General features: G+C 38.0%; 6 protein-coding genes and 1 pseudogene across 8 annotated transcripts; 3 read left to right on the top strand and 4 right to left on the bottom strand.

Moving 5' to 3' along the window:
• Nucleotides 1-345: 345 nt before the first annotated feature.
• Nucleotides 346-24,447, top strand: LOC145769905 (high affinity cationic amino acid transporter 1-like). Of its 2 annotated transcripts, XM_082581451.1 has the most exons (13): nt 346-529; nt 2,489-2,608; nt 5,152-5,280; nt 5,986-6,141; nt 9,807-9,911; nt 10,285-10,434; nt 14,253-14,475; nt 14,881-15,020; nt 16,296-16,451; nt 16,911-17,042; nt 17,321-17,481; nt 18,674-18,782; nt 21,529-24,447. In XM_082581451.1, exons 1-13 carry the CDS (start codon nt 421-423, stop codon nt 21,648-21,650), a joined length of 1,812 nt encoding a protein of 603 aa, XP_082437577.1. In that variant the 5' UTR covers nt 346-420; the 3' UTR covers nt 21,651-24,447. The 2 variants fall into 2 exon arrangements, 1 of the variants encoding a protein (XP_082437577.1); XR_014289113.1 differs by lacking the exon at nt 21,529-24,447 and having other exon boundaries at nt 17,343-17,481; nt 18,674-18,775.
• A 2,917-nt stretch (nt 24,448-27,364) lies between these two features.
• On the top strand, nt 27,365-28,252 carry LOC145771374 (BTB/POZ domain-containing protein 19-like). Its single transcript, XM_082583130.1, has one exon. It carries the CDS (start codon nt 27,383-27,385, stop codon nt 28,250-28,252), a length of 870 nt encoding a protein of 289 aa, XP_082439256.1. The 5' UTR covers nt 27,365-27,382.
• A 2,685-nt stretch (nt 28,253-30,937) lies between these two features.
• LOC145770272 (wee1-like protein kinase 1-A) lies at nt 30,938-44,017 on the bottom strand. The gene is made up of 11 exons (XM_082581869.1): nt 43,870-44,017; nt 42,388-43,258; nt 42,169-42,226; nt 36,255-36,424; nt 35,703-35,824; nt 34,943-35,089; nt 34,409-34,513; nt 34,122-34,204; nt 33,422-33,592; nt 32,975-33,123; nt 30,938-32,742 (listed from the first exon to the last, which is right to left on the bottom strand). Exons 1-11 carry the CDS (start codon nt 44,012-44,014, stop codon nt 32,565-32,567), a joined length of 2,199 nt encoding a protein of 732 aa, XP_082437995.1. The 5' UTR covers nt 44,015-44,017; the 3' UTR covers nt 30,938-32,564.
• Nucleotides 44,018-76,414: 32,397 nt separating this feature from the next.
• On the bottom strand, nt 76,415-81,595 carry LOC145771336 (uncharacterized). 2 transcript variants are annotated; one of them, XM_082583084.1, is made up of 5 exons: nt 81,030-81,595; nt 79,192-79,315; nt 78,676-78,748; nt 78,055-78,292; nt 77,460-77,646 (listed from the first exon to the last, which is right to left on the bottom strand). In XM_082583084.1, exons 1-5 carry the CDS (start codon nt 81,040-81,042, stop codon nt 77,585-77,587), a joined length of 510 nt encoding a protein of 169 aa, XP_082439210.1. In that variant the 5' UTR covers nt 81,043-81,595; the 3' UTR covers nt 77,460-77,584. The 2 variants fall into 2 exon arrangements, with proteins under 2 accessions (XP_082439212.1, XP_082439210.1); XM_082583086.1 differs by lacking the exons at nt 78,676-78,748; nt 79,192-79,315; nt 81,030-81,595 and adding exons at nt 76,415-76,625; nt 76,786-76,948 and having other exon boundaries at nt 77,435-77,646; nt 78,055-78,194.
• A 4,434-nt stretch (nt 81,596-86,029) lies between these two features.
• LOC145770940 (uncharacterized) lies at nt 86,030-100,564 on the top strand. The gene is made up of 4 exons (XM_082582682.1): nt 86,030-86,220; nt 93,131-93,589; nt 93,990-94,228; nt 100,331-100,564. The coding sequence occupies exons 1-4, from the start codon at nt 86,030-86,032 to the stop codon at nt 100,474-100,476; spliced, it is 1,035 nt and encodes a 344-aa protein (XP_082438808.1). The 3' UTR covers nt 100,477-100,564.
• Nucleotides 100,565-108,060: 7,496 nt separating this feature from the next.
• LOC145770939 (uncharacterized) lies at nt 108,061-109,127 on the bottom strand (annotated as a pseudogene).
• A 944-nt stretch (nt 109,128-110,071) lies between these two features.
• Nucleotides 110,072-123,743, bottom strand: LOC145770938 (hatching enzyme 1.2-like). The gene is made up of 10 exons (XM_082582681.1): nt 123,689-123,743; nt 122,974-123,063; nt 122,747-122,836; nt 121,831-121,995; nt 119,181-119,318; nt 118,796-118,962; nt 118,226-118,361; nt 114,730-114,862; nt 111,096-111,204; nt 110,072-110,356 (listed from the first exon to the last, which is right to left on the bottom strand). Exons 1-10 carry the CDS (start codon nt 123,741-123,743, stop codon nt 110,345-110,347), a joined length of 1,095 nt encoding a protein of 364 aa, XP_082438807.1. The 3' UTR covers nt 110,072-110,344.
• Nucleotides 123,744-124,893: the final 1,150 nt, after the last annotated feature.

Raw genomic sequence — 124,893 nt, 5'->3', positions numbered from 1 at the left:
CTCTCAGAAATACCAGTAGCATATTGATTGAAAAACTTGTTTTTTAAGAATCTTGTCAACTCAAAGTTTGACATGATTGACCAGTTGAGACTGGAAGATCAACTGGGCGATCGTGATCCATGTATTGGCCACCCTTGCTGTATAGCAATAGGCTACTGTCTTTTATAGATATACGTGAACTACACTTTGCAGCCCATGTTAAACTATTGACTATTCATTATATGTTTAATAGATTTTAAGTGTTATATGCCAATATTTTCTACTGAAGACATCTTTTAAGTCAGGAAGGAAAATAAAGTTATTGCTTCATCAGTCTACAAACCCTCAATTTGGAAAAGTAAACATTTCTGTATCAACAAATAGAATTTATATCATCCATCAAATTATTGGTGCCGACTGTATGACTGGGTTTCCCACATAATGTTGAACAACTTACTTTCTAGTCTGTCACGAAAAAAAACTTTTGAAGCAGACGCAGAAACTTCTGATCTTTCAAGATGTCTTTCCACTTTCAATCTTGTTTCAATAGGTAAGCCATATAAAACTCCAGATTAGTTATGTTTATTTTAACCTATTTGCATGTGGCTGTTAAAGTGTTAATTCCTAAAGCTGTCTCTTACTTCACTGTTATTTTTTAGAATAAGTTGAACAATCTTTAATCTACAGATGAAATCGGTTAAGCGCATATCATACTGCTTGAGCATAATATATCAATTGTTTTTTGGTATCAAAATCTGAAATCCCAAACCACATTCTATCTAATGCTAAGTAAAATTATCGGTTTAACGAGTCCCACTTAAAGGAATATATCGAAAAGTGTATCAGGATTTGCTTCTCGTTTGCTTACTTCATTCATTTAATTGTATCATTGCCTTTGCTTACAAGTACATCTGGACAAAGACAATGTCACGCATCAAACGCTTGCCATTAAGCAAAAGGAGAATGTCCCCTTTTTTCTTTCACATAACTGTCTTTTATGTGGAAAAATAAAGTGAACAAAAATAAGGTCACCAGACAGATGAGTGCCGCTAAATAAAAAACAAGCGACTGTAATCCTTGCTGTAATCTCATGCACAAGATATCACGCCACAAGAATCTAATTCTTACATAGCTGAATTTCGTTAAGGTGAAGGAACGAGCAAAAATAATAATCACACTGCAACAGTTCTAAAAATAGAACTCTTGAAACATTCACGCAGGTAGTCATGTGATGTCAAAAGTCGTCTTGTGACGTCACAGAAATTGTTGAAGATAAAAAGAGGCCAATTGTCACAATTTGTGGGAAATGCTTTGATTGTACAATTGATTGGCGCAAAGTATGGAGCAACATCTGACCACACATCTGACTTGCAGAACTTAGTTAGAACTGCAGCAAACTAATTTAAATGAAAAAAATGTATGAAACGATTGGAAATAGTATAAAAAACGATTAAAACACAACGACTAAAAAACCGTTTTTAACCATCCCTAGATTTGACACTAGAATAGTCAAATTTTGTTTTATTGGCCAACAGAACAAAATAAACTGAACTGAACATATTTTAACACCAAAATGGCTTATTAAGATGGGTCTGCTACTATTGGGAGAATCTGTTTTAGAGACAGCCTTTTTCGAAGAAAACCCTTTTTGAGAGAATTGTAAAATCACAGCGGCATATGTATATTGAATGGAATTAGCATACAATAGAAAAATGAATGATAATAATAAATGATCACCCAATTTAAAAGTTAATTTAACAAGCTTGTTTTCTGTTGCTTAACAAGATTAAGGTGTTTTTATAGCCTACGGTGGTACACCTGATAATAATAATCAGCCATAATTTCCAAAAGGATGCATCAACTGTTATTTTTTGTTTGTTTTGTTATTTGACATCGATTGAATCATCTCTGGCGTTTTTGTATTGACTTGTTAAACTAGGAATTGGAATTTTCTAATAGTTGAGGATTCAAATATGTTCTAAGTTTGCATACAGACGGTGATGCAGGATACATGTCAATTTTATGTGAGCAAACATTTTAATTTAATACAGTAGTTCAAAAATAAATTTATTTCGCTTTTTATTTTTTGTTAAATTTCTATTCAATTTACTTTACTTTGTCGGAATGCAAAAGAAATGATAATGTGGAATAAAATAAAATTCTCTAAATAAACAGAAGGCGTCGTTGGATTTTCGAAAAATCTTAGAAAAGGGCTTTGTCCGAAAGAGGCTGTCACCGAATCGGATTCTCCGAAACGGGCCAGCTCGTATTAAGATAGTGAATTGCCATTGTGGTAATATTGTAATACAATTGACTTAAATTTGCATCCCTTGGTTTTGGTCACAGCAGGATGGGCTATTAGCTCATTAGTTCCTGGTAACATGATTTTGATAAAGTATTGTAAGACAAAGTAATTTTAAGCAAATGTTTGCTCCAACAAATTGTTTTCAATGGATTACTTTGTTTACTTGGTTTTGTGTGTTAATTGTTTTTTTTTTGTTTCATGAAGGTGTTGGTAGCACGCTTGGAGCAGGAGTCTATGTGCTTACTGGATCAGTTGCAAGGAATGATGCCGGTCCATCTATTGTTTTATCGTTTACTGTTGCTGCGTTTGCTTCTATGCTAGCTGGTATGAGTTGCAAAATACTGTATTTATTTTCTGCCATTATGTTTTGAATTATTGTTTGTAACAGTTCACTTTATAGGATATTCTGAAAGTATGGTGCATACATAGCAGTGTACTGGTATATCAAAGAATCTAGTGACAATTGTTTAATGACGTAGATCTAAAAGTTTTGCTGATTTGGTCTTTAGCATATTGCTAATTTGAAACTATGATAGTTATCCTGACAACTGTTTTATGAGGCATTAAATCAGAAATACCATCACATACATGCAACTACACAATCACATTGCTATACTGTGAGACTCTGTTATGTATGATTTTACCCATCTTTTTTCTGTAGTTTTATTATAGATGATGGCAGTTGATTTCCATTGTAAAAAAACCTAAAAATCATGAGATAAAGAACTTCATCAGTGCCATATCACCTTACTTAGTTAAATATTATTTATCATTTGGAGCAGAGACAGGCAACTTCTCTAGTCGACGGGCCCGATATGGGAAAATGAAGTACTTGGTGGGTCAGATTCCTGAATCGATACATCAATCATGTATTTATCCATCTATACAGGGTTATCAATAATTAACATTACAACTTCAAACAACTGTATGTAACAAATGGTAGACACTTTTTGAGTAATAAACATAATATTATTGTCAAATAAATACGACGAAGAAGAAGAAATAAATAAGTATTTAAAAAAAACAAGTTTTACTTAATGTGTCCGCCATTTGCATCCATAACAAGTTGGCGACTCTTCGAAAAGGACCTGCAAGAGTCACGAATAATTTTTTGAGGTATTTTGGTCCATTCTTTTTTCAGATTAGCCTTCAGCGCTTCCAAACTTTGGTGGTGTTTAGTCGAAACCTTGCTCTCCAGGTAAGAGCAGATGCCAAAGTCTCAAAGGGTTCAGGCCTGGGGATGAAGGAGGCCATTCTTGCTTGGAAATGAAATACGGCTAGAGAAAATCTGACCATTGGCTGAAAGCCAGTTTTGCATTCTCTTAGCTCCATGTAAAGGGGCCGAATCTTGTTGGAATGCCCAATTACGCTTTTTGAAGTGTTTCTTTGCCTAAGGCAACAATAACCCTCAAGAATATCATTTCGGTAGTTTTCTTAGTTCAATTTCACTCCTTGATCCACAAAAATCAATGGACTCCTTCCTAATTCGTTGACTGCGGCCCACACCATCACTGATGCCGTTGTTTCCAAGTGACTACCCGGGGTTCTACGTCACCATCTCTTCACTTTGATCTATTTTTTTTGGCGTGTGCTTGAGGCAAGGCTTGAGACTGAAAGAGATTCGAGCAAGAGACAAAGAAAAAGATGGAAAAGCCCTGGTATGACGGAACATAACATGCTTGTCACTTGACTAAACACCAAAACAGAGAACTAAAGAATAACTAACAGTCACTAAGTATTATCTGACGTAGTAAGCAAGTACTGGAGGACTGTAGCCGCGGCCACATTATCATGTAAGACCGGAAACTGCGGACCCTTAAAATTGTGTTACTGGCCTTATGCTACCTGCCCTTGATTTGGAGTAAAGTACTGCAAGCCTTAAAGCAGCCGGCGGCCATTGCGGCCATAGTGCTTGAATGACCGCCGGTGCTACCTCCTCAGTCGGCCAATTCGGCCGCCGGTTTTTTCTAGCCAGTTATTTAATTTCGCAATAGAATGATCGTGAATTAACTGTCGAAAATATGTAGTATTGAAGAGTGACACAGAATTAGGTCAGCACGTCATAATCACCACTGTTGTATTTTGTGGAAACATTTCCTATTGTATGGAATATATCCATGTGCGATCACCAGCGCTATAAATCTTGTTTGTAATTGCCGATGTTTATTTTAACAAAGTGTTAATCCGAAGTGCTAATTTACATCGGCTGGCAATATTGTCGTTTTTATGTAAATTTAATGTTGTTGGACATTAAATCGTTGTTAAAAAAGAAGAACTACCCAGACAACAAAATTCGTCATTTTTACCCTGGTTTAACGACTGAATCAATGTAAAAATGACAAATATTGTTGTCTGGGTAGGTTAGTTGACATCCAAGGGGAAAACACGTGTCTTCAGAGTTGATAAATGTTTCCGCTGTGGGTTAGTGACTTCACACCCTCAATGGTGAGACATTATAACAACATAAATGATCATGTTTTATGAAAGACGGTATGCAGTTGAAACAATTTACAGAGCAGCGAGCAGTTGAAACAATTTAGTGTCGTAAGGTGGTCCCGCAATACCGGATTACAATCCCGATAAGTTATTGTGTGGTACAACGATTCTATAGCAGGACGTCGCCCAGACTTCAACAACACTATGTGATCATTTTGGCATTGTTGCAAGTTTAATTCTATGTACTCATGCTATCGTTATTTGTATTTTAGCCTCCAAGCACGCAGATTTGGCCGCCAAGAAGGAGCTCTCGGTAGGCCACGATGGCTGCCGGAAAAAAACACGAGTTTTAAGGCCTGTACTGTGATACGGTCAGAAAATGTAAGCACAGACACTTCACTGTCAAATTAAACAATTTTGTTTTTATGTAGGTTTGTGCTATGCTGAGTTTGGTGCAAGGGTACCGAAGGCAGGCTCAGCGTACATCTACAGTTATGTTACTGTTGGAGAGTTTATTGGGTTTGTCATTGGCTGGAATCTTGTGTTGGAGTACATAATAGGTTAGCTTAATCTTTTTATAGTTTGTTATACTTAATTTATTTCTGGGCTCTTTTTACTCTTAGTTGTGTTATATTTTAAAGATCACCAATATTGATGTTAAGTCATTATGCTCATAATCTTTCATTCTTTGTATCATCATTTGTCGTGCAATTCCATATGTGGTAAATTCCAATGTTTGCTGCATGAGCCTAGAAATAATGAAATATATATGTGACCTTATCTGTGTCCTGCCAAACCATACATTGGTTTATTTATCTAATGTCTGTTTGAATTTTGTTAGAGAGGTCACCTTTTTAACCATAAGCAAATGAAGCCGAGAAGCAATGACATTTAGCATTATATAAAATATATTATATACTGTGACCAAGTGTATCAATTTGACAAAAGTTTTTTTTTTTTGATGGGTTGGTAATTTTGTTGGTCTTCCACAATCAACAGACACATAATTGATAATAATTTTGATAGTTTGTACCTTCACAACTTTTTTTTGACGTCATGTTAAATGCTATGTTGTTGCCTGGTTCCATTTGCTGTTTGAAAGTGGCTTAGTTAATTTCAAATGTGTGATTGAAATTTGAAAATAAAGTCCTGCAGCAAATCAAAATTGGTATGCCACCATATTGGAACTAAGCGTGCTCACCGATAGTTTATTAAGCATTTGCGATAAACTTGCATTTTGTAACGAATATGACACAACTTATTAGGAGTTTCAAGTGTTGCCAGAGCATGGAGTGCAAATCTCGATTCTTTGACTGGGAAACAGATTGCTCACAAAATGAGAGAAGTCATGCCTATGAATGTTTCTGGACTTGCTACCTATCCTGACTTTCTTTCTGTTGGCCTCATTATGCTAGTTACAAGTATGAAACATGGTCTGGTCTGAACTGGATATTAAATTTATTAACAAACTTCTATGTTCATTGAGATTAAAGTTTACTCCTTGTCATGCATCCATTGCACGTATTGGAGCAAGCACAAAGAAAAAAAGCACACAGCACAACCAAACGTCTGTGCTGTGTGCTTTTTTTCAGCTTATTGTAACAGTCTTTTTGCAGTGCAAGGGCGCGCGCATTAATTTGCTAAGAACTCAGATTTGGTATGCAGTCTACCCATTGATTATTGTGTGTAAATTAACGCAGTGTTAGATGCTTTTGTTTCATCAAACCTTGAGGCTTAGGGTTATGTCAACGCTCTGGCGGTGCTTAGACTAAAACTTTGAACTGAAGTAATCATTATTGTACTGCACTTTATTTTGGGTCTGCTACTATTCGGCGAGTCCGATTCGGCGAGTTCCTTATTCGGCGATTTTTTGTAAATCCAAGAACGCCTTCTGCAAATCCAACAATTAAATATTATTCTATATGTATTCAGACATTGAATCAATGTAAATATGAACTGTTAGGCTAATTGGGTTCTTTGAATCCTACGTCACCGTCTATATGCAAACTTAGAATATATTAGTTATTTTTGTCATGAAATTACCTAGCCTAACTATATTTTTAGAAGTAGTGCTGCCAGACCTTTTTATTTTTTGTACTAAAATTCGTATCATCAAAACTACTTTACTTCTGTAGCTTTAATGTTTTATACAAATTGTTGCAACTATAATCTTTCGCCTTAATTTGCTTTTGATTACAATTTTTTTTGCATTTTTATCACGACCTTTTTGGTGAAAATACAGTATAATCGCATTTAAATCGCTATAAAATTATTTCACTTGTAACTTTTGTAAAACTTTTAGAAAATGAAATTGATTGAACAAAGTTTATTTGAACAGAAGTAGTATGTCTGTATTTTATTACATTTAATTATATCTCTATTGTTATTTACTTTTTTTCGAATCCGCATGGTCACAATGAACCGGTTTCCTGCCAGGGTTGTCAGACAGCTTTTGAGAAAAAGAGCCAAACAATGTCGAAAAAAGGGCCAAACTGGGTAAAAAAGAGCCAAATTGTTCAATAATGTTAATAACATTGCTAATAAAACATAATAACGTTAACAACGTCAATAACGTTACAAGGTGCAACCAGTGCTTCCACTTCTGACAATTGATAAATTCTTTTCAGTTTCCTTTTTTGTCCTGAAACATCCCTTTTTTTTCAGTCGGAAATCCTTCAAAATTTCCTTCATAGGCGAGGTTATTTTTGACGTTATTTAAGTTAAAAAAGGTGCCAATGCAACTTCAAATTATTTTAATCTCACATAAGTTATGTTTTAACCTGAAAGAACAGAAAATCAGTGAATTGAAGAAGTGGTACGGTATTCAAATCGCTACAAAAAACAACACCTTGCAGGCAGTACCGGTACCTGATCTAGTTGACAAACCCAATCTATTAGAACAGTAGGCTACACAAAAGCAGCACAATTTTTACAATAACATGGTTTACTTCCTTTGTTCACTGTCCAGCCAAAAAACTGTTTGTCAGTTAGTCGGTTCTGGGATATTTACCACCTGGAGTCCTGGACATCATTTACCAATTACCACTCATCTTTACCACCCGGACTCCTAACCTATCTCTAACACCGAAAATGTACAGGTGGTAAATGTCCAGTAATGAACTTATTCATCTATTAACAAATTTATTTTTGTGTTTAGTTCGGTTTTCCTTGATGCGCTAACTTGTTCAACTCTATGGGCTAGGCTATCTCTTTTTTCTCCTTGTCAGTAACGTCTTCACAATCATTTGAGACTGATGAAAACTTCAGGATACTAGGCGTATTCATACTGACTCAGTCTGACTGTGTACTGTGTCGTAATGACCCGTTTCGGTGAGTCCGATCCCTTAACAGGAGATTTTTTCAATTTTTTTTTAAATTGTCGGGTACCGTAGCCTAATTATCATTGCCGTTTTAGGGTTAGGGGTTAGAGGTTAGGAACTCACCGAATCGGACTCACCTAATCGGACTCACCGAATCGGACTCACCGAATCGGACTCACCGAATAGTAGCAGACCCGTACTGTGTAGCCTACACTATACATGTCGTATACACAGCCTAGCTAGCTCTATTATTATGACCATAATAGGTTCGCATAGACTATAACTAACTTTTCTAAACCGGAAGGATACGACTAGCCTAAGCTTATTATATTTATACCCAACACTGCCAACAGTACGTCGAAGCTAAGTGAACTTTGTCATTGCTACTCAAGTTCAACCGTAAATCACGGATTACCTAATTTTAACTAAAAGAATTGAGAACTAACTGACTCACGTCCATTTCCCAAAATGGCGAGAATAGAAATCAAGCGACGGCAAGGCGAGAATGGGAAAGAGAGTGAGGGGGGTTCCGGATGGCGAGTGGCGACGGAAACCAGCTGATCATCGTTGTTCCAATCGTTTTTAGAACTTTTAAAGGGAAATATTAATAAAAGTTTCTTTACAATTGCTAAAAACAACAATTCCCTTTTTAAGATAAAATTTCCGAGTAAAATTGTTAAAAATCCTTAAAAAATCCTTCCGATCTTCATTTCCTTTTTTTATCCTTCAAAGCGTTGAAAAATTCCTATTTCGGGATAAAATCCTTCAAAGTAGAAGCACTGAGTACAACAACACATTCTACAAGAACAATTCCAAATCTTCTTCTTCTACAGTGTTTCCATTCGAATCTTTGGCATTGGCATAAACATTGTCAGCTCAACACTGTCTAAAAAATCGTAATAACACTTTTTAGTCTCAATTTCTGAAAGACATTTATTTAAATAGCTAGTTTGATAGTATGTGCCAACTGCTTCCAAAAAGATCCAAATATTGAAAACAAAGGGCCAAGTGGCCAAACAATTTTTTTTGGGGCCAACTACCTCTAAAAAGGGCCAATCTGGCAAGCCTGTTTCCTGCAATGTTTATTTTTCTGAGTCTTTTATGACATCACAACCAAGTTTTTGAATGCGAGACTCTCAAAGTAAAAACCTCGGGAAACTTGCCACTTTTTGAATTTCTTTTGTATTAAATCGCCCTTGTTGCTCTTGCGAGTGTTAATTGTAGGTCTATTTTACAATCGACGAAATAAACGTTTTCTTTTTTCGCTTTCTTTTCTAGGTTTGGTGTCTGTGCGTTTTCTACACGATTTCAACGTTTGGCGACGTTAAAACGATGTAAAAACGGCAATTTCAGCTGGTCGGGATAACTAGGCTACGGTACCCGATAATTTCCTGTAAATCCAAGCTGTAGGCCACACATTTGGTTAGCCTTTGATAATTATCATATAGACATAAACATGACGAATGACATAAACATGACGAAATTTAATTTAATATATAGTTCAAACTTTTTATTTTTTTTGCATGTTTTCAATGTTTAGCGACGTTAAAACGAAGTAAAAACGGCAATGATAATTAGGCTAGTGCTACGGTACCAGATAATTTCCTTTCAAAAATTTCAAAAGATCGCCGAATAGGGAACTCGCCGAAAAAGGCTCTCGCCGAATCGGACAAGCCGAATCGGGCCATTCCGCTTTATTTGAGCCTCTGAGAAACTTACTTTATGGTCAAGTTGTCAATTGTCTCATTTTATTTGAATTATTTCAGTCATGCTGTCCGTTGGAATGAAGGTGTCGAGTCTCTTTCTTACGGTTTTAACAGCAATTAATATAATAGTTCTCCTATTCTGCTCTGCGGCTGGATTTGTGGAAGGTACAGATTTTCAACTACTTTTGGTTCTACACCATCTGGTTGGTTGAATAGTAGTCTAAACATTGCAATTTTGTGAATTGTTGGTAATGTATTAGAAATTATTGTTCACATTGGGAATGAACTTGAAATATGTTTGTAAATTAGGATTCTATTTCATTAACTTGGCTGTTTTTGGCGTTACACTTGTTTGAGAGACTTGACTGTTTTTATTGGAAAAGCACTGCTGTGTGCTGAATCTAAATTTTGGCTGACGTTCTTGTTCCACATTGCTTTTTCTCTTGAGTAGATATTTGAAACACTTGTGTGAAAATACCTCAATAAATTATTGTGAGTAGTTTTGATGTTTTTTACATCCCATCTTTTTTCCATCTAGCTGACCCTGGCAATTGGAATATACAACCAGACAGGATACCAGCGGGTGCTGGTACCGGGGGTTTCATGCCGTTTGGGTTTTCCAAGATGATGGAGGGCGCAGCCACCTGTTTCTATGCTTTTGTAGGATTTGACACAATTGCTTGTGTTGGTAAGTTCCTCGTCAACTTGAAAACTGTTTGCTATTCCTCCACTGACTACACTATACTTATTGCAAAAACTTGGTTTAATCAGTAGGCGCTTCTCAGGATATCTTTCGATTTGTGCGTTTTCGATATGTTTTGATAACATTTTTTATTTTGTAGTTATGAAAAAAGGCGGAGCGCTCTCATGAGTTGCATTCTTGAAATAATCATATAGGCCACATGTGTCAAACTCCCGACCCGCGGGCCAAGTCCGGCCCGCAATAACAAAAATTTTGGCACGCAGGATGGTATTAAATTCCTTTTAAATCTGGCCCGTCGATATGCTGCATCATAAGCAACTTCAAGTTTTAATCAATAATAAACTTACATAACTAAAATAAACAATAATGAAGTTATACGTGATTAAAACTTAATAAATGTTTAGTTTCTTAGTAGACTACTGTACACAGTGCATATTTGCACGAGCCAAAGTCCTCAATATGCTTCATCAAGTTAATGTTGACAACAATTTATTGTTTACGTGATAATCGATCAAAGGACATTCTGGGTAGATTTCAGGGTTGCCATATTGACAAAATCCAAAAACCTGGCGATTTTTGAAGACATTTATGGGCATATTTCAAAATTGTGTGACAGAGCAAGGAAAAAAAAAATTGTACCGCAGTTAAGTCTGAGTAGGTTCAAATGTTAGGGTAAAGTCTCGACAGCAAATATTTAACCTTACTTTGTTTTTATCATTACAGACAAACTTTTTCTTAATTTCTGAAATCTCCACCTGCTTACAAGCAAATTTTCATTAAAATTCCACATAGAATGGTAAAGGGTGTAAATGACTTTGGTTTTATTCTATTCTTCTAATTTTAATATATCTGGTGAAGTCATATGTATATGAAACATTATAAAAAATATTAGCTCCGTATTTGATACATAGTTTAGAAAATAGGTATGCAAGTTTGGTAAGCCACACATGTCTGTCTGTTACCAAAAAATCTCAAAAAAGTTTTTTTTACGAACAACTATATGTTTTTTTAACTTCTAACATATATTAACTATCTCACATTTGGCTGCACATATTAACCCCATACAATTATCTTTCCTCCAATTTAAATCACTAGATTTATGGAAGTTTGATATTGTGTCTGTCCGTTACCATTTTTTTCATGAATTTGTGTAGATGCTAAATAGGGCTTTAAACACCAAGACTGTCAAAGATGACTGGGTATGTAGTCAGAAAGGGATGGTGGGAACTAGCCCTAGCGCATTAGAACCCTCTTCATAAATTGAAAAAAAAAATTGAAGTAAAAAAATTACATGTATAGTCAAGTGGGGTAAAAAAAAATTTTTTTCAGAAAGGTTGTCCTAGATTTTTTAGCTGATCAAGATGACCACTAAAGTTGGTCACAATATAGAGACTATGTATGTCTATCATCCCACAATGAAATTTTTTAAATCCATTAACTGGTTTGAAAATTATGCACAAAATACCTGAATTTTTTTACCCCAGATTTGGGGTAAAAAAAATGTTCATGGGGTAAAAAAACACCTGTGAGTATAGCAGCTTATTCTTCTTTATTATCATAATATTGATTTCATATATTTTGCTATTGATTTCATATGTAGTGTAAATAATTCTCCACCAGAGGAAAGAAGGTTTGTGTATTATCACTCATGTATTAAGGACTGTGAGAGATGCTGAACCAATAGTCGAAATTGACGGGATGGGTCACGATGATGATGTAAACGATTTTGCCCACAATTTCTGTATGCACTTTTGATTAATATGCACACTGTGAAATCGCAAAGTCTCATTTCTGTAATAAAAACAGCAGCAAGACAAAAAATTGTGTCTAGTATACTTAAGCACGCCATCCCGAATGTTACCCCCGCAGCTCTAGTTTGAATATGCGAGTGGGCAATTAAATTTCGCGGATTGTTAATCCTAAAATATCAACCAGCATACAACCATGTCATTGACAAGTTTGATTGCAAGTGAAGAGATAGTAACTGTCAAATGTTATTCCAAAGCCAACATATCAGGATCAGTATGAAGATTGGAGATAGCCAAAGCATGGGGACATCCATGATTACCCTTTAAGTGATGTTGTGCAGGCCATAGCCTCTCCACGCCTTATTTTTGGAGGAGAGAAAAATGTTTCCTTTTACATACCAGAACTTCATTACATTTGGGGATACCATGACTCAAATTGTGTGAACTAACTTGAAAAAGTCATAAATTTTCATGATTTAAGGATAATTTCAAGAATTTATATTCAATAAATAAGCTTCTTTTATCTTCCACTAGTGACAAATGACCGCTATGATGATGCAAATATTGATAAGAAAATAAAAACATAGTAAGGAATGAGAGACAAGGGTAAAAAAAACTTCAGCAGGGCTTGAAAAAGCAGGGTAACACCACTATTTGGAAATGCATGACAACAAATTCGGAAATGTATGTATATAATTGTAATGGTAGCCTATGAATATTAAAACAATTTTTTTTTGTAAAAAAAACAACTTTTTTTCAACCCAAATTGTCTAATATTGCAAACTATAATTTTTCCTATTCGGAAATAAACATTTTTTTCATCACCTTCGTTCAGTGTAGCAAAAAAATTCAGAAATGAGATAGCGTCTGTCCGTTACTTTTTAGAATGTCTGTCCGTTACTTTATATCAAGGTTTTAAACTGATTGGTGCGCAAACACTGCATCAGGGATTAGCAAAAAATACTACTTTTAAGATGGGGATACTTCTCAAATTAAAAAAAACATTGATCTATTGGGTTTGGAAGCTGAATTTAGATAGAAAGTGCATGTGAAGTCTGACTAGTGGTTTTTCTCAATTCTATCTGTCTGTCCGTTACTTTATTTCAATAGTCCGTAAAATTGGTAATACTGAAACCAGACCCAAAATTTTTTCCTACACAAACCATCATACTTAGTAGTTTTAACACGCTAAATATTGCGGAGCTGGGGCTCTTGTGGTCTTCAAGTTTAAAGATTTTCGCATCAATGTCTGTCCGTTACCAAATTTTATTTTTGAAATATCACCTTATGGTTTGGCGATTTGGCTCTCTCGGTAAATGCGCAACCAATATGCTCAAAATTGCTGGCAAAACTACCTATTATTGCTGCAAATTTGGAAGTTTCTTGATATAAGTTTTGCAGTAAATATTGAACTAGTCTGGCCCGCAACTTCTACTGATTTTTTAATTTTTGCCCGGGGTGCATTTGAGTTTGACACCCCTGATACAGGCTAATCATTAATCAACCACCATTAAATATTGCGATTTGTACCATCACGAGGTCTAAGTTGATATTCTTTGCGCTTCTTAATGTAATGTAGTTCTGTATTTTTCTTGTTACCAATTGCATTCACAAGTTGGTAATATTTTCCATGCATTAGACACCAGATTGGCTTTGTTTTACTTGAGCATATCAATAAACAGAAAAGAATCTATGCATTAGCCCTTTTATCGTTTTCTAATTGCAAATTTAGTATGTATATATATATAACATATTATATAGACTGTATTTGTCCGGAATGGCCCGTTTCGGTGAGTCCGATCCCTTAACGGGAGATTTTTTAATTTTTTTTTTTAAATTATCGGGTACCGTAGCCTAATTATCATTGCCGTTTTAGGGTTAGGGTTAGAGGTTAGGAACTCATCGAATCGGACTCACCGAATCGGACTCACCGAATAGTAGCAGACCCGTATTTGTCATGTAGCCTATCTAAGCAAATTTCCTGCAGCTCTTTTAATTTGCAATGTAGTCAAAAGTGAGTTTTAGTTTTCATTGTTACATGTTTGAATCCAACAGGTGAAGAAGCAAAGAATCCTTCCAAGTCCATTCCCCGATCAATCGTGTTAACCCTGCTTGTGTGTCTGGTTGCCTACGTTACGGTATCAGCCGCAGTAACCCTCATGAAACCCTACTACCTCCTGGACACTGACGCCCCGCTGCCAGATGCTTTTCATTATGTTGGATTAGGCTGGGCTTCTAAGCCTATTGCTGTCGGGTCTATGTGTGCTTTGATTGCCAGGTCAGTGGATTGTTATCCGTAAAGTAGCTTTGCAACATGATCACTGCAAAAAAAATTTTTTTCTTGTTTTTACGTCTTTGTTTGAATTTTTAGAACTTCACGCCAGTTAACAGCTTTCCTAACAAATTAGATCTCTAGCAAAAGTTTTATATCAGAGATAAGTATACTTCCTGCAGATAAATTGAAGCAAGTGCTATTATAAGGAACAGCAAGCTCTGGCTTAAATAAGTAATGAGGGTCAAATGCTTTAAGGAAGTTGGCCTGGGGTACATGATAAATACATTAAAAATCTTGACCAGTTATTTTATTTTGTGGACGCAATAAACTAACCGTTCTTGTGGTTAGTTTTTCACATACTTCATAGTGTCTTAGCTGTCAATTTTTAAAATATCCTTTATACTTTAGTGTGCTTGGTGCTGCCGTTGGAATGCCACGAATTGTTTTTTCTATGGCTCGAGATGGACTCATATTCAAGTTTCTTGCCAGTGTATCCGACAAGACTAAAACACCTGTTCCCGCCACTATTGTTTCCGGCATTTTTTCAAGTTAGTGTTAAAAATGTTATGGTGTATTGAACGGTGTGATTGTGGAATGGTATTGATATTGTAAAATATCAACATTGTTAGTCGTTAGATATTTTACGATACTCGAGAAGCTGTTTAATTGTTGACGTCATGATAGTACTTTGATTTCTATGCTTTGAACTCTTGAAGCAATTCCAAGTCAACGGATAACAATTAGACTTTTGTGTTTAGGGAAAAATAAAATATAATTACCGCCCTCGATGGATAGACATAATGGCTGAAACCTCACAGCCACCAACATCTTGCCGAGTTGTCCTACCAACAGAATATTGAGCCATGGACTTCTAAATAGTAGCACCTGGACCGGACACGCAGTGGCCAACATGTGGCCAAACAGTTGGTGCAACAGTTGGCCAACAGTGGGCCAACAGGGTTAGTTACTTGGCTGTTGGCCCACTGTTGGCCAACCGTTGTACCAACTGTTTGGCCTCATGTTGGTCACTGCGTGTCCAGTCCAGGTGCTACTATTTAGAAGTCCATGATTGAGCTCTACATTGACTCCTCACTGGTTCTGAGCAGTAGACATGAAAATGAGCATGCAATGAAGCAATCTCTAACCGGCGGCGTCTTTAATGTTTGAATCTAAACTCCACTTTTGTTCCACGTTCATTTTAGTTGTTCCTCGAAATAGCAACAATAATAATTCCTGCATTGGTTGTTGTGGTTTTTATGTTTATTAAACGCGAAGCGTGGGCCATGCTTGTTTGTTTCAAAACGTTGCTGCCTCTGCACCTGCATTCGGTTTTTCTGTTTGCAGCTTTTCATGCATTGTTGGTATAAATTAGAAACATGAAGCGCTGTATGCCTTACTGGACGGTCACATTATATAAACGTTATAAACAACGTTAGCATGAGGCCACGAAACCTAGTTCTTCCTGTTGCGGCTCTTGTACTGTTTTGGGTTGTGCAATGTACAATTGTGCATGCCTGATGGCCATCAACTGCTGGGTACGAAACCTGTGCTGGTGGTAGGACGAAATAAAAACACGAAGCTATTCACGTGACACGATGTCGCAATAAGCAAACGATCGTAACCAAGGTTGAATTTAAACGCTTCTTTGCACAAGGCTCAACGTAATCGATTTAAAGTTATAAAGTTCTATACTGTTTATTTCTAGTCATAGGAGCATGATCCAATAGAATATGGCACCTACCGTGCGTCTACCGTCTGGGAACTTGATGTACATCGTCACTCGTCAGTAATCAACATTATTTTGAGTTTAATTTACCGTGCAGGTATAATGGCATTGATATTTGATCTTGATGACTTGGTCAATATGATGTCTATTGGCACCCTGATGGCTTACACATTGGTCGCTTGTTCAGTTCTTCTACTGAGATACCGACCTGATGAAGCAGATCATGCAGCATTTGAAGAGATCACCCTCAACGGTGAGTTAATTATTTACATGTTTCTCCCGCTGTGTTTCAATTTATTGTGTCTCCCTTGTTTTCTTATAAACATAATGATACTCAAAAATATTTTCAGATTGATAATTTATTTTAATTAAAGAAATGCTTATTCTACGTTATTGGAAGAAAAAGGGACGTGTGTTACCCTTGTCACGGTTTTATGTCATCTCACATCCCACGATATTAATTTCCTGCAGCGTAAACAAAATATGCACGAGTACGATTGGTTACGTCATATTTTTCTCAGGTAATATACCATGGAGCTTTACAATGCCACCTGTCGGAAACTTACTGTAGATATCTCAGCATTTAGAAAATGGAATAGCCTTCGCTATAAGTTAGAGCCGATACTTCTGTCTATGGGATAGGATTTTCGTCAGTGATCATAACCATAAAATTAGCCATGATCTTTAGTAGCGTCATTTTTTTTTCGTACAGAAACCGCACCTTTGCTCCACAAAACTTACGACCACCGTACTGTCCCATCATTTCAACAAATCATGTTTCCTCGCGTGGGATTTGCCACCAATGTGACAAGCAAAATAGTTACGTGGATTACAGTTATATCAGGTATATAGATTTAAACCAAGCAATATGCATTTTGTAATAAAGCACACATAACAAGTTGCTTCGGCCTTGCAATGAGGGAACTGCAGGTTTGCCGCATGAACCAGGGGTGGCACTTTCCACCTACACACTTCTTTTACTGATTACAGCTGAAAGTAGTTGTACGATTTTTAGCTCTGGGCAGCACAAAACTGTTGAGGTAACAATATGCTATAAGAATTGTGAGTTGTCAAACCATTTTTCTTTTTAACATTACTTTATTTAATTTCCATGCTTTGCAGTTTTGTTCATGATCCTGCTTAGCGTTCTTCTGGTGTGGGGTGAAGAGAATTTAACGAAATGGTGGGGTGTCTTTTTGATTGTGGTTCTCGTCAGCTTGATCGCGGTATGCACTGGCATTGTAATGCGACAGCCTGAGAGTATTAGGCATCTTTCGTTCAAGGTAATTTGCAACAGTTTCATTTTTTGTCATATTGTCCCTTTCAAATTCAAAAATGCAACTACAGTGTAATGTGTTTTGTGAAGATAACAAATGGTGTACACAATCACACACAATTACACACAATCACACGTGATTGCATTTGTTGTTTAACTGGTTATAAAGTTTCAACAACCCAAGCTGTTGATTTGCAGAAACAAACTTTTAGCTTATTTTGTCATCGTAATATTTGCCTATCAAATCACGTGTGTTTTCTTGGCTTGATTCCTTGCGAGGAACAATTGAATTATGGGGAACGAGCGTAAATGTTGACTTCAAAAACCGTCTTCCATCAGCAATATCTCTGAGTTATGAAAAGCTAAATTTCACATTTTGTTTGCTCGATTTTCCAGTTACGTAACAGTACATCATAAAAAGTTCATTGTACATCTATCACGTGCCAGACACAGACTCCGAAACGTCTTTTTTTCATTGATTTAGCGTCTGCGGACGTTTGATGTGTTGTGACAATAGTGCAGGGTTTTTGGCACTTCTCCACAGCCCAGCATGACCTTTCATTTCTTTCAATGCAATAAACTGGTGCTGTCAGCACTTAAAATTTAGCTGATTCAAAGCTTTTTTTATGCTTTAGTTAGACGATGTTTGAAATTTAAAAGTAGTTTTTGTTTCTGAGTTGTAAAAAAATTCCTTTCTCCGCATTTGCCTTTGAGTTATATTCTACGTTTGCTATAACACATGGTTGTACCATCATGATATCCAACCACGCATAGCTCGTTTAACATCTCTTTGAGCAACCGCTACTAAAAATAGCGATGAATAAAATACATTCTGTAAACTTGCGTTTTTTAGTTTAACCCTTCATCACAAAGAAACCAACTGTTTTCTCAGTCAATAATTGACAATTACAATTCCATTTAATAACAATTATTGTTTGTTGTATTGATTCAACGTCTGCGTACGTTGGTAAACGTTGGATCAATGTAAAGAACTGATTTGCAGGTTGGGTTGTTGTGACTGTGACCAGAAGCATAACATGTCTGTTTTCCTCGTGTCGACTTTAACAACATTGTCATCTGCAAACATGCACACAAGCAAAGCTTAATCATTAACCGTTCATTTTCCCTTTAACAAGGGTCGTGGCCTGATTACTTTGAATAAAAGAAAGCTTAACCATGTTGTTGTTTTACATCCACAGACCCCTCTTGTACCTTTCATTCCATTGTTTAGCATATTTTTTAACATATATCTGATGTTGAAGTTGCCATACATGACATGGGTTAGATTTGCTATTTGGATGGTTGTAGGTAAGTGTTTGTTGCAGTCAAAGTGTATTTACTTCAATAAAGCTTCATTTTGTGTATCGATACAACTTACTAAAAATTGAATGAAGCTGTTCACAAGGCATCTAGTAAAATAACATGATATATGTTCTTCTGGTGCAAACTAAGCTGAACTATCACAAGGTGTATAAGGTGATAATCTGCTTTTATTGCCATGCTAGACAGGCAGTCACTACCTGATCTATCTCTGAAGTCGTGTCTGCTTGACGAAACGTCGGAATAAAAGCAGATTATCACCTTATACACCTTGTGGTAGTTCAGCTTAGTTTGCACCAGAAGAACGTATATCATGTTTAGAGATGTACCGATACCAATATTTTGGCCGATACCGATATCACTTTTTTAGGCCGATACTGATACCGATATTTCAGCCGATACTTTGGTGTTACAAAAAGAAGCAGTTTTGGTATTTGCAAGGAATTATATCAAATGCTAAGTTTTACCTTATTTGCATAAAACTATTAAAAAAAGCTTTCAATTGGCATAATTTATTAAAGATTCAAGAATCCAATCTCAACCGCATTGTTGTGTCATAATAGTAGGTTTTAGTAATGAAAGGCCACCATAATTGAGGACTGAGGTATATGGGAAGAAACATTACATCATAATTGGGGTTTCTGAAAAATTAAATAAAGTGTTTGCGCAAACTCTCCAAATTGGCTATCATAATTGATAATAAGATGTAAAATGTAAACCAAGTGATTTGTGTAGTCGTACAAAAACTATTCAACAAGTAATGTGCAACCTAAGGGCGCTTGTTGTTTGGTTGAAAAGCTTTTGTCAGGCCAAGACCACCCAGGCAGCAAAAATGCACAATCCCGCATCGCCCCCAGGCTTCTAAAGGTCCAAAAAACCCGTGCAACCCGGCTGTCCCCAGCAAGCCGGCTCCACCAGTCCGCGACCCAACTTCCACCCCTCGCTGCAACAAACCCACCAAGCTCAAACAATGCCACGGCAGAACAAGCAGGCCCAAAACGAAAGCAATGGGACCACGAATCCTCACCAAACCGATCAAAACGGTCCTGCCGCGCCCAATACGACAACCCCACCGCGAAGAAAGGAGTGCCCCTCCCGGCCACCAGCACAAGGCCGAGCACCCACCAGCACAGCGAGCAGCCGCGACCCGCCAACCACAATAGTACAGTTTCCACACTAGCCAATTCAATTCTTGTCGATGTCAATTCTTGCTACAAAACGGCTGCCGAGAAACATATAGTTGATTGGATGGTCTAAATGGCTAGCGTGGAAGCCTCACCGCTATGGCCAGCGAACCACAACAGCCCGCCGCACCAGTGAGCGCCCCGCGCCGACAGCCGGGAAGAATGCTTCCCCCCACAACGAGGCCGCCATCCCAGGCGCAACATGACCACTTATTGACCAGCCCAGCGAGGACCCGCAATCCCACCGCTCCCACCCTGAGCCCACCCACTCCGCCACGACATTGCCCAGGCTTGGCGAGTCCACCACAACGAAAGGTGGAAACCAAATCACAAACCGACAGAACCAGACCACCAAAAACAACCAAGTTACACGAGTCCCCCAAACGTCCAGCAACGCAAAAACGATGCAAAATTACACATTTCCGCCACCTGGGCAGTCCTGGCCTGGTTTTATCCTTTGTTAAGAGTAAAAGAGAAACACAAATGATGAATATTGGAGAAATTGAGTCTCCTTCACAACTTAAGAATCGAACAACGCAAAACTGCTGAAACAAAACGTTTTGTTTGAGTGAAAGAATCACTGTAAGCAAACAATGCCAAAAGGTGCGCGCATGAAGTCATGGGAGTGTGAGGTATCAAAAATTTGAACAGGTTTTTATTTTTCTACATCAATGTGACGTTAGTTACAACTTTAAAAAATCTATATCTTTGCTTCTGCAGAAAATCCCCAGCAAACACCTTTTTTTTACATGTTTAGTATCTGCCAAATTTTGCCGATACCGATACTCAAAAAATGGCCGATATCACCGATACCGATATATCGGTACATCTCTAATCATGTTATTTGATACGACATATTGTTTTCTAATCAAAGGAAACTAACGTTAAATCAACGTCAACAAAACGTTTTTTACTGACTAGTATCCAACCAAGCCTACAATTTGATCCACCACCGCACTGTACCAACCAACACCTGATGTTGCAAACTGATTGTTTCATAGACAGAGCACATGACAACCGTCAGTTCAAAGTTCAACCCGGTGAACCCACGCTTTTGACGCACTGGTTTTATCCCCAGCATTTTCAATAATGTAATTTGGCCATATAGAACGCACCGTGTGGACTAAACCAAATAGCTAATCAATCGTTTTTTTGCATTGATTCTACGCCTATAGACTAGCAAAACAATCAACTTAAAAACGGTTGATTTGCTGTTTGGGAAAACTATGAACCGTGCCTTCATTTTTCATTGCGTATCTTTCAAGTCATGTGTGTTGCACGTCACTGCACGACGTGCAGTGACACGTCATGTGATGCATTCATATGGACATCGAGCCATTACTGCTGCCGCCTACCAATCGAATATTTCTTGAGAGAACGATCTGTTTCGACATACTGACTTTGTTTTCAGGCTTTTTACGGCAATCTTGCGTTAGCGTGCAAACGGCTATTGCCCTAGCAAATAGCGAATTCCTAAAACAAACCCTAGCTAGAATACAATTGCTTGTTATCACAAAAAAATGTAATGCACAACACTCTTCATGTTTTAGGGCTCATCGTATACTTTGGATATGGCATACGTCACAGCACTGAAGGAGTTGAACGTAGACAATACCAAATCGTCAATAATTCCGATGACGCCAATATGCCCATTACCTCAAAGACGGATTGAACTAATTAAAGTTTATAGTGCGCGGTCTAGTAAATATGCTTTTTGATACATGCACTTCACTTTTCGAAATAGCCCATAATGCTTTATCTTGCTCTAGTCTAGATTGAATGCACTGTATCCACTTGTTATTGCTGGATTGTAGGTGTTAAGCATGCTGGATTGTAGGTGTACTTTAATTCTTCAGTGAGGCAATATTGTATTTTAGTTTGTTTTTACTTTGTCGTAACATTTACTTTTATATTGAAACGTGTTTCTTTTGTTATGACTCATGAGTATTATTACATCAATCTTGTGTTACTTGTGTATCCCCAGACAGCGAAATCTGTCAATTTACATTGATTTAACGTCTGATGGATTTTGTTGTCTGGTTCATTGTCGATCGATCCAAACTTTACGTCATGAACACTTTGTACAGCTGTTTGAGTCCCAGACAGCAAAATACGTCATGTTTACGTGACATGTCATGTCACGTCTGCAGACGTTGAATCAATGTGAACATGACGTATTTTGCTGTCTGGGGTGTTTCTCTTCACCGGTGGTCTTCAACTTTCCCTGTGTCGACTACTGGTCACTGACGTCAGGTTCGTGACGTTTGTTGATCAACTGAGCCAAATTTGCGCCCACCTTCAAGCAAGCCAATCACGTGATCTCGCTAACGTTAAGCAGATCACCTTTCGTTGTAATAAGTTCATTTTGGAGCATGGTGCATTGTGCATACATTGCATACGCGCAACATACAATATCTTCGTGAACGGATGGAGCGCTCGAGTGCTTATCGATTCCATCAATGATAAAACGTGTTGGAAAGAAGAGTCAATTCGAAAGCGTTGCGCTCGAATCGATTTTATATAAAGATTAATTTACACTTTGTAGGTTTCTCTTTAAATAGATGCCTTCGGATGAAATAATCTGTGAGATGAAGTTGGGTGTGAAAGTATTAGACTTTGTGACGGTTTGATCACGCAGTTAAGTGTAGGTAGCCTCTGTTTAAGTAAAGATCTATGATTCTTTTTTACAGAGCTAGTGCTGACCACTGACATCTAAATTTTAATTAACGCTATCTTGGAATTCTGCTCTGTTAATTGGTTTCATGCAATAGCAAGCCTATACAAATATGACAAAGTGTAATGTGCTTTTCTGAATTCTACAAATTTAATTAAGCACTTGTATCAAAATTAAACGTTAGACTTTTATTCTTTGTACTCATTGCATGTGTTCATTTATGTACTATACTTATGGCACTTTATGATTACGTCTTTTATATAAATTCCATTTGTACTCTTGATTTTAATGTTGTGCTCATTTGCGTGTTCATTCCAGCTACGTGACCATTGTGCAAAATTGTCGTTTTCGTGATCATGAAAAATAGCAACTGTTGCTAACAGGGCACTGCTTAGTGATGGATCCAGAAGGGAGGCGATCCCCCCCTAAAGTTGTAACGTCGGGTTATTGTAGACCTACCCATCATTGTGTTTAGTTGAAATCACTCTCCCCTCCTAAAGCAACTGGATCCGCCCCTGGCACTGCTTAGGTCAATCAGCATTATTAGATTTGATTCTTACCAGTGTAGCCTAAGTATTGAGTTTTTTCATTCCTTTCTGTTTTATAAACTGAATTGATCGTGCAATAACTCATTGTAAAAATTATTGTTTTATTCAAATGTTTTTGACAAGGCTAAAATTTGAAATATAATCTTCAAACGTTTTTGTAGAATCATTTAAACTTTTTTTTAGTGCACTTTCATCTTTATTCTTGATAAGTGATTTATTGCAGCTCAGAAATCATTGCTTTTGCGGGGCTACTTTGTAGTTTCGTTTGCAGTTACAAGTAAATATTTTGAATTTTAATTCTACAAAGTGAAAGTTTTGTCGACATAATTTGTGTGTTTTCATAGAGTTGCTTTGATTTGCTGGAGCTGACACGTACTGGGACAATAGCTAATTGCCCATATTTTTATCTTTGCTAGATGTTTTGCATTCACTGTTCCGTCGTTAAAAAAGCTTCATTTTAATGCAAAATTAGCTCACAAAGTTTGTTGTATCAGAATTGCAGCAATGAACAAGGACAAGTATTTTAACATTAGTAAAGTATTTTTAATCAGTGTAGTGAAAGCACAGTCTAAAAAACTTGTACTTTTTGGGCAAAACACTTCCTTTTGCTCGTTTTTTTCATTTAAATTTTTTTTTGTACCGTAGTAACAGGTTTGCATGTGTAAACTTTTGTTCGCATCAACACAAACGTTTCAATTTCATAAAATAACGTAACATGTCGCTGGAAAGGGTCTTGATCACCTGGTTAATGTCCGACAATCAACCAAAGCATTGACTTTAACCATTTTACAATTTAACCAAAGCTTTAATGTGAAGATTTGTTTTTTACATTCGCTATTTGAAACTTCTCTGTTGATTTTATCATGCCCGTAACTGGCAGGGGGGAGACTGTTGAACTTGAAAGTAAAAGTTGGTTGCTCACTCCACCTTATCTTGCCAAGTGGTTATCGCCTGGCATTGCTGTCGAGTTTACTGCCAGCAAGCTAAAAATATTTCTAGTTAGTAAACTTTTCTGAAGTGCGGTTTGATCACTTAATGACTTCAACTCTTTATTCATGACCACTTTGTGTATATCTCATGTTTTCACTCATCGACATCTTCAACAAATATATGCGTTATAAAAACCTGTTGTTTGCTGGAAGTTGCAAAGCATTTTTTATAAAGCAGCGCTATGAAAATGACATTGCATCTCACTTCTGCTAAACATTTAGAAAAAGGATCCACGATAATAAAGTAGCCTACTTTGTTGTGCCTATATACATATTTGAATCGTTGGTTGGTGGTACAAAGCTTTAAGATTGCGAGTAGAATGTTGCTCGTGGTAGCTCGAAGCTGCAGATTTTCGTCTGTCTCTCTTTAGGATTATACTTATTTGCTAAAACCCTGCTTTTGTGTCTTTCTCTTTGGTTAAAATAACATCCTGCTAAAAATTTAGCTTCAGTGAGATTCAAGAATGAAATTAAGTGACTGCTGAGCATCGATGCGGGTCTGAAATGACCACCTTCCGAAAGTCGTGCAAACATTTTCATCTGAGCAACGCTTGTCTTGAAAGGTTATTCCTGGTAGTTGATTGAATCTTTATCCTCGGACTGGGAAAGCTTCTTGCAGAGCTTAATCCTGGCAATTTGGCATACTTGTAGAGGCTTTGAATCACTGACGCAGGCCCGGTCACCGAGATTGACAGAGTGAAGTTTCCGATTGTTGAAGTCTTGTTGCCAGGGAACTATTCCATCCATTGGATGCCGCTGAATGGAGAGCAGTCCTTAACGTGCGTTGCTCAAGCGCACACCCCGAGAGTCGAACCAGCGCCGCTTGATCTTGAAGCTTCTTCGTTCCAGAAGTGACGCGCTAACCAATTGAGCTATTTCGCATACTTGTAAACGCATGGCGTTACCGAGATTGACAGAGTGAAGTTTTCCGATTGTTGAAGTGTTGTTGCCGGGAAGTTATTCCATTTACTAGGTGCCGATGAATGTGTTGCAACATATAAGAAACTTTGAGCATGACATATAAAATCTATGGGCAGACCTTAAAGAAAACGTTGAGCTCACTATTTGAATTAATCTGCATTTGTAAAAAAAATTTGATGAATCAGAATTGGCAAAATGCAGTCAGGTAAAACATTACGTTTAGATTCGTTTTGTGGATGACGCAGTTGCATTATTTAGTGGGTTTATTTTTTAACACAACATAAGCTTTGTGATTTTTGAAAACTATGTTGCTGTTGCCAAATATAAATACACATTTAGTTGAGGCATTTACATAATACGAGCAAAAATAAGTTGATTGTTCAACTTTCGGGACGTGCACTTGAGCAACGCGCTTCAAAGACAGTTCTCCATTCAGCGGGACCTTGTGGGCAGAAGGATTCGCAGGTAACAGTAGCCTACTACAACAACAAGCAGAAACTTTGCAAATCTCAGCCGCCATGGTTGCGTCAGTGGCTCAAAGCTTGTACAAGCCGGTAAAACTGTCACGATCATGCTTTTTCGGTCCATGGATAAAAATTCAACCAACCAATTTTATAAAATTTCTCTATGTCCCAGAGTACAGTATGTGGCCTGCTTACTGCTTAGGGATGGTTAAAAACGTTTTTTTTAATCGTCGTTTTCTTTAATCGTTTTTTATTTGTTTTTTATACTGTTTCCAATCGCTTCATACATTTTTTCAAGTAACAATTGTTTTCATTTATCATAACAAAGAACTGCAAAAGGAAGTGTTCAATAAATTATAGCTGCTGAATAACTTGTTACAAATTGGTTTGCTGCAGATTTGACTAAGCTCTGTAGCCTACGTCAGAAGTGTTGTCGCAAGCTCAGCAAAGGATACCAATGAACCACCCAACTTGAAGTCAGGGACCTCAGAATACCGTACTTCAGAGATCCCTGCTTGAAGTGCTATCAAGGATGAGGACTGTTCAGTCCCAGTGGTGACGATGTTAACAGTCAATCTCCTTTGTTGCTTGTCGTAATTTATTTTATTATTTTGCTTATTTCTTTATTCCTGTCATTACATATTATAACTTGTATAGCCTATTATGATGAGTAAGTTATTATATAGAATATCATGTTGTTTAAAGTGTAATTGGTGAATCTGCCAGTCTAGTCGACTGGTGCAAAAAAATGAGCTCAAAAAAAACGATTCACCGCCAGGGTATGAGATGGAATGGAAGACGTTTTTTTCCATCTTCCATCCTGAGATTTTCTTCCATTCCAGCTTAGAAATCTTCCATTCCATCTTAAAAATCTCTTCCATCTTTCAATACATCTTCACATTTTGTGATCTCTGCGTTGAATATGCCACAAATAAACCTAAAAGCCATAGGCTAAATTTAAGCTAAAAATTTAACAGCAGTATTTTCCTAAGGATTACGCAACGTTTCAATTATTGTTTGAACATACCGTTCGAATTATTTCAGCAAGCAACGTAACATTTTGCATGTCTTGATAAAGCGTTAGAAAGTTAATGATGGAATTCGGATGGAATGATGGAAGATTGTCTTCCATCCCATCATCAAGATCTTCCATTCCTTTCCATCCTTGACATTTTCCATCTTCCATCCCAAAATCTGTCTTCCATTCTATCTTCCATGCCATCCCATTCACCTCTCTCGGCCTGCTCCATTACAAAATATGTCGTTCAATTAAAATATGTAAAATGGGTGCTCGACTGCTCGTAATAATAAGTAACTCTAATAAGAGCTTCAAAATCGATAGCATTGTTTCATTTGCTCTTTGAATAGCTGTAGGTAGCTGCAAGCCTATCACAGATTTTCCTTCCACACAAATACAATTGCTTTTCAACGTAGCCTACTTTTGTCTGAAGTGGTTGTTGAGTTTTATTTATGAAAAGTAGATTACTAAAGTGGAATATTCAAATCTACTGTAGTCAATATTGTCTGCCTTACGTTAAGTATAGGCTACAGGCTAATGGAAAAATAAATATGTGACAGGAAAGCTATTTCAAAACAGCCAAGGAGTAAGCTAGGTCTATTTTTGAAGTTGTTTGGTAGAAAAGCCTGAATAATTAAGAAAAGGTGAATTACTTTTTAATTTAGAGAATTCCAGTGGCACAAAGCAGTAGGCTTATTACGTCAATGAATTGTAGAGTGAAAAAAATTGCGTCCAAGCACATCATCTAAACGCAGTATATATCGCTTTGCAGACATTTTTATTCTAAAAAATGAATGAATGTTTAATTCGTGGTGATCAAGCAAAGTTTCGCAATGTGATGAGAAAAAGCTGTATAAACAATAAAGAGTTCAGCGATTGTTTGTTTCTCATTGGGTCCGAGAAGCAGCGTGTTCATGGTCATAAATGTATCTTAGCGGCTAGATCCGAAGCTTTTCGAGTGCTATTTTCCAAGCACCCTGTCCAAGATTCTTCCTCACCCAATCAACCATACGTTCTTTCCAACGTTAGACTTGAAGTGTTTCTGATATGTTTAGATTACATTTATACAAACTGCTGTACTTTGACATATGATCTTGCACCCGATGTCGTGTCATTTTCTGTCGAGTACGAACTAAATGAACTGACTAGTCTCAGCATTCAATTTCTTTTGACAAGACTGAGCAGTGAAACCGCCTGTGACATTTTGCATTTAGCTGTTTCGCACGCTATGCCGGAAATGTTGCAAAAAGCTCTGGAGTATGCAATGCAACATGCAAATGAGGTTATGCAGTCTGATGGCTTTCAAGAGCTTTCTCCAGAAGCGTTGGGCTTATTTTTGAGAGGGGACGCGGTCAACTCTGATGAATTAGATATTCTTTCTGCTGCCAAAAAGTGGATCAAAAACAATTCAATCGTCACAGGTCGCACTGTCAAAGATCTAGCCTCGCAAATCATTCCTTTAGTTCGACTTCCTCTTTTCTCTGCTGCAGAATTAACAGAAATTGAAAACGAAAACAAAAGTGATGGAATCATACCTGTAGAGCAGCTAGCAGCTGCTTGGAGATTTCACGCCTTGAAGGAAAACACCACAATGTCCCATGCTACCCGCTTGCGGATCGGTACAGTACGTCGAGATAGCCATCAACATTTACCCAAATAATGCGAAACTTTACTGACACATATTTTGACACATAAGTATTTTACTTTTTCTTGATGTAATAAAATTTATGTGCAACTTGTGTGAGAGAGATTCATTTGAGCAGCGGCGGGCTGTAGACTACAGCTGCTGCTGAATCAATTGAAAATAGTTGAATAGAAAAAAGTACAACTAAATTTGCTGACTTCCTGCTTACTCAATATAAAAACATAAATAAAAATTAGGCTTAAAGTTTTTATACATCGCGGCAAGGTTACTGATAATAAGGCTACAGTACATGCGTAGCCCAGAGTTAGATCAATTACGAAAATTCAGTTTAATTCCATTACAAGTAGGCTACAACATCAGAAATACCGATTGCCGATAGCTTACTTTACAATAAAATTGCGATTGATAGTTAATCTAACTTTACTTTCATCGACGTATGCTTTAAATTTACATCACATGCACGTTTTAAACTTCCGTGGTTTTGCCTCCGTTTCCTTTTGTTGGTTTGTTCCCGTAAACTATTACTAACTTTATCTTTGCTGTTGTTTTCCGACAAAGAAAAATAAATTGAATTGAAATGAATTTAGAATCAATTCCAAGCATGTGATAATTAATTACAAAATTTCATGTTTCAACATTTTGTTTATCAGTTGTTTAGTAGGCTAATTGTTTACATTATAATTCTATCAAAAATTGTTGAATTGCATTTTATAAACACCAAGTTGCGAAATATGTCGGTTGGACACCTTGTACACCATACAATAACAGTTCACTCAATCTATTAGTGTCCCCTACAGGCTACAGTGACGTAGTCTACGCAAGGGTGAGGGTCTGGGAACTCTTTTCAGGGGGTTTGAAAAGCTTAGCCTATTTTACAAGTTTGTCTTGTTTTGTTACTGAACCTCTTTGCCTTCGTTTCCTTCTCTGTGAAGAAATCCGATTTGACTGAATCATCTCGAGTATAGGCCTACAGCGATTTGATTATACTTTACCAAAAGCTTGCTTTGGTTTTGAATCTTTATCCTCGGACTGACAAAGCCTTGATAGGGGATTCCTGGTAGTTTCGCATACTTGAGAGGCTTTTGAAGCAAGGCCGGTTACCGAGATTGGCAGAGAGAAGTTTTCCTATTGTTGAAGCGTTATTGCAGGGGAATTATTCTATCCATTAGATGCCGCTGAATGGAGAGCAGTCCTGAAATGCGTTGCTCAAGCGCACATCCCGAGAGTCGAACTTGCGCAGCGTGATCTTGAGCCGAGCGCGTAACCACTGAGCTAACGGGGCTTTGTTTTTGATTGATTGAGGGAATCTAAATCCTCAGTCTGTGAAAACTTTTTTGAGAGCTTGATCCTGGCAGTTTCGCATAATGAACTTATAGAAGCTTTGAACCACTGACGTAGGCATGGTCACCGAGATCGACTGAGTGAAGTTTTGGTTTGTTGTTGTTCTATCCACTAGGTGCCCCACTTGAGCTTGAAGTTTCTTCCTTTGTACAGTCAGGCGCTCAGCAACTGAGCGAGGACGGACAATAATCCTGTTTAAACAAAATAGTCCAATCGTAACACTTCATATCTGTAGCCTATATCTCAACCTTGTTTGTTCCCGAGCCGATGGCGGATCAAATCAAGGATGCTAAAAACTACAATAATAAGTTAATAGTATTTAAAACATATTTCATAATGCTGGTTAATAAGACATATTTCATCCAGTTGCTGTAAAGTGCAAGCTATGAATAAGAGAGTACAAGATATACTTCGTATTCACAGAATTTATAGAAGTTTTTATTATCATCGACATAATTTTTTCTATCGTAGGGTAAAAGTAAACGACTATACGCTTACCGTACGTCCTGTTATAGCCGGGACAGTCCTGGTTTGAAGGCTTTATCCAGGTTAGCCAACCAAAAAGTCTCGATAAGACATTAGTCAGCCAGCATAACCCTGACCCACACGAATATCAGCATGCGGTGATTGGTCGGTTTAGCTGAAGAGTGATGTTGACAGGCCTATAGCCAAAAACCGCTTTCAATTACAAGGCTCATGTTTTGTTCAGTGATCTATCGCATATTTCAATTCCAAATTCAATACTGAATACGTGAAATGTAATTATTTTTTATTATTAAATGCCCTTATAATAATAAGATCGAGTATTGCGAGTCAAATCGTAGAAGTTATAGCCTACCGTGATCCTGTTCTAGATCTTCAATACAACATACCGGTACTAGATATCACAACAGATACAGTATGCATTGCCGAAAGCTCTGGCTGGGCGCTCAAAAGGACGCTGGTTCAACACCGCTCAAGAACACATGGCTGTGTCTTAGACAAGACGACGAAAAGCAAGAAGGTAAACACAGACTGGCTTCTTTTTATCCTCCTCGAGGCGCTAAAGAGCTTCATCATCAGTAGTTCTGATAGTTGCGACGTGGGAAGGTAGCGCGTGTACTATCTCCGTCGGTGCTGCCACTCTCACGAGGCCAATCAATCAGCGTCAGTGAAGACGAAGATTGACTGAAATGAACGTGCATCATCCGAGTGCGCACCATCGTTTTGCATCATTGGAAATACACTGACTACAATCAAGTAAACAAAATTGGTCGTTTTTACATTTATTCACGTCCGCAGACTTTGAAAGAACGGAAACAGGACCAATTTTGTTGACTGTTTAGCAATGACCCGAATTATTACAATCAACGAAACATACGCAGTGCATATCTTGAAGCTTTATTGTCAAATTAACCACACATTGGGCAATTATTCACCAAGCTTTTAAAATATACACAACTTTTATATCATTTCAACGATAGTTGACCTTAAAATTGGCAAACGCGGCGAGTTGAAAGAAATAATGTGTTTTGAAGTGTGGCATGGCAAACACCACCAATGACATGTTGGTAATTCCTAGGAAAAGTTTCAAAAAGATTTGAAAGTGACAAATGTAATTCACGCATGGCGCATTGCATATGGCCCATCCCAGTGATGCTGTGCGCACGTTGCGGGCTTTCCAATTCCAACTAATAAGATCAAATCCTATTTCAAAGCAAATGTAGTGTAAATATGATCACGAAACGGAATTCAACAGCTAAGGCAGTGATTGAAATCGAAACTGTTCCACAACGTTGAAGTTGTGCAAAAAATCAGCTATTCGTCCAAGTAAACTTTTGTCCATTTATCAAACAATAATCTACCGTTCATCGACAAAATATCAACCACTTAAATTCCTCGACTTACGCAGGGGAAAAACAACAGTACGAAAACCACAACAAATTCTAAAGCAAAAAGTAACAAGCATATAACACTTTAAAACAAAACATTTAACCGCTTAGAGCACGATTAATAGTGGTGGTCACCTTGTTGGTGCATAGTTGGACCTTCATAATAAATGTTGCTGTAGATACAACGTTTGATCACATAAGCCCTCAGTAAAAACGACCCCAAACTTGGTGCCAATAGCAACCTAGTCAGCAAAACGGTTCTTTACATTGACTCAACGACTTTAGACAAAAAAAACACTGATTTGCGGAGAAAGAACGTTTCTTGTAAAAACGCATCATATTGCTAAAGTCATTAGCAAGAATATCTCAGATAACAAAAATCATCTTTCAATAAATCAATTTTCAAAAGAAATTGTGATAGTTGGGATCGACATTTCAAACCTGGCAAGAGTTTATAAACATCCAGCAGCGAATCGAGTGTTTACTCGCACCTGGGTGCCAATTCTATTGTCTCAAGACAAAGAGCGAGCTACGCTTGCAACGGATGTGCCAAAAAACGATTTTCAAAATGAGATCTTCACACGATGCGGCAGTGCACTGGCCTAGTTATCAGCCGGCTTTTGTTATGCAAACAAAGGTGCGAGTTGCCAATGACTGCTTTGTTTGTTTATTAAAACGTTGGCTTGTCTGGTTGTGCAACATGTAACCATCAAAGAAACGCAACTGAATGGCAATGCTGATTAACTGTCTTCGCACGGTTGTTTTAAAATCGTTTTTGAAAAATACTCGGTACAAAAATGAGTGTTTTGTCATTTAGTGAGTAGCAATCCGTGCTAGTGAACAACATGAAATCTTGTGCAATATTAATTTTTAAACCTGATGATTCTTTATGCATCCATTCTGGCAGTGATGCTTAAAACTGAGGTGTCTTTGACGAATATTAACCAAAGAGTTTCGGCCAACGTGGCAATTATAAAAATAGAAATGTAAGGTCATGATTGCGAAAAGGCAGTTACTGATAAAATATTTACGAACACAATAAGGCAGCATCCGAAAAAATGGAAATAAATAACGAATAGCGTCGTTTTGAACGGAGAATGAACGGACGTGCGGGTTCATAAACCAAGGCTGGAACTTCGCTGGCAGCTTCTGCCGACCATTCTCGCACTTTTACCTCCTCTCATTGTGTTTCCTGTTCGTCGTAAACAGCTTTGACCGGCCGCTCTTCGTTGCCTGAAGCTTTCTTTGACATTGCTGTTGCCTTTTTGACATCGTTTAGCTTGTTCCAGCTCCCTGTAAAAGTACCAAGTTAATGGATCGAAAGATCTATGCCTCGAAAGCTGATGGGGATTTTAAAATGAAGCAAGCGTGGTAACACGGCTTAAGTCTCAGTTTGTTCACAGACTTATGAAAGAGATGCAAAAGTGTCACATAGAAACTGTTGAACAACACGAGAAATTAGCGTCAAACAGAAATTACCTTTTCGTGATTATTCAACTAACAATGCAACTTGCCACTATCATACCGTGTTAGAAGTTCTATCTTGAACTTTTGTTCCTTCAATTCTCGTCGCAACTGATGCTTGCTTTTGTAGCTGAGAGAGGAGGAAAGAATCGGGTGCTGCAGAAGACCGGCTGCAGTTGGTCGTTTTGCGGGAACTGGATGGATCATTGTCTGCAGAAATTAAAAAGGCGCCGATGTGAGACAATTTTATTGTCATTACTGCAGAGCAAAATTTTAATACAAGTGCCGCGTCTTGAAACGTGTACTGTATTACAAAGGGAACAAAAACATTGATGCTCAGAGAACAACTCACATAGAAGCCAAATTTTTCAAAACATTCTATTTAAAAAGGCACCAACGCTTTTTTAAAAGTCAAACTAGACGAATGCTTACAATTGAATGTGTAAAATCAAACACCATCAAAAACGAGTATCACTTGAACAATAGGCTATCTGAGTAAAAAAATTACCTTCAGTAACTTGTTAAAATCCTTAGAGCAGTGTGAGAGGTATGGAAGATGGCCACTGCGGATTTTGTGCCATTCTTCTCCATTCTTTGGTGGTACTCCGCCGCCGGCGATTTCATGAACGGTGAGCCCCAAAGCGAATATGTCAGCTTTCGTTAAGTGCTGGTAATCCTCCTTCAGAAAAAAGATTTGTCAATATTATTGATTTCGTTCAGATTTTAAATGTTGATCAATTGTTTGGTCAGTAAGGCTTTATGATGCCGATGCACTATGAGCAAACGAGAAGTTTTGTATTAGCAATTCTACAACAAACTTTGTGCAATTTTGTTGATCAATAATGACAGAAGGCGTTTAAAGCATTGGTTTAAATCCCTCTTGTCTTTGAATGGAGATGAAGCGAAAATGAACTTCAGTCCACTCCACATTCATTGTGTGGTTTACAAAACCAACAAAGGAAAACCCATTCACCCTTTCGACGGGGCCTGGCAATGCATGGCAGCATTGTGGCAGAAGAATCCACAAAAAAAGTGGTAGTTAAAAACGCAAACACGTCGCATTATTGCACATCTATTTACCGTTATTTTAAATCGAATTGAAGATAAAAGTGTGTTGTAATTGCAGCAAGGTTATTAGTTTGTTCTTTTACGTATAAGATACGAAAGGTTAGAGTCCCAGATGTTTTTCTTCATTATCGTGAGCTCACCTGCAAAACCTCATTAGCCAGATAGCGGCAGTCTCCTTCTTCAACCTGCGGGTCTTCAATACAGGTCACGTGACCAAGATCACCTGAATTAATTAAATTGATTTGATTAAGAAGTTAATTGTAACTACGAAGCAGAACTTCAAGCTTTGCATATCTTAAGTGTGGCAGAAGCATGCAACTACAACCGTTTTGTTAAGTGCATTTGTAATAGATACATACAAATACAAGCTATGCTTTTCAAAGGATGGGAAAGTACTTTGTTGGAGACAAGTCAACAATTTTCATACCAATTTTGTAAATGATTTCTTCTGGGAGAAATTCTTTGTCGTCAAAGGTTTCATCATCACCATCGAAAAGCTTAAAATGGTGTTCCTTGCAAATGAAAATGTTTCCTGGAATAACAAACTACAAAGTAACTTCAAAGCATCTTTTTTCGACTGCTTCAAGACGAAACTTTCGTGCACATTTGTATTCACTGATTGTGAAATGCTGAAAGTTTACACTCCGCTGTAAAATGAAAATATCTTCAACGTTGTCCATTTCGCAAATTAACGTCAATCCGATGGTCTCTTACCAATAACAAGTGCATCAATTAAAAAATCTCCAACCAATTCATACTCATTGGCTGGAGAGTTTCTAATCAAAAAAAAGTTTCTTTGTTTGCACTTTTTTTTGCTTTGTTCTTTCGTTTCAAAAATATTGAATTTTTATATTCATCCTAATCAATCAGGAATCAGGATGCAATAAAAAAATTATGAATTAAAGATTCCGGTCTATCACAGCATGTAAAATTTTGAAATTAGACATCGCCCAGGGCTTACCTGGTTTTATATCGAGATGGACTAGGTTTTGAGAATGAACGTATTTCAATCCCTTGGCGATTTGTACCATGATATCCACAGTTTCACCCTCTGTATAATGCTTCTGCTGCTTTCGTTGTTCTTCAAGAACGTCAGCTAGACTTCCGCCTACGTAAAAGCACAATCACACAAAATTATATAATTATGATATCATTCAAGCCAACAGATTTTGTACAAGGAAAGCTAATTTATTGCTTATTGTCTGTACTTGGTGGGTGGTGAACAAACGATGAAAATTTATGAACTTTGATATTTCGCTTTTTCCTATCAAAAGTCTTATTGTAATGCCACTGAATGTTATTCCATTCCTTCACAACACCCGGAATTGAGGGTTTAAATCGTACTCCGCTGCGCCAATGCATCTGTGACAAGCATGTAAAGCGAAAGCGAAGACCATATGCAAGTAATTATTGCAATTAAAATAATGACAGTTGTCAGCTTCGTTTCATGGACACAAGCCATCTCTATTTGCCGCGGTGGTGAGCTTGCACGTCCTGACAGATTGGAAGTTGATAGAAATAACACTTTTCTGAATGTCCTGCCAACTCACACCTTAGCCAAGACAATGACCATTAATCAGAGTGTGAAAAGTAAAACAGTCCTAACTCCTATCAATACTTCGCAAAACATCGGTCAATGATGTTTAAAAAAAAATAAGACACTTCATAAAAGACAATATCTCGGACTTAACAAAAGGATTGAAAATTAGCATTGCACTTACCATTGCAGAATTCGTTTTGAATCACCATATGATCATTTTCAGCCCAAGCTGAGTAATAACGCACAACGTGCGGATGTTTCCCGAGCACTGCATGCGCACACACTTCCCGTATTGCATTAGCTCTACAACACACCGAGAAGTCAGTTGAAAAAAGAAAATTTATGTAATAAGTTAAATAACCGTAAGAACACTTCTAACTATTCACTGTTACCAGATTTTATCATTTTGTAAGAAATCGCAGTGTTATGTAATGTATGTTATCGCAATGGGCGCAAATAAAAGCATGATTATAATATAGTGATTATTTTAACTTCTGTTCAGACTTCTTAGTGGCAGCTGACAAGGATATATAATTTATATAAAAATTAGAATATAACCGCACGATTGAATGTACAATTGAAACAGGGCCTTTACTGTATTACTTACTGAATGTGGCTGATTGAATTGTTTGCTAATTATTTAAGTTGAATTTTATCTCCCAACGATGAATACTTTACATTCATACCAAAAACATATATATATAATTGTTTTGTATCAACATTTTGTACTCACTCATCTAGAGATCCAGCTAGAGGTTTTTTCGAGCGCTTGATGGCATAAGTGCAACCATCCAGTCGGTTTACACACTTAAAAACTGATCCGAATTCTCCGTCTCCAATTTTACAGACTTCATGAAATTCTTTGATGTATCTTGATATGTTATTTTCACGCAAATACATACGCTGAAGTAGACAATATAAGTATTAAATTACATTCAATAAAAGTAAAACTTATGTAGGGTAGCTATTAAGGGATGTTTTTAGGAATACAACTTCTCATTCATGGGTTATAACTAACAGGTGAATAAACATCGGCAACCGGTCTTCATTCAAGTTAACTTGATCCATCAAATAATCAAAATCAACACTTCCACTATAAGAGGAAACCTCAAAGGGTCAAGCTGTTACCAGCATGTGGCAAAGCACCTTCAAACCAGGATGCCAGTTTTAAAGTGCCCCCGACAGGTTGGACCCAAGTATAGCAACTTTTCTAAGCATTTTCTAGCGCAGAATTATGCTTAGTGAACTTTTTAATGTTAACCTCGAAGCTCGACTGGTTAGGGCGAAATTTATACAAAACGACAGTTCCGCAGCGCCACCACAGGCGAAACTCCATATTTCACTGCTCTGGGACGACTTTGGTGGTGTTACGTCATCGTGGGTGGGCGTCGTTAGCGACGGATAAAACAAATGCTTTCTAGACGTAATTGGTGGATCACAGTTTGGTCGGAGTTGGTACGAGCGGTTGCTTTTTTCGAAGATTTATTGTTTTTTGCAGTAATAAAACTGTACTGGATATGTTCCTACAAAACCTAAAATATACTTGAAGTGAAAAATGAAGAAATCGTACGAATCATCATTCATATTTAATTCATCATCATTCATCACTATTCATAAATAAATGAAAGTTCTCTCTCTCTCATAATGTGCCTTCAGTTGGCCATTGAAATCCGGTGTAACGGCCATCTGGACTTGAAAATTGTTTCGTATTCACCAAACAATGCATGACGGCAGCACAATCCGATTGTTGCTTCCGAGAGCACCACCTTGTAGTATCCACTCCAATACATGCCTGTAAGCGACTAATTACCGATACTGCCTGCAAGGAAACAAAATCACTTCGTTTAGTGTGGATTCTTTAGCGTTGAGGGTATTTTTAGCCTAATGTAGCATCCTTACTCTTTTGATAGGTCTCTGTTTTCTCGTTTCGGTTTATTGTTTTTCTCCAGTTCTTCCTGCTCCTCATAAAAAAAGTCCTCAGAACTGCAGGATGTAAGTGTGCCTCAAAATTGGTCAAATTGGTAACACAGCTAGATGCGTCTTTTTTCAAAAGTTCTTTCGTCTGTGGCACTTCATGGCAACATACACATTCATTGGGCTGGGACATAGACTCGCACTTGTGGCAAACGCACCACCTACAGTACCCAGCACGCCACTCATTGCTGAGAAGATCCAAATCGGGTTGGTGGTGTTAACAAAATCATCTCCATTGAAGTGAAGAATATACGACTAGTTTTGTATGGTCCATCCCACTTTCGAATACTTGAAGAAAACTTTGACTATTTTCTTCTCAGCACCTTGTTTTGTTTGAAAGCATGAAAAGATAGCACACGTCTTTGTCACTGACTCTGTGACACAAACAGCAATTTCCAGGCATTACCTCAACCATAAATTAAGGGTACTGTCTGTGAGATTAGGGTGTTTCATAATTTCCCAACTTCATAATTACAACTTGGCTCACCTAAATTCATACGTGGAATGGTATTACCAACTTCCATGCAAAATTTTAGCATCCTACAGCCTCATCTTCCACTCCCCCAGGTCAATGTTCTAAAACTACCCTGCAGGGCGGAATGGCCCGTTTCGTCGAGTCCGATTCGGCGAGTCCGATTCGACTAATCCGATTCGGCGAGTTCCCTATTCGGCGAGAGCCTTTTTCGGCGAGTGCCCTATTCGGCGAGTTTTTGAAATTTTTAAAAGGAAATTATCGGGTACCGTAGCCTAATTACAATTGCCGTTTTCACATCGTTTTAACGTCGCTAAACGTTGAAATCGTGCAGAAAGGAATAAAAATAAAATGTTTGAACTATTAAATTAAAATTCGTCATGTCAGTTCAGTTATTTTTATTTTTGACCATCATATCAAAAACAATACACGTCAACATAGCAAAGGTAGAAGCGACAAAACGCGAACGTTAAAACGTGCTTGAATTCGTCATGTCAGTTCAGTTATTTTTATTTTTGACCATCATATCAAAAACAATACCCGTCAACATAGCAGAGGTAGAAGCGACAAAACGCGAACGTTAAAACGTGCTTGAATTCGTCATGTCAGTTCAGTTGTTTTTATTTCTGATCATGATATCAAAAACAATTCACGTCAACATAGCAAAGGTGTAGAAAAAGGTAGAAGCGACAAAACGCGAACGTTAAAACGTGCTTGTGACCGAAGTAAGTTATTGAGTTGAAAGAAATTTGGCAAGGTTGCATCACCTTCAGAAAAATTTAAGATATGAAGGAAAAATAAAACAAAGAAAATGTTACAAAAAAAATAATGTTTATGTCTATAAGTTAGTACTTTTGAATAGTTAAAATCATAGGCGCCTGACTATTTTTTTGGCCTTGGGGGCGAAAGCGTGTTTCATCAGCAGCAACGTAAATTCAGCGAAATGTCACGCAGATGGATGACGTAATTATGTCGTCACACTAGGATTGCTTTTATTGCCACACTCGGAGTTATCGCTACGTTCGACCTGCCGTTAATTATTATAAACAAAGCTCGACCAAAACACATGCTATGCGTCTGCGTTGGCTAGCGGTTGATGGACTGCGACTCTTTAAGCTAAGCACAACATAAAGTTTAGCAACGAACAAGAGACGAAAAGGTTTACTAAAAGGTATACTGTAAATGGAATGAAAATACTAACTTGATCATATGCTTGAAAATATATATACCTGTTGAAAGCAAAATCATTCATGTTTACATCAATTCAACAGCACGTCACCTTTAATAAATTTAAAAGTTGCTGACATCCGTAAACAGCCCTTGAAAAATATTTACAGAGAGACGTTTGATTAAGTTTTCGACTTGACATTGCTCCCTTTTCACTACAATATCGCAACTTATCGCTGACCAGCTTTCAAGTTCCTATTCGCTGTAATACGCCCGTTTTCGTGTTGCAGATGAAGCAAAAGATGCGCATATTCCCCGCCTTTGATCGGGTTTCCATGGCAACGGACGTGTGTGCGCCATGCAGTTTGCGCGAGTCCGTTGTTGTGTTGATTATGCCGCGTGTGCGACTGTGGGCAGTGCGGTTTGTACCAGCCCTTGTTACGTTGGTTAGTGGTAACCTCGGGCCGAGACTTCAAGTTCATTTTCACAGCAACCGATTCACTGCCGCAACAATTCTCTGCAGAGGTTTTGACTTTCGAAAGCGACAGCGAGACTGTTTGCAAGCGTCTGCAGACGTTAAATCAACGTAAATATGACAGATTTTTTTTGTCTGGGGTGGGATTGTAGCATCGCTACTCGTTCTAGTGATTATTTACTGCAAAGCTGTTGCGGTTTGCATTTAAAAATGTTTTCCTGCTGCCGATCGCTAGTTCATCTATTGTTTTATGTATCAATGCCGCATAAAAAGTTGCTCCCACGCGGAAATATGCGTGGGGGCCTGGTCCCCACGGCTTAGGCGCCTATGGTTAAAATGATTAGTTTGGATCAACAAAAATGTGTGACCTACACTCTTACAGCTTAGATTGAAAGGAAATTATCGGGTAGGCTACCGTAGCCTAGTTATCCCGACCAGCAAAAATTTGTTCCAAGAACCCAGTTAGCCTAACAGTTCATTTTTACATTGTAGTAACAGAATGAAAAGGCTAACCAAGTGTGAGGCCTATCGTTTTAACGTCGCTAAACGTTGAAATCGTGTAGAAAAGGGTGCTTTTGCTGACTAGGATACGTTGAAACTGAGAAACATCCAAGCACGTTTTAACGTTCGCGTTTTGTCGCTTCTACCTTTGCCATGTTGACGTGTATTGTTTTTCATATGATGGTCAGAAATAAAAACAACTGAACTGACATGACGAATTTTAATTTAATAGTTCAAACATTTTATTTTTATTCCTTTCTGCACGATTTCAACGTTTAGCGACGTTAAAACTATGTAAAAACGGCAATTATAATTAGGCTACGGTACCCGATAATTTCCTTTCAAAAATTTCAAAAACTCGCCGAATAGGGCACTCGCCGAAAAGGGCTCTCGCCGAATAGGGAACTCGCCGAATCGGACTAGTCGAATCGGACTCGCCGAATCGGACTCGCCGAATAGTAGCAGACCCCTGCAGGGACCCCCTAACGAAGGGCAAAAATGGGGTTTGTAAGCATTAAAAGATTTCTTATATGCCAATTTACCCACTTTTATGCATATGTATTGGTTCTAAAACACAAATATAGGTAGTAGGCTACTGAATACCCCTTTAAACAAATTTCCACAAAAAAAATTTGGATTTTTTCCCTAAAATTTGCCTAAATTTTGCTGTTTTTTAACAAAAATTTGCCAAAAATTTATGAAAATGGCACAAAAATCAAAAATGTTGTACATGTATATATATAAGTAAAATTAACAACAAGAATGCATGCACAGTCAGTGGATGGAGAAAAAATTGTTTAAATCTTGCAGATCGATCATGCTTTTGATACGTTCGTCTGCATTTTCATCATGTTTGATTTGTCCTTTCTCTATAATATTCTTTATTCATCCAACATATCGTTCGCAAGTTCGATTACTGTTCATTGTGACATTCCAGAACACTTTGTCTGGGGCATTCTCTGACAAGCATGGTGCTGTGGCAGCATCAGCCGTTACAAAACTAGAGAGTTTGTGCCTTTTTAACCATAACATCTTCTTTTTATGCTCCCCATCATAACATGCTCTTATCCCCTTAATCAATGCTGGTGTAATCGACTTTCTGTCAGAATATGCACATAATGAGACATTTTCAGGCCCAAGCCAGGATATAAACCATGAGGAATATAAATTTTCTGTAACTGCTTTATGGCTGCTCTAGAAAACTTGTACATAGCTGCTATGCATCCAACAAGTAATCCCTTCGTTAGGGGGTCCCTGCAGGGTAGTTTTAGAATATTGACCTGGGGCAGTGGAAGATGAGGCTGTAGGATGCTAAAATTTTGCATGGAAGTTGGTAATACCATTCCACGTATGAATTTAGGTGAGCCAAGTTGTAATTATGAAGTTGGGAAATTATGAAACACCCTACTGTGAGATACTGCTGTTACACTGCAAATGGCTATAGCCAGATTAGGACAAATAAAAAATTATCTAAATTGTAGCCCTACAAGAGTTTAGAAAAACTGCAATTTCAATTGAATTGAGATGCTGTTTGATAAAAATATACTCAATCTATTTGATCTAAACCTGATAGTAATAATAAGTTAACTTTTTCATTTCGGTAATTCTCATTTTGCACATGCTTTAAAGTTTAGACCAATAGAGCCCCACACATTGACGTTTTGGAGCAGTCGTACCATACCTTACCAACTCACCACAGAGAAAGAATGTATCCTTCCCACCCATGGTGACGTCACAGCGAGGTTGCCGTTTTTATTTTCGCAATTGAATGAGTGCCAAATTTGCCGAAAGTGAACGAAAGTTTGCAAGCGTGTAACTTAGTAGCCTGTTGATATTTTTTACGATTTGTTGGTCAGGGAAGTTTGTTAGTGTCATCTCTTTGGTATCTTAGGTAGATTTAGCAAATTTATTTTCCTGTCAGAGGCACTTTAAGCTCTTTCTTCAATAAGTCTCTCAAAGAACAACCCACATGCTGTAACTGAGAAAGCTGTTGTGGATTTACAATGCAAAGAAAGTCATTCGATATTATTATTCACAAAAAAAGTTAGCTTTTTTTACCTTAGGAGGTCGTTCACCTTCATCTTCCATTGTAAAATCGGATACTGTGCCAATTTTTCTGCAAAGTATTGTATATATATACTGTATGAGATAATTTTCTTCATAGTAAGGTTATGAAGACAGTAGTGGTTTGTGATAACTAATTTAACATCAAAAACAAATGTACGTAACTAATATAATACAAAGCCATAAAGTTTGGTGGCAAAAAATAAAACATACATATTTCTTGATCTGAATCTTTTGGTTGTGGTCAAGCGATTGCCGGGAGTAAAAGGATTAACATTCACTAAAGGAGAACTCTTTAAGACAGGTCGTAAACCAGTATGATGGACATTGGAATGATGAATCACTGAAGTAAAATCTTCATCTACTAAAGGGTCTGTGTGCAATGCAGCAATTGGTTGAGATGAATCACGATTTAGGAGTTCTTTAAATCGGCTCTTCTTACACAAAGGACTGTTTTCAGAACTATCATAATCACTTGAAGATTTCTTGTCATCAAATTCTAATTCAGTTTTCAAACGTCTCATTAAAGATTTTGGTGTGTGTGGTATGTCGAATAACTTCAGTTCTCTTAATTTTCGAGTATGTGGGGGTGTTTCAGGGGGAGTACGGCTAGGGGAAGCACAAGACACCCCCGATGATGACCCTGGAGAGCCTGACAGAGCAAGTCTTGATTTAAAATTCTTTGTTGGTGATTGAAAACATGGCGGCCGCAAGGGAGATGAAAAGCAACTGTCAGCATTGTCATCACTACTTGAGTTGAAACCCAAACCAGTAGAAGTACGTGGAGGTGAATTTGGAGTACTCTCAAGACAAGCAGATTCCCTTCTGTTTGTGTAAGATTCAAAAGGCACGTCCATGCAGTCTTCTTTTGAATCATCATCTTCTAACTCATATTTGAGATCTGAAAACATCAAGGAGCTCTTGGCATTGTGCTGTGGAGATGTTTTCCTGGTTCGCTTGCATATAGACTTTCGATTAGACTTGATACTGGATGAGAATAAACTTTTTCGAGACAAAGGTGTTTGAAAAGAATCACCCATAATACTTCCATTCAACCCTTTTGATAAAATCATGGATTCCATACCTATAAAAAAATGAATTTGAGAATAGTATAAATGCAATGTTCTGCACAAAACTCCATATGCAATTAACATTAGCATAGCATTGTCAACACATGCGATTTTCCCATCAAGTAAACGAATCAACAGCAGTGCACATGTTTATCATTTATTATTGGAAAACACTTAAACTTTTATCTTTAATATTTGGTAAAAACTATTGTCAAAATGTACCGTTTTGTATGAAAAAATACATTTTTACGGGAAAGCTGCAAAATTATCTTTTTAAGAATTAATCAAGACATACTTTCTTGGCTAAAAATCACTCTTGATTATAAGCTACACAAAAATATTTTAAGAAAACAACAGTCATATTCTAAAGTAAAAAAGTAGTATTCCAATATGTCTTGTATTTTACTTTTAAATAATTTTAAAAAGAAATATTGAATCTTACAAACAATTTAGACTTCATTTTGTATTGCTTTTAAAAATAACACATTTAAACTATCAGTCAGTGGACAGCACACAAACAAGAAACAAGTTGACTTCAAATAATTGGAAATTTAAAACTCCAGACCTACTGTACGGTACCGTACTACAATCAACTTTCAAACAGCGTTATTTCAATGCACTTTACCTGAATCCTGATCTATTGCTTCAAAACTGACTCTCTGTTCCGCTCTACGAGGAGTACAGAGTTGGTTTTCATCACAAGGCGATGAAATTAAAGCCATCGCACCAAACTTTTTCATACACGCTTCAGACCATATATATAAACACATTCACAGTTTACAACCTGATAAAGAAATAAACAAATTCTAATTTTTATTCTGCCCAACAAATGAACACTTTAATCTGTTACTGGTACCAATGGGTCATGCAGACATATATCATACTAATTTACCTAAATGAAACCCCCACGGTTGAAATAACCTTATATAAGGGCATGGAAATAATAGGCTAATCAGAGAAAATAGTTCAAATTGTAAAAGCCTAAATAACAACTTTATGTTTTTGTGATCGTTACTTATAATTTGCTGGGTAATAATAAAGAAACCTAGTACTATTCCCTAAAATTAATATTTATGAAGTAATCCCTTGAACTTATACATTGCAACATTAGTAAGTAATTGTTCAGGCTAGGTAAATGTATATAGACTGGTCACTGTTCTCAAAGTGATATAAACAAGCCAAGACCTTTAAACCTAATATAACTGCGAGCAATATCATACCAGTATGATGTCTGCTGACAAAATCATGACAAATTCTTTTACTAAACAAGCCTTTTTTAAAGTATTATTGTGCAATAAATCTCTACTGCTTTTTGTCCGGCCCAAATGCTGGGTTTACTTTCTTAGTACCATACACTTGGATGTCAACACCAGCTAGCAAAAGTGGGAAACTTGTCAAACAATAAGATACATGCAACCCAGGAAGTGTGTACTTTGTTACCTAATTCCTCATTACATGCAATGTAAATTTACACAATTTGATATTTACACTGGTAAAACTACCCTATTTTAAATAGGTTTTCAGAAATGTCATGACAAAATCAAGTGGCCTACATATCAACGCTGTAGACTGCTATACAAACTAGCTGCATTCATAAAATGAACTAATAAAAATACAAAGACTATTTCACTTTTAGAGCAAGTAAATATATAATGTTTAATCAAACTAGCATAATCTGCACACTAAACTAAGATGTTTTAAACAGTCTGTCAACTTCCATCACATTTTCTGTCTGGTACAGATCGACTGTGTTTCACGGCTTTTTCCAGCGGAAATTTTGGCCAGTTGTCATTGTAATGGCTTCGTAGTTCACTGCTCAAAGAGTTCATACAAATTTGCAGTTCTACGCGTGTGGTCTGTCCGACCTGTTTCGCAGTGTGACAAATCTTTATCAACTTTCCCTAAAAACCTGCTTGAAACTTGTTCTAAATAGGTCTACTGTCTGTAATCTTCGACTAACTGTTCATAAGTTTTGACTAAACGAAAAACACAGCTTCAGTCTACCTTCTGCTGGCGCAACTCATTTGAATGCCTTTAGAACTATCACCCAAGTAATCAACAACAGCACTATTGTTAATAAAAACTTAGACAAGCTGCGCTACACTAAAACACTGAATTGACTACAACAACAACCAAACACTGATTACAGAATAATGTTCCCTTCGCTGACCTTTTTTGTCGATCTCAAATCTCAATTCCCGAAGACCAGAAACGGGCGATCTGAAGAGCGCGGGAAAATTCTCTCAACCAATCACCGACAGTTGAATAAGTACGGGTGCCAACTCGTCACTCAGGGAGAAAAGCTTTAACTTTCGGTCTAACTGTGATCGTTCACTTCAAACAGAGAAGTCTGCATTGTCTGGGTTTACTAAAGAAACTGCTGGAAATCTCAGTCGTTACGCTTGTTTTTCTAGTAATTTAATCTATCAACAAGTCATTGTTCTGACGCGTGTCTTTGCTTGTCGTTTCATTTTTTTCCATTCTCTATTCTTACACAGTTGCTTTTATTGATAGATTGTTTTCTTGCAGAAGCAATAGTAGCTACTGCCCGAGTACGCCTGTGATAAAGGTGATAGTCATTTGTCCGTTTGACCATGGACGTTTATTCTTGCTTTTTTATAAAATAGTTGACAGATCAAAACTCCAAACAAGGGTCTTGTCGTTTATGCATAAGCGTTCGAGACTCCCCCAGCCAGGAGTTGTACCTGTTGTCAAAAAGCGTCACAAGTTTCTGCAACAACTTTTGACTATTAAGGTAAAAATTGCCATACAAAAAACTGTTTTGCATTGCAAATTGCATCAATTAGTAAAATAACAAGCTGCACAAAATATGTTCTTAGCACATTTTGAAGGACAAATCAATGAAATCATGTTAACATGGAGGACAAAACATGTTAAGTGCAGAATTTCTATTGGCACAGTGGGCAAACCTTGGATAATTATTTATTTATTAAAATCTCTCAAGTTCGGGAAATTTTTTCTTTTCACCACGCACCCTATCCTCATAAAAATGTTTTGGTCTCGTACGGCTATGCGATTATGACTCACAAGTCACAACAGCGGCGTAGCCTACGTACGGGCGGATGGGGGTTAAAGCCACTCCATTGAGTATTTGAATTTTTTTATTGGCTTTATGGAAATGCTCCATTTTCCTCACCAAGCCAGTTTATTAATAGTTTTTATGTAAATCGAGTTAAAGAAAATAAAGTAGCCTACATCAAGTCAGTAAAAACGTATTTGTGTCATCAGTGGCGTAGCCAAGGGGGGGGGGTTGGGAGTTACAATAGGGATGGTAGAAGTAGGGGATTGCTCACTCAAAAGTAAGGTGGACAACTGGAGGGTCACAATGTTATGACAAAATTTTATGCAACTACAGCTTGAGGTCTACTGCCATATGTTGCATACTCAGGTGCAGTTTATATGACCTGCCCACGTGTGTACAAAGTGTGTATCGCCAAAATAAAAGTAGGAAATATATGATATCATGTTTATTTAATAGTATTCAAGTCATGGTAATGCAGTAGTAGACTTCACGCAACACCGGTAACGGTAGGTAGCCTCAAACTGCTGCAGTGAGGTTTTGCAGCTTTTCAAGCACCCCAAATTTTAACCAAATATAGCAATTCATTTGATGAGAATAAATTTACCTAAAAGCAAAGAAAACGTTGTGCAGTTCTGCCAATTTTTGAACTTCTTAGTAACTCTCCAGTTGTCTATTTCGTAGGAAAAATCAGTAAAGTGAGTCGTCCCGGTATTCTACTGTCCCTAGGTTACAACCCCCCCTTTTGGCACGCGTGTGACGTCACGATATTGAGAATGATGCTTTCAGTCTCTATGTCTCTAAAACAAAATTTGCCTAATTTTAAACGAAACTGCATTAAAAGAGCGAGTTTTGCCAATACCAAACATTCAAATAACTCAGCCAAGAATTAGCAACAAGAAAACATAGAAACTTAGCTTTATTTCCGAAAAATGCCCAAAAAAACATGATCTTATCCTTTTGCCATGCCACCGGACAGCACCATTTTACAGGAATGTTTATACCCACATTTTTGTTGAAAATGCTCTCAGAATGCACCAAATTTAAAGTAATTTTTCAAAATTTTCTGGGGGAGGCCCCCAGACCCCCCGCCGTCGGGCTTCGCTCGCCGGCAGTCAAAAAAAAACCCTTTCAAAATTCCTGGCTAAGCTACTGTGTGTCATGATCCAGCAAGAAATTATCTGCGACAGAACAAAAAAAGTGACAAATTGAGTAGCCTACCGGTAGCTGGTTTTAAAATTTCTAAATTTTAGGACTGTTTGAAGTATAATTAGGCTATTCTGGGTATAGGCTAACCACCTGCTTGAATATCTGATCTGTTTTTGCCAGTGGCTACGGACCACCGCTTGTTCGGACAGCTGGCTAACATGAGCAACTCTAGTTTTGCATTGAAACGTTTTTAAAGCAAAATTTTGTTTCATTTCAGATAAAATTTCTTTTATCTTTTTTTGATTTCGAGATGGTAGCAATTTGTTTTCGCGATGCGCTTGAAAAAACGTGAAATATAAATGCATGAAAATTGTAGCCTAGCCTACAAGGCAGAAAGCGCCAAGAAAAAAAAAAGCGTAACCCCAAGGACCCAAAGGGGTCCGCGAAGCGATTTCAGGGGTCCGTAAAAGTTTCCGAGTTTGCAGCATGATTGATAAATTACAAAATTTAAAAATTGGTTGTGCTTTACGCATTACAGTAATTCTCAAATTGTACGTCGCAACGCACTGGTGCGTCGTTTGAAATTTCAAAAGACATCGCACAAACGTTTAGTTTTCTAACTAAAACAAAAATCTAATACAAGAGAAATCTTTTAATAAGGCGATGTTGGCTATATTCAACTTAATTCTTTTGAAATAGCAGATTGTTGATCAATGCTTAACTTAGAAATGCAACCGTTAGTCAGCAGTCTATCAGCACTTACAGTTTTAGACGAGTCAATATACGGAAAAAAGGCACCTAACCCCAAAAAAATTGATACAAAAGGTTTTTCAACGGATTCTGTTACCAATGGGCATACTAAATAACATACTAAAAGTCTACCAAAATCGGACCTCCAGAAAGGGGTCATTTTCAAGGAAATGTACGGCATATTTCTAAATAATTTGCCTATTGGGTAGATGGTGGCATTCAAATTGTGATTGTTCTTGTTCTTGTGACATCATAATTACATGAATGCGTGCATAGTCGCATCACAATGCAAGCAAAGTTATCGTTGTTCAAGTCAAAAAGATTTATTCAGGCAAAGTCACTCAGGACTGCCAGAGCTTGTTTTTTTAATGCACTTCTGTGGTTTTATTTTTGAGTCTGGGGTTTTTGGACCATAATTTATAGGCTTTCATTTTGCTATTTTTAGGATATTTTAAGTGCTAAAACGCTAATAGTGTTAAGAAAGTTAGTTATGAAAAAAAGCAACATTTTTTCGCGCCATCGACGCGATATTTGCTGCATAGTTTTATTTTGACCATCCTGGAGCAACATGCTAGTTGCAAGAGTTTTGCCAGGCGTGCTATTTTCCCGCCGACTTTGGCTAGTTTGGCGTTTTTTGTACACAATCAAGCGGTATTTTTGATGTTTTTAAAAGCTGGAGCTTTTTGTTTGGATCTTGTTTCATGTTATCCGTCGCAGCACCCAGTTCTGGGCAGGCCTCAGCTCAGATCTCGTCATCGAGACGACATTGATGAGGTCGTTGAAAACCACTGGGGGTATGACGCACGGAAGTGGAATGGATGAAAAGCAGAGAGCCCTTTGGACCATGTCCATTGTCCTGGTCAGGGGCGCCGGAAGCGGGGGGCAGGGGGGCGGATGCCCCCCCTGCCCACAAATTTTCTGCAGATGGAGGGGCAGGGGGGGCAATGGTGCCCTTTTAAAGTTATGTAAGCTACTGCACATTTCGCAATATAACAATTTCTGCTATTCACTTTTAGCCTACGGTAATTATAATCTTTCATTTTTGCCTCAAAATAATATTTAGGCTACGGCACAAAATTTTGCAACGCAGTACAGGCTTTAAAACTCTTTTTTTTTTGGCAGCCATCGTGGTTTACCGGGAGCTCCTTCTCGGCGGCCAAATCTGCGTGCTTGGAGGCCAAAATACAAATAACGATAGCACAAGTAGCCTAAATAGAATTAAACTTGCAACAATGCTAAAATGATCACTTAGCGTTGTTGAAGGCTGGGCCTGGGCGACGTCCTACAATAGAATCGTTGCACCACGCAATAACTGCTTTATCGGGATTGTAATCCAGTAGGCCTACTGCGGGACCATCTAACGACACTCGCACGAGTGTCTCCAATGTGGCTGATTTTAAAGAAGTTGGCCACTCCCCTAGAATTCTTTTTAGCAACGAAAAACAACGTTCGACATGTGTTGACGATGACCGCAAGGTAATAAAATAAGTATTTCAATGATGTGAAGGACATTACTAAAAAGAAGCATAGTTTTTGCAAAATATGACCAAAAAATGTTTTCCCCTCGGATGTCAACTAACTTAGTTCTCCTTTTTAACAATGATTCAATGTCCGACAACATCGAATCGTCATAAAAACGACAATATTGCCAGCCGATGTAAATTAGCACTTTGGATTAAGACTTTGTTAAAATAAACGTCGGGAATTACAAACAAGACTTACAGCGCTGGTGATCGCAGATGGATATATTCCATCAATAACAAATATCCCCGCACAATGCAACAGTGGCGATTATGACGCGCTGACCTAATTTTGCGTCACTTTTTGATACTACATATTTTTGACAGTTAATCTACGATCATTCTATTGCGAAATTAAATAATTGGCTAGAAGAGACCGGCGACCAAACTTGGCCGATTGAGGAGGTAGCATCGGCGGTCATTCAAGCACTACTTAGCGGCCATGGCCGCAAGCTGCTTTAAGGCTTGACAGTAGGTTACATCATTATAACATAGCATGATGCCTTTTTTTGTATACCGGACACTTGTAGGCTATCATTACTCAATATATAGTGAGCTGATAGGTTAGCATTATCGCTATATCTTATCTTAAAACTTGAAAAAAATTGGCCTTTTAGTAAACAAAAGTGCCCTTTTTTCGTAATCTTGCCCCCCCAGTCAAAAATCGTTCCGACGCCCCTGGTCCTGGTCCATAACATCAGAATACAACATCGGCATCGCTATGCAAGAGTTTACAAACTTGTCATTTACGACATCTGAACAGCACAAGGATTCAACAAAGGCAAGGATGAAAAGGGACGCTGCTGACCTGGAGAAGATCAGTTCAAAACTTGTCGTATGTTTACCTTTCTTGCAAGATGCTTTGTTAAGGAACGTTGTCACTAGTGTTGTAGCCGATGATAGTGTGAACGTGCACGAATATGAGACTGTTGGACAAAAATCTTACAAAAAATGACAGGACAACCTGCATTCGCATACTCATTCAGTAGAAAGGATAAAGCCAGGACCCTTGGAAAAAAATCTGCTATCAAGGTCGCTCCTGATCGAACCACTGATACCACTTCTTTTTCAACGCTTCATGGTGGTCTCCCAAGCTGGACATTTATCACTGGAGGAAGTTATTTGTTACGAGCTTAGTCCTTTCCCTCATGCTCTCTTTGAATCGAGACATGTATTCCGAAAAGCTGATAAGCCACAGTTAGCACACGCGATCTGTGATCACGCAAGTAATGCAATCCTACATTCTGTGCCAAAAGCGGAGTGCCACGCACTTGATGGCGGTTCACTCCTTCACTGCATACCATGGCAGCGTGGACAAAGCTATGGTGAAATAGCACGGTCATATGCTGATTTCACCATCCGGCAATATGGATGGTGAAATCAGCATAAACTTCGGAAATAAAATTGCACCGTGGTAAATGCATCTGGGGATGCTGATGTAGAAATTGTAAAGGCCGCACTGGAGACATCTCTTCTCCAGACAACAACGCTGATTGGAGAAGATACCGATCTCCTTGTGTTAATTGTTTACTATGCACAAGAAGATAGTAAGGGCCTTTATTTCAGGTCAGACAAGTCCAAAGCTGATGGCAGTACCAAAGTATACAACATCAACCGTTTGGAAAAAATCTTTGGACATGACTTGTGTTCTGAGCTGATATTTATCCATGCCATGACTGGTTGTGACCAATGATGAAACCAAAGACTGGCTGCTCTCTAGTAGCCTTCCAGTGTAGTCCGGGAACATCGTGAATCTGGGGTAGTGAAAGGATAGACCCTCGGCCCCAGACGCTCACACGACGACACTACGTCTCGGATATTCGGTGTTGGCAAGAAGACTGCTTTTCGGAAACTTGTGCATGGAGATCCTGTTCTTCGGTCTTGTGCTAAAGCATTCACTGCCCCAAACCAGACCACAGAGATAATCGATGACCTTGGGTGCCAAGTAATGGCTGTCTTCTTTGATGGCCAGAGCACAGATTCCCTTGCGACAATGCGATACAACACCTTCAGCAAGAAAGTTGTCTCTGCTTCATCATTTGTAACGCCCGAGCGTCTGCCACCAACTGAATCTGCTACCCAATTTCACTGTCGTCGAGTTTACTACCAAATAATGGTCTGGATGGGAAAAGCAGAGAGTATGGATGTCATGAATTGGGGGTGGAACCTGCAAAAGAATCGGCTCATCCCACTTATGTCAAAACTGAAGGCTGCTCCAGACAGTCTCTTGAAGGTCATTCATTGCAACTGCTCCACTGCCTGTAAGACACTCCGCTGCTCCTGTAGAGGATACGGACTACCATATACCGCTGCATGTGGACCATGCCAACTGCAAGAATGTGACATTGTGACAATCCACATAACAAGTTTCTTCTAGTCGAGTCGGAAGATGATGAATAGAGACAGCCGTAGGCAATAAGACAACAAATGGGCTGATCACCCTGGTTTACGATTTACTGTACCTTTGTAGCCTACTGTTGTAATTCCGATGATTTTCTGAATGTGTCTGTGTCCAGACTTTAATGGTACGCCATTCTTTACAACAGATTAATCCCCTGTATTCATCTACTGTAGGAGGCCAAGTATGAGCCTCCTGTTGGTTGCAGTTTTTCTTAGATGCCTGTATTGATAGTACCTGTTATGCCGCATGTAATATGCTGTTATGATAATTCCATCTTATTAGGGGAGATTGGGGATACTACGGACGGATTTTCGAGTATTTTGTTTTCAAAAAAATGTTTTATTTTAAATTGTACTGGAAACCGTTTTTCACCAATATATATGGAATTTATTCAGATAAAAAGTGAGGAGTTGTCTCTGAAAATTTTACCACTATTCGGCTTATCAAGCTGCCAAAAGTATAGAAACTGAAATGTTGGAAAACCACTTTTCTCAAGTTCGTGTTACATAATGGAAGTCAAGATGATTTTGTTTGCGGTTTATCTCAAGCCTCAAGTGAATTCGCTAATATCGTGCTCTGATCTGTCTGATGTTCGCCTATCGCTGCGTCCGAAATGTCCCCGGGCTCCCCCAGGTTGTATATTATATACAATCATACGTATCTCAGTAGATAATCAGCCTATCGTAATTTAACCTATTTAATTCGATTCATTGACCCCGAAAACCCAGGGATAGACACCTAAACCGCCTTTCTAGCTTGAATAGCAATTGAGATATAGGCAATATAACATCCCGGCGGCCATCGTGGACGCCATCTTGAAAATGACCCTTTTCTGGAAGTCCGATTTTGGTAGACTTTTAGTATGTTATTTAGTAGGCCCATAGGTAAAAGAATCCGTTGAAAAACCTTTTGTATCAATTTTTTTGAGGTTCAACCTTATATTGACTCGTCTATTTTGTCATGACTGAGATAACAACGAATCAATAGGCTATTGATTACAAAAGAAAAAAGGGAGAAATTCTTTGTAACGGTCAGAAAAACTCTATTGACTTTTAATGAAATTTATAGAAAAACATTAAATCAGCATAAAGATTACTGAATTTTAATTCTGTGTGCCAACGAAAAGCTCATAGTAATAAATTATGCTATTTGGCACAATTGCAATGTCCACGTACCGGTTATTTTTTGTTCTTTCAGCATGCAAGCCAAAGCTCGCAAAGGTGGGGTGGGTTCTTGCTTCTTGGTTACCATTAACGAAATGTAAAGAGAGTAGCCTAACATGAAAAGTAGATAAGCCTTAATATTGACAAACAACGACAAAATTAGAAGCTTGTACCGTACAATGAGGTAAGAAATTCTTAATTACGCCAATGATTACAATGAACAGGCCAGATAAAGGCTACTATTTTTAACTCGAAATACTGTATCAGGAAAGGAGAATTAAGGTAGGCTACTACTCCTCGATCCTTACTTCCGATCGGAGGAACCCATTTCACTTTTGGTTGATTCGTTGGTTTTCAATCTTTATCCTCGGACTGACAAAGCCTCTAACCCAGTGGTTCCCAACCTTTTTGTTGTCACGGACCCCTTTAGACAAATTATTAATTCTGTGGACCCCTACCTAAATTTGGCCTCAAACTCAATTAACATACTATTGGCTATTGTAATAATTATGCTACTCAACTACTGTACTGTGTCATACTGCATTGCCGCTATGACTCCTGCGGCAAATATCAGGTTAAACAGTTGCTCAAATAAGAAAATGAATGAATTGTTCAAGAAATGTCAGCAGTATTTGAATATTAAGGTGACCCAAAGTGCCGAAACTTTTTCAACGCAAGAAAATTTAATGAGAGGGCTGTTGTTGCCTTTCCTGAACTAAACGACTGAACTGTGTTTGAGTTTTTGACAATGTAACACGCATGTCATCTTCAACGTCCAGGTGATTTCGATGTTTAGTTTTTATTGTAACAAGAGTTGAGAATCCTGCCTCGCAAAGGTAAGTGGTTATGAATGGTAACAAAACAATAATCGCTTGCTTTGCCAAGAATGGGTAGGTTTGCAGTTGTGAGCACCAAAATTCTTCCACAGTTTTTGAATAAAATTCATTGCGTAATAACTCTTTTGATCTCAAATCAATTAGGTCATCTTTACTGAGATCGCTAATGTTGTTCAAGTTAAAAAGAAAAGGATTTCGAATCCATGTTTCAACTTCGTTCGGCAGGTGTTCTCAGGCTCGGATTTAGGGGGGGGCAGAGGGTGCAGGTGCCCCGGGCCCCCAGACTTTTGAAGGGCCCCCCTACGTGGAAAAAATGTGATTTTGTGTTTTTTTTCTTTCTTTCAGCCTTTGAAGTTTGTGCAAAATGCTGTGAAGTGCAGTAATGGATGAATGCTACTACTGTAGACGTGGTTTTTCGCGCCGTAGGCTTGAAAAAAAATTTTGCACGGGGGGCCCCCCGATCTAATTGTGCCCCGGGCCCCCCATCAGCTAAATCCGGCCCTGGGTGTTCTAAATTAAAATAACGTTGAAACCCAGCCTCATGGGCGAAACACGTGTCTATCGCTGTCAATTCTTGCTACAAATCGGCTGCCGAGAAACATATTGTTGATTGGATGGTCTGAATGGCTAGCGTGGAAGCTACACCGTTATGGTTGGCGAATCGCAGCTGCTCGCTGTACTAGTGAGTGCTCAGCCTTGTGCTGATAGCCGGGAAGAACGCCCCTTTCTTCACAAAGCCTGTACTTAGTTGTTATGTAATTTATAAAAGTAGAACAATTTTTTTAAAACCAGGTTGTTTTTTGATCAAGCTTCGTCTCGGCGGTGTAACCTATATTGGAAGATCATCAGTATGGCAAACCTTGGGCTACCAACAGAGCAAACAATGCGCGACATTTGCAGCTACAACGCAACTTTTAACAAGACAGCAACTTTGGCTTTCTTGTCTGCAGTTATCTGCTACACAGCCTACACATGATGACGATAATTAGGCGAGAACAGATGTACTGACTCAAGCGCATGTGTTACAATACACAAGTGCGACAGTCGTACTTGGCAAGACGTTCAAGAAAATGAAATGAAAACAATAGCAATTTACATTACAAAATGGTAAAAAAATTATTTCCTGCTTTTCGTTTGTCCAATAAGTAGGGTTGTTCGAAAGAAAAAACTTCATAATTGCGAAATGTTTTGCTTTGACGAAAAAATAGTTTTTTTTTGTCGTTTCATTTTGAATAAAAATTTTTGCATATAAGTTTTGTTTGATCCAATAAAAAAAGAAAAAAATTGTTTTGCACAGGTCAGATACAAGTAGTCTGGCACAAGCAAAGCTTTGCCTTTCTGCATTAACGCGACAATTTGAGCAAAAGACATCCCGCTTGGTCTCAGCTTAATCTTCGCTGTAAAATGAGTGTTACAAATCAAGCCGCTTTTGTTTCAAGTTCGCTTCACTTCACCCACCTGCATACCACATATAGCAAAAGCGCTTATGAGAGATTATTAAACAAAAACAACTATAATATCTTGGCATGCGACACATTCATAAATTGTCTTTGTTCCTATTTTGCATCTAGCAAATGAATTTCTAAGCGGATCAAGCCTGTGTTTTTCAGAGGGGCGTTTTAACGGCTGTGCAGTCATACCTGATTTATTTTCTTAAAAAAATTAAATAATGATAATGTTATGGTGTTGTTTATTGTCACTCTGCAACAGCTAAGGTGTTTACCGTAGGACTCATTTTTAATTTTATATCAGGGTTACAATGTCATCACATTATTACCCGACTTATTTTCAACGCGTTACGCAAGAAAGAATAAAATCAGTACCATTTTTAAAGTCTTCGGTTTGACCAGAACTGGAATCGATCTCAGATTTACCAGCACTAGAGCCGAAGGAGAAACCACTCGGCCACTGAGCTAGTCAAAAAAAAATACATTCTAGATATTCTGTATTTCGTCGTGTACTAGCAACTACCTTGTCTACAATTTACCTTCTGCCGTTCTGGCATAACAATAAAATATAAGGTAAATGGCAGTTTTTCTATGATACATGCCGTGCATTAATGCTATGCCAAGAAAGCACAGAAACATCCATAATATAGATATCAGGCCTACTAAATTATATCAGGCCTAATAACTTATATTAAGCCTGTTCGAAACAAACGTATTTTTTTTGAAATATTTTGTTTCGTTTTAAAATGTATTGTTGGTAAAGAATTCTGGCTTTGTTTGTTTCACTCAAAAAAAAAAAATTTGTTAAACAGCGCTCTACCATGAATGAAAACCTTAAACCACAAGTTGCTTAAATGCATATGACCGTGTAGGCTTTCCTCACTGTATTGTGTATAAGCCGACCAGTGGCGTAGCCAAAGGGGGGGGGGGGGGGGGTTGGGGGTTACAACCCCCCTTTTGGCACGCGTGTGACGTCACGATATTGAGAATGATGCTTCCAGTCTAAAAAAAATTGCCTAATTTTAAACAAAACTGCATTAAAAGAGCGAGTTTTGCCAATACCAAACATTCAAACATCTCAGCCAAGAATTAGCGACAAGAAAACATAGAGACTTAGCTTTACTGATGATCTTATCCTTTTGCTATGCCACCGCACAGCACCAGTTTACAGGAATATTCATACCTATATTTTTGTTGAAAATGCTTTCAGAATGCACCAATTCAAAGTAATTTTTCAAAATTTTCTGCAGGAGGCCCCCAGACCCCCCGCTGCTGGGTCATCAAAGCCCCCTCTTTCAAAATCCTTGGCTACGCTACTGAAGCCCACAGACTCTTTCTATTTTCTGCAAATTTACAGCATATCATCTGACACCTTTTCCCACATCAAACTTACCTACGTTTCCAGCTGTTCACGAAATTCCTGTTTCCATAAAATTTGCTTTGCTTCAGAAAGTATTTTTCTTACGAACTGCGAGGTTATTCTTTTCTCACTAACCTTGAAAAGTTTTTAATCGTACATTTAAAGCAGATCATCAATCGATAAGCAATGAGCTGTGAGGGAAACTGAGAAGAAATAATTTTCTATCACTATAGTATCATTAACAGCCTTTTCCTTGAGAACCTTCTTTTATGTCAATAAGTACTTTGAGACCAGGAAAACCTTAGATGCCAATACAAACAAATGGCGGACAAACTATAACTTCTCCAAATAAAAAGTCGCTTGACAGAATCCAAATTCTAACTTCGACATAACTATGGATTACGTTAATATAACATAACCACGAAGATATCGCTTTTAAAATAGATCGCTTCTTAAGACGACGTGATGAATTGCTAGAAGACTCAAAAAAAAAATTGTAAAGAATTTTTTGATTGATATCAACGGTATAAATTTAACTAAACAACCACAATCTTGCAAAGAGATAGATCCTCAATTTGTGCTTTCATTGATTTTAAGGGATTGTGAGATCGTGTTGTTTAATTTTAAATTTTATTGCACATATTGTTTGGAGTTTTACAGTAACAATGTACACACAAACCTACACTAATTTTCGACTATTGTTTGCAAGTAAACAAGCCAATAAAGTCAACAAAACCAGGTAAGAATCAATGAAATCTGAACGATTCATAACAATTTGAAAAGTCTTATGAGCTGATCAATTATCAGGAAGTGACAAAAATGCAAAAAATTCTCATCCTGTGCATCATCTGTTGTCCGGGTTGCCGTAAGCTGTTTTAAACAAATCACATTTTTGCATGCCCGTTTTTGCCTCTTAACACTTCTATAAAATTGTGATTAATCCAATGAAACATTGTTTACACCTCACAGAGTTTTAACATTTCATTAGTTGTTCAAATCGTGGACGTCTCTACAATAGCTACGTCCACGATCAAGTAACCACAAATAATTTGATTTTAATTGCTTTTAAAGCGATTTATGAAAGCGGATTTTGATGTTGACAACTAACAACTGTTGAAAAAGCGAATTTACAATGGGTAGGGAATGGTTCATTTTGCTTTATCGGGAAAGGAAAATTAGAAAAACTAATAAGTTCGACCTTGGTTTTTTGTTTTTATTTAATTCAATATTATACTTTACGCTTCTGAACACAGTGACAATATGTTAGACTTCTATTTCATTCTGTCTCCATTCTTTGGTAGTTTACGTTTCTAGTTTCTACTGTATAGTGTATAGACTAGCATAGACTACATGTTTCACTGGTTCTACTGCTTCATATTGTTTATCTGTGCGAAACAATTCAAACTACTGGACAATAACTTGATTGTTGGAAAAAACAAAATTGACTTGGTGACCTTTCATAATTTAATTCCATTCTTAAGTAACAAAAAATAAAAATATAAGACATTTAAAATCCACAATCTTATTAGCCCTTCTGTGAATTATAACAGCTGGATTCAGTTTTCATAAACCCGATTAAAAAAGACAACAAAATAATCCACGCCATTTGTATTCTACGTCTCACCAATATTGTATAGTTGTATAATTCAACAGACTCAGATAATTAATTCATGTTTTTATGCACATCGGCGAATAACCATGAAGGGGTACTTATGGATGGGCCGGGATGATGTCAGATGCCCAAAAACATTTCCAATAGTCCCTGGAAATTGAAAAAAGTGCTCCATGTTTGTTGCTATAGGCCTAATGTATTTGCATAAAGTGAATTTTTTTAAAGTCGACACCTGCTATTTTTGAAAGAAAACTACTTCTCATCTACCGGCTTTTAGTAAAGTATTTCTCTGGAAGAAGTGTCTTGTTTATTTTTCTTTTGTAAAATTTACTTTTTGACGGCTCTGCCATGTACAACGTAAAGTTGAATAATTTACTTTAATCAATTTAAAAAAAATAGTTGGTAGGCTATAAACTGAATACTGTAAAGTTTGGATGTTCATCTGGATAATTATCGTTTCTAGCACCATAGTTGCAACGTTCATCTGATGAAAGTGAAAGCAAAGACGAACAAGTTGATCTATTGCTTCACTGACGTTTCGCGGAGCATGACAAACAATGCGCATTCTGAGGATGAGGATGAATATTGCACAAAATAGGCCTAAGCATAACCTTGAACATTGAATGCAATAATCATTAACCATGAAGCATTTTTTTTCTTTTGGTCGTTATAACAGACATTTGAAAGATAAAAACCGTATTGTAAATAGGACTAGTTCAGCTAGTTTTTAAAATAGATTTGTTTTTAGATGTGAACAGATTTGATGTTGATTCGCTGTCTAAATGTGCTGTGTAAGCAGATTTTTGCCCATGTAACCTAATTTTTTTGATTTATTTTTACAAAAATTCCATATACCTGGACTCCAGAAATCTGCTTTAAATTTCATCCATCTTGCATATTATTCAACTGGCGGTTTGATCAAAGTTTCTCACCTTACCATCTCGAACATCTCCATCAAAAGTTTCTATATCGACTAACCTTTCTAATTTTTGTAACAAAGCAAATCGATAAAAATACCACAAGTATTTTCAAATATTATGAAATATTTTGCAAGACTTTGCCAGCTTAATTTTCTCACTAACTAAGCTAAACTGTCGATAAAAACAAGTAGGACTTTATTTCATTGAGACCCGTTAGCTTTACCAGCCCGACAATTATTATAAATCTCAATTGCGATTCTTTAATAAAAGGACACAGTCTATTTTTTAAAAGTACATTTTCAAAAATTATTTCCCATGAGTGTTTCCGTAACCAAACCTGTAATTTATGCTGTATAGATAACTTCATTACAAAAGTGACAAATTAAAACAGAGCTAAAACAATAACTATGACACATATGCAACTTATTTGCTGACAAATTTGAAATGTCTGGACTTTCTGCAAAAAGTAAATACAGTGATGGCCACAATAGCAGCAACAAATTAAATGAACTTTATTTGCAAACTGCAAACAATTTGTAGCCTAATTGCCATGTGAACCGTACATGTTGATACAAAGGTGCTAAAAACTGTTCAACAATGGGGAAATTAATTAAATGCGGCACTTTGTTTTCTTTTATAATTAAGTGCAGTCTTTGATAGCATTTTTTAGTTTCCCATAGTTTTGTTACAAATTGGCTAGTTTGTAACATTTTCCCAGGCCGAGTAGAATATTTTAAAAATGAATTCATAAACATCTTTGCCTAGCAGACCTATCGGCAGCAGTAGCGTACCTGGATGTGGCAGGCATGGCTCGAGCCATGGGCGCCACATTGATAGGGGCGCAAAAGTTGGTTGATAAAAATTAAAATTTGTGACTTACGCTTTGTTCAAAATTTAATTTGCGCCCAATACAATACAAAGATCGAAAAGCAGTCTCTCTTTTACTGTAGCCATTGTTAAACAATGAAATTGTGACGTTGCAAAAGCAACATTGTGCCTTTCCTGGCTCATTTTGCGTGCAGTCAGCAACAATTGGAAGTTTAGTAAAGTCGCTAAGCAGCGATTAGTTGAAGCTTAAGTGTTAAGTGTTGTTCCCCCCGATAGCTCAGTGGTTACGCGCCCTGCTCAAGATCACGCGGCGCAAGTTCGACTCTCGGGGCGTGCGCTTGAGCAACGCATTTCAGGACTGCTCTCCATTCAGCGGCACCTAGTGAATGGAATAATTCTCCGGCAGCAATACTTCAACAATCAAAAAACTTCACCCTGCCAATCTCAGTAACCGGCCCTGCGTCAAGAGCCTTAACAATTATGCGAAACTACCAGGAATAACCAATCAAGGCTTTGCCAGTCCGAGGATAAAGATTCAAAACCAAACCAGCTTAGAAGTAGCACCAGAACTTACTTATTCCTTTTTATAAGAATTTATAAATTTAATTTGTTGTATGACTTCAATTTGGCCTGACCAAAGCACTCAGCTTCTTCTAGGAAGAAATTAGCATTAAAGTATTATTGAGCCTATAAGCATGATGATATGAAATTTTGAGACCATGAATTGGGTTAGGTATGATTTATTTTTATGTGCTGTGCTGGCGCTGCCTAGCACATAGCTGTCTGAAGTTTTGAGGTTCATTTACAACTTCACAAGCTGTGCTTTATGAATATATGGTACCGTACTTTTACATAACTTTCTCAAGTTATCAAACGGATAAAAAGAACTCAATTAGTAGTAGAACACACCAATGTTGGGATTGGGAATGATTCGCTATCAGTTTCTTCAATCTTTAGTTACCATACAAACCAACAGTCACAAATCCCGTCGACACGCCAACAATTAATTTCGGCGAAAAATTAAATTAATTAATATTAGCTTTTGAAAAAATCTGCCGAACTTGGGTCGCTTTATTTTTATCCACAGTTATCCGACAAAAATACCCGTATCTATTAGGTCGGTCACCGCAGGTTGCATCAACACAGCGCTCTATTGAGATGAATTTTAAGTGCGGTAGGCCATTACTTAAAAGACTATGAAAACATTTTTTCCAAGTAGGCCTATATATTATGATTATAGACCAAGCCAGTTTTTTAATTTACCTTTTATTTGCCCTTTGTAATTCCAAATATTAATTATAAAATAATTATAATTTGTAAGACACAAAGCGCAGCATTCTATCAAAATGATCAGCTCCGCAGACAGAACAAAACTTCCACGAAGAAACAATCTCACGTGACTGCCTTTGAACTTAATAAAACGGCAATAACACATTTATTTTTTTTCGTGATTTGTTCATAAAAGAATTGAATGTAATGTTTAACGTAGATTGTTAAAAAGGGCGCACATTTAAACTTTGCCATGGGCGCCATTTTGCATAGGTACGCCACTGATCGGCAGTGCCATTATAATTTGGCAGGGCCAAGAATAATTTGGGCCCGGTATCAATGAGCTCATAGGGTCCTAAATCTAGGCAGACACTTCTAAGAAAAACGCATTCATAAAATACGCGATGGTTTCTTAAAGTTTTTTAGCCTCTTGAAAAAGTTGGTGGCCCTTAAGATCATCCTGGGCCAGCAGGGGTGCATTCCTAGCATTTTATTTGGGGGGGGGGGGCTCTATTAACACCCAGCTGTGTTGTTATAGACAAAGTATGCACAGTATAAGTAATCGGTGTAGGTGAGCCAACAATCTTTACCTTTTTTGAAAAGAAACACTGTTCAGTTTCTTTTTATTTCTGAACATCATATCGAAAAACAACCCTTGCTAAAACATAGCTTGAAGTAACAAAACGTGAAAAAGTAACAAAACTTGTAACATAACAAGTAACATAGCTTGAAGTAACAAAACTTGAAGTAACAAAACGTGGTCAAATCCGAAATAAAATTATAAGTTTGAAATTTGGCTTGGTTGCTACACTGCAATCTCCTTTGCGTTTTCTTCACTGCGTAGGCTTACACTTGAAACTCGCGTGGCATGAGCTAATTCCAATCTCTTAACTCAATTGTAGGCTACTTAATTATTTGTATGAGCCAATTCTAAGCAAATTTGCAAAAAAATTGACTGTAGGAAAGTGAGAAAATGGATCTCCTGAAATGAGCGCTTGTGTTTGCAGCTTTGCGAGTAAGAACCAATAAGTTGCCAATGTGACAGTTACACTAAAATCTCATTTAGTTATTAACGAACAGTTTAAACAACTCCAAATACAGCAAAAGCATATTCCAAGTTGGTGCAAACGAGATTATACAAAACAAATAGTCTGTCTGCCAGATCTTTGGTTTTATGGGCTAACTTATAAGCGCCACGAGATTTTAGCCAGCATACAGTTTTTGCACAGATCTGAGTTCATTCAATGTGGGCAGCTTAGAGTTCTTAACCTGAGTATCTACAGCCGATCGATGAGTCTGCAACCACTTCTGAGTTGCCGCAGTGCAATTCCATATATGAGGAAGCCAGGCGCGATTTATGGGGGGGCCCAGGGGGTCTGGGCCCCCCCGAAATTTTGTGAAAAATTGTATGTTTCCGCATCAAATGGTTTGATATGCTTCTAAACAGCTGATATTAGTCCCTCGGCATCACAATTGATGAAAATGGTTGTTAGTTTTAATGTCTATTTTCTAGCATATCGTATATGTCGTAGTATCATTGTTCATATCTGTTTAGCTTTTTCTTTCTTTTTAATTGATTTTTAAATTTTCTGGCCCCCCCCCCCCCCCCGAAAAAAACTCTTAGATTCGCACCTGGAGGAAGCGGTCCATTGATGCTGATGAACAACATTACTGAAACAAGTGATTTGGTCAGGCCTGATCGTAGCGGTGTGATGACCAAGTTCATTTGCGAAAATCTACATTCAGCTTCAGCAGAACTTATAGCAATCATGTTTAGTACTGAACTCTTGAGCAACTTTATCGTATCTGGTGTAAGGCAAGGCTTGTCAACGTACAATCGGAAATCGGAAATAAGAGTGGTGACATATGAAATCTCTCCTCTTTTTCCAGTAATCTCTGCTCCCCTTCTTGCCATGGAACTTCGATTGCAGCTGACCATAACTCTGGTACAATAATTTCCAAGCTCTTCACAGAATTTTCATTGTTGGTGTCCACCATCCTGCTTCCACTGTGTCAGCTGAAGCTTGAATAAACCGATAACGAACAAAAGAAGTATAGTCTCTACGTCGAGCTTTGAACTGGTCCAACGTTATGCCTTTAAAGGAGTAGTTTTTATACTTCCAGGACTCAAGTTCATCAACGAATACTTTCCTTCTCAAACAGCTTTTTTGGTTTGAAATAGAGAATTAACAGTTCATTTTACGTGACGATTAGCTACTACGAAGTTGGTATTCTCAGTCTGGAGAGTTTCCGGCAAAAGCGATAATTGCCGAAAACAATCTTTTAAAAGCGCCAGATCTTCTACGAATTCCTTGGTGGTCATTTGATGCAGAGACGTCTGAACATGGCCCGATCCGTTTCTCTAATATTTTACCTTTTTGAGAGGGCTGTGAAGTGTTTATACAATGCTGGAAAACTATTCCACAGAGCATTGATAGCATGATGTGAGGACGCAGCACAACGCACACTGAAAATTTTACCCATGTTCCTAAATTTTAAGGCACATGGATGGGAAAGGCTATTCAATGCAAAAGTCACATCACACGCAGACATGTAGAATGTTAAAAGAGCCACAAAATTTGTTACGTCATTCTTTATTGCCCTATTTGCAAAAAGCTTGATTTACTATGTATGTAGATTGCATGATAGGCTTAAGCTAACTATATGAGACTTAATCACGGAAAACGGCGATTGCTACCAACATATATTCGTGTATTTTTGCAGTTCTGTTGTGAGAAAGCTGTTAAAGTGCTACTTGTTCAGTCGATAAGTTGTTGTTCAGCCAGAAGAGCGGAAAATGGAAGCTTGAACGAGCCCCCCTACATCACGCTTTTTCATATTTCGGGGGGGCTGAGCTCCCCCGAGCCCTCCAGAAATGCAACCCTGTGGGCCAGGACCCCAAAGCACTCCTTGGAGCTCCCTGCCAACGTCATTTCCTATAGGGCATAGGCTATCCTCCAGAAACTTACAAATAGTCTAAGCATCGGTCTGGAATATATTAATTGACCAATCAAACCGGTGTTAGTGTTAGAAATATCTTATAAAGCTTTCGATTTACCAGATTTGCTCATGATGATTCTGCATTGGTCTTTTTAGGGCAGGGGTTCCCAACCTTTTTACAATCTCGTAGGCCTACCACTTGGACGCTCTGTACTGCCAAGCGTACCACTTCTTGCCGAACAACTAATTTGATCGAATCATATTTTATTCAGAAGAATAATATTGGCGCACTAAAATAACACTAAAGCACCACAACTCAATTTAATGAGATTTTTGTTTTTTGTTTGCTGTCCACCAATTGGTCGATGCCCAGTGTAAATTTGCTTACAGCGCATCGAAAGTCATTTCCGGGCGCACCTGGTCAGTTTCGATTTTTTGACTTGATGTTCATCATGAATGAAAATCCCTGCTCGCATTCTCACGTGGAAAGGAAAATCAGTAGCTGTGGAACAGCATGGGAAGCTAGCGTTGAATATGAAGAGGCCATACTGAGCCAGAAGTTTATTGGAGAACATTCCTTGTAACTGTTATTGAACCTTTTCTTTCGATCTCTTTTTAGCTTACAACTGACATAATTCAACTCTATTTGTAGCTTCAGCTATAAAACAGCAGATGATATCTATCAATAGCAATCATTTGACATAATTAACGCCCACTGTCCAACAGCGTTGTACAACTTTTCGAAGCAACTGTGCTCCTTCTTGACAATTGACATGACCTGTATTTTGAAGATCGTAAGGATATGAAACAACAAGAACAGTTACGTAATATTAAGACTAGGCTTCGGAAATAAATTTTTTTGTAAACAAAATCAGATAGACCAGAGGTCACCAACTGGCGGCCCACCACGCTGTTATGTGCGGCCCGCGGAAGGTATCAGCGTACAAGTAGGCCTGTAGCCAAAAATACTTTTCTTGAGGAGTTAAAATGCATGAAGGCAAAAAATAATTTCCGGGAAGCATATTTTCGCTTTGCATACGATTCCACCGACCGACCAATCAGATTATAGTTCTAGGTGGAGGTTGCTTAAAGTTATTCCAATGCGATCTCAAGCCACACTGTCCCAGTGGTTGATTAAACGCGTACAAAGTGGAACTATTATGCTTCCGGGCAGTTGAAAAATATTTAGCTTTGTACCCTACTGCAAAAATGTTGTTAATCAACAGTTCTTACTTCTTGCCATGCTGATAAGCACCGCAAGTGACAATTGTCTAATAATCAAAGAAAGACGGTTTTGTAGACTCTCACAAAAAGGATGAAAAACTAACTCATTGCTTTTTTAGAGGGAACGCTGTTCATGAGTTACGATAGAAACGTTTTTTCTGTGATTTCCACAAGCTTTCTTCTTGTTTACTGAAACTGACGGCAAGATATCTTTTGTGAAGCGAAGTGACAACACCAATCTTGCTTGGCGATGACTATACAGTGTATTTTCGCTCGCCTCCCTATAAGTGCGCAAAACAAGTGGTCTCGTTTATTAGACATTGTTAAAGAAGTCAAAAGTGTTGTTAAAGGAGCTTGGCCTGGCAGTAGCGCTGTTCGACTAATTTTGTTGCTGCGGTATTCTAGGATAAATATTAAGAACATGTAACGCTGGATACTGGGTACGAAATGCGTTCTTTTCTAGCATAAGAGTCAACCTACCTAAAATTGTATCAGTGCGGCCCGCCACAGCTCTCCTTAGCGCCAAAGTGGCCCGCATGCAAAAAGGTTGGTGATCCCTGAGATAGACAAAATATAAAGTTGTTAATCCGCGTTTAACGGAAGCTACCCGCGTACCACCTGAAAAACCTTCGCGTACCACTAGTGGTACGAGTACCACAGGTTAAGAACCCCTGTCTTAGGGGATGTCGAACTATTGACGCAGACTCAGTACGGTACCAGTGATTGTGTATGTCAGCTTGCAGCCTGTTTATGTTCCACAGTAGCCTATTACTGATCTGCAAGAAAGCAGAGATGTACGTATACGCCGTAGACTTTTTGTTTACGCTAACGCTTGCGGCAACATTTTTTTGGATAGTTGTCGCTTGAGGCTACGCCGTAAAGTTTTCGCGGTTTTTTAGCGCATAGCGTCAACGCATACTTTTTAATGTCTTAGCTGTTGTTTGCATTTTTTTTTATCAAATTTTCCAAATTTGAATAAGTTGAAAGAATGTTTTCAATGGGCAAAGACATATTGAAACCAAAACACAGCAAAATGTCAGATGAACACTTTCAGATGCTTGTGTTTCTTCGTGGAAATTCAAAACAAAACTTGTTTGTTTCGAGTGGTTTATACCGTGTGAATATTTGGCACCTAGCAAACAAAATGAGTTTACGCTAGTGTATGCGCTGACGCTGACAATTTTTTTTCAAGTTGCGTTGACGCATACGGCGTATGGTTTTTCTAACGTTTGCGTTTACGCTGACGGCGTCAATATTTTTTGTATGCGCTTACATCACTGTAAGAAAGTAATGGAAAATTGTCCCCTCCGATAGCTCAGTTGGTTAGCGCGTGACTTCGTGAACGAAAAAGCTTCAAGTCAAGCGGCGCTGGTTCGATTCTCGGGGTGTGCGCTTGAGCAACGCATTATAAGGACTGCTCTCCATTCAGCGGCACCTAATAGAGAAAATAATTCCCTGGCAACAGAATCGGAAACTTCACTCTGTCAGTATCTATAACCGGCCTTGCGTCAAAAGCACCTGCAAGTTACAAGTTACAAGCAGCATCTGCAAGTTACAAGTAGCCATGCAAATTTACCATGAATAACCTAACAAGCTTTTGCCAGTCTGAGGATACAAATTTAAAACCAAACCAAACACGCTAGTACGATAACTGACCTTTTTTAACCAAATCACCAATCAAGTTTATTTGAAACAAAAAGAGACAAATATTTTGAAATTATAAAGAGAAACATTCATTCTTGACCAAATACCAGTATTTACAAAACTACTTTTTAAATCGTTAACTTTAGTTGAGCTTATAAAGTTTTGACAGCAGAACAGATGCACACAATCAGCGCAACATAACCAAAGGGAGATGTAGGCTAGGTGCCCCCAGGGGCGGATTTACCTATAATGGCGCCGCGGCGCCCCCTAAAATTTGTGATCGATTTACTTGTTTGAGGAAATCTAATGTCATTGTTACAAATTACAATTACGTATTGAGACTTTTTTGCAACATTATCAGCATGAGTAGTTTAATCGTATTGTTCTTTTGCTCAATTGCAATCATTGTCAGTTCACAGTATTTTGTTTTGCTGATAGGGCATAGGCCCGATTTCACTTATTGTACAAAATAGAAATAGTAGACTCTTATTGCTGCAAGCGCTTTGTTCATATTTGAATTATTTTTTTATTCGCAATATCTTAACTGAGTACCACTCACTTGTACTAAGTAGTAAGTACACCTAGGCCTCACCGTTTGAATGTTTTTTATAATGCATTTTTTGGGTTATGTACCAGTGAGCTTCAGGCACTCTAGGTTGGTGATTTATTGGAATGGATTTTGGTAGTTACCCCTTTTCATTCACTCGGAGCAATCACTGTTGTATAGCCTAAAGTTTTAGTGGAAAATACCTAAATTATCATTTCACGTTCGTTATTGCTTTTAATTGCTACGAGCGGCATTATGGCATTGCCTCAACTTTACAACTGATTGTCACTTGTGGTGTTTGTGATGTGGGAATGACTGGTAGCCTACCTGACTTATAAACAGGCAATTTTATGGATAAAAACGCAAAAAAATTTCCCAATCTATTTGAGGCGAGGTTGTTCCATACTTATTTTTTGGCGCACCCTAAAATTTTGCCTTAAATCCGCCACTGGGTGCCACAATCTCCTTTTTAAAGCGTCTATTCTATAACGTAACAACAATTCGCTTTATGTACAAAGTTACTGAATTAAGGACTAATTACGCAAATATAATTATAGTCTACGTGTGTAATATGAAAAATTACATGCGTATTTTTCAAGACTCGTGCACAGTAGCGCACCCAGAAAAAAAAATTAGGGGGGGGGCTAATTCAGAAATGTCGGCCGAGTGATTTGCGACAGCAGTGACAGTGACAATAGGCCAATACCCATCCCTTTGATTAATATTTAAAGGCACTCACGGCCCACAACTCACCGGTTGCCGATGCTAATAGCACCATCAGCATCCTCATTCCTACGTCTACTCTCGCAATCTTCTATAGGTCTTCATGTATCCTCATGTATGACAAAATAGAATTCGCTTTCTGTTTGCCAACACAATTACACACATTGCGAAAACACAAGTGCAAAAACAAACAAAACGAAAACAACGAAACAAAACACTAATTTTGTAAACAGTAGATTTGATGTGGACGTTTTTCCTACGTACAAAACATTCAAAATTAGTTCATATTTTCAACTAAAGTCCCAGACGCCTTTGTCTCTCTGCTCAAATTTCGTATAGGCCTACAGTTTTACATGTCCGTGTGATTCGGCATTGACGTGCGGTACATTGGCGTGTCCACCAGACATTTGACCACGAGCGCATCTGAACTTTAAAAATGCCATCAAAGACCATATCATGGAGTGTTCTTTTTGTACAGATCGAAAATTCTCTGTTGACTCATTTAAAATTTTACGCAAAGGCAAATACCAATTTGACACCAAATTTAGGAGCAATGTTAATCAAACGCTACAACCCAAATTTAAACAAACAATTAACTTATTTTCTGGAGGCGCGTCTATTCTCCTCAACATTTACTTGATGTAGGACTGTAGGTATCACGTTCCCTGGGGTGCAAATTTTTTTGTGGTTATTCATGTAGTTGCCTTTTTCTAATGTAATTTTACCTTCAAAAAGTTAAAATTTATTGCATTTTCATGAATATTTTCAGGTTCCTGATGAGGGCTTAACACTATCTGTAGCGACACGGGGTTTTATGAGGACGCCCCATATATTTCTCAGAAGGAAATATGCTAGAAATGTGAAATTTCTTGACTTTTAGTTTTTGTTCTTAGCGAATTTTCTAAATCCACGCTGGTAATTTTTCTACCTTACTGCCGTTCACAATAAGCATTTCGTAGCAGGTGGCTAGACATTTTCGTGCAATGCTAGATATATATAATTTAATGTAAGTGCAATATATATGCTAGTGCAATTAGGCTACTTTGAAATGTAAAAACACCCAAAAATGCCTTATATTTATGAGCAAAAATAAAATCTTGTTTAGTTTAGCATTAGTACTTTACGCATGGCCACCTGGAGATGCAGCCTGATTTGTCACATTTTACAGATTTTGATTACAGCTACTGCGCTAGTGTTTGACTGATATTTTCTGAGATTTTTTTACTTTTTCCTGTCTCCTAATGATATATTGTAAAAGCTTTTAGTTGACTTGGGGAAACAGTAGCAAATGAGAAAAAAAGTTGAAAAACGCTGACTAAAATCTTCGAAATCAAATTTTCTTTGTTCTTCAACATGTGAGGATGTTAAAACCTATTGTGTCATCTGGGGAAAACAGTAAACAAAGCGTAAAAATATATTTTTTAGAAATGTTTATTTAAACATTCGCCCAAAGTTAGCAAAATCTGGAAATTTCTGCAAAATGTGACAAATCAGGCCGTATCTTTAGGTAGCCATGCTTTATGTTATAATTCAAAAATTTCAATTTTGAAGCTATTTTTGGGTAAGCAGAATAAAAAGCAACTTTCTGGCGTCTTTTATCTCAAACACTTTATTTCAATGAATTTGTTGGGTAAACATTTAATTTCTATACGCACAATACGGCTGTTATTTTGTAAAATATTTTGGCTCTGTGATTTTCATGGTGTCCGACGTTTTCTTCGTAAACAGTTCTTCGTAAAACAATTTTTCGTAAGCGATTCTTCGTAAACAATTCTTCGTAAAATTAATTCTTTGTAAAACAATTCTTCCTAAAGCATTTCTTCGTGCATGCAATTGAGATTCGATGTATACGAAGACATGCTTTACGAAGAATTCTTTTACGAACAACTGTTTACGAACAATTTGCCTATAACCGATTTTCATAACTCCGTTATTAGCGATTAATTAGCACGGGGCTAAGATAGCCCGTGACGTGCTTTCCGCGTACGAAAACAGCTCGTATTAAGATAGGGTTAAGTTAAGCCGAAAACGTTCGACTGTTAAAACTATTTGTAATATATATTGTTATTTGTTATAATGCTCAGCCCTGTTGTATTGTTGTGACTTATTCATATCTATCCTGTAAGCAAAAGGTATAAATGGGGAACATACAAAAACTTCATTTTTGGTGGCGGGTTTGGAGGGGCTTGAGCCCCCTTAGCCCCATGATGGGTGCGCTACAACTCGTGCAAGTGTGAGCATTCGTCATTGTTTTTTTTGTTCAATGTTGTCGTCACGGAAACAGACATTGCGTTAGCTATTGTAAATAAAGTAATTAAAAAAAATGGATGTTAATGGAATTAAAATTCAATTGAATTTTACGTCAGAATGTAAAAAAATAGAACGTAACATAACAGTAACGTAACCTTGCAGTAACGTTATAGTAAGTAGTAACGTACCGTAACAGAACTAACTGCGCAAAAAGTGCAGACTTTGATGAAGCCCAACATATAGAAAAGAAGATGTTTTTTGTTCCATCTTACATCCCATTTTCATTGCATTATAGAAATATCTTAATCCATCACAATAATTTCTTTCATCTTTCATTTGCAAATTATGTGGCTAAGTTTAAGCTGAATTTCCGAGTAGTGAGAGCCCTGGAACAACACTCAAAGGGTGCCGATTCGACACCGTTCTGTGCCATATTTTAAACTGATTGTCCTACTTTGGTATCATGTAGGTTATAACGTCTGCATTTTGTCGCTTCTACCTTTTTCTAGACCTCTGCTATGTTTGTTATATACTGTTTTTTCGTTTTGATGGTCAGAAATAAAACAAACTGAACTGATCCCTGAAGGTGGACACGAAGATTGGCTTCCTTGCCTTCCCGTCCTCTTGATCTAAATCTTCAATCACCGGGCGTAAGCCAGGATAGGCTACGACAAAAAAGCTGAAAGAGAAACTACAAGATGTTTTAAACTTTATCTGCTGCCTGGTGTTTAAAATTAGAACGACTGTAGCCTACTGTAGAAGACTGGTCACAGCGGTAAACCATAATATCTTAGTGGGAAAGTTGTAACATAAAATTCCCGGATCCGTTCGTCTGTATGCGATGACCCCGAAAAAGAATACTCTTTTGAAACGTCTTTTTCAAAAATTGTAGGCCTATTTCAGCAAAAAATAGCCACAGGCTGTCGAAAATTAGTACAACGCGTATGCACTACGCAGTAGAAAACTTGTCACCACAATACAAATTACTGAGATAGCCTAAAGACGGAAAGTTCGTCTAGTTGGTAGGCTAAGCACCAAGCAAACAGTTAAATATTCGACTAACTTTTCAAAACGACAATTCTAAAGGACGAAACTGACTTAAGATATTTCAAACGCACGTAACCAGCTTCTGTGACGTAATAGTCCATATCCATTGTTATGCAATTTCACAGGTGTTGAAACGGTTTGTGCAATGTTATGCTACAGGTGCAATGTTTTACAGGTCTTACGAAGTATGTTGCAATCTCGACTCATTTTTAGCAATTTCCATGACGTAAGGCGCCAGCTATGTTAAGTAGACCCATAGCCGTACAAGCCAGGGGGAAAGGGGGGGTAGCTTCCCCCCCTGTTGTTTCAAAACGTCGCGTATTCGGGCAAAATTTTGAAATTATTAGGGCAAAAATTGGGTGCACGGTCGTTTGGTCGACAGACATTTGGTCGACAGGACGTTAGGTCGACAGAACGATTCATTTTTGGGTTAGGGTTAGGGTTAGAGTCAGGGTTAGATTAGGGTTATGGTTAGTTAACTAACCCTAACCCTAAAGTAAATCGTTCTGTCGACCAAACGTCCTGTCGACCAAATGACCGGGTACCAAAAATTGCTACATGAAAAGCTACAAAATTGCATCAATTAAGAAAAACTATAAATTAATATCTTTTACCTATCAAACTAAGTACAGCCTCTTATTTGTACAAGAAATGTGCCGCAAAATTTTCATTTCACACACTCGTATCGATGTATTGTATTGCATGATGATCAAACTGTAGTACGACATGCATTTATCCAACTGCATCATGCCAATTTGGGCAGCCACCAAAATATGTCTCAAATACTTTTGTGAAACTGCCCAAATCAAAACGCAAAATTTGCTATAACCTATAGCTAATTTTATTAATTTTCACAAATGCATCGTGTTGATTTGGGCAGCTGAAAACATGAAATTATCTGATGAAACTGAGTATGGTAGTCCAGAGGTTCCCAACCGGGGGGGAATTTCCCACGAAGGAAGAATTTTGCAATTTTCAGGGAGAATTTGGCTATAGGATTGTAAACCTTTTTAAGCCTAGTAAGTTGGCCAAGACTAGAGCGTTAAGAAGGAAATTATTATTAGATTAACTCCAGATTATTTAAGCCGCTGTGCAGTGCACTGACATGGATGCAGGCCATCACGTATAGGCCTACTTCTTTTTTATACAAATACTCGATGGCTTTCAAGAGGAAACGTAACCAAGCGAGTGTTTGAGCTCAGAGACGAGTTTAAATTATTTTTGACCCTTAAGTACAATCGGAGTTTGTTTCATTGTGGAATAATGACAAATGAATTGGATTCCTTGCTCATTTGGTTGATATGTTTAGTCCATTAAATAAACTAAATCTGAAAATGCAAGGGAAAAACACCAATATATGTTGTTCATTCAATCGCCATCTCCGCTCAAAGCAGATTGCGCATCAACATGAGTTATCTGTATCCATCTTCTTCTCTTCTCTCGTGTTGTCGCTATATGTCAGGGCATCCGTTGGTTAGCCACTGCCTGGTGTCGTCATCGATGGAAACTAGGCCTTCCATACCATGAGGTGGTCTGTATAGCCGGCAATCCTTGATAATGTGGGCTGCCGTCTGCATTTCACCACACTCACAAGCAGCACTCTCTGCCAAGCCCCAGCGCAACATGTCTGCACCATAGCGTCCAACACCAGTGAGCAAACGGTTACGCCTTGATGAGGCAAGTCTAGAGAGGCCATGGCCCAGCTGGTTTTCGGGCGGGGATCTGAATACTTGGCGAAGTGGGGATGTGCTGCTTGACCATTGTTCACACCATGCCGCGTGGCACCACTGTTTGCTAGGGCTTCCACCAGAGGCTGCCAGAAGGTCTTGTGCAGCGCGTACAAATGGCTTTCTTGATCTTGGGGGCGAATGCAAGTACCTCCACTTGGTCGTCCCCGCAAGTACCGACTCTGGGAAACTAAACTTGCTACAACTGTCGCTATAAAGTTATCTGTATCCATGAGTCATTGATATATTGATACCATGTGAATTTACAAACTGTAATTTACATCATGTAGGCTACTGCTTCTTTCTGACTCAAGGCAGGTTGGAAGAGAGCAATTGATTTATGTCACTGTCATTAGAAGGTTGTCTTAAGGTACTAGAAAGCTCTGCTCTTCTGGTCGCGGACGACTACGTTTTGTCAGGTCTCTACCTTTCGACCACCCTGGCTTGAGCGGCCCTTCCAAGAGCAGATGCCAGTACCGCTCAGCATTATTTAAAGACGCTTTGGAAGCTTTCACCAGCAAGCTTGATAATTGAAAAAGAAAAGTTAGAATGAACAATTAAACATGTTAGCCTACTATGTTTAAAAAATTATCATCGGTGCTGGTTGTTGACGGCAAAAAACAAGTTCTTCCAGAGTTGGAAAAAGAATTGATTTTGCAACATCTCACAGCAGCATTAGAACTGGAATTCATTCGATATTTTCCTGAAATTTATGACGATGATCTTGATTTCATACGAAATTCATTCCTATTGTTTGTCGTCGTCGTCGTCGTGTGAGCGTCTGGGGCTATCCTTTTACCACCCCAGATTCACGATGTTCCCGGACTACACTGGAAGGCTACTACAGAGCAGCCAGTCTTTGGTTTCGTCATCCATGACACGCAGACCTTCCACTCCATTAGGTGGCTTGAAGATGGAGCAGTCATTGATGATGTGGTCTGCGGTCTGTTCCTCGGCACCACATTCACAGGAGGAGGAAGAGGCCATTCCCCATTGGTGCATGGTTGAGCGGAAAAGCCCGACGCCCGTACGGAGACGGTTGAAGCGCACCCATGCCTGTCTTGGTAGTGTTAGACCGATGGGGCGTGTGTCGGCGTCGGGGATGAACGAATAGAGTCTGGTGGCGGTTGACTTCCATTCAGAACTCCATTTATGGTCGCCCAAGCAGCCGCAGAGATGTCTTGTACATCAGCTTCGTTGATAAGAAGTTGAGCGGCTGGCACGAATGGGTGTCTTGATTTCAGTCGACGGGGGTGCTCGTTTGGGAGAGCAGAGATCTTCTGGAGGAGAAGGTGGTTAGGCTCCAGTGCCCGTCGACTGAGGGACAGAGTGGCTTCTTCGCGACGAAGCTCAGCGGTTTGGATGCTAGCGAGAATGGGGAGATTGTCCAATGGTGTGGGACGCAGGCATCCGGTCACTGTGCGCAGGGCGCTGTTTATGGCAGTGTCGATGTTATGGCAGTGAGCACTGCGGCACCAAACAGGTGCACAGTACTCTGCTGAAGAATAGACAAGGGCTAAGGCTGCTATACGCAAAGTGTCAGCCCTCGCCCCCCAGCTAGAGCCTGCCAGGCGCTTGAGTAGTGCAGCGCGGGATGTGAGTTTCTTGCGCAGTGACACCAAATGGTGGCGGTATGTGAGCGATCTGTCCAGTGTCACCCCAAGATATCTTGGTTCGGGGCAGAAGGACAGAGATTTTTCGTTGTTCTGGACGTGTAGCTCACGATCAGCTTCCCGATTGTGGAGGTGGAAAGCTGCTGCCACAGTTTTGGTTTCGCTGAGTTTCAGTCGCCAGTTCTGGAGATATGCTGAGAGAGTTTTCATGTCCTGGCTCAAGGTGTCTTCAAGATTTTCCCACGACTTTGTCGAGTGGATAATTGCCAGGTCGTCCGCATAAGCATATTTTGCAGAGACCGTAGTTGGCAGGTCGTAGGTGTAAATGTTGAAAAGAAGTGGAGCCAGGACCAATCCCTGTGGGACGCCGTTTTTCAGGCGTCTCAGTCTGCTTCGCCGTAGTGGTGAGGGTGAAGCTTCGATTCCTGACAAGTTCCATAATCATATGAACCATATGTCGGTCAGGAAGCAGGCGAAGCAGCAGCAGGCAAGGCAAAGCAGGCAAAGCAGCTTGCTTGCATTCCTATTGTTGATGGAAAAACTTCCCGATAAATTGCAGGATGAATTTTTAGAACTCAAAACGGATTCTTGCAAGAGATTTATTCAGAGAAAAATCAATCACTGGAGTTTGGCCATTAATGTGTAATTCCTACTCCAAAGTGGCAGAGAAGTATCCTTCCATTTGCTTCCACTTATCTATGCGAATCAGGTTTTTCAACTCTTGCAAACGAAAACAAAACAGCCCCATAAACATTGGCTCGTGAAAAACACGAGAAAAATACGTGTTTTTTTACCCCAGTTTCTCGTGTAAAACCCGTGATGTGCACCCGTGTATTACACGGGTGTTTGCACAAACGCAACCCGTGTTTTTCACGACTTCTAAACCCGTGTTTTACACGGCATCTAACCCGTGTTTTACACGACTTCTAAACCCGTGTTTTACACGGCATCTAACCCGTGTTTTACACGACTTCTAAACCCGTGTTTTACACGACTTCTCCACCCGTGTTTTACACGGGTGTTTGCACAAACGCAACCCGTGTTTTTACACGACTTCTAACCCGTGTTTTACACCACTTCTAAACCCGTGTTTTACACGACTTCTAAACCCGTGTTTTACACATCAAACCCGTGTTTAATATGGCAATTTATTTGGTACCAAAATCACACATGCCAAAAAATACAGATATAACTGAGGACAGTACAGCTGTTTCACACATCATCAGTTGGGCGAACCGTGCTGGATGAAGATGTCCTTGCAACTGACTGTCTTCTTATTCTCTTTTCAGCTGATTTGAGGAATTCTTGCACAACAGCTTTAACATCGCACATGGTTGTGTCTTTTGTGTAACTGTATGTTCGAACTGATGCTGTAAGCAAAAAAGAGTTAGTGCTTAGTCACAAAAGCAATAGGCTAGCAATAGATATACAGAATTCTTCACGGATCAAATATATTAAAAATAGATTGCAACATACGTTCATTAAGCAGGGTATAGGCTACGTGCAAAATCTAAAGTTTACGCTACATACCATAAATTACAAAAATAAGTTTGCAATCTTTAATTGGGCGCTTGGAACCGCGTTGACCCATCCAATTAAACTTCGTCATAAGCGTATCCGTAAATACTCCAGAAAGAATTTGCTTTACGCTCTTTTTGTAGTCCGTCCAAAAATACCGACTAAAATAAGAAATCTGCAAAACAACATTTATCATATAAAACTTAGACTTCACGGTTATATTCCATAGAATAAACGCAGAGCGCACTCATAATGCAAGCTGTTAAATTTCATTGTTAACAGTCAGGGCCGTGGAGTCAGAGCTGTAACAATGTTTATTGTTTAGCCAAAGGAGTCGGAGTTTTAAAAATTGCACTGACTCTGACCCCTATATAAAATTGAGAAATGCTCTACATTGCGAGGAATTTTAAAATTATCCATTGTCAGAGTGTCAAAAACTTTGGAAAATGTATATTTTGTTGTTTTGCTGCAAATCAATGAATCGTTGTTTTGCTGCAGTCAATGCTGGTTGAAACTTTCAAGAAATTTGCAGCAGTACGACATTGCAAAACTGTTTTAAAGAGGGTGAAAATAACCAGCATTTCTTGTATGTCTATTCTATGAGGAGAGTCGGAGTTGTGATACCGATTCCACAGCCATGTTAACAGTAAAAAAAAATTACCAGTTTATTTTGAACAGTGCTGTTTCCCAGGTTGTGTTCAAGCTCATCAAAATCCTCCAGGCTGTTGATGGGAAAAGATGGAATGTCCGATGGGGGTTCCTCTATTTGTTGAGCTGGGGCGCTTCTTTCGTTTGTCAGTATTATATCCATTTATTCGTTGACAGAATTTAAAATTTCCTTAATTTCCAGTTGAGCAATTCGAATTCGTCGAACTGTGTGAAAAATAAATAGTTGCTTTAACATGATTTGGTGTTAGCAAAGGTGCTTTGCTTTGACAATACAAAAAGAATAGCTCCCACGCTAGGGCAGTTGTGATTTAAGCAGCTGCCAAACAAGAAAAGCGAGTGGTAAATAATACTGCCAATTAAGAACAATGCTCTTGTAGGGGCGCTCACGTGAGAGACTCAACAGATCTTCCAAAATTAGAGAAACTGAATTTTCAAAATGCGCTGCTTGTGAGTAAAGATGGGAGTTACAAAGGATAAAAAAAGAGAGTAAACATAAATAAACGAAGTGAAGAATTATAGCTAAAACTATATCATCACACCGATGCAGCTGAGCAATTGTTGAGCGAAGTTAATCGAACAAGTTTCAAGATTTTAATTTAACCAGGTACAAACCTTCACTCTGCAGCGCAACAAATTCGTCACAAGATATGTTCTTGGTCACTTTAGGCGTAGTGTCGATTGCAACATTCAACTGATTGTCATCCTGGAAGTGAAAATCAAGGATTGATTGTTCGCGCTCTGGACTTGAATGCTGTGGTGCCCTCACAGAGGAAGATTGTGGAAATTCCGGAACTTGTGGCAGTTGCTGCAAGGTTGTAGCAACCTCAGCTGCTCGTACAGGAGTAGAAATCTATGGAAGATTTAGTGACCGTCAGAGTGAACATTAACAAAATATATTTAGTGATATGCTTGGCTCCCTCTACACCCTCAAGTGTCGCACACGAAAACAAACTGACAACTATGTTATTCAAGACTGTCCAATCTATCACGCTCCAACTGGGGCACATGCTGGTCTCAAAATCCTGGATGACGACAGCATATTTAGGCAATGTTTGAAAAGTTCTGATTGAACACCTTAATCCGTGCTATTAACCTTAAAAATGAGATTGCAATATTTTTTAAAATCATACCACTTTTAGAAACCGCTCAATTTCCCAAAAAAACAACACCTAAAAATCGTCAAATTTTGGGATTATCATAATTAATAAGTGATTAAAGCATTTGTTTACTTACAGTAATGATATTTTCTGACTCCGGTGAGTCGCTTTCATCTGTATATGCAATCCTCATAGGCAACCGGCAATTCCTGCATTCATAATTTGAAAACAGTTACTTCAGCTAGATGTCATGCTTGCCCTTGCTTATTAGTACATTACCTACTGATATCTCGTCAACATCAACATATTTTGCATATACAACCAATCATCATGCAATAAACGTAGAAATGCATGGGTGTACGGTATCTTAAAGGATTAGCTTACATTTGCATCACGGTGTTGTCAGGTACAATGTAACAAGCCAAAATGTACTTAGATTAGATACAATTTATACAACAATGTTACAAAAACGTTATATACAACTGCCACGTTAGTGTAACTGTGACTTCAATGCAATAAGTTACTATAATGCGAAGTACTGGCATGCACCCATGTATTATAATTAAGTTAAGAAAGGGTAAAATTAGTTTTGAGCAGTTAAAATCAAAATAAAATGAACAAATATCAGGGAAAAATGAATGCATTGTTATACCGCTTTCTTCTTTTCGATTTAGGTTGTCTACTATCATTTACTCCTTCTTCACTAGCTGCTGTTGAAGCCAAATCAGAAGTATTTTCAGCATGTTGTAACTTTAACAGTGCTTTGGCCAAATCATCTGTTGCAAAATATTAACAGGTCATCTCCCATAACAGTGATCAAGATTAGGAAAAACAATACGCTGAAGAATAAGATCTCATGCATATTGCATATGGAATAATAACAATCTGCTAAAGCGGTTAAATGGAAATTACATACCTTTTTACAGTAATATTCATACCCAAATTTTTGTTGAACATGCTCAAAGAATGCCCCAAATTAAACGTAATTTTTCAAAGTTTTTTGGGGGAGGACTCCCAGATCCCCCGCCGCTGGGTGTCGCCTGCGGCGATTACGCTGCCAGGCTTCGCCCGCCGACCGTCAAACCCCCCCTCCTCCCCTTTCAAAATACCTAGCTACGCTACTGAATTGGATCATTGTCATTGGGGCCCGCACAGCATATTCCGCACAGGGCCCGAAATACCCTAAGACCGGCACTGTACTGGGGCGTTTCTTTCGTTTGTCATCATTACTGCATAAGCGTAGCCAGGGGGCAAAAGGGGCCATGCCCCCCCAAATTTTCAAAGTTTGGATTCCAAAGTTGAACCCTTTGTTGAAAATATAATATAATTTGTATAAATTTAAATCGTTTTCCAAGACATCTGGCTATTAACACCCCCAGGATTTGTTTTAGACACACAGAAAGACACCAATAAATTTTGCAAATCGTAAATCAGGCAAAGTTTATGCGATTTACGCTTCTTTAAACTAATCTATGGAAGCAATTTCAGAATCGCTTACTCTGTTGGGTTTTTGTGTAGCTGAGTTTTTTGTGTGCTCTAATTTTAGCCGCAGTTTTTGTCCGTTCATGTGTAACAGCTACCTTTAATAAGTCAATAGCTGTTTATCTGCCTATAAATTTCATACAATTATTACCCTGAAAGTGTTTCCAGAAAGCGCTATAATCGATTATTTGAGTGTAATTTTGCAAATTTTTTACGGGGGAGCATGCTCACAGACCCTCCTAGAATATGCATGCCTTTGGCACGCTCTAACCCCCCGCCAGCCTTATTGCTTCCCTTGCTTAAACAAAATATATTTAGTGATATGCTTGGCTCACTCTACACCTACAAGTGTCGCACACAAAACAAACTGACGACTATGTTATTCTGGACTGTCCAATGTATCGCGCTCTAACTGGGGCACATGCTGGTCTCGAAGTATTTTCAGCATGTTGTAACTTTATCAGTGCTTTAGCCAAATTATGTGTTGCAAAATGTTCACGTCATCTTCCTACCACCTTCCATCTTAAACACGTCATCTTCCCATAACAGTGATCAAGCTTAGTAAAAACGATACACTAAAGAATAAGATCTTATGCATATTGCATATGGAATAATACGGTAACAACCTGCTAAAGCGGTTAAATGGAAATTACATACCAAAAAATTGACAGCTAATTAAGACAAGCAGCTGTGCTGCAACAGAAACAACAGAGCAAACATAAATTTTGTTGCACAAAACTCCATTAATATTGGAAAACATATTATATACATATACATGTTGATTGTTGAATGAAACAACCTTGACACTTGGCAATGTAAATTGGTAAGAGAGAATCACAAGGCCAGTGAATTCCAACTCTTAACTCACCATAATTATATATATGTATAATATAGCCGGCCATTGGGTACTCTACTGGCAAAACCCTACCTCTGATTGTTTCCAACTTTTATTTAGGTACCGTATGTATTATAACTTAATGGGTAGTATAAATTAATATTAATGTTTACCTGTTTTGTACATAATTCGTACATGATACTTTTTCCAATTTGGATTGACATCTGAATTTTGTAGGCATAACTGGCGAACCTTGTAACCGGGAAGCTCAGGCCAATAACATTTCAAAACATCATTATCATGAAATATCCATTTCTCTAGGACAAGATCAACTTCACCTCTTGATATAAAGTCAACGACTGCAAATGCTCTCAGTCATAGTCTTCATATTTTTAATCTACAGTAGCACAAAATAGACTGGACTTACTTAACATAGACAGTAAAGTATTTTCAATCAGTGTTGTTTCTCAAGACTGCACATTAAATGATAGGCTAATCGAGTAAAACTATTCGTACAATAGAAATAAATGCACTGTCTACAGCAAGCCCTGTAGCCCGTAGGTAGGTACCATACTTCGATAGATGACCAAAAACAGGCACAGCTTTTCGCTACCTTTCTGAACAGCACTGCACCATTTCGGTATGTTCACCGCGATTCGTGCACAATCTTCAGGCGCTTTTCGGTAGATTTAAATCAGTTAATGATTTCTAAATATAAATGGAAGATTAATTAACACAAACCTTGTAGCCTACTTAACAGTCACTCTAAAAAGTCCTCTCCTAAGCTGATAAGTAAATACTTAGTGAAATTCTGTGCCATTTTTTTATGTCACAGACTCACAGGGATATTTAATCAGGTGACCGCTGGTAACCGCGAAATAAGGTTTACGAAAAATAAAGGGGAGAAATTCGGTCTCAACAATGAAAATTACATAATACTGTATTCCTGAGTTGCACAGTCAATTCCTATTGTAAAGATATTAACATAAAACACAACAAATAGCCTACTAGATGAAACAAACTTGCTACTAGCGTGAAAACAACACGAGTATAACACGTTAAAAACACGTGAGTGTACAGAAAAAAAGTAAATATGCAACTGCAGAGATTTTTTAAAGATATTAACATAAAACGCATCAAATACCCTACTAGAGTTGAAAAATTACTTTAAACAAGAAAAACAACATGAAACAAACCTGCTTCTGGCGTGTAAAAAACACGTGTATAACACGATAAAAACACGTGAGTATACAAAAAAAGTGAATATGCAACTGCAGAGATTTTTTAAAGATATTAACATAAAACGCATCAAATAGGAAATAGCCTACTAGAGTTTAAAAATTACTTTAAACGAGAAAAACAAGATGAAACGAACTTGCTACTGGCGTGTAAAAAACACGTGTATAACACGTGAAAAACACGTGAGTATGCAGAAAAAAATGAATACGCAATTGGAGAATTTTTTTAAAGATATTAACATAAAACGTATCAAAAAGCCTACTAGAGTTGAAAAATTATTTTAAACGAGAAAAACAAGATGAAACGAACTTGCTACTGGCGTGTAAAAAAACACGTGTATAACACGTTAAAAACACGTGAGTATGCAGAAAAAAAATGGATACGCAATTGGAGAAATTTTTTAAAAGTAGCCTATTAACATAAAACTTATCAAATAGTCTACTAGAGTAGAAAAATTATTTTAAACGAGAAAAACAAGATGAAACAAACTTGGTACTGGCGTGTAAAAAACACGTGTATAACACGTTAAAAACACGTGAGTATGCAGAAAAAAATGAGTATGCAATTGGAGAAATTTTTTAAAGATATTAACATAAAACGTATCAAATAGCCTACTAGAGTTGAAAAATTATTTTAAACGAAAAAAACAAGATGAAACAAACTTGGTACTGGCGTGTAAAAAACACGTGTATAACACGTTAAAAACACGTGAGTATGCAGAAACAAGTGAATATGCAACTGCAGAGATTTTTCAAAGATATTAACATAAAACGTATCAATTGATATTCTAGAGTTGAAAAACTTACTTCAAATATGATATAAAGCATTATTGCAATTGATGACATGTGTAAAAAAACTCGTGTTAATCACGTGTTAAAGGGGTGTAAAAAGAACGTACCCCAGTATTACACGAGTTCCCCCAGAATTTCACGTGTTTTTCACGTGTTTTCACGAGCCAATGTTTATGGGGAGAGAAACAGATCAGACGTGGAGAATAATATTCGTTGTGCTCTTTCCAATACTCTTCCAGCATTCATGAGTTGTCGAAACAAAAAATCATTAGCTTCATACAGACTGTTAAATGCAATGACTGTTAAATGCAATGATTGTTAACTTTTGAATGTAGCTATTCTTTGAATAAAATACTTTTCAGCAACGTTCTTCATTAATTCAATTATTTTAGTATGAAAAGGAATATTAGGCTAAGCCTACAGGCTAAAAAGCTTATTACTAGTGAAAGTTTAGTTTATCTTCCAAGACTTAGATTACAATATTAATGTAAACGAGTTTTTAACAAATTAAATTTATAGGGGGGGAATTTAAATTTGGATATCGACAAAAAGGGTCCACTGGATAAAAAAAGTTGCGAACCACTGGGTTAGTCTGTTTATGCAACTGCCCAAATTAGCGTGAGGCAGTTTCCCCAAAATGCACAAATTCATTAATTTTTCCCATTTACATAACTGTATCGCTTAAATTTGGGCAACAAAAAATATGAAACTATCTGATCATAACTTAGTCTATTTATAAAACTGTTAGTTTTTCACCGTTATAATGCACTACATACATTATATTTGGGCAATTTCTATAAAAGTGTGCAGATTTGGGAAAATTTACGTTCTGCCCCACCAAAATGGTTTGGTCTCGTACGGCTATGAGTAGACCATAACAGTTTATGTGACGTTTGATTTGGTGAACGATTGTCCGGAACAAAGACCTACATCTGCAAGGGGCAATGGACAATTTCAGTCGCCCCACCATTCTGCAGCTCAACATAGAAGGCTACACAACAAGCAAGATCAAAGTTGTGGAGCAGCTTGCCCATACTAACCGGGCAGTCGTCATCCAGTTCGATTATATTACAATTATGCGATCAAATATCAAACTGTAATAACAATCAAAACTTAAATAAAAACAAGTAAGTACAATTTTGCGTTGGTCATGTGCTCCAACCTGTTATTTTATATCAATATCTTGAGTGTATCGACCTGGAATGTTAATGATCTGACAATCGTGGACAGGCTGATGTTGATGATCTGGCAATCTTGGACAGGATGATGTTTATTAGGGTTGCCAGATTGGGCGCTTTTACGCCCAATTAGGCTACTTATGATTTCTCCAGGCGCCAAAAATTCGCGTTGGGCACGCTTTTTTGGATGGCGCCCAATTGGGCTACTTTTTTTTTAAATATAACACTGGTCAACAAAAAAAAAAATTTTTTTTCTTGCATGGGCTTTGAGAACTGATTTAGGGTAACTTTGGGGTGCTGAATCCGAATCTGACCTCAGATTTATCCTATCACGTCAGGTTTGTGAGATATGATAACAGCAAATTGCTACTTTTGTCAAAAGTGGACGATCTGGCGTTGCGTTTACCACCAATAACATATGCAGTGCTATAACGAAAGGTTAGTGTTAGACAGGTCAAAACAGCTTAAATAAGGTTACTGAACAAGCATTGCCATAGGCCTGTTTAAATCTTTGTGGTTTCATGCAAAACATTGATGGGGGTGGGGATCAGTTATACTTTTAGCCTCCCTTTTAGCTTGTTACTACTGCATGGTTAATAATGTTGCTTAGAAAACAAATTGGTATCAAAATTATAGTTGGTGGGTGTATTTCAGCTACTTATGTACTACATGGGCTGGATTTCTGGATATAGCACAATGTGTATGTGCAATAAACGCAACGTCAAATCTTACACTTTTGACAAAAGTAACAATTTGCTGTTATCATATCTCACAAACCTGACGTGATAAGATAAATCTGAGGTCAGATTCGGATTCAGCACCCCAAAATTACTCTAAATCCATTGAAAAACTCCATGCAAGAAAAGTTGTGTTGACCAGTGTAATATAACTTTTTATGTAAAAATTGTATCATGTCTAAGATTTTCATCTAATTCGTGGTTATTTCATTGAGGAGCAGCGTTTTTGGAGGCCTTGGTCAGGCAGGGTTACCAATTTGGTATAAAGACGCCGATTTTCAAAAATAGACGTGTTTAGGCTTTAATATCTGGCAACCTTGGTAGGTTATCAAAACTGTTGATAGTTTTGAGGGGAACACTCTTGATGCGTTAGCTCATCACGAAAAGCAATTAAACCATTTTTTGTGTTACTTGGTGTGGTACCGGTACTTGTTTATAGTTATTTTAACAAAGAGTTGAGTGAATGCATGGTTGCCAATCTGTCTGAAAGATGTGAAGAACTGGAAAAACACTTATAATTTGGGATTGGTTATCAAGCGCTCTGGAAAAATTTTGTATAATAGCCTATTTCTTTGCTTGGGCTCCAATTTGGGCCCCATTTTAGAACCCCCAAAAAATTAGGCTACTTTTGGGCTACTTTTTGCACAAGCTTGTCGGCAGCAGTGGCCGAGTGGTTAGCGCGTTGGACTCGCAGTCGATAGCCTGCATGTTCGACTCCAGCCACCCGCACTTGCTGTTGTTTCTCTGGGCAAGAAACTTTACGATAATTGCCTCTACCCTGTGATCGATTTCGAGTAATGGGTAGTTTAAGTCATAAGTAGACCAAATTTAAGTCATAAGTAGAGCAGACAACCGGAAACAGACATTGCCGTCTGCTGCAGCGTGGATCAGGTGTACGTCGGAAGGCGTACACCGATGCATAGCGCTCAAGTCCGCTTTCCGGCAATGCAGGATAAAGATAAACAAACAAACAAACAGCTTGGGCTCTTTTTTATATTAACCTCTGGCAACCCTAATGTTTATTCAATTATTTGTATTTGGTTAGGAACAAGGTTAGGAATGAATGTCAATGAATATGATCGTGATATCCTAGCAAATTGAATCAGTTTGCAATTTCTAATCAAGATTACAATTTACCTGGTATTACGCAGCAAATTTTTGTTTCCTTTAGTGATTTTGCTGTAGCATAAAGATTTAGGCTTGGGAATTTTTATGAACTCTAGTCAAAATGGATTCAAACGGGTTTCTTTTTTGCGAAAATCCTCAACACTTGCAAACTAGCAACGGAAGTACTGATTATCTTGGAGAGGGAAGCTATGGAAAAGTTCTGAAAGTTTATTCCGCCAAACTTGGTGTGTGTGCAGTTAAAATAGTTCAAATGACTGGCACAAGGGATCGACAAAATGAAATTTCGAATATGTAAGTTTGATTTATTTATACTTAATCCTATCCTCAGTCAAATCCTAATCCTACAGAAAATTTTGAATCAACCAGCAGAAGATTGGTTGCAATTGTTGAGATCCCGTCAATGCAATAGTGTTTTGGCTGAAAAATTGTTAACCACTCAGCACCTTCAATGTAGGCTACTCTGATATGTTGTTTTCAGAAGCAGAAAATGTTTTTAAACAAAACTTTTGAAAGTTATTGCTTGGTACTGGATATGAATCCATAGTTTTACGGCACAATCTGCCAAAATTTAAATAAAAACAATATAGCCTATAGAACTATTTCCAATCTCTGGTTGGAGTTTTGGCACATCCCTATTTAAATTTGTAATTTTGGGTTTTTGAGATACCAGTAGGTTCATAGGCGTCGATTTTTTCCTAGAAGAGAGGAATTCTGGGTGGGCGAGAGTTTTCAAACAGATTTTATTGAATGTGTATGTTCGCAAATTCGCAATGTCTTTTTCACAAAGACTGCGTTTAGCGTTGCTGCAGCAGTTAAGCTTTAATAGGTTTGATGTTTGCTTACTTGCGCCTTGCGATCTTATGCGCGCTGCTAAACTAAACAAACTTCTTTTATGTTTTCCTTTGTGACCTAAAAAGCTCGTGACTCGTGACCTGTTATCTTTGAAGTGGCACCTTTGGATTTGCCGCAAAATGTTCGAACAGGTGACTACAGTAGCAAGTAGGCTACCATCAGGGTTAAGACGCATCCTCTGGAATTCGGAAAAAAAGCTTCCTTTGCAACACACGACCTTCCTGAGTCGGAAGCTGATCCGGCAGCATACTAACTTCAAATGAAACAAGTAGAGATCCATGGCTCATGCTGTCTTCAACAACTACTGGACGACCGGTGCATTGCCTCCAGATTGGAAAGTTTGAACATTGCGCGGGGGAGAAGAGTTTCAGCTGCTGCATTTGCGCGGCTGTCAACACCAAAGGCTGGAAATTGCGCGGTTGTCAATATCAAACGCTGGAAATTGCGCGTTTGAAAATTATTCACAAAAACGTAAGGAAAACGCTTAGTGAAACCTTAACTTTGCAATTGCAATGCTGTCCTGCCTCGCTGAGCTTCTTTTGGAAATAGCATAACAGCTCAATAACTGCGCTAATCTTGACCACAGTATCTATGATCCCACGGTAGGCACTTTAACCCTGCTTTAACATAATCCACTGGTCGACGCAATCATGCGTGACATATGACATCACTGATGTTAGTAGCGCTATCATGCGTGACATCACTGATTTGTGCGGAGGCTACTGTGACAACTTGTTGTGTAGGTGCATTTTTTGGTTTTCTCATAGGTTACTACGACATTTTTTGATATCTGAATAAGGCTAAAAAAGCTAAAAGTTTGGAAAAGCATTCAATTCAAACCTTAAATCAATAAAAATAACCAGCCTTAATCAACTTCGCCTACTGTACTTCCTTTTAGTCAAGTATATTTCGTAATTTTGTTCTTGATCTTGTAAACACGAGTGTTGTAGGAGCACGTCACTACTTTGCACTCCTTGATGTCACAAAGGCGATGGATGGAAATGAAACAAAGGCTATCACAAGCAAACAAAAGGCCAGACTTAAAAAACTGTGTGAGGGATGCCAAGCCAGCTTAGTCTACTAAAATATATCTTTTAAGTTTGGTTTGGAAAACAAGTTGCCTGAAAATTTTTACTTTCCACAAAAATTTTTTCTTCGGGATTGTGTTATTTTTTTGGAAGGTGCTTCGCGGTCCTAGAAAATTGTCTCGAGGACCCCAAAGGACCGCGGACCCCAGTTTGAGAACCACTGGTATAACATAAGCTGTGACTTGATTTAACGTGCCATAGGAGCAAGGCATGGGATGGGAGGCATATTTTGGGATGGAAGATCCAAGGATGGAATGGAAGATTTGGATGATGGGATGGAAGAAGGTCTTCCATCATCATTCCATCATTTATTTTTAATCTAGGCTACGTATCATGGCACAAAACAATTTTTAACTTAAATGCGTAAAATTTTGATATGATGGTCAGAAATAAAAACAACTGAACTGAACTTTCTATCCAAAACAAAATTTTGTTTCTTGAAAACAATAAAATTTTTCCTGTTTTTTTTAACAACGCGACCGACGAGGTAGCCACTTTAACAAGTCGAAATTCTGCCACTGAAATTGATTAGAATGCAACTGCCAACCAATCAGAACGTGTTATAAGAGGCTACCGTCCAATTGTGACCCTTCTAGCACTCATCCAGAGAGTTAATGCTTGTTTTGAACTTTATTTGGTAATTACAGAAGAAAAAGAGCAATAGCAGTGGTGAGAATCGAACACGCGTCAATGAAATGACTACTTTCTATCCCTAACCCTAACCCCTAGGCCAACCAGCTGACAAAAAATCAATCACTTAATTTGCTTTCTATGATCTTCTTTTCGCCATTTTTTTACGTCACTTAAACCGTAGCTTATGATTGGTTGGCGGTTGCATTCTAATCAATTTCAGTGGCAGAATTTCGACTTGTTAAAGTGGCTACCGACCGACGACCGTTAGGCGTTGCAGTAGAAAACATTATTTCGCACGTAATTTCATTGCGGTTCGGTAATTTAAATGTGCTGCAGCGCTCTTGCATGATTCGACCAGTGCGCAACACATGGGGCTACATAAAAATATTAAGAATGGCGTGCACAGTAACTTACACTTTTTTTAAATATTAAGCAGTGTGTAAGGGCATAACTAGGGGGCCTGCCCCCCAATCCAACAACTTTATGAGCGATATATTGCAACTTTTGTACATTTTGGACAAATTTTTCAATAAATTGCGGCTAATTGAATTCACTTTAACAATAATTTAGCTGATTACGAAATAAAATCAATATTATTTAACATCATGCCCAGTGGCGTACGCAGGATTTTCTCAAGGGAGGGGGGGTCATTGAGAGCAGCGTAGCCAAGAATTTTGAAAGGGGGGTTTTCGACGACCGGTGGGTGAAGCCCGACAGCATTTTCTCTTAAGACGACACCCAGCGGCGGGGGGTCTGGGGGGCCACCCCCAAAAAATTTTGAAGAATTACTTTGAATTTGGTGCATTCTGAGAGCATTTTCAACAAAAATGTGGGTATGAATATTTCTGTAAAATGGTGCTGTCAGGTGGCATAGCAAAAGGATAAGATCATGTTTTCTTCGGCATTTTTCGGAAATAAAGCTAAGTCTCTATGTTTTCTTGTTGTTAATTCCTGGCTGAGATGTTTGGTATTGGCAAAACTCGCTCTTTTAATGCAGTTTTGTTTAAAATTAGGCAAGTTTTTTTTAGACTGAAACCATCATTTCCAAGCATAAAGAGACTGAAAGCATCATTCTCAATATCGTGACGTCACACGCGTGCCAAAGTGGGGTTGTAACCCCCCAAGGCCCAACCCCCCCCCTTGGCTATGCCACTGGCTATTGATATCCCTAGTTTAGACTTTATCCATTTCTCTCTCACTAATCACTATAATAGGCTTACAGAACACTATGCTACATTGGCATACCTGGGGTGGGGTAGGTGGATTGGGCTATGTATTTCGTATTGGCTTAGTCTATAAAACAACATTGTTACAGTAATTGCTTTGACAGAGCAATGCAAAACATATTAAATGCCTTAATCTACGTCGTTAACTACTAAAACATTTTTAACGGGGGGGGGGGGGGCATGGCCCAATGCCCCCCCCTGCGTACGCCACTGATCATGCCAATTTTGAGGAAAAATTTTGACATTGTTGGTTCAAAAATGACTACCAAAAAGGGCTATTTTTGGTCAAAAAAAGTCAAAATGTTCGGGGGAGACAAATTTTGCTTGGCATCTGTACTTCAAACTTTGGCATTATAACTTGCAAGTTTATGTTTACATAAATGCACTGTTAAGTATCATCTTCATCATATTATAACTTACTGCGTCTGGTTACACTGTAATTGTAGGCTAACTGGTAGAGTATAGTACAGCAATGAAATTAGTAGCCTACAGTCTGTACACAGGGAGACCACAATGATAGCAAAAAATTTATGTCTTATGTTGTTTAAACACTCAAGAGCCAGATATGAAGGCGGCAGGGTAGACTATTCATGTTTTGCATCGATAAATCCTGGTATTCATCATCCACGTTGTTTGAATCAGGCGGTGGTACCTTCTTTAGTGGTTTCGTTGGTGATTTCGATAAATCAATGAATGCCGGATTGGATTTGGATGTTGCAGTTTTCGGGTTTGTTGCTTTCCTAAAAAGTGGAAGTAGACACGAAATCATTAACCGAATCAGCCGCGACATGTAATCAATCTCCTAAAAAGTTGTTATCATTATAGTCTACTATTATACAAGATACATTCTATAAATCTATAAGTTACAGTTATACGTTGGTCGTCGAGTTATTATATTATTGTAAAATTCGTGAATGTTACATAAATTGTCTTGTTTCTCTGAGTTTGTCCTGTTCAAAAAAACAGTTTGCGCTTCGGGGCAGAAAATGATGGTTCGGCACAGACTAAAAAATATTTGTTAGCAACAAGGCTAAGCTAAAACAAAGTTGAAATCAGAAACATGGTTTGACCACACTTCAGCAGAAAAACGTACGGCATTTTACCAGGCTTAGGCTAGGCCTACTTGGAAGTGAGGGTACGTTGATAAGCCTTCAACGCCTCTTTTGCTAGCGGGCTGTGTTCTGAGACAATTTTGTCCGTTGAGACATTGCAATTCTTGTGAACAGAACCAATGTGTGCTTTTTATGTTGAAGTATTGAATCTTCCAAACCAAAATTTACTTTTGTTTTGCTCAAAGCAAACTAAGCAAAAGGACATCAACGTTTTTTCATGTCCGCTTTTCGTTCTTTTTTTACTTACTCCTCCACAAATATCCTGTTTTGATCGCCGTTTAAGAATAAGTATTAAGTACGTCTGAAAAATATGAAAATCATTAAATAACGACACCAGTTTGTCAATGGGTAGCCATCATAGGCGTAAATCCCGGAGAGAGGAGAATTATTCCCCCTAAAAGTTTGGCGGGGGGATGCAAATATTCCCCAAAATTTTCTCTTTGTCAGCAACGTCTTCACAATGATCTGAGACTGGTGAAAAACTTCAAGATACTAGGCCTATTCATGATACTGACTCAGTCTGTGTACAGTATCTATGCTGTAGGCCTAGGCTATAGGCCTACACATACACAGCCTAGCTAGCTCTATTATTATGACAGCATAATAGGTTAGCATAGGCTAGGCTATAACTAACTTTTCTAAACCGGAAGGATACCACTAGCCTAAGCTTATCATGCCTAACTGTAGCCTACGTCGAAGCTCAGTGAACTTTGTCATTGCTACTCAAGTTCAACTGTAAATCAACGGATTACCTGATTTTAACTAAAAGAATTGAGAACTAACTCACTCACTGCACTCACGTCCAATTCCCAAAATGGCGAAAATAGAAATCAAGCGACAGAAATGCGAGAATGGGAAAGGGAGTGAGAGGGGGTTCCTGGTGGCGAGTGACGACGGAAACCAGCTGATCATCGTTATTCCAATCATTTTTAGAACTTTTGAAAGGGAATGTTAATAATATTTTCTTTAAAAGTGCTAAAAACAACAATTCCCTTTTTAAGACAAAATTTCCTTGTAAAATTGTTAAAAATCCTTAAAAAATCATTCCGGTCTTCATTTCCTTTTTTTATCCTTCAAAGCGTTGAAAAATCGCAATTTCGGAATAAAATCCTTCAAAGTGGAAGCACTGCCAGGGTGGGCAATTTTCGTTGTTACGTCACATCAGGTGAAACAATGGAACATAAATTGTTGATTTTCTCGATTCAACAAAAACTCACGAGTGGTTTTTGCATAAAACGATAGAATTGTTGCGATTATTTAGTTGCATTCTCGCGGCTGGCCGAAGCGATTTTGCGCGGCTGAGGTTGTGATTTTTAGTGAATTGCGCGGCTGCGCTTGTGATTTTTTGTGAATTGCGCGGCTGACACCGCGGCTGGAAATTGAAGTGCGCGGGGGATTTATCCCCCGCGCAGGCCAAACTTTCCAATGTGGCATTGCCTGAGACATTGACTTCACCACTGTCCATCCTTGAAGCACTGCTTTCTTCATCAATGTCATCTCTACGTTCATTCCTGCTGGACGTGGCTTCTTCAGCGTTATGATCAATGAAGCTGGTTTGGAAGCTGGTTTTAAGAATGCGCGAATAGATGTTTGACTTTGCTTCATGTTTAACTTTTCAATAATGAAATGACAACATCGCGCGGTGCCCCAATTTATACTCAGCAACAAGTTTGTGCGGAAAGATTTGTGAAAAGCGATTGTTTCAGTACGTCTTTAATGTGTATAATATCAGTTATTTTATTGTTATGTTCATTATGATGTCATATTCGTATTCCCTTATGCTGACCCGGAACTAAAGTTTGATTGTGACGTTACGAAAGTGAGACCATTTCGAGAAAAGATCAAACGTAGCTTTCTCTCACTAGGAATTGCCAGCATGTGGCAGTTGCCGTAGCGATAAGAATGTAGTGAGTACCGCCTTTTTTCAACGCAGCGTTGTTGCGAAATTGCTTTGTTCTGTCAGATATCTAGCGAGAGACATAGCGTAAAACAAGAAGTTGCGCTGCAGTTGGTTGGATAATTCAGCGTTTAACAAAAACGGAAATAATTGTAACAAACACTTCATTAGTGTCATGAAAACAGGGTAGGCGAAACATATTTTGCCCACCCTTGTTGCACGGCAGGGTGGGCGCCCCCCACTTGGCCCACCCTATTTCGACGCCTATGAGTAGGTTAGTTTAAGATTTGATCATTCAATTTATCAAAAATTTGTTATTTTGAATTGGCTTCACCATTCCTTATTCTAGTATTAAGCTTAAGATCTACTCAAGTTTTATATTTGTGTTCTCAGAATCCAGATGGAAGCAAAGATTTTAGCTTCTATTAATCATGAGCATATTGTTCGTTTCCATGGTGTTTCTTGCTGGTCACATTACTTTGCAATTATCATGGATTATGCACCTGCTGGAAGTCTACACCAGCTGTTAAACAATGAAAAGGTTGAAGTTATTCCTTGGAATCTACGACTTCGAATGATCAGTGAAACTGCCAAAGCGATTGCTTATTTACACAATTCTGGAAGAGATGACCGGACAGTTCATGGCGACTTAAAGTCATGTAATATTCTGCTCAGTGATGATCTTCGTATTCGAGTTGCAGATTTTGGAGCAGCAAATATTGCTACAAAAACTTGTGATCGTACGAGTTATGAACCGCCTCCAAATGCTCGTATACACACAGTTGTGTTTTCAGCTCCAGAGTTTTTGAATGATGTCTTTGCTATCAAAGCTAAAGCAATGGATGTATTTAGGTAATGTTTTTTAATCTGGTTTTGTTTACTGCGATGATTTTAAAAGCTGTCCATTGTCCAAGTAGCCTACAGTCCTACACACAGTGTATAAACAATAGACCCCGCTTATAAAGCCCACCTAGGGACCTGACAATTTTTGGTTAAATATTAAGCTAGGAACGATTCTCTGTCACTCCTATGCTACATTCATAAATTCCGGACCAAATTGGGCTTAATAAGCTGGTGGGCCTATTAATCATTGGCTTATTAAGCTGGGACTACTGTATTACAAATAGGTAAACTAATTAGAAGAATTTATGAAACCATTGTGGTTCCTTGAAACGAAACAGAAAGATTGATGCAGCAAGAGGTTTTTGGAGGGAAAGTTTTGTAATTGTTACGGGCATGAAATTTGTTTCAGCTTTGGTCGAGTTGTTTATGAAGTCATCACCCGACTTACCCCGTTTCAAACCCAGGACTTTCCCAATATGACAGATGCGATAATACGTGGAGAGAAACCCAGTGAAGAATGTCTTCCGGCAATCAGACAAAACTTAATTGAAAACCCCAATGGAGACTTGCTGATCTTTGATGTGCTTGTGGATTTGATGCACAGCTGCTCATGCCATCAAGCGGCACGTCGACCAATGATTGTAGCAGGTACTAGGGGTGTTCAATTTCGATTATTTGAATATTCGAAAGTCAATTTATTTTCGATTTCCGAATTTCTATTTCGAATATCACAACTATTCACCACACTGCAAAATGTGATTTTATTGAAAGAAACGACATAAAAATTCGCTAAAAAACGCAAAAAAAAGCAATAAAAATTTGCGAAAAAAGAACACAAAATAACGTCTACAGCTCCAGGCCCATGTTGGTGTTTAAGAACACAAGCGACATGGCCACCCATCAGTCGGGATGTCAGCTTCGTGACGGTCAGCTTTTGAAAACGATCGCTCCGCTGAAGCCGAGGTCGCTGGGATCCCAAACACTTCAAGTTTATTTTCACAGCGAGCGATTCACTGCCGCGACATTTCACTGCAGAGGTTTCGACTCAAAAGCGACATCGAGTATGTTTTCAAGCGCATAAAGCTAAACGCACACTCCGTCTACGTAGCAAATTATGTTGTTTTTGGGTGTATTCAACATCTGATGACATCGAATCGACACAAAATGGTAGATTTTTGCTATGTCCCAGGCAGCAAAATCAGTCATTTTTACATTGATTCAATGTCTGCAGACATTAAATCAATGTAAAAATGACAGATTTTGTTGTCTGTTGTTGGATTGTAGCATGGCAACTCGCTCTAGTGATTATTTATCACAAAGCTGTTGCGGTTTGCATTCAAAAAGTGTTTTCCTGCTGCCGATCGCTAGTTCATCTATTGTTTTATGTATCAATATTCAATACAGCATAAAAATGTGAAGAAAGGCGTTCTTCCCGGCTATCAGCACAAGGCTGATTACTCACTAGCACAGCGAGCTGCAGTGACGCTTCGCTAACCAGAACGGTGTAGCTTCCACGCCAGCCATTGAGACCTCCAATTAAACGTTTAAGTTATTTTGGTAGCCGATTGTGGCAAGAATACGGTGCGATACTGATGAGCCCAGCCTCATGGGCGAAACACGTGTCTATCGCTGTCTATTCGATGCTACAATCGGCTGCCAAAATAACTTAAACAGCATAAAAAGTTGCCCCCACACAGAAATATGCGTGGGGGCCTAGCCCCCACGCAGGCCCATAGCCAGGGGGGCCTCGCCCCTCCTGAAAAAGATTTTGCCCCCCCCCCCCTTTTCAAAATCTCAACATTCTCGAGCAACAGCTACAATTATAATGATTTTGCCCATTTAAATTTTTTCGGCCCCCCCTAAAAAAAAGTTGACCCCCCCTTGCTCTGCGGTCTGGCTACGGCCCTGCCCCCACGGCTTAGGCGCCTATGGATTCGGTAAAAAATGGATAAAACTGCGACAAAGCTCAGCTTACACTTTCTGCTATTGCACAACCTAGCTATCTTCATTCTTGAGAGAAATTTGTGAAATTTGGCATTAAAAAATGGCAACCTGGCATCCCTGGTGCAGGACTGACCGTTGGACCCGCGAGAGCGTGTGATAGTCACGTGATCGACGATGCGCATGCGTCGAAGTCTTTTTTCGCTTGCAAAATGTGACAAGACAGATTTCGCGCCACTCGAGTTACTTTCAACCGCGTTCAGCCGAAAGGGCGGCTATAATTTCGAATATGTCCGATACGAAAAACGAATTTCGAATATCACCTTGATCGAAATCGAAATTGAACACCCCTAGCAGGTACAGTATTAATTTTCAACAATTCTTTTGCATTCTTTGTAGTTTGAATAACAGATCGCAGATATGTTATCAAATTGCACCATCTTTCTCCCACCACATAAACTTGAAAGTCTGCTCATCTTAGATGATGAGTGGGCCAAATGACTTCATTTTGTCATCTGAGCTTTTAGAGCCACTAATCATATAGGGTGGAGTGAAAAAAATTTTTTTTTTCAAATCAAAAAATCAGATTAACCAAAAGTGGCGTTTGGACCTAAAACCAACTTCTGAGAAGGTTTTGGGTTTGTGCCACCTACACCCAGGTGGCCCGTAATTTTTAAAGGTCATCCGAGGGTCAAATTTCATGAAAATCCCATAACTTGGAAACCGGTTAAGCTAGAATGTTGGTTTTTGGCTTAAAATTTCCAGAAGGTCCATGTTTATATGCTCTAATGCAACTTTTGTTTCTATTTTAACTACATAAGCTGATAATAATAAAAAATGACGTTTTAGTTTGAAAGCTATGTAACGTGAAGACGTGAAAATGCTATATTTGATCTATTTGCACCCATAGTTATGTGTTAAGGCATAATAGATACAAACTGACTAAGTACTGCTTAAAATACTTTCTAAGTAGTTAGTACAAAGGATATACAAGCAACAATCATGGATATGTGACAAAAAAACTCAATGACAAAAATAATGTAGCAAAGACTCATATGCAATAATGTTACAATGTTACTTGACATTAAGTTTCAAAATTTACATCTTTGGTTTCCATAAAATTAATAAGAAACTATTTACAATCAGGGTCCATTATAAAAATTATCATGTGGTGAAAAAATATTGAAAACCTTCAACCTGAAAACATCAGGACTATCAAAGTCAGAAATAATATATTTCGACTCTGATCCATTGCAAATTTGGGCAAGGCTGACTGGGCTTTGGTAAAGACCGTTGCTAACCTTAATCCACCACTGTTTGCAATGAGTGTTACAGAAACTATGACATCAATTCATTTGTATTTACACGTATCCAATAGCAATACACAGCACAAGTTTATGAAATAACTAGCACGGCAAAATATATTAGTTTTGCTGATACTGGATTACTGGTTCCGACAATTTAAGCTTATTCTAAACATCACTCCTATGAAAATGCATGCTTGATTGTTTATTAATTAAATACTAAATTAAGAATTTGGCTATGTAGCGAACTGTTGCTTTGTTTTGAATCTCTTCATGAGTTTTCGCGTCTTATTTTCTGACGTATATGACCGTCCCTTCTTTCAAATCCGGCGACAGCTGATGAAGCTTCGGTTACCAGCTTAATATGCCTTTCAACGGCTTGGCTGTGACATGGGTGCTCGAGTTTTAACTTGTTCTGTCTAAAATCTTCAATATCTTCATTCTTCAAATGTTGTAATGCAGGTGGCTCATACATGGCTTTCACATTCAAACTGGATAATTTATAATATACTTTAGCAGTTGGATTAATTTTTGGAATTTGAAACTTTCGGACTTCTTGATATGAACTGTGACCAAACTCTTCAGTGGTTGCCAATTCTTGAAGGTCGCTGCCATCATCAACACAATCAAATGCCTCATTTTCAATGACATACTGTCCTGCTGCTCGTCGCATGCTAAGCACCTTATTAACCCCAAGCCGGCGAACGCTTTCGTCGTCATCTGCCAGCATTGCCAACAAAACATTTTCATGGTGTGCAAAATATGCATTTCTTTGAAGAACTTTCAATGCAATATCTCGTACATTTTTCTTTGGAAACTTTACCACACGATCAACAATACTGTAGAAATTTATTGGTCCATCAGTAATCTTGCTCTTGAGCTTGATTTGGAACCAGCTAGGGAAATAGACTTTGAGTAAAAACTCCACCATAGTGCACAATGTTGGCGATGCATTTTCCTCAGACACATAAAAACGCAGTATACGACACCCAAGTGTTAACCAACGTGAGTGACATAATCCACCAACTTCTAGCAGCTCAAGGTTAGCATCTCTACACATCCCAACATGACAGCAAAGCTTATTCGATACGCATAATATTGGTCACTGCTTAAATCATCAATTACGTCATTCAGGATGACAGGAAACTTTGGGTTAGGAATAGCCTTGAACTTCACCACGCTCCATTCAGAAACTGCACCATGTAACTTTTTACCCAGAGGTCCTGAGAATGAATCCGGACCTGCCGTAAGACCATCCAGTTGTTGGAAAATGTGCCTTAGTGGAAGCTCATTTAAATGGAGCAAGCATACAACCCATTGCAATGGCCGTCCCAGTAAAGCTTCTAAGGATGCAATACAGCCACTTTTGATACCTGTCATTGTAGCTGTTCCATCAGAACCAACAATCTTTAACACCTTTTCTAATGATGTGCCCTTAATGACATTGAATATAGTCTTGGCTATATTAACACCAGTTCCCTCTTCTGGAGCTACATGTGAGAGGTAAAAAGAACCGGGTTCACCTACGATCACATAATGCTCTTCAATATTTGTTTGGCGATAATATGTCCCGTGGGATTCGGCCATCATTAATGTTGCATCTTTTTTTCCGTCAATGAATATGGAATCCACATGACTGAAAAGCTCCTTCTCTGTTTGTCTTATTTCTGCTCGATATTTTTCTCGTTGTCTCCTCAATTTGCTTCTGTCAATAACATGTGGTTTATTGTCGTCAGTTATGATGCCAAATGCTTTCAGTGTTGCTGAAGCTACAGCTGCGCCAGCTCTGTCTGAAAGTTCATACCTCTCACAGACCAGGGCAATTTCTCTAAGAGATGCACGGTTCTGTTGCTGAACTTTTTTCTTGGGGCTAACATACTTATCACTTAGTGATGATACCTCTGAACATCCAGTATCACTAGTGTCAGTTTCTGAAGTCAATATCGATGACACAGCATTAACAGAGGTTGTTGCAAGCATGTTGTCCTGAATTGTGTTTGAACATACTTTTTGTACAAAATTTAAATCTGAAGTGTCCAATGTTTCAATTGTGTCAAGGCATTTTCCGATTCTTGGACCCTTTTGATCTTGATAAAATGCAAAGTCTTTCTCATTCATTTTCAGCTTATGTAATTCTTCTGGTTTACGTCTTTGTTTTTGGTCATGACGAAATATATCAAACAAATCATTAATATCAAGCAAAAATTCTTTTGTCCTGAGTTTCAAACTTGCACTTTTTGTAGCTGCCCATTTTCCTTTTTTAGGCCGAGATTCCATGTATCTAAAATCTTTAACTACCTTTTGAAGTCTAAAAACTACACCATTTACAGTGATGCAATAAACAATTAAACATTGCAGTGAATCCAACGCTCAACAAGTTCGGAAGCGATGTTAACAATTGCTGCTTTTGTTCTCCAGTTCCGCTCATGCAACAATCTTTGTAGTACATCTCTTTTTGTGGGAAGAACACCTATAGGGAATGAACCAGTACTCCTAAACTTATACTCTCCTTGACGTTCACAAATCCTTGTCACAGCCTTTCTTGTAAGCATTTTAAACAACAGTTTAAGGTTATTTCAAAACTCAGTAATATAGTTTCACGGTCTGAATTTTACAAAATAAATGTGCAGCATTCAAAATACACAGTTCACATTTTCAAAATACAATTGGGCAGGATAGTACAACCAAACTTCTGCACTGTCATAATTTTTCGAACAAACATGCCCATTGACAGAAATACAGCATATGGGCCAGCAATATCAACATAACAATTCTAGGCTATTTCAAGTGCATTTCTATATGTTCGGTTTATTAGCTGACAGACTGAAACTCACCAGTAACACCTACACTAGGTTACTGCAAATTGTACTGAGCCATGCGCAGTGCGCACCTAGCCGAATGTCATGGATGAATAAGCACCAATGAACAGTGTAGTTCCATAGAAATCATGTGGTGCAACGACAAAGAAAAGGGAGGGATGATCATTGCTATTACACTATTCTATTGTTAAAGATTCCATTTGAAAATCGAACATGATGATGGATGCTATGTTTTTCATGAGAATTAGACAAAAACTTTATTTTGGCAAATTCTGGCTTAGGTGGTAGAAATAGAGACAAAAGTTGCAATATAACAGATATAAACATGGACCTTCTGAACGTTTTAAGTCAAGAACCAACATTCTAGCTTAACCGGTTTCCAAGTTATGAGATTTTCATGAAATTTGACCCTCGGATGACCTTTAAAAATTATGGGCCACCTGGGTGTAGGTGGCACAAACCCAAAACCTTTTCAGAAGTTGGTTTTAGGTCCATACGCCACTTTTGGTTAATCTGAGTTTTTGATTTGAAAAAAAAAAATTTTTTCACTCCACCCTACTAATCAATGTCTGAGAAATGTCAAGCTTGTTGCATCTTGACTTTGGTATCATGCAAGATGCTTTGTTGGGAATAATATTTTAAGACAAAGTTTTAAACCTTCAGTAATTGTATTGTTTCTTACACAGTGAACAAGCACCTCACAGAGTTGATGAAATCTTATCCTCCTGTCTTGGTCTTCCAGTCAGTGCTCACAGTGATTAACCAGATGCATATTAGCGACAAGGAAAGCTTAGAATCATCTCGCATAACTTTGCAAAATCTTGTTTTGTGATCTTGCTCTACTGGCTGTCTAATTACGATCTTTTAACGTGCATCGTTGGTTGATTTGATGATGTAACTTATCATTTTTTATGCTTATTGTCGTGCAACTTGTTTTGTACAACTTGTTTTTTATCATCAGTAATCGAAAAATCCATTTTGTTAAGCCACGTTTTTACCGATAAAATAAATTTTGTGTTTTTTAAGTGCTGAAATAATTTGGACTTCAAAGTTTTATTAAGTCAAAACTGATTCTTGTTTGTAAGTTTGAGCACTCGCTTTAATTCAAGAATAGCTTAAAGTACTTGATGTTGCAAACTTTAAATTATCAATTCCTAAATGTAATTATGTATGTGTTCAAATTTTCTTCGTCTGGTCGAGACTTTAAACTGTAGATCACAAGCAAGACCGAAATGTTGTAGTCTTGAGTATTAAGTATTATTATTATTTTCCCTTGAATGGCCGCCTTTCTCCGCGATTCAGAAACAGGCCATTCTGTTTTCTGATTAGATTTAGTTCCTGTGCAATGTAACATTTCTTTATTCTCTTTCTATCCAATGTGATAATTTATTTTTCGACTGCACTACCTGGTAGTGATGGCGCGGGCAGGAAAAATCTGCCTGCTACCTGCACTGCACTGCAAATGTCTGCCCGCACACCGCACCACAAAAATTTCTGAAAATGTCGCACTGCGCCCGCACCGCAAAAATCTGAAAGTATCACAGCATACTTGCACAAGTGTATGGAAAATACGAGTGAGTCTATTGTATAAAATCAAATTTTGGAATTTTTGGACAGTATCAGGAACTTACCACGGTCATCGACCGTGATAGCTAATCGCCTGAGTTCCCTCTTCTTGAATGTTGGGTCCTAATCTAAGCGAACTTGCTGAAATGTTTTTCTGAATGTCCTTTTTTCTGTGTATATGCAGTATGCACATAACATTCTTCCCATCTTTGTACGCCTTATATCCCATTTCATACAAAAATTGCTTGAATCTAAAACATCACTGCACAAAAATCACTCTTGCCATAGGTGACCTGTTTATCCTTGCCCCTAATTTTTCATACCTAAAAAAAATTAGTTAACTTGAATGCCTATTGCCTACATAAAATAACGAAATCTTCGAATGAAATAAACACTTTACACCACAACAGAAATACTTTAAAGTGTAATACAGTAAGAGAGTACATTTAAGACCAAGTACTTTTGTAACAGCATTGTTACTGACTGACCATATCAAACAGATCATTTCAATTATATATTTCACAGCCACATAAGTTGGATTAGTTGTTCTCACCCTTTAAATGAATAACTTTTTACTGCTACTGTATTTAAATAGCACAGATGAAATCGGTTAATTGCATAAACTGTGTTATCCAATAAGGTTCCTAAATTCAAAATTAAAAGATAATTAGGAAATTCAGGCATTTAAAAAATCGAAAATTGGGTATGCAATTATGTGTGTGCCTGTATCTGAAAAAGGTAGAAGCAAAGTTATGTCACTGAGTTCCCTGGGCACAAATATGGCTAGAATAAGCTTTCTACATTCTAAAATAACTGTTCAAACATACAATAGCATCAATACTATCCGGATGTAACCTGTTTCTTCGTTCTTCGTAGACACGTCCAGCACATGAAAAAATTCGTTCTGATGCAGCAGAAGAACAGGGTATAGAAAGAACATATCTGGCTAACTTAGAAAGTTTGGGAAAAACAAACTTTTGCTGATTCCAAAACTTCAAAATATACAAGTTACCCACATGACCTTCAGCAAAAAAATCATCAGAAGAAAGATCAGCTTGGATATACTTCATTACCTCATTTGCATCATCATCGATAGGGTCATCAGCAAATTCTCCGACATCTAAAGCATAATCAACCTTCCTTTGTTTGGGTTTATCATAGCTATGATCATTAACACATGCTGCTCCTGTTGAAGCTTCCTCATTATTAAACCTGGGATCAAGCAGGAACTTTTGAACAAGCCGAATCACGTCTTCTCTTGTAGACAAAGGCAGAACAGAAAGACTTTTGAATTTAGGAAAGCAAAACAATACAATTTTATGGAGATCAAAATCAAGCCACTTTTGGTTAATAAGCAAGGTTAAGTTAGACTTCAAGCATCTGACAACCGATGAATCACTGAATTTACTTTGACAATGAAGCAACAACTTCTTTTTCCAAAGAAGTACACCTTTGCAATGTCGGATACCTGTCAGTCTCCATGGCTGTGCTGATAGATTTAAATGGCGTTAATAATTCGATCAAATCTTTCATAAGAATAACATCAATAATAGAATCCAACCTGTGATCTTGCTGCTTGTGTTGCAAAAGAATCTGAATTTCACTAAACACATTGCGCACACTGTCCAACATAGCTAGCTTAGAGTTCCATCTGTTGTCAATATCTTGGATGACCGTAGTGGGCAGGTGAGATGCCAGTCCACTTTGTTTAAGATAAGCAACTAAGCTCTTCACTGATTCTAACAGTGTTGTCACATTTTCAATTTCACTTCCTTCTGGGACATCAGGTACGCTACAGTTTTGGAAAGTTGTGTTTTCAAACTCAAGTGGTACAGGGTGCATTTTAAAAGCATGTTACAAAACTACATTAAGCGCATGACAGCAACATGAAAAGCACTCCAAAGCTTTCTTGATGTTTGCACCCCTATCAGTCACAAATGTGAGTTTTTTTAACATGGCTTCATCGAATGCACTTTTCACCATGTTGCCTACCAACTCTTTTTTTATATTTTCAGCGGTTTTTTTTTTCAGCTTGAAATAGTTTACAAAATAAAGCACTATTTTTCTTTTCTTTCTCAAGCCAATGGACGGTGCATGACAAACATGAACACGTTTTGTAGTTGTTTGTCCAAAGGTCAGATGTAACACCAAACCCACTATTAGTTTCAATAGCCAATTTAAGCAAGTCCAAAATGTTTTTTCTTTCTTTGGCGGCAGTTTCTTTAACGGAATTAGCAATGGTGCGCCGATCAGGCAAAACATCTTCAGCATTGACACTCCCATGGTTTGTACCTAGATCAATGAGAGTTTGAGCAAATTATTTCATCCCTTCTCCTTTCAAAACAGAAAAAGGCCTCAAATCTTTTACTACTACATCAACTGCACTATTCAAGACTTTCTTTTTAGCGTCTTTTGAAAGGCCTTTCTTTATAAAAGGTAATTTAAGCTGTACACCAGATGTACCTGCATTGCCCAGACAGCCGCTAATATGCCAACTTAAATGAGAAGTCCTAGTGTTGTGACTCATATTTAAAACATTTTATATAAGCATTTTCTACAGGCAACAATATCCAAAGTCTTACCAATACCTCCGTTTTCATTTTTTTCTGCCACAATACTCAGATCTTTCCAAATGCAAGACTTTCCAGTTTTTTTTTATCAAAACCACTTCTCCCAACTTTAATCTTTTTTCTATTACAGTTGTATTCATTTTTTGTATACAGTAGGACATGTGAGGGTAACTTATTTAGCAGTAAATAAAATATACTTTTTATTTACCAATGGAAAAATGAATACCGGTACTGAAAATTTTGGATGTTTATCAAGAATATTGTTTTTTCTTGCAATAGTTGCAGCGTTTATCTGATGAATGCAAAAGTAAAAAGTGATCTGTTTTTGCTTGTACGTACGCATTCATCAGATAAACTCTGCAACTATTGTTATAAAAAATTGAAAAATAATAAGCTGTTTCTTTACCCGAAATCGCGATCTGCAACATGCTAATTTTAAATTGGACTTCGTCATACTTTTTCTTTGGACTTTCTGTTTCTTTTAGATGGTAAAATTTTCGCTCATGACATCCACTGTTTGCACTACACTTTACAGATAAAATATAATGAAGAAAAGCTTCTGCTACGTATTGTTTTCATTGTGATGGTCAAAAAAATTCTGAACTAAATACTGACAACAGCCTTTTTGCTGACTGGTTTGACAAGTACTCAACATTGCATTGAACATTGTTGCCAGCAACCAGATTCCCATAAATAAATTTCCCTTTAATTCTCCAAAAGTTTTACTATTTTTTCTGCTTATTATCCTGATTTTAACTCTTCAAGGTGTAATGCTGAGCAAGGCTCATTAATTCTACGACCTTTGATTTACTAAAAGGTCTTGAATATGCCAAATTTATGTAATTGCGATTTTAATTCCGATAAAATGTTTAAGAGTTTAAAAACTTTGGCAAAATAATTCATCTGGCAACACATTTTTCATGATGCTTTTCTTTGGATTTACCAAATTTCCACAACCTGTTATAAACTCGCTAGAACAGTTATCCTACTGCAATGTTCAACGATACAGGGAGTTCAAGCTTGAAAAGTTTGTTTAACCATGCTACCGACATTTTTTTTTTCAGTTTTTTTTTCATTATTTGTCCGCGCGGCGCGGTTGGCACAGTCAACATTTCTACGCAGTGCCGGCGCTGTTGACAACACTACCACCCGGTGGCTACACGCTACAATACAGCACTAAACTAATGGAAGTATTTTCAAAAACTGGAATTACTTCAAAAGATAGTTAAAAATATTAAACCACCACAGAAAAGTGCTACGGCAGTTTATTTTTTGTTAATCATGTTGTGGTTTTCATCCAATATTCCCTTTGTTCGTAAGTAATTTGCACTACACAGTGCACAGTCATTTTGCTCGTAGCTGGATGTGTTGCCATCCATCAATGCAGCAGGGCTATGCAAAGTGTATAGATGATCTGTGGTCGTGTGGTGAATAACTGCTTAGTTATGGATCTCGATAAAACTGTGTCATTTGTAAATGTAAAAGCATGTTACAAAATATTTATTCAAATTAGAAATATCAATTCAATCTTAAAAGGTTATATTTACAGTAATTTACTTAATCTTATTCAAACGGGTTCTTTAACTGGGGTTCAAAGTTTCATAAAATTTAATCATGTAATTGTGAAAAATGGTTTCAGCCACCCTTGTTATTATGTTCTTCTCCGAAAAGTAAAACTTAGCTCAAAGAAAGATAGCTTACCATCGATCTCATCGTTTGCTGTGCTTTTTACTGCGAAAGTAAAACTAGTCTATCTTCTGAGACGTGTTAATTTTTTGATACTGTTTTGAGAACATTTTTCGTATTGACGGTCCGTGACTTGTGTCACCATTTGGCTAAACAAACATGATACAACGTCCTTGAACGAGTATTAATGATGTTTTTAATACAGCTTATTTCTTCAAATTAATGTTTGAAACCTTGCTTGAAACTGTAAGATTTTCCGTTCTGTTCTAGCACGCTAAACAGTAACTGCAAGATTTGCTTGTCTGACTTGTTCAAGTCTGAGACAAGTTCACATTTATAGACGTCAGTCAAGAAACTTTATATGTATAGTCGCATTTTTACGTCATTTGTGTGTTTTGTTGATCTACGTTTCTTATATTTACACGAAAAAAAAAAACGATTAAATTTCGTGAAAAATTATTACAAGACGCAAAAAAACTACCTTGTTGTTCGTAAATTTAATCACATTAGCTGAGGAAAATGTTATCTACCTAAAGAAGCTTTTTCCGGTATAACTTGTGACATAATTTATTTTCTGCGTATAAACGAGACATTGGTTGTTATATGGTTGGTGCTCAAGTACACTGGTTTAATAGCTTTTGATTGGGTTTTTAAATGTGCACTTTGACCCAATCAAGAATGTGATTTTTTTATTTTCTAATCAGTCAACCCGCCAGTAGCCTACTTATTTCAAGCTGTATGTTCTTTCATAATTGGATTTATAATAAAAATTGTTTCTTGATATTGTGCTTGGGATGGATTGGATATATGTACTCGCTGAAATGTAATAGGTTGAACCATCAGCCTTTAGAGAGGGATAAGTCAGTCTTGTTCTCCACACCACAGCACGTAGGCTTACTTTTTACTACCTAAAGGCACGCGGTAGTGCTGTAAACCGCGTCGCATATGCAGTGCTCCGCAGAGTTTTGACTTTGTTACTGAACCGCGCAGGCAAAATCTATGAATGAACCTAAACTTTAAAAAAAATTCTATTGGCAACACGGTCAAATCAGCTTGTCTAACTTGAAGTGACTGTCGCAGTAAATAATTTTTTTAATGACTTTATTTTAAGTCGACTCAGAATAAGTGTGTCACTGTGTTAACATATTGTTGAAGTCTGTGCAGCCAATTCATATGTTGTCGGCCTATGCGGCTTAATCATCACAGTTCACGGTAAGCTTAATATCCTACTGCAACCTTCACTGATAGGCTATGTGAATTCACTGCCGATGGCTTAGTGTGATGAGAACCTCGTCTTCTCATCGCTGCCTGCCGAGGAAAAGATGCACGAGAACGAGGAGATCAAGCTGTCTGACTTTCTTGAAACTGATGAGCGCCTCGAGACTGGTGGGTCTTTTACACCGGATGAGATTGTGAAAAAGATATTGCGCAGCGAGAAGTCGATTGAAAGCAAAGATGATGAGATAACTGTTGAGGAGGAAATCGTTTCGTTCGAGAAAGCCCAGCGGGCATGGAGCACTGTCCGCAAGTTCATGCAGCAGAAAAGCGGGAAGGCCAGTGTGATGCAAGCATGCGATCGGCTTGACGACGAGGTGCACGAAATCCGCCGGAAGAACATGTGCCAGCTGACGATTCCTCAAGAGTTTTGGGCTGAGCTACAGTAGATAACTTGAGAGAACACAATACATACCTAGCCTACTTTTGCCGTTTCACAGCCGTTTAATCGTTTCGTTTGTAGGGTTTATTGTTTCGTTAATAGCCTACTGTACTCTCATGTGGCATACTAGCGAGGGTAAGGGGTGGCATACTGGCATAGTATCGAAGTTTGACTGTAGTAATTTTTTTTTGCAACATTATTGATCAAAAACTTCATTTTTTGAAGTAGGCCTCCACATGATCACGTTGTTTTGGTTATCTGATCTTTAAGATCACATATTCTTGGTGATCTTAAACTTGAGTCTGACGCAAATAAATAAATATTTTCTGTGAACCTTTGTGGCTAATGCCTTGTTGGCTTGCCTGGTGACCGTCTTAATAAAAAATGTCATTCTTTGATTGCTTTCGACTTCTCTAGTAAATTGGAAGTAGGCTGATAAAATGTAGTGATGAAATTAATCTACAGCGTATAAAAAATCAAACTCTTGTTCAGCATAGGCTATGTTTTGAAAAGTGAAAACTAAACTGTTTTTATTTTCAGTGCTGTTGAATAGCCTATAGGCAGGACCGGATTAAGGTTTTCATGGACCTGGGGCTATTCGTAATCTGAGGCTTATATTTCATTCCCCTCATTGTACCAATCAGAATTAAAATGAAATAATAAAAATTATACCCAAAGTAGCCTACAGTATTTACTTGTTAAAACCCATTCAAATGACATGTTTTCTGGATTTAGACAAAGCAAAGCTGTTAATAACATCATCGGGGTCTATTTTTTCCAAAATTTTGTTTTCAATGCAGAGTAGCCTAGAGCTAAGGAATGCAATCTTTTCTGGCCCATGGATGAACGCAGTTGATTCTTTACTCTTTTAAGCACTGAAAATGAGCGCTCGCCTGAAGAATTAGAAATCATCAGACAAAGATACATTCTTAGTAGCCTAGGCTACAACGTTAGAAAATGCATATATAAACTCATTTTTATTGATGAATCTAAACATTCGAGTTTTTTTGCTTCATTCGCTGTTAAAATGGTGTTGTTTAAGCAGTGCAGAAAAATGAATCATCTCTTCAGGCAGTGATTCTTCTAGAATCTAGTTCATCTGGATAATAGTGAAGCAATGTTTTAGCACTCTCTTCAATTTTACAGTTAGACATGGTGTTTAATTCCGCCAGAAACGAAAATCTTATTTGAAGACGATCGTATGCTGCGATTCAGGATTTCATACACAAAATAATTTGGTCAATGATTGGCAAATATGAGTCTACTTTGAATCTGCTCTATGCATCAAGTGATGTGTCTTCAGATCCACCTTCGCTATCCAAGCATACTTTTCTTCTCTTCTTTCTTGAAATTTCTTCATTCAATATAATGATGGCAGCCACTTAATACTCTACACCAGGGTTACTCAACTAATCTTAACAAAGGTCCAGTTTGACAAGTTGTATATTTTTAGCGGTCCGGTGAACAAGTTATTTCACACGCAACCACGAAAGCTAAACTATTTTATCAAACCACTTTCTTAGGTAAAATGTAACTCGAAGTAGATTTCTGAGAAATTATTGGAGAGTTTGAGAGTCGAAGACCCCCAGCAACTAGGATAATCACAGTAGAAATTGCTTCCTCCCAGTAGAAATCTGTTTAAAAATGCCCTGAAACGTGGCAAAGAGGGTATTCTTCCAAAAGCTCAAGGTCCACCATCAACCTCCAGAAGGTCCGGATTCGGACCGCGGTCCGCCAGTTGAGTAGCCCTGCTTTACCCTTTTCTTTGAGTTCTTAAAATTGGGATCTAAATGTTTGAACAAAGTTATGTAGACCCTGAAGCAGATTGGTTGCCTTATTCAAAGTAATTTTGCTATCCTGTAGCGCCCGACTAGTTTTATGAAACCGTTCCATTATGCAAGACCATAACTCAATTAAAATAACGGTTTCAAGCTTTTCCATTGACAAGATAAACTCCTTGGCTGTTTCTTTAGTCTGTGATTGTTCGTCATTGTCATCAGACATTGCTTTCAAGACTTGAAGAACTGCTTGATAACTTTTTCTTAGCGCAGGTATAACGTCATATCGTGTGCCTCCCAACGTATATCAGACGAAGGCTTAATTGTTGGCCAATGAGTTAAGAACCACTGGTTCACACAGTTAGCATTCGTTCTATGATTTTCGTCCTTTATTCTTTCGATCCTGATAATAAGCATGTCAGTTGCTCTTAGTAAGTTTTATCGGTGGGCCTATTTTTTTGGTGGGCCTGGGGCTGCAGCCCCATCAGCCCCCGCCTTAATCCGGCCCTGCCTATAGGTAGGCTACTCAATAACAAAGAACATAAAAACAGTTTAGTTTTCAAAACGTTCGCGAAACATGAGTTCGGTTTCTATATTTAGGCTGTTTGTTTTTTGGTCAGATTCACAAAACGTTCCAATTATTTTGTTACAAACTTTATTTTAACCTTTTTATGGCTGTAGACCTAGTCCATTATTTAAATTGTATTGTTGGCTATAGTTATTTCGTTCAATGAGTCAACTTTTTTGTTGTTATACAGGAAACAAATCATGAACTGACGTAAAACAATGGTTATTGCTTCGTTCGTGCTAATCCAGCCTATTTTGCTTTTGATGTGTTCAACATTTAGCTTAGGCCTACTACTGAAAAGCAAATAAACATGAAAGCTTAGGTTCACCCAAAAATTGAGCAAAAAAAGCAGAAAATTGAAGCACGCCTTTATGATAAACTTGCCTACTGTTTTTAAACTCTTGACAATATTATAGGTGCGCCTGTCAGAGTGCCAAGAACCCATAGTTTACACTCTCTCTAAAATTGTGTTCTAGATCGCTTACTGTTTGCAGAATTGTTGTCACATTCATTTCCATTGAGTGTTTCTTAGGAAACTTAATGATTTGATGATAAAAACACAACGAGATTTGAATTTGCAATCATGTTGACACAACACTGTGTATATAACATGCACAATTTTTTTTCTTAGCAAAAACATATGGACGTCATATCTATGGTCAACATGTTTTACCTGTAGCTTATCCTTACAGCCATGACGACCAAAAGTCCACGCCAACACACAAAAGTGAGCAATCAACAACAAACCATCAAAAGTTCTAGCAAAGTACAAAAGCAATGCTTTGGCCAACAAAAAATTATCAAAAGGCAAGCTCGTCGTCAATGCAGGCTAATATCCGTCAGCGTAAAATCGAACTCCGAAGCAGTTTTCTTTCTCACACCATCTCCTACAAAATGAAAAGTCATTTCAATTTACAGACTATCTGCTATGGATAATCAGATAGACCTGATGCATATTAGAAAAAAATATACAAATATAGCCTACTTTAAGTACAAGGCCAAACACACTATGAAAGGTTTTATAAATCTCAAACGAAAGATGCCGAATAAGCTGAAAACTGAAGTACCGGTAGCTTAACACAAAATAAGATAGAAATTTCGTGTTTCTTTATCAGCGATATAATTAATGGGCCAAAATGTTTTTTTTCCAACTACCGGTATAATGTTACATTCAAACCACACTTTTAAAAACGTAATGATGTCATCATCGTTTTCCTTAATTATCTAACTTAGACTTAAATCGTAGCCTATTTCTTTATGCCTTTACGCGCCTTGTTCCTTGTAGATTTGTGTCTAATTGCTGACAACCTCTAACCACTCGGCAGCAGTGGCCGAGTGGTTAGCGCGTTGGGCTCGCAGTCGAGAGCCTGCATGTTCGACTCCAGGCACCTGCAATTGCTGTTGTTTCTCTGGGCAAGAAACTTTACGATAATTGCCTCTACCCAGTGATCGATTTCGAGTAATGGGTAGTACCAAATTGAAGTCATAAGTAGAGTAGACAACCGGAAACAGACATTGCCGTCGGCTGCAGCGTGGGTCAGGTGTACGTCGGAAGGCGTACACCGATGCATAGCGCTCAAGCCCGCTTTCCCGCAATGCAGGATAAAGATAAACAAACAAACTTACCTTTGACTTTAAGCCATCAAGATTACCGCATTTCATCATTGCGTTAAGTTGCTTCACATCTTCAGGAGAAAATCCTTTTCTTTGATGGCGCACAGGTTCACCAGTTTCTCTACAAAATTTATATGCACTAGATCAGCGTTTCTTAACCGGGGGTGCTAGCACCCTCTGGGGGTGCTGGAATAGACTGGAAGGGGTGCTAAATGCATGCAGTAGCCTATAACATCAAAAAATTCCATTTTACTTTTCTGCATTTTTTCGTCTTTCTGCCAGTATCAGCAGTTGTCATATCAATGATTGCTGTTTCGAAGTAGCCTATATGGTTTGCTGTTATTGACTTATTGTAGTCATCTCTTAAGTACGCAACTTGATCCTGAGTAGTTTGTGAGAACTTACCTGGTGGGTACGTATTTGCAGTTTTGTATTCACCGCATGCGTGAATTTGCGCGCATTGAAACACACAAATTTTGGTTTATTAGGACCTGTGTACCCAGTGGCGTAGGAGCATATGCTGCCGCCCCTGGCTTTCGTTGAAAATGCCGCCCTAAGTAGACTGCAGCAAATTTTGAAATAGTTTCATGTTCAAGCAATCTATTCAATAAAAATAATTACAAATAATGTGCCGCGTCTCAGAGGTTCCATATTGCTTGAGAAAGAAGCCTCTCTGTATCAGCGTTAAGGTCAAAAATAAAAGACAAAAAATGGACAACAAATGTATTAGGCAAATAAAAGATCAATAGCCGCCTCAAAATTGAACTTTTCGAGCTTTTCCCGAAGTAAAATCAGCGATAATATCTTCAAAATCAAGTTTTTGAACGTAGTTTCTTTCTATAGAAAGAATCGATAGAGCTGATAACCGATCATCATTCATGGTAGAACGCAAATACGACTTTATCATTTTGAGCTTTGAGAAAATCCTCTCACAGCTCGCAATTGAAACACCAATGGTAAGACAAAGTTTCAGACACAAGCATAAATATGGTGTCGAATCAAGTATGTGTGATTTAGCTAACCACTGTAAAACATCAAACGCTGTTGCATTACGATCAAACGTGGTTTCACTGCTTCGCACTAGCCTCTCAAAAAAAATTTAAGGTGTGCTAGCTGTCTCTTTGTAAATCATTTTCTTGTTTTACTTTTTATTCATTTTTGCATTACTTCATTTCTAGTGCTGTGTGCTCATTTTTCCGCCCCTGGCGCAGAGCCAGAACCGCCAAGTGGCTGCTACGCCACTGTGTACCCCTGAAGAGTAGCTTTGAAGAATAAACAAAATGATGAATTTGTACATCGCTTTTCTTCGCCAAAGTAACAAAGTTTAATGGCGGCGCCAAAATTTTAACATGCTTTTTGATCGCAGGCGGTATATTTTGTAGTGAGGTAAAGTTTCCTGTCGTCTAACAAACTGTGCTGTTGCTTTAATAGAGTTGATTCACTTACGCACATAGCACATAGGCTATGGTTACGATCAGTAGCGTAGCCAGGAATTTTAAAAGGGGGGGTCTTGACCACCCAGCGGCGGGGGGTCTGGGGGGCCTCCCCCAGAAAATTTTGAAAAATTACTTTGAATTTGGTGCATTCTGAGAGCTTTTCAACAAAAATGTGGGTACGAATATTCCTGTAAAATGGTGCTGTCCGGTAGCATAGCAAAAGGATAAGATCATGCTTTCTTCGGCATTTTTCGGAAATAAAGCTAAGTCTCTATGTTTTCTTGTTGCAAATTCCTGGCTGAGATGTTTGAGTGTTTGGTATTGGCATAACTCGCTCTTTTAATGCAATTTTGTTTAAAATTAGGCAATTTTTTTTTTAGACTGAAAGCATCATTCTCAATATCATGACGTCACACGCGTGCCAAAGGGGGGGGTTGTAACCCCCAAAACCCCCCCCCCTTGGCTACGCCACTGGTTACAATTGAATTTCTGTTGGTGAATGAAAGTCAAATACCAAATCCTGAATCAACTTCGTTAAAACAACAGCACAGTTTGTTAGACAGCAAGAGACTTCATTACAAAATATATCGCCAACTATCTGCAAGCATATCAAAATTTCGCCCTCCACTAAACTTTTGTCCGGCATTGTAGTAGGCTACTGTAGTAGTCGTATGTTAACGATAGTTAGGGGGTGCTAGACTGTTCAGGCCTATTTACAGGGGTGCTAAAGTCAGAAAAGGTTAAGAAACACTGCACTAGATAGATTATGCAAATTGGACATTGCTAGGTGCACCAACACTTCGCATTTATTTGTTCATTTATAGTTGGGCTAGATTCAGTTTCGCAACTTTAAAAAGATTTCAATACCGATAATTCACTTTTGACAAGGTTTTTATAGCATTGTCTTTTAGCGAAATATTAAAAAGTAGGCTCTCCTCTACACAAAGAACTTTTCTTCTTATGCCATTGTAAACACTGAAGTATGGTAGGTTAATTATAAGCTTATTGTTAACTATTTTTTTTATCTTTTTGAGAAAGCAAATGTTTCTATTTCTTAAACCCACTGCTGACAACACGCTTGTCAAATGCATTCATCGGATGGATTATTGAAGTGTTAGCCTAATTAAGGGAGCGAGGCAAGTTTGCAAAAATGGAAGGAAAATCACATTTTATCGGTTTTCTGAGGATACGTGGCCAAGTGCTGCTCTGTATCTGCTAGGTTACTGTACTGCAGCCTAAGTCGATACACTATAACCAACAACGGTATCGGAAGATATATTTAAAAAGAGATATAGGCCTTAGCCTACTATGGAGACGCGAAAGAAGACTGAGTAAAGAATGCCAATTAGCCAAGTTTTACACTTTCAAAAGAGAGATTGAGGACAACTGATTTCTAACGTAGGTGTCACAATCAATGTGCGAGGTCTCGCGACGGGCTGCTTTGTGTCTTCAACGAGCGTGCTGTTTTGATTGTAAAATTCTTATGCTATAGGTTATTAACCTGAAGTAACCTTTGATTGCAGGTCTCTATTATGTAATGTGTTTCCAGAGCATTCGGGACATTCTTTCAGAACAAATCTGGAATGTTCTGTTGTTTTTCACAATTGCCGAGTGACGTTTGTCATGACGTCATAAGGATGTTTTTCAGTAGATCTGTGATTGTGAAATCTTTATTATGTAACGTGTTTTCTACAACCTTCTGCGCCTACGTGGCGATCTAGAAGCTTCTTTAAACCTGCTATAAATAGTGGTGTGATTATGATGAGTTGATTATTATGATGAGTTGGTGATGGGAGATCATTGTTGTAGTAGTAGCAGTTGTTAATAGACGCAAAGATTATTGTTGATCGAGAGTTGAAGTATTGAATACGAGTAAAGCAAAGTTGATGCTAATAGAATTTCTGATTGAAATTAGAATCGTATGAGAAGCTGTGAGTGGATCACGTTAGACTCGATCAAAAGCCGCAAGCGTTGGAATCCATTGCTGTTTACTGTTACTTTGATTAATTGCTGGAAGTGGTGAACCATTCGTTGGAATCCTTCAAGCGTTTTCATATATATGTATCATTTTACTAGTAGAACTATCCGTGAGTTTAATTGACTGCTTATCGGTTTAACCCATTAAACTACGTCATTGAACCTTTCCAAGTCTTTTTTCTGGTAAGAGATAGAAAGAAATCGTGACAGTAGGCTATATCAACTTAACTTACTTGACTGTAATTGTAGGCTTTCTATTTTTTGAAAATGAGTATCCTCCATACTGCATGACGGATCCGATGTCATATTCAGATCCATATGAATTTACGACTCTTGATGACATTTTTTTGAAGTTGTAGCGGTATTCTAAAATTTTGCAAAACTTTAGTGTCTGGCAAAAAATAATAATTTGAACTAATAAGCTGTGTCCAAATTTTATTCATGTCGATAACAAACACGTTTGATGACTTGGATCAGCTTATTTTTTTTAAGTGTATAGGCATAGAGCAGAAATTTCTAACTTTTTAACATCTGATTATTCTAAACCCACTTTTTTTACCCCTAAAATGAACCTGTGCAATCATTGCAGTTGCTTTTCCATTGATTTTAACTGTTATTAAGTATAGTTTGGCAACAGCGTTGAGGCTAATTCAAAAAAAGTAGGCTATAGCCTCCCTTTGAAAATACTAAGCAGTCGTCAAACGCATAGTTTATCAAAGACTGTCAAACTCAATAATCTTTTTTTTATCAAAAATGAATTAATTGACTTCAATGTTAAAGCAGCCATGAAACTTGTAGGCCTATATTAACTTCATGGTCTCACAACTAAGCTTTTAAATTTCTTAGTGCTCCCTTCATAAAATCAAGGTTTTGAATATATTTTATAAATCTCTGACTTGCAGAGAATAAAGTTAAGCCTTTAATAAGTTTACTTTCAATCTCATGAGGTAAGTTTACTATTGTAGGGGAGATGTGGGACCAATGAGCAGGGTGGGACCAATGACCATAGGCTCGATTTCGCCATCCTGTAGGCGTTTTGTTCATTTATTTTTTCTTTTGGTGTCCAGATTTCTTCTTTGTCAAGCACATGTGTTTTGGTCAACTCAGACTTGCTAGTTTAATTTTAAGAGGCAGAAGTTGTTTTTAGAGGAAAAAAATAAGTTTTTTCAGTGGCACTCATTTTTGTTTTCGAATAGGAAGAGAACATTTTTAAATACTTTTTTTAGTTCAGGCTATGCACCATGGATTGGGTGATAGAACTGCATTGGTTTCCGGTAAAAATTCACACCAGTTTTTTAACCTTTGCATGAATGCCAAGATGGAGCAGATGTGGGACCTTTGACCTATGCTTGCCATCAGGTGGGTCAAAGGTCCTCCAATGTTATTTTATTTGTTTTTAGCTTTAATATGCCTACTTTTAAGCTATGCAAAAATAAATATTCCTTGTTTACACAAAACATAATGTCAGTTTAAGAAAGACTGCCAAAGAAAAGAATATTGATAGAAACACTTTGTGCCGTTAGTCAGAAAAGTGTTACGTCATGACACGACGACTTCGCCAAAGCAGAGTGATGAAGCTGGTTTCTTTATATGCGCTTGTGAATGTGTATTCCAGTGAGGAAGATGTAAGAGGTTTGCTGGCTTGTTGCTGAATGGTCCTGATGAGTGATGAAGATGGAGATTTTGAGATTTATTTTTTGAAGGGGAGCGTCAAAATTAAAAATGCTTTTGAGTGTCCTGATATTGAGGACTTTGTGAAGCGCTCAGAAATTGTGTGCATTTTGGACAAACCTACACAGGTAACACCTACCAAAAGGCTTTCTAGATTTATGCGGTTTAACGAAGATTCATCTCGCCATGACATTTAATGATGCATTGTAACTTTTTTTTGACAGTCCATGAACGAACACTTTTCTGATGCTAGACTTGAAATTTCACTTTTCGTGTTGTTTTGATTGTATTTTTTTGTGCAAAATCAAAAACAAAAACTTAAAACCTGAAAGGATAATGTAGTTTTCGACTCGATTGTGAGGGTGGGTCAAAGGTCCCACGAGGATGGGTCATCGGTCCCACATGTGTGGGACCAATGACCCACTTTTTCATTTTTTTATAATTTTAGTTTTGGAGGATAAAACTTCGAGATATTCATTTGGTTTTTGGCATGTAGGTAGATGGGATTGCTGACAACTTTTCTGCCGATTTTGGTGATTCTGAGAGTCATACTTTAAAAATTTTTGGCCAAAGTGTGCAAAAAGAGTCATTGGTCCCACATCTCCCCTATTAGACTCCTGTAAAAAATGTGTAGGCCTAGTTATAAAGTCTTTTACATTGATAAAACACTCATGACTTTTCCTACAATTCATAGGCCTATCATTGAACCTGTTTGAGTTTTTCTGTTTATGCCAACTAATAATTAATTTGGAAAAGTACGCCCATGCGCAAAGTATGATTTGGTAGGCCTAATTCTATACTTCTCGAACATCGGGAACATTAGAATAGATTTTAAACCAGGACATGTAGGCTATTTTAGATACTTTGAAAAATGGAAATCGAAACTCAGAAAAACCAACGCAGTGACGGCAGCCTTCCATTCAAACAAGCGGAAACGAAACGTGAATTTACAGTAAGATCAACAAAGATATAAAACTCGTTTTTCTGCTCGAACCCTAGCCTAAGTATTTGAGAGTAGTCTTGGACAGACTTACCGTCAATATTTAGAGTCACTACGCAAAAAGATTACAAACGCACAACTTTGTAATTAAGGCGACTGGTTGGATCTGGCTGGGGTACCGGAATTGATGCCTAGCGCACTGTTACCATTGCGCTAATCCATGCTCCGGCAGCATACTATGTAGTGTGCACCCGTAAGGAGTTGCAGTATCCACTGCCACTAAATTCACACTGTTTATATAACGCATGGCATATAGTGACTGGATGCCTGCGACCTACAATACATCATCGGACAACCTCCATGTTTTTCCAAGCATCCAACAGGATAAGTTTCATCGCAAAGAAGTCATAGGCTACTGTCTTTAACTCATTGCTCCATGGATCTCACGCACTTGCTCCACAACGGGCTCCATGAGTCTGTGAGCAAGCAATCCCGGCAATTAAAATCAAGTCATCAATTTTGAAAAGCCGCAAAACATCTGATGGAAACTATCATAGACCAATCCATTTTTGCGGCTAACTAGGCAAACTACCAATGGAATAAGGAATGGAATAAGAAATCCACAAGACTTCAACTCTTTACCTCCGACACTGGCCTCCACACAACCGGAATGTCTTTTTCTACCAACGACCTGGGTGGTGCGGTAGGCTACTGCTTGGTTACTGGCGACGGATTTGTTTTTTCCAACGTGAACAAATGCGACATGGAACTATTAGCGATTTGTATTTAAGTGCAGAAAAGAGAAACAAACCACAGACCAGGCCATCAACTGCTGACCAGACAATCAATCCATTGTGCCCCAAACAGTGTGCATAGTTTGCGTGTGAATGGCTGCTCGACATTTGTCATAACATGCAGCCGAAGTCACTGCCACAGCTCAAAGGTGGTAAAAGGCAGAGCCTCTTGATCTCTGAACCGGACAACAGTTTTAAAACATATTCTAAGACCACAGTTTAAACAAAGACGAAAAAGAAGAAAAGCTACGAAAATTTATCGCAGGATAAAACGTATTTTGCAATCAACTAATCAATCGTAACTGCAACACAAGTATTTCTTACTTGAATTAATGTTGTCATAATTAACGACTACAGTTGCATCTCTATCAGGCCTGGAATGCTCATGCCAGAATCCCATGGCATGCATCATCTCGTGCATGACAATTCCTTTGAACTCACAACCTCTTCCGATTGACAGCTACAAGAACGAAATCAGTTTCAGACGTAACCTACATTTAAATTGGCATATCGACTTTCATTAAGTAACCAACAAAAGCAAAACTCATCTATACATAAAAATGTTTATCACGCTGTAATGTATGGTCTAAACTTAAAAAAACCTCTTAAAAATAAAATAATAGAACTTTGTTTCTTTAGCTCTAATAAAAATCTTTCAACAATCCACAGTGGTATCTTTTCAACACTTATTTGTCCATAAATTGCTTTTAAATTATGGCTATATCGTCCTTGAGTCATGAACTAAATGTAATTTGTGCACAGATAAGTTTCAAACATACGCATCTTTCGTGGTTACCCTGTATTTCAAAGGAAAAGTGTTCCGTCTACACAGTCTACAGTATTGTTCTCCTGATATTATCAGAAATAATTTTCTTTTCTACAAAACATCACAACCTGTTGTTTTCCTCTTCCTGTTCTTCCAATATAAGACCAGCATCCACCACCGCTGAAGAATTCTATGTAATCTTTCTCTCCATTTCGAGGGCGGAACCGGATGCAGGTATCTTCAGCATATTGCTTGATGGCAGCAGAGAGAGCAGCACTTGCTCGTGGATTGCTTGCTGATGGAAAATAAATTTAGATCAAAACATTGTGGTAACAGGCTAGTCGTGAGGTAGAAACATCAAAACTAATAACAGTTTGTCAGTTACCAAATTAATCCTATCTAGCTTTTATACGCAGGCTTTAAGACAACTGAAGTAAGTCTAAAGGCAACCAATTCTATCATTATCATTTTACATCATTTTTTTCCAGATAAATTTATTTGATGAAGCCATACCAACAGAAGTATGAATGGTATAAGGTACAATGAAATTATTTCCTTCCCGGATATTGTTCCATCGTCTCTTATATCTTGTTCCTGCTCGGTAAATTCCGTCATGTTTTTGTGCGTCTTCCAGCATTGCAACATCTTCCTCTAAAATGTTATTCTTAATTGTAAGAAACTTGTAAACGTACAATTGCATTTCCAAAAAGTATTTTGATACGTTTTGTCAAAATCAACATGTTAATTTTGAACATACCGGTACCTCACAAATTTTTGTGTCATTATTTTTGTCGTTGCTTTTCAGCGATAAAACTTTTTTACAAGAAAGCATTTCTTTTATGAACTTATATTTTAAGAATGTTTGTAACAGGAAGGCTAATAACCTATTTTCAAAAAAGTAGATAAATTTCCTAAAAAAATATTAATTTATAGTTGCTGAATTTTTGTATCGTTATTTTTGTTATTACCTTCTAGTAATCAAGTTGCAGTTTATTAGAAACTGTTGTATTTATTGCACAAAGCAGCTCTCCCTGATAGGGCATATTTGTGTTGTGCATTTATGCTAGGCCACGTTTGCTTTACATATAGTTCCCTTCTATCTTCTCCGATCTTCTCTCTCCACCTTGTATTAGTTCACTCATTACGTTTTGAGCTTATTACTTTGTAGGCTACGTATTCAACTGTTTTTTTTTAAATTTTTTTATTGAAATTTAATCAGCTTTTTCTGGGCACTTAATGCTGCGTTACCAATTTTAAGGTTACGCCACATGTTTTACTTGGTTTGGTAGAATGCTGTTGCTGTTGTTGTGGTATTTTGTATCCAAGCGCCTGATAACAGAGAATGATCCTTGGTAGATTTGAGAGTCTAGATAGCTTTCCAAAGAATTCAACCAATTGTCGACAACACCTTTCAGTCATAGGTACCAGGCACCAAAGCAAGAGAAGTTTTGCGGACTCATCTTTCTCATCGCAAAGCTGAGATCAATCGTTCTCGCTCTTTTCTATCAGATGGAGTCATCTTCGTAAGACAAGGCGGTAGCCGAATCGAAAACGGATGATGTGAATGAAGTCACTCTTTGACAATATGGCTTCTTCTAAAACAGGGGTCACCAAACTACGGCCCGCGGGCCGAAACCGGCCTGCGAAATGATTTCATCCGCCCGCCACATGCACTACAACTGTTAAGAAACAAAGTTACCAAATTTTTTGTAAAGGACTGATGTTGCTGTTTATCCTTAGGCCACCACAAATGGGAACAGTTTAGGCCAACTTTGGAAAGATGTAATGTGTTTTCAAGAGCATGGTGCCCTGTAGTGTATTTTAGCAGGGGATAATTTTTGCAGCAACCTTTCGATTTTCATTACAACTTTGTTATTCCACCACTGACTTTGTTATTTATTGTGCTCAATTCAAGTCGATGGAGATTCTAAATAGTTGTGTATCTTTTCGCACTTTGCATCCGGCCCGCAGCTGTTAATCTCGCAGCAATCCGGCCCTCAGAGAAAAAAGTTTGGTGACCCCTGTTTTAAAGGACTAGATTTAGCATTAAAAGGGGATAGGATAACAGAGGGTGTAGGTTTGTGCAAATGTTTCATTAAGAGATTATGAGTGAAACAATCAAGGTGTCGACTTAGAGATGATATAGCCTATAACCTAAATAACCTAAGCCAACTTTTGCTTGCTTTTCAGCAAGATGTTGGCAAGAAAATCGCAATGACTGATGCTCCATATGATTTTAATCCGTTTTTGGGAAGGAATGGCATTCACAAAGATTTGGATAGATAGAACAGGTAGATAGGTCTGCAAAAAAAGAGTTGGAAAGCGTCTGAATTAATGGTTTGCATTGGCAGATGATGGACCTCAAGAACCAGTTATGGTATTGATGTAGCAAGTCGATATCTGCAGTCATGGCATTCATTTCGGAGTGAAGCGAGCTGTTAAAGGTTTCGTTGAAAGTATATGGCAAGAGTGTATCGTAACAGGATCACATTATTATACTGTTAATCTATCTCCGCTATTTTGAATACTGTACTGTCAAGAGTATAGTAGAGCTGCAGTATGTAGGCTACTTTTTTCGCTGGCTCACATTATTATTGAGTTGGGACAAGATAGGGACAGTGGACGTATTCTAGTATCCGCTTTTTAGTTGTTTAGTCACACGCTTCAGTGTTGTTGTAGCTGAAACGATCTAGGTTTTAACTCCCTGTAATTGAAGAAGAAACATAAAAGGTTGCCATGAAGCCAGGTGTGGATCAAATAGAGGGCGATTATCGCTTCAAACTGAGACATCGCATGTACAACGGGAATGACGTGCAGCATTTAAATGCACTGCCTTCTAAAAGCGATAGGTTGTTAGAGATCATTTTTCTTTGCTCCACGAGATGTTACATGCAACATATGTGGAATAAAACATCTTTTACCTGCTAACTGACCGAAAACACCACAGCATTTTGTCTGTGCGTAACAAGCAAAACGTTTCATGTGATCAGTGAATGTGTGAAGTTTAGCAAATAAACCAAACTTTTTTTTTTTTGAAAAATATGGTGCTTGAATAGTGAAAACTTAGCTGAAATTTATATTCACCCCACTTCTCCCGCTTAATTACCCTCAACCGCGTCTCAAAGTTCACGCAATAAAAATTGTGATGATTTATTCTTGTTACTTGTCATCATGATGTCGCTTTGGAGAAGCCCTTCCGGTTTGCAGGCACAGGACTTGACACAACCTTTATCGTCCGTTTCGTAACCGAGAACACAATCATTTGTTTCACATTGCGAAACATCGAACTCTTCTTCACAATTTGCTTGAGTGGCAAATCTATTTGTTCCTGTATTGAAATTGATGTTTTACATGAGCTGACAGGATTTAACGTGTTGAATATCAAACTGTTGTATCTCCAAAACTTAGATATACCTTAGCCTTCATTCATAATTGTTTGTTGTTGTATTCAACGAAGTTGTTGGGCTTAGATTTGGGAAAAAGATCAGTTTGATTTATTTCAATATGCTCAGTTCTTTTGGTTCATTTTGAATCGTTCTCCTCAGATGCTCTGTTAGGTTGTTCCTGGCAGTTTCGCATACTTGTAGAGGCTTTTCATCCCGGGCACAGGGCCGGTTACCGAGATTGACAGAGTGAGGTTTCCAATAGTTGTTGAAGTGTTATTGCATGAAAATTATTCTATTCATTGGGTGCCGTTGAATAGAGAGCAGTCTTGAAATGCGTTGCTCAAGCGCACACCTTGAGAGTCGAACCACCGCGCTTGACAACTTAGGACTTAGGTAGGCTACTTATAAAAAGTGAGCTAACGGGGTGGAAAATTTTCTGACAGTTATTTCTGATTACACAGGAAAACGAAAGGCTACATTCCAAATATAGTTGAAGTCTAAGCAAAGGTGGAAGCGATAACACATGAACGTTAATACGAGATTAAAGATTTAAGATTTAGTTTAAAGATTTAGCCCCGTCTCAAAACTTCCCAAAAATTTGAGATTGAAAAAGCAAGTAACAAATATAAAACGAACAAATGAAATCATGTTTATGCACATCTATCCATTAAACTTTTTAAAGTTTTTACTAACCAGAGCAGGCATTAACGTCCAATAACGAAGGGGTGTCATCTCCGTCAACATTCAGATCAAAAGGATCTGTCGTTGCGCATGTCCGGGCATCTAACAATGACAAATGTTCTCGTTAAATATTTATAGTTGAAGCTATGAATGCATAAAGATTTTTTTAGATAGAACGGTGAATGTTACTGTCTTGAAATAACATCCATCAGCACTTATCTTACAATCGTATCACTTGCCGGCAGAGTTTCCATTTCTGTTTTTCAAAAGCAAATCTAAAATTTCTGCTTTCAATTCTTTTAGCTGTTCTTCTGTATTTTTCTTCGCTCCTGAAATTGAATAATTTTTATGAAGTTTTGATTGAAATGGCGTTCCAAAACTCAAGCGTTTTGAAAGCTGTTTAAAGAGGCCCAGAAACATGGCAATAAGGTTATTCTTCCAAAGGCCCAGGTTCACTATCAACACCCAGAAGGTCTGGATTCGGACCACGGTCCGCCAGTTGAGTAGACCTGTTGTAGATAGAACAATTCACAGACAACAACACTCCAGCAATCGGAAGCTTCACTCTGTTAACCTCAGTGACCGAGCCTGTGTCAGTTGGTGAAAGGTTCTACAAGTAGGTTATGCGAATCTGCAAGAATTCAGGTCTCAAAGAAGCTTTCTCAGTCGGAGGATAAAGATTCCCTCAATCGATGACCAGCCTAAGCAACTGAAAATACCAGACAATTTTTAATTGACAGTTTCAGTACTGTAACAACAAACACTTTATTGTCGTGAGCATGAAAAATTACGAAGCGTGTTTTATTTCAACTGATTAGACTAAAGGTGGGTTAATTTCCAGAAAAATGTGCATAAATAGATATTTTTCAAAACCAGTTAGAGTATGTTCCAATATTCATAGCCTGATGTTCATAATATAGATTCATATTTACACAACAAACAAATATATTTTACCTGTTCGTAGGATCAAAGCGCATAGCAGCATTGCAATCATATGACGAGTCAACATAGTATTTTCCTTTTGTCAAGTATTTGTATGTTTTTAACTTATCGTATCTGAAGGTTTCATTCCGTTTGTTAAATATAAAGAATAGTTTAATTTTAGAAGTTTACATGAACTAACAGAGAAATGCTTGTTTCAGGTAAATAGTGTTTTTCGAATTAATTTAGAAAAGACTTATCGAATTTATGTAAAATGGAACTACAATCAATGGCGTAGCTGCATTACCTGCCGCCCTTGGATATTGGTAAAATTGTCGAACAAAGATTTTTGCTTTAAAATCTGCTTATAATTGTCTCATTGCTCCACTTTGCAGCATCGACGGGAATTTATTTTAAATACCGGTACTGAATGTTTTTATTTAGTAAACGTATTCATTACAGTAATTCTGTTTTCTACCTTTTTTTCCTTCCCCGCCAACCTACCGTCCTTGGATTTGTTCACAACATCCACTGGGTAACTACACCACTGACAGAAATACAAACCAGAATTGTATATAATCAAGTGGGTACAAGTTTTAATTGGAGGAAAATCAAGAATTATTCACACAAACGTAAGATCGGTTTAAGCGTATTTCTTGGGGTTATATTTGTTGAATGGCTCTGCAATTCTGTATGTGGTTGCAAAAGTTTATGTGGTTGCAAAAGTTTGCAAAAGTTGCGCAAAAAAAAAGTTTGTTTGATGGAAATTGGTTTGACAAAAACAAAATTTTAGATAATATTTAACAAACCTGTTTCAGATTTTTGCAAATTTAATTTCAATTGATGTACCAAAATGTTTCTTCCATTTTGAATTAAACAACTAGCCTGCCACATTGTTAAATTATCTGTTTGTCAATTCCAAGCGCAATAATGGAACCGACCATATTGGAAAGCGCCAAGAAAAAGCGTAAGGTTTGTTTGCGTTTTCAGGAGTAACTTACAAACTCAAGGGTACAAGATTTTTATAATTAGTTTGAAATTGCTATCACTTCATTCTACTACGCTCTTCAAAAAAAAAATTATATATTTGTTTTTATAATATTTTATGGATTAGTAAAACAGTTTTCGCAAAGTGCGTTATCCAAAAATATTAACGTACAGTATAATTGTCGGTGATAAATAGATCTCAAATTATTCTTAAAATTTTTGAGAATTTGTTACTTTCTTTTCTGAGCCTT

Source organism: Aplidium turbinatum, chromosome 5 (assembly GCF_918807975.1).
Source record: "Aplidium turbinatum chromosome 5, kaAplTurb1.1, whole genome shotgun sequence".
Classification (NCBI taxonomy): Eukaryota; Metazoa; Chordata; class Ascidiacea; order Aplousobranchia; family Polyclinidae; genus Aplidium; species Aplidium turbinatum.
The sequence above is the reverse complement of the archived record's forward strand: the minus strand, read 5'-3'. Positions and strand labels throughout refer to the sequence as shown.

What these genes read in the sequence shown, in the direction of transcription:
- LOC145769905 (XM_082581451.1), top strand. Translation starts at nt 421, where the DNA reads ATGTTGAACAACTTACTTTCTAGTCTGTCACGAAAAAAAACTTTTGAA. An exon ending in CCTCATTATGCTAGTTACAA is followed by an intron (nt 6,142 to 9,806) that starts GTATGAAACATG and finishes GAATTATTTCAG; the next exon opens with TCATGCTGTCCGTTGGAATG. An exon ending in TGTTTCCGGCATTTTTTCAA is followed by an intron (nt 15,021 to 16,295) that starts GTTAGTGTTAAA and finishes TTTACCGTGCAG; the next exon opens with GTATAATGGCATTGATATTT.
- LOC145771374 (XM_082583130.1), top strand. Translation starts at nt 27,383, where the DNA reads ATGAATGAATGTTTAATTCGTGGTGATCAAGCAAAGTTTCGCAATGTG.
- LOC145770272 (XM_082581869.1), bottom strand. Translation starts at nt 44,014, where the DNA reads ATGTGTTTATATATATGGTCTGAAGCGTGTATGAAAAAGTTTGGTGCG. An exon ending in AGATTCAGATCAAGAAATAT is followed by an intron (nt 42,227 to 42,387) that starts GTATGTTTTATT and finishes AATACTTTGCAG; the next exon opens with AAAAATTGGCACAGTATCCG. An exon ending in TGGCTAATGAGGTTTTGCAG is followed by an intron (nt 33,593 to 34,121) that starts GTGAGCTCACGA and finishes TTTTTTCTGAAG; the next exon opens with GAGGATTACCAGCACTTAAC.
- LOC145771336 (XM_082583084.1), bottom strand. An exon ending in AGTCAGAAAATATCATTACT is followed by an intron (nt 78,293 to 78,675) that starts GTAAGTAAACAA and finishes AATCTTCCATAG; the next exon opens with ATTTCTACTCCTGTACGAGC. An exon ending in TGTTGCGCTGCAGAGTGAAG is followed by an intron (nt 77,647 to 78,054) that starts GTTTGTACCTGG and finishes TTTTTCACACAG; the next exon opens with TTCGACGAATTCGAATTGCT.
- LOC145770940 (XM_082582682.1), top strand. Translation starts at nt 86,030, where the DNA reads ATGGATTCAAACGGGTTTCTTTTTTGCGAAAATCCTCAACACTTGCAA. An exon ending in CAAAATGAAATTTCGAATAT is followed by an intron (nt 86,221 to 93,130) that starts GTAAGTTTGATT and finishes TTGTGTTCTCAG; the next exon opens with AATCCAGATGGAAGCAAAGA. An exon ending in TCGACCAATGATTGTAGCAG is followed by an intron (nt 94,229 to 100,330) that starts GTACTAGGGGTG and finishes TTTCTTACACAG; the next exon opens with TGAACAAGCACCTCACAGAG.
- LOC145770938 (XM_082582681.1), bottom strand. Translation starts at nt 123,743, where the DNA reads ATGTTGACTCGTCATATGATTGCAATGCTGCTATGCGCTTTGATCCTA. An exon ending in GGACGTTAATGCCTGCTCTG is followed by an intron (nt 121,996 to 122,746) that starts GTTAGTAAAAAC and finishes ATTTCAATACAG; the next exon opens with GAACAAATAGATTTGCCACT. An exon ending in CAGGAAGAGGAAAACAACAG is followed by an intron (nt 118,362 to 118,795) that starts GTTGTGATGTTT and finishes TCGTTCTTGTAG; the next exon opens with CTGTCAATCGGAAGAGGTTG.